Genomic DNA, 144,179 nt, shown 5'->3' with positions numbered 1-144,179 from the left:
GTAAATAATATAGTGAAAGAAGCTTATTTTGTTTAATAAACTTACCTCTGACTCTTCATATAAGAAATTCTAATTTTTACCTGTCCAGAGGCCACCTGGAGGCCTGCAGCACCTTAACCTGGAGGCCGATTGTAATTTTTTCTTTAAATATGTAAATAATATATTGAAAGAAGCTTATGTTGTTTTATAAACTTACCTCTGACTGTTAAAATAAGAAATTTTTATTTGTGTTACCTGTCCAGAGGCCACCTGGAGGCCTGCAGCACCTGAACCTGAAGGCTGATGGTAATTTATTCTTTTAATATGCAAATAACATCTAAACATACGCTTATATTGTTTTATAAACTTAACTCTAGATCTTCAAACAAGAAATTTACAATTTTTACCTGTCCAGAGGCCACCTGGAGGCCTGCAGCACCTGAACCTGAAGGCCGATTGTAATTACTTCTTCAAATGTGTAAATAACATTTAAAAATACGCTTATATTGTTTTATAAACTTACCTCTAGCTCTTCAAATAAGAAATTTTAATTTTTTACCTGTCGAGAGGCCACCTGGAGGCCTGCAGCACCTGAACCTGAAGGCTGATGGTAATTTATTCTTTTAATATGCAAATAACATCTAAACATACGCTTATATTGTTTTATAAACTTAACTCTAGCTCTTCAAATAAGAAATTTTAATTTTCTACCTCTCCAGAGGCCACCTGGAGGCCTGCAGCACCTGAACCTGAAGGCTGATGGTATTTTTTTCTTTTAATATGCAAATAACATTGAAAAATACGCATATATTGTTTTATAAACTTACCTCTAGCTCTTCAAATAAGAAATTTTAATTTTTTACCTGTCGAGAGGCCACCTGGAGGCCTGCAGCACCTGAACCTGGAGACCGATTGTATTTTTTTTCTTCAAATGTGTAAATAACATCTAAAAATACGCTTATGTTGTTTTATAAACTTACCTCTAGCTCTTCAAATAAGAAATTTTAATTTTTTACCTGTCCAGAGTCCACCTGGAGGCCTGCAGCACCTGAACTTGGAGGCCGATTGTAACTTTTTCTTTAAATATGTAAATAATATATTAAAAGAAGCTTATTTTGTTTTATAAACTCACCTCTAACTCTTCAAATAAGAAATTTTAATTTTTACCTGTCCAGAGGCCACCTGGAGGCCTGCAGCACCTGAACCTGGAGGCCGATTGTAATTTTTTCTTTAAATATGTAAATAATATAGTGAAAGAAGCTTATTTTGTTTTATAAACTCACCTCTAACTCTTCAAATAAGAAATTTTAATTTTTACCTGTCCAGAGGCCACCTGGAGGCCTGCAGCACCTGAACCTGAAGGCCGATTGTAATTTTTTCTTTAAATATGTAAATAATATAGTGAAAGATGCTTATTTTGTTTTATAAACTCACCTCTAACTCTTCAAATAAGAAATTTTAATTTTTACCTCTCCAGAGGCCACCTGGAGGCCTGCAGCACCTGAACCTGGAGGTCGATTGTAATTTTTTCTTTAAATATGTAAATAATATATTAAAAGAAGCTTATTTTGTTTTATAAACTCACCTCTAACTCTTCAAATAAGAAATTTTTATTTTTTTTACCTGTCCAGAAACCACCTGGAGGCCTGGAGCTCCGGAACCTGGAGGCCTATCCAAAAAATCTTAAAACTTGGGAAAATTCATTATATAAGGATGATTTTATCTCTAATAACCTATCCTCTCAGTCCAAAGATAAAGCCTATGCTTCCTGTTTACGCAAATGTGTCAAAACTTCCCCCCCCCCCTTTATTTGCGGCTTTATTTCCATTTTAGATATTATAATTAATTAAAAATAATTAGGGTTGGACCGTCCGTACGTCCGTAACAAAAATCTCTAGGCCACTCCACACACCTTAAACATAGTCCTTGTCTTAATTGTGGTGTAAAGCGTTTATTTGCGTTATAGATAAACAACCTTTTGATTGCACGACCTTTGTGTTAAAAGTCATAACTGTGCATGGTTATTAGTTGTGCCTGTTTTGGGCCAAGGCATTCTTCCTACTCTATTTATGTCGCGCACCTGACATAGCAGCAGTAGGAACCATTTCTAACGCCTTTAGTCATGATTCCAATGACAACAAAGTACAGTGTTATAAGCGAAGCATCTCGTTAATCAAGTCTTAAAAATGTAAGTATGTCATTAAACAATATCCTGCATTTGAGCAGTTTTTCAACAGATCTACTTACAATTTTGTTTCGTACGACTTTGATACATTTATATTTTGATTATTCAGTTCTGACACTTAATACAAGTGTTAATGTCTGTTTGTCCTACCGCTTCATTGCTTCGCTTTTATGGATGTTGTCATCCTTGTTTACCTCCTATATAAATATTTGACTTGCATTAGCAAAGTACATTACGTCGATTTATCTCAATTTGTGACATTTTCGCCTTTTTATACAATTTTCAAAAGAATTTAAGTCAATACAGGGACAAGCTTGTCCATAAGTAACGCAGCACTAACAAGCTAATAATAAAGATTTTAAGTAGTTTTGGGCTTTAACCGTTTAAAGTTTTTGAATGATTGCTTATACGAGCGTTGACTTTTTATAGGAAGTTTTTTAATACCTAATAGGCTTAAATTAATTCTTTCTATGTAAAGTGTAGAGGAGGTTTTTTTTTAGCAGATTTATTTATTAATTTAGTGTTCTTGTTTCAAAGGGGGGGGGGGGGCGGAAGTGACACTTTTTGAAACCAAAACTAAAAGTCAACAAAGGAACTCAACTAAAAAAAGAGTTACAGGTCTGAGATTTTGCATGGCCGTTGCTTTATAGGGGTACAAAATGGAACTGTGAAGAAACGGCGGCGCAACCGCTGAATATTGCCGTTTTCCGCCGAAATTTTTTTTGCCTTTTCTAGGCGGTTTTCGGCGGTTGCGCCGCCGTTTCTTCACAGTTCCATATTGTACCCCTATAAAGCAACTGCCATGCAAAATCTCAGACCTGTAACTCTTTTTTTAGTTGAGTTCCTTTGACTTTTAGTTTTGGTTTCAAAAAGTGTCACTTTCGCCCCCCCCCCCCCTTTAACAGGTTGTTTGTATTTATAATGATATATTAAAGGCATAGTTGTCCTTGTTTTTTCAACACTTTTCTAAGTAAAGGTATATACTACCTAATGGATATAGAATATACGTGGACATTATGACAGGGGGAAAATTGTCGTCAATTTAGGTTGCTAACATGAAGGATATCATTTATTGGTCAGTTCCTTTATCTAGCAGTAGGAGGGAGATGGGGGTAAAGTGGTTGGATCAGGGGTATCCTTATTTTAGCCAGCTACAAGTTTCACGTTATAAGAGTACATGATAATATGGTGTAAGATCCAACGAATCCATTTATATACTATACTGTACACCAATTTTCAATCAATCACTCTATATTCAGTTTTAGAACAAAATTTATATTGCATTTTACTACCTAAGCTTCAAAATAGTTTTATTCACGACGTACTTTTATAAATGACTGACTGTCCGTTCGTCCATCAGTTAGTGCGTAAAAAAAGTGTTTAATGAAGGGGTAAATGAACAGTTGTCTGTAAATTACACCCGTACCAAAAGTTTTATAACCCCATCATCGTATTCGTTGACAACATTAGTTACTTTTTTTCTAACTAGAAATGTCCAAACTTTTCAACCAATAAGGGGGGGGGGGTTAATGCAACCATCTCGTAATCAATGTATAAATGGCACTTAAAATTCGAATTTTGATCTGAAATTTTGCATGAGTAATCCTTGGTAGGTCTATTTTCCCTAAATCGAAAAAAAAGTTGAAAAAGTAACGGCTAACGGCTCAGCCGTTTTTTGGCCATTTTTAGGGCAAATCTGTCATAAATTACGTAGAAATCAACTTTTTGAAACATATTTTTGCTTTAAATCATGTGAAATGATACAAAAAAAACATTTTTTAGATTTCTAGTACCAGCAACTATCGGCTAGAACCGTTTGAAAACGTTTTGGATCGGAAAAGAGCATTATGTGGAGAGAGGTTTCGTGGTGGATTTCGCTTGAAAATACCCAACAAATGGCTAAACGGATGAGCCGCCAGCCGTTAGCCGCTACTTTTTGTTCGATTTAGGGAAAATAGACCTACCAAGGATTACTCATGCAAAATTTCAGATCAAAATTCGAATTCTAAGTGCCATTTATACATTGATTACGAGATGGTTGCATTAAAAACCCTCCCCCTTTAATCCACAGGAGTTATTATGTTTTATCACCATTGGGGTTGTATATAATTTTTTGCCCACAGTCTTATCCCTCCAAGATTAGAATCCAATGTCCTATAAACGTAGTCAACATGTAAAATTAGACTTCCAGACAAAGGTGCAGCAATTAAATGATAAGTTATCTTAAGGAGATACGTCTAAGGTCCAATACCCCTAAGCTATTAGTCGCTGGTCTAATAATAAAAAATTGCTCAACATTTTAACTTTTTATGTATTTCAGAATGACTCTGCCCACCGTGTGTGTGGGTGACTTAGAGTCGGACAAGTATGACGCCATCGTCCTTGTGTCGCCGCTGGCAACCATGGACGGATTCCATGCGAAGCTGAAGTCCGCGCTGGAGCCGGTTCTCGCCTTAGACGGCTCTGCTAAGGGCAAGGTAGGTTTGGTGTGCTTTCATTTCCACTAAATGACATAGTTTTATAACCCCAAGTTATTCTACACAGGATTTATTTTTTTCCCTGCTGCAAAATATTTCCTGCCCCCCCCCTAGTTTTTCTCCTTTAAGGAAAGGGAAAAAAGTTTTCATTACTCTTTATTTTATTCTTTTCACCCCTTCCCACATATTTTTCTTGTTTTTTTTTCCCATAAATGATTGGGAAAAAAGGAAAAAATAGTTTAGGATTCTTCATTTATTTCCCCCTTTTACATATTTTTTATTCCCTTCCCTGTTAGCAGGGGATCCCGTGCAGAATATATACACCCCTGACACTATTTTTAATAAAAGTTAGTAACACATTTCATGATAGTTTGATTGAGAATGTTATTGTTCATGATCACGTTTTCATCCAAATGCTTCAAAAAAGTCAATTAGAATTAATTTCAAGAAGTTTAAAGTAAGTTTTGTAGTTTAAAAGTTGTTTTTAATTAAAGTCTGGAGACATTAAATTAAAAAAAGACTTAAGATCACAGAATTTTAGTTATTCAGCTCATACCAACAATGAAATTAAGTAAAAAAAACTACGAAACCTATAGGTGATTTTCATCTGTCGTTGGGGAGCGACACATAGAATTTACGAACGTATACAGACGTACGTCTGGTAATGTTGAGTTGAGGCCGAGGGGCTTTTGAAATCGTACAAAATCTTATCATGCTAAGTTTGAAATTGATAGGACAGTTCTAATATCAATGCCTATATGAAAGATATAAGGTTTCCGTCCGTGAGTGACAACCGAATAGAGCGACATTAATGATAAAAAAGCTTCGCTTTGAACAAAGATAATAGTACAGTTTTTAAAGTTTTAGTCTACAACTTTAGCTGACTGAAACCTTAATGAATAATAAGAACTATGGGTTAGGGACGGACGGCTATGTGGACCGACTCAAATTATAGAAAAGTTCCGCTTTAAACATAGAAAAAAAATTCAGTTATTTAAGTATTTAAATTTTTGAAAAGCAGAAAAGATAAAAGCTTTCCGTTGGAGACGGACAGCTGTGACAATAAGGGGTGGGGGGGGGGGGGGGTTAATGCAACCATTTCGTAATCAATGATTAAATGGTACTTAGAATTCGAATTTCGATGTAAAATTTTTAATGAGTAATCCTTGGTAGGTCTATTTTCCCTAAATCGAGTTGGAAAAGTTGGAAAATTAACGGCTAACGGCTGGCGGCTCAGTCGTTTAGCCATCATTTTTTTTTTTAACTATTTTCAACGGAAATCCATCACGAAACCTTTCTCCACATCATACTCTTTTCCGCTCCAAAACGTTTTCAACGGATCTAGCTGGTAATAGAAATCTAAAAAATGTTTGTTTTTGTATCATTTCACAAGATTGAAAGCAAAAATATGTTTCAAACAGTTTATTCCTACGTAATTTATGTCAGATTTGTCCTATAAATAGCAAAAAAAAACGGCTAAACGGCTAAGCCGTTAGCTGTTACTTTTTCAAGTTTTCGTTCAATTTAGGGATAATAGACCTACCAAGGATTACTCATGCAAAATTTCAGATCAAAATTCGAATTCTAAGTGCCATTTATACATTGATTACGAGATGGTTGCATTAAACCCCCCCTTATAGAAATGCTTCGCTTTTATTAAAGTAAAAATGTATTTGTAACTTTAGCTGGCGAAAAAGTTGAAGGCAAAATGTTTAGGATGTGAGTTTATAAAAAAGTTTATTCAAAAATTGTTTCTCTGTTTTCTCCAATATTTTGACAAAATTAAATATCTGCTTTTTCAGCATGCATATGATACGTCAGTGTTTAGTAGTACAGGGTTAGGGAAATGGAAGAAAAAAATAGGATCTAGTGCCGTTCGCGGTAAAATGTTCCTTGTAACGATTATCTCCAAAAAAAATCTATGAATTTTTAAGGCTGCTAACGTTGGGGCGTATAGATTAGGCTCGCAACAAATTTTTACCGACATTTAATTTGTATATCACGAGTAATACTAGATTATTGGATGACAAAATAATAAACCTGCACATAGATGAAATCAATGTACAAAGATATCTTTAATTGATAATTTTCTTCCTTCAACCTATCCCTGTATTCTACGTCACAGCTTGATTTTTGAACATTATTTTATTACTGGTTTAATTTTCTTAGTAGGTTGGGGGTGATTCGAGTTTAGTTCATTTTACAAAGTTATTATTTTTTAATAAAAAATTCCATAAATTGTGTTTACCAAGGATGATTTTGTTCCAAATTAGCGTAGCATCAGAAATCTCAAGAACAGTTGATTGTAAAACAGCTGGAATTTTTGTAAATTCAATGAATATAATAAGGATTAAATTGTAAGAAGATGAACATTAATGGCACCTTAAAAGAGATTATAAGAAAAGTTTCAATGTTTATGCCTTATTGTAAACTACATCTAAAGGATATGTTTTTAAAGAAGTAAAAAGAAGGCTCTAAAACCCTTGGACCTATGTGAGTGAAACTTACTTAATAGTAAATTTCATATTGAATATTTAAAGTATTTGAGTGAGTAGTTATTTAAATCTTCAGCTTTAAGGGAAAAAACCTTGCAACTTAACATAAAGACACTCTGTTTTCTTGTTAAATCTAGTACCTAGTCAAATGCCTTGATGAGGTCTAAAATGCACAAATTAAAGTATATTTATTTTCAGGGATGCACTCTTGTTCCAGTAGATCTTCCAGCTAAGGTAAACAATCTGTTTTAATGTGATTTCTTTTCAATATTGAGTTAATAGCCCATATAAGTAGGACAGCTTCTTATTGAATAGGGTATGTCCGTCTGATAGTCCATAAAAGTACTTTAGCTGAAAAGATCCTCCCGCCCCATATTTTAGATTTTAAAAATATTAGGGGGAGGGGGTTGGGTTCTGTGTGCATCAAGGCACTTTGAGGCAAAACCCTGAATTCAATCTATTCGAATTGATTTTAATTTAAAGTCAACAGTTAGTTTAATGTTAGCAATTAAAAATATCTATTTTTTTTGTAGAGACTTGTGTACTCCAACACTGGACCAGTGGATCGTGATTATGATGATCTGCGCAGGTTCTCGGATGCCGGATTTGCTGGCGTCAAACGTGCTCTGGCCGCAGGAATAATTTTACAAATAAACTGAGGATTAAGCAAAATTAAGCTAATGTCGTTTTTTTTCTGTATGTGCTATCATTTGCTTTATTTTTATTAACATTACGGTACAATTTAAGGGAGATAAAAAATATTGGTCAAAAACTAGAATCTATTTGAGTTTGAAATTAATTGGGTTACAGGAGCCAAAAGCCCCTTGCTGGTTGCCCAAGGTTCCATGCCCTATTGTGGAAACTCTAAGGAGGTAATGCAATAGATAGATACATAAAAACAAACCTATGTACGACTACGTAAATGAAAAAAATATATAGATGTATTGCATAAATTGCAGCATAGGAGTAGGTAGTTTTCTATTTTAAAGATAAATAAACATAGATTTTTAGGAAGTACTTAGGTTTTTTCTTACAATCGCAGTGTCATAGAAAATTACTACCTACCATGTTACTTAGAAATGGCGGGAAATTTATTCTTATCATCTATCTATCATACACTTACAGAAAGCGCTTCTACCTTTGTTCCCCCGAAAAATGGCGGGAAAATTACAGCGTGGCCACATTTTTCAGTACACTGAAAATATTCAGTATTCTTCAGTATTTGGAAATTGGGGGTTCAGTATTTTCAGTAAATACTGAATATTCAGTATTTGAAAATTTTATCCAGTATTTTTCAGTTTTTGGAAATTTTCATGATTCAGTATTTTCAATTTCATTATTTCTTAAATTCCAAAAAATTTTGCATAAATAAGATGTTTTTTCAAGTAGTTGATGTCAGATTTTTTTCGGCGCTTCGCGCCTCACTTTACTTTCCTTTAAATTACCCTATAACTTTGTACATTAATTTTGCTTTTTTTATGGTAATCATAGACGTCCAGGGGGGGGGGGGTAAAGTGGCGATTACCCCCCCCCCCCCCTCAAACGAATTTTTTTTCATTTCCCCCCCCCCCAAACAATTTGCTTCGCGCGCATTTTTAATACTAAATATTTAATAAAATTTAAATTACCCCCCCAAAAAATTTTACCCTGGGGGGTAAATTTTGGGGGGAGTAAACAAAATTTAGCCCTGCCAACAGATTTCAGGGGGGGTAATTACCCCTCCCAAGCAAATTTTCCCCCGGGGTAAAAATTTTGGGGGGGGGTAAAAAAAATCTTCGCGCGCCATTTTACCCCCCCAAAAGCGAATTACCCCCCCCCCTTAAAAAAAATTCTACCCCCCCCCTAAAATAAAAAGCTTGGACGTCTATGATGGTAATATACATTTTTTTTTCAATTTCATCTCAAATATAAATTATTTAGATATTTGAGACGCTTTTATACAGTATTTTTTTGTCTATTAATAGAATTTATAATCTAAGGTGAGTACTGATTATTGAAGGTAAAGTTTTTTAGCATGCTCTTAACTCAACTAAAAAGTATTTAAGTTTTGTAATCATTTAAAATATTTATCAGTCATTTTCTGCTTAATTGGTGCAAGTAAATCTAAGAGGCATAATTAAAAGATCTTTAAAATATCCCCCTAATAATAAAGCTATGATATATGAAATTTTGAAATGAGGAATCGTATAAAAAAATACTTATTCAGTATTTGTATTTTTTTGTTCAGTATTTCAGTATTTTTTCTTATTTTAGGATTCAGTATTTTCAGTATTTCCTTTTTTTTCTACAGTATCAGTATTTTTTTGGTTGTGGCCACACTGAAATTATACTGCGTTTGTGGGTGTGTTTAACCATAATTTCTTATGTTTTTGGACCTTTTGTTATAATATTTACAAGTTTAAATTGTGATAATACTGTTTTTATTATTCACTAATATAATTAGGCAAGTTTGTGTGTTCTACTATAAGGAATGGCAGGAACCTTTGTTCTTTTTAAATGGCTTTAGAACTATTTTAATTATTCACCAATCTATTTAGGCAACTTTGTGTACTTTACGTGGAGGAATGGCTGCCCCTATGTTCTTTTTAAAGGGCTATAGAACTTTTTAAATTATTCACCAATCTATTTAGGCAATTCTGTGTACTTTACGTGGAGAAATGGCTGCCACTATGTTCTTTTTAAATGGCTATAGAACTATTTTAATTATTCACCAATCTATTTAGGCAATTCTGTGTGCTCTACTGGGAGAAATGGCTGCAACCATTGTTCTTTTCAAATGGCTTTAGAACTATTTTACGTAACTTATTTACCAATCTGTTTAGGTAAATTTGTGTACTTTACGTGGAGGAATGCTGCCACTTATTTTCTTTTTAAATGGCTATAGATATATTTTAATTATTCACCAATCTATTTAGGCAAGTCTTTGTGCCCTACTCGGAGGAATAGCTGCCACTATGTTTTTTTATTAATGACTATAGAACTGTGTTAATTATATACCAATCTGTTTAGGCAAGTCTGTGTGCTCTGCTAGGAGGAATGGCTGCCACCTATGTTCCTTTGGAGATGAGGGAGTCCAACAAAGAGAAGGCTCAGGTTAGTAGCATAGCTATTACTAGACAGTATAACAAGGGGGTGGGGGGGTTAATGCAACCATCTCGTAATCAATGTATAAATGGCACTTAGAATTCGAATTTCGATCTGAAATTTTTCATGAGTAATCCTTGGTAGGTCTATTTTTCCTAAATCGAACAAAAAGTTGAAAAAGTAACGGCTAACGGCTCGGCCGTTTAGCCGCTTTTTGGCTATTTTTAGGGCAAATCTGTCATAAATTACGTAGGAATCAACTTTTTGAAACATATTTTTGCTTTAAATCATGTGAAATGATGCAAAAAGAAACATTTTTAGATTTCTAGTACCAGTAACTACCGGCTAGAACTGTTTGAAAACGTTTTAGAGCAGCAAAGGATATTATGTGGAGATAGGTTTCCTGATGATTTGTCTTGAAAATAAGTCAAAAAATGGCTAAACGGCTGAGCCGCCAGCCGTTAGCGGTTACTTTTCCAACTTTTTGTTCGATTTAGGGAAAATAGGCCTACCAAGGATTACTCATGAAAAGTTTCAGATCGAAATTCGAATTCTAAGTGCCATTTATACATTGATTACGAGATGGTTGCATTAACCCCCCCCCCCCCCCCTCCCCTAATATTAAGAATACCAACCCTTTCTGTAGACGTAATACCTACACAATTAGGATTAGAATGGTGAACTTTGAGTTTGAAACCAGGGACTGTGTTAAAGTTACTTATAGTCGATCACGCGCTTCTTTAGATACATACGATCAACTGCAGTAGCCCGTCTTATTTTGCATTTTCCTAGACGTATTTCATTGATTTTTTTTATTTTCCCCCCTCCTTGGGCAAAAAAAATGGGGTGGGGGGGTGTGACAAGTTTTAGCCGGGGGACAAAATGAATCTTGTGCAGAATATACACCCCTGCAAGCCTCATAAGTTTTTAAATACAAATCTAAGCCTAAAAACATAAAAGATAAATGACAGCTTAAAACTGAAAATGTATTCGCAGCTGCCAACAAGCCGCAAAATTAAATTTTTTCTAATTTCAGAAGGTTGACCTTCTTGGCTGGGCAGGTGACCAGGCCACTCTGGACTATGCCGCTAAGGTCGAGCAGGGCAGAATTGTTGCCAGGTAGTTTGTTATTATGTCCCATACTAGCGGTTACGCCTATAGAGGCCTCTAGGGGCACTTGAGGGGGAGTGGGGGTTGATTTTGACATCTAAATTTTATGTATTTTAGATTTTTTTTCTATGGGCGATAATTCTTATTATTGAAATAATTATAAACCTTCCCAGGACTTATTAGAAGCTACCCTGTAATTTTGAATCTAATCGGTTCGGCAGTTAGCGAGACCCTTCGGTACAAACATACACAAAGACAGTTAGACTTCCTGTTACTATAAGGATAATCAAGAAAGGAGAAATTATACAAATCTTAATCGTTAAGGTACTTTAACAACATCAATTAAAAAACAAGTTCATGGATTGACTAACGAACAAAGTGAGATATGTAGTAGACATTCAGTGATCATAGGAAAAGAATGGGAAACAGATTCTAAATATGAAAATTACGAAACCTTATATGAATATTTATGTCTTTTGTGGCATGACCAACATACTTACGAGACCTACAAACCCAAGTATATGGGACTTCATTTGTCTGTCTTAAACAGCAGCTGAGAAATTCACGTTTACAACATAAAGAAAGGCGGACATATTGAATAAATCAGAAGCTTCGCTTTTAAAAATAACCTTTTATACTAGGTATAATAGCATAACAGTTATTTCTCGCATCGTATTAAAAAAACTGGCCTTAATTTTATGAATGTATATTTTTATATTCGTAGAAAACTGGATAATGATATAATACGATGCTAGACAGTTTTTTTTCGTATGGATGAGAACCGGTTCTAATCCACTGGATATTAAATTAAATTGGTTTTGAATAAATACGAGAAAATTATTTTTAGGGATATTGGAGGTTCCGACCCCGAGAGGATGGCTCCCCCAAGAGTTGAGGAGTATGTCAGGGAGGCATTTAAGGACTCTGGAATTGATATCAAGGTAGGGTATTTTTTTCTCATTGTGTCTTAAGCCCTGCGGAGACCAATCCTGTGGTTCCCCAACCCAGTGGGGCTACCCTCTACCAAAGATAACAAAATTTTAAATGACCAAAGGTATACAAACAAATGAAATACATGGAAAAGTAAAAACTAACCCCCGCCCCTCCTCCTCAATTTCAAATGTTCATATGAAAAAATGTTTTTTATAGTGTTTTAACTGCATCCTATTCATAATACTAATCAGAGAAAAATGGATAGAACAAAGAGACAAAAACTAGTCTTTCCCAAAGTTAAAGTTTAACCCAAAAATAGATGAAAGACAATTTGCTATTTCTTCTCTTTCAATCATTTAAAACTGTGATCTTTATAGCGGGAGTGGTTAATTTAAATACCATTAATCTTTCCCTGTATGACATGTTCATTTTGCATTCCATTTAATCTTGACTGAAATTTGAAGAATTCTTGAGTATACCATAAAATAATATGAATTCTAAGAAATTGTTTACAGAGCTGGATCTTTAAATCATTTTAGTGGTGAGCCAGATCGGGGTGAGCCAACTTTCCACCAATGAGAGCTCAGCATTTTATGAAATGCCGCGCTGTGATTGGCTGAAATTTGGCTCACCCCGATCTGGCTCACCACTAAAATGATTTAAAGATCCAGCTCAGTACTCAGAGAGAGGGATGTCTTAACGCAAGAAATATTTTGATTCAAACATAACGTTGTGCAAAATAAACCCCGAACAAACATATTATGCAAATCTGAATTTTCAAAATAGCAGCTTTATTATTCATTTAGGATGACTTACAATAAATATGAAATGTAGATGCCTCTTTTGGTTACAAAATTCCACTGTTATTTTTTTATTAATCAGCACCAATAAAGCACAAGATCTCAAAAACAGCATTTGGGGGAAATACTGGTGACCAAACATAATATGCAAATCCAAAACAAAGCAATAAAAAAAAGGTTTTTGGGCACTTTTCTCTTCTTTTAAAGATTGATTCTGATAAAATGAAATTTTTTTTAAGGGATATATGCATTAATTATTATGAAATATAGTGTAGAGTAGAAATTAATGATTTTTCTAAATAAGAAATGTTTGAAAAAAATAAATTCGATCCCTATCACTTTAGAGGACAGCTGCTGACCCCCAGTCTTATGGATGAACCTAAATACATGTTAAAGATAAAAATTACCCTGAAAATTATACAAAAATGTTTTTTGGTGTGTTGAAAAAATCTATTCTAAAATCTTGATTTTGAGGATGATGACCTTTAAGATGCCCGTAATGGTGGTGATGGTGCGCCAAATGTTATCAAAGTGCATGTCCATGATGACAACTTATATATTAAACTATGATCCAATTTTTGTAGTCATAGCAGCCTCCAGCCCAGCATTATTAAAAAAGAAAAGAATTGCAATTTTATTTACTTCAATTAATAAGGTGAATACTGTAGTTTTTAGAAGATGGTTATATTTCTTGTCAGAAGGCTCCATTGGAGGCTGCTATGACTACAAAAAAATGGTACATAGGTTAATAGACAAGTTGTTGTAATGGGCATGTACTTAGATAACATTTGGCTCACCATCACCACCAACAGGAGCATCTGAAAGGTCATCGTCCTCAAAATCTTGTGCTTTATTGGTGCTGATTAATAAAAAAATAACAGTGGAATTTTGTAACCAAAAGAGGCATCTACATTTCATATTTATTGTAAAATCATCCTAAATGAATGATAAAGCTGCTATTTTGAAAATTCAGATTTGCATATTATGTTTGTTCGGGGTTTATGTTATCCATTTATTAAAGTAACAGGATATCTGTCTGTCATTATGTAACGAAGGATCTCTATTGTCGTTAAACTGATATGGTTCTCCAGTACAGGATAGCTTGTTAAGGTTTAAACTTTATTTGGAGGAGGGTGGTACCATTAACTTTAAAAGAGAAATCGCCTCTAGAAAAAAATGTTTCTTTTCAAAACCAAAATTGTAAGTGGGGGGGGGGGGGAGAAATAATAGTCTTCAGATTAAATATCCCTCCTTGTGTAACATGTATAATTTTGCATTTGATAATATTTTCAATAATACGCATTTTAAAAAGTGAATGTATTCTGAAAATATGTATTTTTAAGTTTTAGCAATTAATAAGTAGGTAGTTATTATTTGCGTCGTATTATAGACAGCTTTTCGCAGATAGTAAAATGTATAATTAGAAGATTTTTTCTACTTTTCTTGGCCCCGAAGGACGAAATCTTATGATTGTACATTTTTTATATTCGTAGTAAGCTGGATATAATATGATGCTAGACATAGTTTTTTTTGTATGGATGAGAACCGGTTCTTCTTATCCACCGGATTCGAATGAATACGAGAATAGTTATTTCTCGTATCGTATTATAAACGGCTTTCCGCGGATATAGAATGTACAATTATAAGATTAAAACTAGTTTTTTTAGCCCCGAGGTGCCGGAGGCACCGGCTAAAAAAACTGGTTTTAATCTTATGGATATAATACGATGCTAGACATAGTTTTTTCGTATGGATGAGAACCGGTTCCTATCCACCGGATTCGAATGAATACGAGAAAATAAATTCTTTAGGCAATTTGATTTTTATTATGACTCAGAACCGTTTCTAATCTAGCCGATATTAATCGGTTTAATTACTGGAAATTGATTGATATGTTTGGTTTGACCAAAAAAACGGGTTTTATTTTCTAGCATAACACTAAGTACCTACAGAAAATAGAATAGAGTTGCTGCGCTCATAATAACTTGTGATAAATATTTGATGCGCCGAAAATTGAATTTTATTACAAATTCATACTTTTACAAAGTTGGTTCTAGAAAGATAATTTTCATATTATCACATTTGTTCAAGATAGTCCGTTGCAGCTTATACCAAAAACGAAATTGATTCAAAAAAAATTCACGAAACCTATACGTAATTTCAGCTGTCGTTGGGGGGCAACCCATAGTAGAATTAACGACCTCTACATATGCCCCCCAAATATCATTTTAGAATTATTTCGCTTGTTGGTTATACCTTATTTCTAAGTCCGTTTCCATTTTTTCTTAAATTCAATATCTACATAATTTAAGAGAAAAATATCATTCTCCACAACGTAGTTTTGTAATTATTATTAAATATTAATTATGAATTAAAAATTGCACTATGAAGTTTAGAGTCACATAAAGAGATAAATTACGACCATTGTCTTGAGAAACAGCCCTGAACCTTTTAATTCAACTTTAAATAAAAAACTTTATTTTTTAACCCTTTTGTGCATCAAGGTTTTTCTTTTTAGTAGAAGCATTTACTTTATTATTCTACATTTATTGAAATTTGAATGTTTTATGACAGCTTTTTAGACAGCTTTCCTCGGATAGCAAGATAAAAAATATAAGATTAATTCCAGTTTAGTTGGCCCTGAGGGCCCGAAGGCTTGAGCCATTTAAATTGTTGTTTATTTTTAGTAGCGAAGCTACTCTATAATTCACTTTGTCCGTCCGTCCGTCAGTCCGTAACGCTATGGGGGAAATGGGATTTACTCAGCTCCTATAAAAGATAGAAAGCTGAAATTTTTTGACAACATTCCCATCAATAAGGAGCACAATTAACTATAAAACATCAATGGCGGTCAGACGGCTTTTTAGCAGGTTTAGGCTATTTTTTTATTTTCCACATTTTTCCTCATATCTTTGGTGTTTATGGTCCGATTTTCAAAATTTTTTCAGTTAGATATATCAAAATTAAATTTTCCGTCGTTTGAAGAAAACAACAATGACGGTCAGACTGCCTTTTTGAAGTTTTTTTTGGCTATTTTTATATTTTTTACATTTTCCCCCATATCTTTGGTGTTTATGGTCCGATTTTCAAACTTTTTTCAGTTAAAGATATCAAAATTAAATTTCCCTTCGTTTGAAGAAAACAACAATGACGGTCAGACTGCCTTTTTGCAGATTTTTGGCTATTTTTATATTTACATTTTCCCCCATATCTTTGGTGTTTATGGACCGATTTTCAAAATTTTTTCAGTTAAAGATATCAAAATTAAATTTCCGCTCAATTGAAGAAATCAACAATGACGGTCAGACTGCCTTTTTGCAGGTTTTTGGCTATTTTTATATTTTTTACATTTCCCCCCATATCTTTGGTGTTTATTAATCGATTTTCAAAATTTTTTCAGTTAAAGATATCAAAATTAAATTTCCCGTCAGTCCCATCCACGAAATTTTGTGCTTCGCTACTTATGGATGTTGTCATCCTTGTTATACTATTATTCATGAAAAATAATCTATAATATGATATGATAAATGATTTTTCAGTATGGCTCAGAACCTGCTCTAATCCACTACTAGTGGATATTAATCTCTTATTCTCTAAGCCTTGTGAAATCCTGCTTTGGTAGCTAGTAAATATTTTAGGGGGGAAATAAGGATTGTAAATTAACTAAACAATATTTATACTGCCTGGTTATAGCTGATGTAAATGTACAGTTATACTCTCTATGCTTAGAAATCATTTATTTTGGTTAGTAAGGAACTAATTACGTGGCTACATTAGTAAATATAGGTGTTCCTTTAAACTGAAAAAAAATTTAATTTGCGTAGTTTTTTGGTCTTGGAAAGATATAATATGTTATAACAAGGATGACAACATCCATAAGAGACTAAGTATAAAAATTATGGCTGGATAAACGGACAAAGATAGTTATAAGGAAGTTGTTCAGTATAAATTACGAAATTATTTTATGTAAAATACTAGCATCTAGGGGCTTTGTATTCAAAGGAGTAGGAAGGGGACAGATAAAATATTCTAAAGTATCCCAGTGATGAAAATTAAAAATATAATAGCCAAAAACATCCCTTGACCTATGTGAAGCTTCCTTATAAAGAGACTGAAACAAAGCTTCAATTAAAAAAAAAATTAGTACTTTGAGAAATAGGATGTAAGGTAGTTTGCAGCATGACCGATAGACAGGCTGATTAGATAATTTTTTTTTACAGTTTCGTACAGACGGACGGACGGACGGACATTTTGAAAAATCGAGTAGCTTCGTTACTTTAACATGTTTTTGAAATTTTAGTACCGAATATAACTTCATTTGTATAAAGGAACAAAACGTTTTATATTCAATGCTTGAAGGACTTTTATGATAGAAAAGGGGAATGTTATTGTTGATGATTCTTAATGTAACTTTTTTGTTGTAAGAAATAAACACCATAACATTAGTTTACTTAGCTAAGCCTTTTATCTTGTCATTCTTTCTTTTTTTTACAAGGAAATATTATATATATATGTATTAGGGTTTAGTTGCACTGCTAATCTATAACTAGGGATGGCAATCTGCCAAATTTTTGGACCGGATTCGGATTCTTACAAGAATCCGTCCAAAAAAAGGCGGATTTCCGCGGATTCCGGGTTCTTATTTTTGGCGGATTCTAGCAATATTTTAAAAGGCTTTTTTAAAAATTTAAAAGATTTTTGCTACATATTTCCTAAAAATTAATATTCTAGGTGTTCTCTATAATTTACTTCCGAGAATCGAACCAGATTTTAAAAGATATTATATGTAATGATGATAGTCTTTGCCTTCAAAAAGGGGGAGTTAAAAGAAAAAAACTCAAAGACGCTAATTTTAGCTTACAAATTAAGAATCCGAATCCGCTATTAAATAACGGTTTCCAAAACTGGCTAAAAATTGGGCGGATTCCGGATTCGGATTGCCAACCCTATCTAAAACTATCCTTATAATCAGTGGTGCGGAGCCGTTTGATTTTGTTGCGGCTCCGCCTCCTACCTAATTTTAAAAAAATTTAAACATCCATTAAAACATAGGTATTGCTGAATTTATAGTTGAGTAGTTTTGTTCATTAAACACTTTTCATGAAACTTCCTATTTGAATACTTTTTCCTTCAGAAATTTGAATTAAATGTGTACTTTGCAATAAAAAGTTGTGAAAAAAAGTTTTAAATCAAACTTAAAATATTTCCACATATTTGGAAGAGAAAATATAATGCTATTGGAGAATAATATTAATAAAAAGTTGGTTTTATTTAATGTTAAGTGTCAAAAATCTAGTTCTGATGGGTTACTAAGTACGTAAAACCCCTTTATAATATTCTTTAACTTCAATAATAAAGAGCTTTATTTTATAGGTGTTGGAATTTGTTGAGATTCGCTATTATGTTGTTGTACTTTAATATAAACTAGCCTAAAACCATCCAGGGACCTATAGGAAGCTTCCATAAAATGAAGAACTCAATCAGTTCAGTAGTGATCGAAATCTTAAGCTACAGACAAAAAAAACCTTCTTACTTTATATAATAGGATTAAAATTCTACTTGTAACTTAGACCTAAGAATGGTATTTGACCCTTTTAGACATGGTTTTGTTTCTTTATTTAATTTGGATAAGTATATGTAGACTATCATCCCCTCCCCCCCTCCTAAACAAAAATTTAAAACCCTTAACTAACCTAATCTGACTTATAACAAGTTCTTCTTTTATTTCATTTTTAGTAGATTTCCTATTTGTTCTTTAATTTTTCTTTTATTATCTTTAAAAATTTGTTTCATTTTTTTGAAAGCTTTAAAGATTCTCAACTCAAGTTAAGTGTCAATTGAACATTTCTTAAATGTCAAATTTTCATTTTGTCACTATATTGAAAGGAAGAGGTAAAAAAACAAGGATGAAAACAGCAATAAGAAGCAAAGCTAACAAAATAGAAGCTTAATTCTTGTTATTTAAAGTTTCGGATCATAGAAAGAAAACTAAGTATCGGGTTTCGTTGTATTTTCATTGTATCCTTTGATAGGTTATTACAGTTTAGGTAAATGTTGATACAGCCCCGCAGGGTTAGAGCCTTCATCAGTGGCTAGAAATAGGAGAAAACCTACTGTGAAAATACCATGAAACCCACTACTTCATTTTCTTTGTATCTAGGGGCTTTGTCCCAAGAGGTTTGATCAAACCGATTTTTCGTATTTTAGATTTGAAAGAAAAATAAAGAAATAAATTTGGGGGGGTAATTTTTTTTTTTTGGGGGGGGGGGGGTAGTCGACCCCAATATTTTAATTTTATTTTTAAAAAGATTTTTTTTGGGGGGGTGGGTATTTTTCATTTTTTGGGGGGGTTGGGGGTGTCCCACCCCCTAAGAAAATAGTTATAAACCTTCCCGGGGATGAGAAACTACCATGTAAAGAAGAACCCGATCAGTTGTGCGGTTAGCGAGATCCTTCGCTACAAACATACAGACAGACAAACAAACAGATAGACATCGTTCTACTTTGTATTATAAACTTTATAGTATAGATTAGTTTTTTTACTGGACATAATCGTCCTTGTTTTAAAAAAAGGAATGTCGGAGAGGAGCTAAGGGTCATGTTCTTACAAAAATATTCATATTTGTGACAAATTGACACCAAGCAGTGCACTTGTGTCAATTACTCTTGTCAGGAAAATAAAATTATTGGTAGTTTCCAATTCATATTTGTTGATGTAAAGCACACTCCTCAATCTGTCTTTTTTCTTTGTATTAATACTTTTAAATATTTTCAATTGCTTGCGCCCTAGTTTTGTTTTACATTTTATTTTTTTATTACCTGTAGAGGGGGTGAAGTAAATTTTTAAGTATAGATTATAAGCTTAATTTGGGATTTTTCTGCAATAATAATCAACCAATAGCCTTGAATTAGATTTAAAAGGAACACCAAAATTAGAGAATGCTTTTTTTAACTACCGTAATGATTTGCATAATAAGTACTATTATTTTCTTAGTAAGCGCAGCAATAGAATTTAACAATAATTTGCATGAAAGAAAAGAAAAAGGAAATTGAAAAAATTTTGGAACATATAGGTAGTAGAATAACAAAAAATTAATTAACAATTTAGTACTTTAACATTGTGTCATAAGAGACAGTCGTTCATACATACAATTAAAATTTTAATGAGTAGCTTCGCTACTATGAAAAGTGTGGTTAAACTAGCTTAATTCTTTTTTTTCAGATAGAGAAAGGGCAGGATCATCTTGAGAAGGAGTATCCCTGCATGGCAGCTGTCAACAGAGCTGCCAGCACAGTTCCCAGGTAAATATGCTTGCATGGAATATGTCAACAGAGCTGCCAGTACAGTTTCCAGGTAAATATCCTTGCACAGCAGCTGTAAATAGAGCTGCCAGCACAGTTCTCGTAAATATCCTTGCACAGCAGCTGTAAATAGAGCTGCCAGCACAGTTCTCGTAAATATCCTTGCATGGCAGCTGTCAATAGAGCTGCCAGCACAGTTCCCAGTTAAACATTCTTGTATGGCAGCTGTCAACAGAACAGCAAGCACAGTTTCCAAAAATAAATATCCTTGCAAGGCAGCTGTCAACATAACTGCCAGCACAGTTCTCGTAAATATCCTTGCATGGCAGCTGTCAATAGAGCTGCCAACACAGTTCCCAGGTAAATATCCTTGCATGGTCGCTGTCAACAGAGCTGCCAGCATAGTTCCCAGGTAAATATACTTGCATGGCAGCTGCCAACAGAGCTGCTAGCTGTCAGGTTGTGAAGTTTCAATAACAATATAATATTAAGCACACTTCCATACATGTTTAAATAGAAACATAAGTCTTTTCTTTTAATATGAAGTAAATATACCTACTTTTTTAATCTGATAATAGTTATTTATCATATTTTCGTAATATTGTGAATGCTAGAAAGGATATTAAAATTATTTCAACAATTTTGGTCATGTGATCAAAATTTGAATTTTCCTTCTACTGATGTCCCCTGTGGGGGCGAAGTAGGTGGAAATTTAAATTTTTGTCACTTGACCTTAATATTGGTGAAATAATTTTGAATGACCTTTCTTGTATAAGCAATATTAATAAAATATGATACTTCGTTTTGTCTCACTCTTTATCTTTTTGTTAAATTCAAAAAAGTAAGTCTATCAAAAAATTTACATCATCTAAGGGTTAAGAATGAATATCTCTGTCTATTTTTTCTCTTTATTTCTTCCCCCTCCCCCCTACCTTACTTCTCTGTCTATTGATAGAGTTTAACTTAAAGTCAAGAAAATAAAACATTATGATAACCCGTTTTACCCCATCCCTTATCCTCTACCCCACTTTTGCTTTCATTACAAAATTCTTCCATCCTAACTTAACAACGCTACTCAATATATAGCTCACCAAATTTACACATAAGGTGACGTTAACATGGGAAATACATATAATTAATTATGAAAATAATATATCCAAGTGCGTCTGTCGATAAAAAGAGAAAGACGCAATAAATCATTTAGCTCTTTATTTTGAATTTTTTAAGTTTAAAAATATTGTACTCGGCTATTCCTTGGCCGATTTAGACTTTTAATCATATCCTGGCCGAGACAAATTTAGACCGTTGACTAATCAAAAATCGGTTCAGTTAGAGGGATACCCAACGTCTCAATTTATTGCTACCAAAAGTCTTATAACTACGTTGCAATTATATAAAAACCCGTAAATTGAGTTTAATCAAAGGAGTATACTACACATTTCAATCACGCCCCCATCCCGTGATACAGCGTGGCATTAATTTGTCATCGACCCTGTCTATTTCCTTCTCTCTCTCCTCCTCTTTTGTACAGTCATTTATACAATAGAGATAACCTAGAGACAGCACTAGGGCATTTTATTTACATTATGAGTCAGCTATAAATTGTTGAATATCTTAGGTTAAAGCTTTCTTTGGTGAAATATTTAAAGAAAATATTTCTTCCATCATATAATGTGAAGCATATGACACAACATATGAAAAGTTAGTTATAAATAATTTAATTTCTTATAATAAAGTTAGCTTTCTAAAAATTATATCATTGCAAAATTTCATTGCAAATAATGTTGCCTATAGGGCTGTATTTCATATACAACAAAAAGTGAAAGGAAATGTTTCATTTTAAGAAAAAAATGGGGTCAGATTGACCATCTCTGTCTAATGTTTATACCCACATCAAATATTAAATAATAATAATGTACAGTAGAGTGGATCAATTTTGGACATTGAATTTGTAATTAACATTTACAGTTTAAACGTCATATAAGAAACCTAAGTATAAAAAAATGATTTAGTCCTTGAGGTGAAATGTGGGGGAAGGTGTGCCCATGCATTAAAAAATTGTAGAAGTTTATTCTGGAGGTGCAACTTTTTTTCTTTCAAAGTATTGCTTTATGCATCTTTTTGAATTTGTCTTGTTGAGTAAAATAAGAATATCAAATTGGTTTTAAAAAATATTCATCCAAGCATAAAAAATCTTAAATTAAATGAAAATCTCTTGGTTTTGAAAGTTATTTATGGATTTTTCTTGTTAGGATCAATAGTTTTAAAAGCAGATTTTTTATTCTTATTCTACTCTTCAAGACAAAGTTGGGAAGGTGCATAAAGCTATACGTTGAAAGAAAAAAAATTTATTCCCCCCCCCAAAAAAAAAAAAAAAATTCTCCCCACAAGTGTCTTCCTAAAAGTTTACATGCATCAGCGAGCCTCCCCATTATCAAAAATATTTACTTTTCATTTTTTGGTCCTTTATATGATGTTCAGACAGAAAGTGTATGTAGCACATTTAAAATTAGAAAATCATTGAAAATCAAGCCACTCTAATGTACAGCATTTATTATTTCTTCTATTACACAGTACAAAATTATTCTTGTATTTAAATTTAACATATCATATTGGAAAAAATATCTTTGTATTTAAAATTTAAAGATCATGTTGGAATTTTTTTTACAATTTTTTAATTATTTAATAATGTACAGAAATAATAAAAGTTATAAAAAAGAGAGCGTCAGGGGGGGGGGGGGTCGAGGGGGGTCTCCCCCCTCAGAAAAAGCTTGGGCTTAAATCTTCAACAAATAAAGAAAACAAAATTATTTTAAAAATTTCGTTTATATGTTAAATATTATTATTTTTATGACACTTGATTTTGAATGACAAAAAAATGTTGAAATAAATATTACCTACTGTATGAAATGTTAAATTAGAAATCAATAATAATGTTGGAAAATTTATTCTCATTTCATACTCTGAAAAAAGGAATTGACAAATTATAATAATTTTTATTCCTAACTTTTATAATAGCATGCCTATTTCTTATTGGTTGACACTAGAATTGAAAAAAAATAATATATATTATTTTATGACTAGAAATAAATTTAAAAAAATAATTTTCTTTCCCATATATTTATCCTTCCAAAATCCTAAGAATCAATTTTGAAAAAAATAATTTTCTTTCAAATATTTCTATTCCTTTTTCTTATTGGACGTCATTTCATGTCCAATGAGAGACTAGTGCTTATTAAAGCATTTATTTTGAATGTGATAATACCAACATTCTTTCACTAAGTGTGATAAATATTTGTATGAATTTTTTAAATTCTTTAATTTGAAGCTTTCCTTGTTCTAGGCATGATGGCCGTTTGATTTGGTTGACCTACAAACCTGAAGGTATGAATTTAACCAGTATTAGAACTTTTCATAGTAGCGAAGGTACTCTATAAATCACAATGGCTGTCGGTTAGTCCGTAATGCTATGGATAAAATAAGATTTTCTCGGCTGCTATTCAATATTGACTGCTGATATTTTTTTTAAGATTCCGAATAGCAACGAGCTATCAGATTATCATTATTTGGTCCGTCGGTCGGTCTATTAGTCATGAAAATATTTGAATGTTTAAAAATTAGGTAAATTTGTAAGGTTTCGGGTTTTGTTTTCTCCACCAGATTTGTTCTTGCTTTGTTGTTTAAATCAGTGTGCCGTATCTCCATATGATTTATGATTTTTAGTAGGGTTGGGCCGGATACTTTTTTGGCCGGATACCGGATATCCGGCAAATATCCGGTAATCCGGCCAAATTACAAGATATCCGGCCGGATAACCGGCCAAATTACCAGATATTAAAGTAGTAAAAAAAATTTCTTCAGAAATCTTATATAAAACATAAAGTTAAACTTATTCAGAAAAAATGTTCTTCTAGCTTCAATAATAAGAAAATTATAGCCATTTAAAATTTTAAAAAGCAGAGATTTTTGGTGTAAAGTATAAAAAATTATTGAGCCGGATATCCGGCCGGATAGTTTCAATATCCGGTATCCGGCCGGATATTGAAAATGGCCGGATATCCGGCCACACCGGATATCCGGCCCAACCCTAATTTTTAGTGCTTCTTTAATTATGGATGTTATGTATGTTTTTATCCCTATTATTTATAAAGAGGTAACCATGGCATTTATTTACCTATAACCCATCTTCTATCTTAGGTGAGGTAAAGAAGACAGTGTACCTTGTTGGTAAGGGCATCACCTACGATACTGGTGGAGCTGATATCAAGGCCGGTGGTGTCATGGCTGGTATGTCCAGGTATGAATTCATTTATTGTTTATAAATGATTGGAAAATGATTGATAGGTTCATTGATTGAATTGATAGATAGATATTTGGATTGATTGGAATAAAATTGATGTTGATTGATAGTTTGATATATTGAAATGTTTATCTTTAACTATTGTTAATGATAAATCCACGGGTATTTTTAGAAAGATTGAAAAAGCTGAAAGTCTGTTGGAAAAATAAATTGTCTGAAAGAAAAGTACTACTAAGCATGATGGATAGATATAGTTTTATGGAAAACAGATAGACTACTTGATTCATTTACAGACTGACTTAATTTAATACATTGATAACAAAATACCTAATTGACTGATAAAAAAAATTGTTAGAAAAAATTTAAGTTCATAGGTTTCATAAATTAATTTTCTCTTTTTAAATAGCTTGATTGATAAAATTGGGAATAAACAAACAAAATTACGAGCATTTTTTTTAGAGATAAGTGCGGAGCTGCAGCTGTTGCCGGCTTCATGAAGTCTGTCCAACTATTCAAACCTAAGGTAAACTTCACGTTGCCGGCTTCAAGTCCGTCCAGCTATTCAAACCTACGGTAAACTTCATGTTGCCGGGTAAACGACTAAACTTCTGAGCCGCCAGCTGTTAGCCATTACTTTTCCATTTTTTTGTTAGATTTTGTGAAAATAAACCTTCCAAGGATTACCTACTCATTTCAAGTTTCGTAACTAAATTCGAATTCTAAGTGCCATTTGCGCATTGATTACGAGATGGTTGTATTACCCTCCCCCCCCCCCTTTAAGATTCTTTGATTATTTAAGTAAATTGACTAGCAGAAAAGTTAAGTGTTAAGGGATTTGTGTTGGGTGTCTTTATTTTTATGGGTCGGGTCAATCCATATGTCATTTAATGTCATCAAATCAAAAGGGTTCTTTTAACTGTGCTCTTATTTTACTGCTATTTATCAGGCATATCGGGCACTTTTTTCGTTGGCACCCTTTTGGGCAAATGTCGTAAAAAGCATAGAAAAAGGTTATAAATTAGCCTAAAACAATTTCAGGACCTATAAAAGCTCCACTGGAAAGGAGAACCATATCGGTTCAGCGGTTAGCGAAATCTTTCTCTAGATACAAAAAAAGCTTACTAATATATATAATTCCTGGTTAATATCACCCAAAATATAGGCTCCGCCCACCCCCTCTTTTTTCACACTTCCTCTTTTTTTCACCCCCCAAAACGGGTGCCCAAAAGAACCGATAAAGGGCGGCCCAAAACCGCCCGCCTAAAACTGCCCGCCAAAAACCGCCCGCCCGGTATGCCAACCCTGCTATTTATAGACTTTAGAAATCATTCTTTATTTATATTGTTTTATAAGATGGTGTTTATTCACATCCACATAGGGTTTTTATTTGCAATAAGACTAAATACCATATTGATAAGAGCTAATGATAAGAATCTAATGCAAGCGTGCTTTTTTACTTTTAGGATAGACAAACCCCTACGGAATACCCCAGTAAAAAAATAGATTTGCTTCTTATTAAGAAAATGTTGTTTTAAAAAACTTCCACCAAATAAGAAGTTTGTTTATAGTTGTTGACAGCTGAAGAGAAATTAATCTCTGGATTATGTATGCTAATTATGGTGTGAATTCACCTCCGTTTATTATGACATGCTAACACTGTTTCATATTTTTAAAAAGAAACATAAGTAATACAATGGATTTAATATTACTTAATACTCAGATCTTAAACCAGATTATCATCTACACTAATGAATGGAAATTTGAAGAAGACTAAAAAAACGATCAATCCCCGCATCACCCCTATTTAGCCCATCCCCTCCTTTAATACTGGATGAACAAACTGAGCAATAATTAATGTCCATGTTAGCAACCAAAATTGACGACAATTTTTCCCCTGTCATATTATCCACGTATGTTCTATATCTATTAGTAATTCCTTAAAGGGGGGGGGGGGGTTTAATGCAACCATCTCGTAATCAGTGAGCAAATTACACTTAGAATTCGAATTTTGATCTGAACTTTTGCATAAGTAATCCTTGGTAGGTCTATTTTCCCTAAATTGAACAAAAAGTTGGAAAAGTAACGGCTGGCGGCTCAGCCGTTTAGCCGTCTTTTGCCTATTTTCAGGGTAAATCCATCATCAATTACGTAGGAATCAACTTTTTAAAACATATTTTTGGTTTAATTCATGTTAAATGATAGCAATAACCATTTTTAAAACTTCTAGTACCAACAGCTACCGTCTAGAACCGTTTGATAGCGTTTTGGAGTAGCAAAGAGTATTATGTGGAGATAGGTTTCGTGACTAATTTCCACTAGGGTAACGTGGGGTAATTCCGGTCAATTTTTTTCTTCAACTTAAAAAAAAACGTACTTCCCAAAAACTTTTTCCGGTTTTTAAGAGTGCAAATGAACGATATGGCAATAACGAAGAAGCCTGTCTTGGTCCCATTAAGATCTCGCAACTAGAAGTCGGTCAAAAATCGGTTTAAAGGGCGGCGGTTGGCCTATACCGGAATAACCCCACCGGTGGGGCTATTCCGGTCAGTTGACTTTGGGGGGGTGGAACACCCCCTTAAAATATTTTTTTTTTAAATATTAAACTATGAGTAGAAAGCTGAGGTCATTAGCTTTCTAACAGTACTAGTCGCATGCAGATCAGACAATTTTTTGACAACATTTTCCCCATTTTAAAAAAGTCGGTAAAATCGCAAAAAAAAACATCAATTTTTTTCATGCAAACTTTTAAAAAAAAATCATACTTTTTATTATATGATTAGGTTTTTTTAAGCTTTATACATAAATTAGAGGCAATTTCTGATTCGCAGGTCTTGGAATTTCTTGAAAAAAGTGATTTTTTCCCAAAAAATTTTTAATTTTAAAAATCCTGCCAGTTTTGACAGCAGTTTTTGATACAATTTTTCTTGTCTCAAATTGGCTAGGATTGACCTACAAGGGTGGTTAAGGTGTCTAAAGATGCAAAATTACATGCCTGACAATTAACTCGAAATGATATGGGGTCTAACTCTAATATTTCAACACATTTTATGCAACAGGAATTTTGAAAATGCAAAATTTTGAATATGTACTCTAAATCTTGGAGATAGAACCCATATCCTGGGGAGTTTTTGTTAGGACATGCAAAGAGCTTTCTATAGACACCTTAAACACCTTTCTAGCTTAATCCTAGCCGATTTGACATAAAAAATCCAAACCGCGCAAAAATCGCGAACACCCTCTTATACGAAAAAGATGCAAGAGTTTCATATGGAATTTAAAATCTTCTAGCGGTCTTTCTATTAGACATACCCCTTCTTACATGAGCCAATGCAGCTGATACATCTTCAGGCAAATATTTAAGGCGTTCCTTTGGGTGATATACTCTTCCTATTACTATAAAAATGTGTCTGAAAAATTTTAAATGTCTTTACAATTTGAAAAGCTTAAGCAACAAAACATGACATAATACAAGTAGTAAAATGACTAATAATGTACATCTAACAACAGGCAAGGGAAGGTTAAAGCCTTTGTCATGCATTGGGGTTGTTCATGCTTCCAGATCACCTGAAAAAAAAGTTAGGGTATAATATATTTATAAATATAGTAATAAAAAAAAAGTAAAAAAAGTGACCGGAATTGACCATATTTTTGAGACGAAAAAAAAATTATGAAAAAATCAAGTTAGAACAACGCCTCCAATTGCAAACGATAAATGAATGCCATATCTTTCATTTTACAAAAACCCGCGGGTCAATAGGACTTACCATTTTTTCACAATTTTAGGTTGAACATGGCCTATTTTGCAAATTTTTTTTTGCAAATTTTTTGCAACTTTTTGAGGGCAAAAAAATCATAGAAGGAGTGATCTGACAAAAATTTGCTGAAGTAAGAAATGAAAGTATAGGCAATAAACTACAACTTTGCTTTTCTGAAGATCTCTCGCAAACGTTTAGAACACCGTTAAAAAACGGTTTTAAAAAAGTTGGTCGAGTGACCGGAATTAGACCCCCCTACCGCATTTACCCCACGTTACCCTATATAGATACAAAAAATGGCAAAACGTCTGAGCCGCCAGCCGTTAGCCATTACTTTTTCAACTTTTTGTTCGATTTAGGGAAAATAGACCTACCAAGGATTACTCATGCAAAATTTCAGATGGATATTAGAATTCTAAGTGCCATTTGCTCACTGATTACGAGATGGTTGCATTAAACCCCTTCCCCCCCCTTAGTTAAGAAAATGATCACTTTGTTCTGTTGTAGTGATATGATATCAAAGTAAAACAAACAATAGAGGGGGTGGGTAAATAACTGTATTTACCCACCCCAAGGGCCATGTGCCCACTTTGAAAATAAACCCATAGCGTCGTGAATATTAACACAGCCCAGTCGCTACAAAAGAGCCCAAAATAATTTGCTAGCAGACGAAAAAGGTCCCTAACAGAGGGATCCAGATAATTGTCTGGTTATACATATATATTTAAAGATTTATTGATATGATGTTCTGATAATTTGATATATTTGCCGAAGTGTCTGCTCACTTTAAATTACCTACCTAAATAATATTTTAAGTTTCTTTGTTCCTATTAATAGACTTATTTTTAGTAGCAAAGCTACCTACTCTTTATTATAAATGTTCATTCGGCTTTCTGTCTGACATGCCTTTAAGACGGTTTTGACTACTTTATACTACTTGTAGGCTAATACCCTGAGTGTATCTTATATAATGTTGAAGACATTGTACATCTATCCATCTTTCTCTATCTAAGACTTACTAACTGACTAGGTATTGAATATTTATTTATATATATTTCAGGGTATAAGCGTGGTGGCTGGCCCCTCAATGGTTAGGAATGGTGATGGATCTCATTTGTCCCTATACTTTCATGTTCTAACTTTATAATATACATTGCCCTTTCCTTCCAGCTATGTTTTATGTATATATCTAACTATCTATTTATATTTTAGGGTATAAGCGTAGTAGCTGGCCTCTCAATGGTTAGAAATAGCGTAGGAGCTAACTGCTATGTTGCCGATGAAATCATCACTAGCCGTGCTGGTGTCAGAATTAGGTAAGATTATTGTTATAGGGATAGGTCCATAGAATTCATATCAGATAAAATCTTTTAGAGGAATTTGTTTCTGGGGAATCTGTCATTTTGTTGAATTCAAATCAAATTCAATTTAGTTAAAGCCAAAGGTTTGTAATGCCTTTATAAACATTCATTTTAGGGTTGGCAATCCGAATCCGGAATCCGCCCAATTTTTGGCCAATTTTTGAATTCGAATCCGGAATCCGGTTTTTTATTAGCGGATTCGGATTCTTAATTGGTAGGCTAAAATTAGCGTCTTGAGTTTTTCTTTCAACTCCCCCTTTTTGAAGGCAAAGATTATCATCATTATATATAATATCTTTGAAAATCTGGTTCGATTCTCGGAAATGAATTTTAGAGAACACCAAGAACATTAATTTTTTAGGACATATGTAGCACTTAAATTTTAAATTTTTTTTTATAAAAGCCTCTTAAAATATTACTTCCGGAATCCGAATCTGGAATCCGCCAAAAATAAGAATCCGGAATCCTCGGAGAATCCGCCATTTTTTCGGACGGTTGACTGATTGCCATCCCTAATTCATTTCAATTCACTTTCAATTAGACAAACAATTCTACGTTTGAAATACGTTTAAATTAGTCTTCCGAACTGCTATTTAAAAAGATTGACAACTAAAAGTTGATTAGGTAATAGATAAATAAATATCCTTATATGAAAGTAATCTCGCTAAGGGGTGAACTATATATATATATATATATATATATATATATATGGTTCTCCTTTTCAGCATAGCCTCTCAAAGGTCTTTTGAAACAAAAAAAAGGGGTGGGGGAGTTGAATTGACCAACCCTTTCCCCAACATCTCAAGTGCCCCTAGAGGCCTCTAGAGTAGTAACCTCAAGTTATATAGAAACTAAACTAAAACTAAAATTAGACTCAACTTGTACAGTTTTAATTTAAACTGTTTCATTTAAAATTCCAAATCTCAGAAGTACACTGTTAAAAATAATTTTTTTTTTTAGCATCAGATGATACTCTATATTCTTCACATTAATGTATAGTATCAATCCGTACGTAGTAGGAAAAAAACGTCATTACGAAACAAGGAAGTTTTCAATGCTGTATATGGTATTAGGTAATGTTTTGTGAAGTAACAGGTAGTACTAAATAATGTATTTGTCTGTATAGTATTGTCTAATACGCTCTTGGGAATATAATTCATTACGGTATAAGTAAATTTTCATTACGCTCCATCGCAATTGTTATTACGCTCATGGAAATTAACACTCTCTTATCTAAACCCCCCCTCGCTGTCGACTAAAATTTCTCTAACAAATTTTTTTCGCCAATCTTCAATCACTTATATATTATATTATATTAAATATTATTTTATTGTTGTGTAAAGGAATTATAATTTATTCAGCATGTGGGTTTTAAAATAAATTTGTCCAACATTGTTGAATTAGTCCGAGAATTTTTCTTCATTTATAAGGGAATATTCATCACACAGAAATTGTCCCGTCAAAGTTTGTGAATCGTAACAGCTGATTTTACAAAATAATGAGAAGATTAAAGATTTGATTAAAAAATTTAAAATTTTATCTACCCTTTCTGTGAAGCTTGCCGTAGTGTGTTTAATTGATTGATTTATAAAATTATGCGATCTGAATGCTGCAATTTATTGTTCAATATATTTTTCACAACGTGACGTGCTTATGTTTTTAATCTGTCTAATTATTTTCGTTTAGTCCTTAAATAGTTTATTTTGGAGCTTCAATAGTTAGTTTAATTTTAAATTCTTATAAAAGTAACTTGTTTAATTTGCATATTTTTAAGTTGTTTAGTTTGGATAAGTGATTCGGTTTTTATATAGTTACTTTTATAATTTTCTTTCATGTTTGAAGTGAAGATTTGTTGTAATATTTTATATTATTTTAATACGATTCTGTAAATATTTAAACCTCAAATACAAACTCCTTTTCTTTAAATTAAAGATTAAGACATCGTATTATTTTCCTATCAATTAATTAAATACACGGAGGCGCGGAAAAGAAATCGTCTATTTTCAGTGAAGCCTTATGTAGTAGCGGAATTGAAAATATTTCTAATCAGAAAATTGAAGAAAGATAGGATATAAATTAAAAAAAAACATTGTTTCAAAAGTATTCTTCTATAAAATGTTATGGACGGACAGAATTGTAGAAAAGCTTCGCCTATCTCCCTTTCTTTTCAAATAATGAAATTATTATTTTCACCTAGCTGTGTTTCGGAATTAACCAAATATTGGCAAAATCTATGAAAGGGATACATTTCAGACAACCATATATACACTCAAAATGCCTACCACCTAAAGCTTCCTTCGTGTATACAGCCAAGAAACAAGAATTAGAATGGTTTATATACTAATACTTGCAGGTTAGGAAATTCGTTTAAATGATCTTTATGTACAAAGTTTTCAAAAAAAAATATCAAGACTTTGAATTGTTACATAACGGAATTGTAATTTGCAAACGTTTAGAACACTGTTAAAAAACAGTTTTAAAAAATACGTGGTTGAAACGTTTGAACACTCATTATTAAACCAACCAATCACAATCCATTAAAGTAACAAAAGTTGTTTAGCCAACGATTAAGAAAACATTCTTATAAAACTTTAGGGACTAGTGTACTAAACAGCCCATTGTCCCCTCTCGCTTTCTTATCATTGTCCCTTCCCTGCAAAAAATGTTATATAAAAATTAGGGTTGGGCCGGATAGTTTTTTGGCCGGATACCGGATACCGGATATCCGGCCAACGCCGAATATCCGGTTATCCGGCCAAATTACCGGATATCCGGCCGGATAACCGGCCAAATTACTACATATTAAAGTATCAAAAAGGATATAGTCCCATTCGTAGCAACGCACCTTAAGGGGCGATTCGTTGTATTTTTAAAATTGCTTTTAAAAGGTTATTTTAGGTTATATTTAATTAGGTGATTGCCCCGCAGGGCTAGGCAATTGGCCCCGCAAGGTTAGAGTCCCCTGCAAGGGGCTAGAAATAGGAGGAAAGCTTCTGTGAAAATACGAATAATCGCTCCTTAAGGGGCGTTGCCACGAAAGGGACTATACCCGCAAAAAAATTCTTCATAAACTGGTGTTTTATATTATACTAGCGGCTGCGTCCCTAGTATCTAGGGATATTAGAAAGGACATGAAAGTGCAGAAAAATAACTTAAAACCTTACAACGACTTTTTTTATAAAAATTAAACGGACTAAAACCACCCTGGGACCTAAAAAGGAGAAACATATCGGTTCATCAGTTAGCGAGATCCTTCGCTACAGACAAAAAAAAGCTTACTACTTTATATAATAGGATAAAATTAAGGTTAAAACTTAAAAATTAAGTAACTATTAAATCTCCATAGCAAATAAATCTAATTAACTATTACTACCCTCAATATGTAATATCAACCCCTAACGGTTGGAGGATGGGCGGGGAGGTGGCGTTAAATGCCTGCCCCCCCTCTGTTTTTTTCTATCCCATTTTCTGTGTATAAAAGGTAGAGGGCTACAACTGAGTGACTTTCGAAATATGGGTATGACACATAACTAAGAGTTGAAAATTTTTAATACCTCCTTCCTGGCGGGCACAGGATGCCAGCAAATCTGGTAAGGTCATTCAGGTAAAAAGTAAAAATATTTTTTTTACTTAAACAAAGCATTTCATACTAAAATATCCTATAGTCGTACATCCTCATATGTAATATAGATGTTCAAGTCGATTTCAGGTTCCAGGTATAATCCTGCAAGTTCTGAACCTTTAGGTCTCCAGAAATCTTTAAACGGTTTCTGTGACCGCAACTTTTTACTTGAAGATTTCAAATTTTAAACTTTAGCTTTTTATATATCTTCATGACTTATTACAATTTCATAAAACACGTTGCCGTTTACCTGCCAACCGTCGGTTTGCGGCTGGCAGCTGCCAAGTACTGCTGCCACCGCCAAAATTTATGTTTTGAGATTTCTAATATAAAATTTACATAAAGATAAACATATTCAGAAAAAAATTTTCTTCTAGCTTCAATAAAAAGAAAATTACAGCCATTTAAGATTTAAAAAAACAGAGATTTTTGTTGTAAAATATAACAGATTATATTGCCGGATATCCGGCCGGATAGTTTCAATATCCGGTATCCGGCCGGATATTGAAAATGGCCGGATATCCGGCCATACCGTATCTTGTTTTAATGTTGCTGCACTACTTACATATGTTATTGTCCTTGTCTTTGAATCAGTAAAGCGATTCATCTGGGGTCATTTTGGGGGAAAATAGGGGAAGGCAGGCAATACTAATTCAAATTTCAATGGTGTGTTGTCACCTCGCTACAAACCCCTACCACAGGCACTACTTTAAATAATAATCACCTTATAATTTTATTCAGTAATAGGCAATTTAATTTAAATTTCACAAAATTAGTTAAAAACCTTCTGGACCTATATGAAGCTTCACTTTAAAGAAGAAACATATCAGTTCAGCGGATAATGAGATCCTTTGCTACAGACAAAAATGCTTATATCATTTTCTTTTAAGTTTTAAAAAGGTAAATTATTTTTTTTTGTGGGGGGGGGTAGATACCCTCCACAAAATTAGTTAAAAACCTTCCCTGGACACATATGAAGCTTCACTTTAAGGAGAACAATTTTGGTTTAGCGGTTAGTGAGATTCATTGCTACAGACAAAAAAGCGTATTACTTTACATAATAGGATTAATTCTAGCCTTTGTCGTATCTATTGTTTGTCGCCTTTAGAAAAAATCGAGGGTTTTTCATATTCTAGCGTTTGTTGCATTCTAGTGTTCATGGAAAAATCTAGATTTTAAAATTTTTGGGTTCTATCTCTAGTGTTTTTTTTAAAACAAAAGTTTGAATAGTTTTTAACCACCAACCCTTTCTCCTTCAGATTAAGGGGTTTTGAGGTTGGGTGGAGGGTCAATGATATTTCAAAAGCTACTTTAGGCCTACAAAAGTTTATTACTAAGTTTTGATCCATGTATCAGATGTGGTATATGAGTAGTACACACTAGTATAAAATAGTATTAGGCCTACTAATATTAAATCCAAGGTTTGCTCCATGGTTCTCAAGTGGTTTCTAAGTTATACACCAGCCTCCCACCTCCTTCCTTTGCCATAAGAGGGTTTGGGGGTGGGTGTGAGTGGGGGGTGAGCAATATTTATAAAAGTATTAAACACCAGCCTCACAGGTTTGCTCCATTTATCTCAAGTAGTTACTGAGAAACACCCTATAGTAAAATCAACCTGCCCCCCCCCCCCCTCATTTTAGAGGGTTTGGGGTTGGGTGGGTGGTCAACAATATTTCTAAAAGCAACTTTAGGCATACAAAAGTTTTATCCTAAGGATTTCTCCATTTATCTCAAGTGGTTACTGAGAAACACCCAATAGTATAATTTACCTACCCCCCCTTCTCCTCTTAATTAAGGGTTTGGGGGTGGGTCAACAATATTTCTAAGAGCAACTATATGCCAACTAAAGTTTTATCCCAAGGTTTGGTCCATTTATCTCAAGTGGTTACTGAGAAACACCCAATAGTATAATCCACCTGCCCCCCCCCCCTTGAATTAGGGGTTTGGGGGTGGGTGGGTGGTCAATGATAGTTCTAAAAGCAAATATAGGCCTACATAAGTTTTATCCTAAGGTTTGCATCTTTTATCTCAAGTTATTTCTGAGAAACACCCTATAGTAAAATCCAACCCCCCCCCCTAAATTAGGGGTTTGGGGGTCAGTGGATGGTCAACAATAGTTCTAAAAGCTAATATAGGCCTACCAAAGTATCATCCTAAGGTTTGCTCTATTTATCTCAAGTCGTTACTTAGAAACCTCCTATAGTATAATTCACCTGCCCTCTACCCCCCCTAAATTAGGGGTTTGTGGGTGGATGGGTGGTCAATGATAATTCTATAATCAAATATAGGCCTACAAAAAAAATTTATCCTAAGGTTTACTCCATTTATCTCAAGTTGTTTCTGAGAAACACCATATAGTATAATCCACCCGCCCCCCCCCCCCAAAAAAAAAAAAAAAAAATGGGGGGGGGGGGGTGGGGTGTCGACGATAATTTTAAAATTAACTTTGGTCCTATAGAAGCTTAAATCCAAAATTAGCTCCCTCTAGCTCTAAGGGTTCTCAGTTTCTTACATTTTATGATAAAAAAAGGTATACGAACAAAAAATATGTTCTTTCTTGATGTAAACACAATAATTGGCATAAAATATATCATCCTAAATGTTAAAATCAAATATAGAATCTATTTTAGAGTCAATATAGTGCAAAAAGTAACCAAGTATGAAAATCTGAAGAAAATAGTTCTTTTTGCTTTTTATATACATATCACCTAAATGTATATAAAATTAGTGATAAAAACTATAAAACATGTTATAATTTTTTTAATCACTGTCATCGATTAAATTGCACTTTTAGGTTTAAGAATTACCAAAGTAGTGCAGAAAAACTCTTTTTATGGAGTAATTAATCAAAATAAATGCCAAAAATATAACTACAAAATGGTCTACTGCATTATAAAAAACGCCTAATTGTTTATTTGAATTTATTTTGTTAAATATCAAGAGTTTTTATGTGCTACTTTGGTAATGAGTAAACCTAAAAGTGCACTTTAATCAACGATAGGATTAAAAAATGTAATAACTTGTTTTATAGTTTTTGATCACTAATTTTATATACATTTATCTGATATGTATATCAAAATCAAAAAGAACTATTTTCTTTAGATTTTCATACTTTGGACCAGTGTTCTGGAGCTGAAAAACTATTGTTACTTAACAAATAGACACACATCCTTCTACTTTTATATAGCTTTAATCAAATAAAAGCAAAATATTTTATATTATTTATTTTATTTTATCAAATTCAATAATGAAAAAAAATTGATATATTAATTTTAAGGTAGGAACCGGAGCTGGAGCCGGAGCCGTATTTCCAAATATGGCTCACCGGAGCCGTAGCCGCATCAAAATTATACAGCTCCGGCACCCTGCTTTGGACAAATGTCTTGGTTACTTTTTGCACTATATTTACTCTAAAAAGGATTTTGCATCTGATTTTCACATTTACAGCGTGGCCATATTCTTCAGTATACTGAAAATCTTCAGTATTCTTCAGTATTTGGAAATTGGGGCTTCAGTATTTTCAGTAAGTACTGAAAATTCAGTATTTGAAAATTTTATTCAGTATTTTTCAGTTTTTGGAATTTTCATGATTCAGTATTTTCATTATTTCTTAAAGGGCGAATATAGGTTCGATATGATATGAGCTTATATCAAAGGTGCCATTACATACTTTTAGAATATCTATGCCAAATTTAAAAATTCAAAAAAATCCTTAAGTAGATTTTGCAATTTTCTGTTTCAATTGAACATATAATAAATGAGATTGCCGACAAAATCGTTTATTTTAGCCCTTTACAAGACTTTTTTTTGACTATTATGCTTAAGTTTGATTGACTATTACATTGGCACGCACCTTAAAAGATAATTTAAATGTTTATTATTTTAGATTATATACTAGTTTATTTAATTTTTTAAAAAGCACAAAAAAATTTGCTTAGAAGGGCGTCAGGAGTATTGACAGGGTAAATAATACGTCTTAAAGTTTATTTTCTGTATAGAGATCTTTGATTAATTCATGATGATATAAACAACCCTTGTATACGCACTTTTAACACACACACACAAGGCCACAAAAAAACAGGAATTCGAAATCATTCTTCCTCCAAGAAAATTTTATCGATTATTTTTTTTACTTTTTACATTATTTGATGTTTTTTTTTTAACTTTTAAATAATTTACTTTATGAAGGTAGAAGGAGGGTATATTTACCCCTGATTAATTGGGTTCCACGTTATTACGACTATCATTTAACAAAAGCTTTTTAATTCAACCTTGCCACGAAGCCTTGTGTGATGCTAGGGTGTTTGAGTTCTTAGGGAACCACACTCATTACAAAATATTTTCTTCGAGATTGATGGGTTTTAAGCTATAAACAGACTTATACAATTGAATATGTCAATATTTTTAAGTTATTTATAATCTATGGAATTGCACCTTTGATATAAGCTCATATCATATCGAACCTATATTCGCCCTTTAAATTCCAAAAAAATTTGCTTAAATAAGATGTTTATTTAAGTAGTTGATGTCAGATTTTTTTCGGCGCTTTGCGCCTCACTTTACTTTCCTTTAAATTACCCTATAACTTTGTACATTAATTTTTTTTTTTTTATGGTATTATACATTTTTTTTTTCAATTCATCTCAAATATAATTTTTTTAGATATTTGAGATGCTTTTATACAGTATTTTTTTGTCTATTAATAGAATGAATAATCTAAGGTGAGTACTTTGCATGATTATTGAAGGTAAAGTTTTTTAGCATGCTCTTAACCATAGACGTCCAAGGGGGGGGGGGTAAAGTGGCGATTACCCCCTCAAACGAATTTGGGGTGCCGAAGGCAACCCCAAATTTTTTTTTCATTTTACCCCCCCCCCCCCCCCCCCATTCATAATTTATAATTAACAAAGAAAATTTTTGCGCACTTCGCGCGCATTTTTAATACTAAATAATTAATAAAATTTAAATTACCCCTCAAAAAATTTTACCCCGGGGGTAAATTTTTTGGGGGGGGGTAAACAAAATTTACCACTGCCAACAGATTTCATAAGGGGTAATTACCCCCCCCCCCAAACAAATTTTATCCCCGGGGTAAAAATTTTGGGGGGGGTAAAAAAAAATTTGCGGCGCACTTCGCCTCCCCTCCAAAAGCGAATTATCCCCCCCTTAAAAAAATGTCCCCGCCCCCCCCAAAAAAAGGTCGGACGTCCATGCTCTTAACTCAACTAAAAAGTATTTAAGTTTTGTAATCATTTGAAATATTTATCAGTCATTTTCTGCTTAATTGGTGCAAGAAAATCTAAGAGGCAAAATTAAAAGATCTTTAGAATATTCCACTAATAACAAAGCTATGATGATATGAAATTTTGAAATGAGGAATCATATAAAAAAAATACTTATTCAGTATTTGTATTTTTTGTTCAGTATTTCAGTATTTTTTCTTATTTTAGGATTCAGTATTTTCAGTATTTCCTTTTTTTTCTTCAGTATCAGTATTTTTTTGGTTGTGGCCACACTGCATTTAGGATGATAAATATTATTTTATTGTCTTAAGTATGTTCTAAACTTATAGATAAACAACTTTCGTTAAAAGATTTTTTTTCTAAATTGGTCATTTAAAGCATGAAATTAAGTTATTATTGCAAATTTTTCCAAATAACTTGCAAATATGATTTCTGCGGATTTTCTAATTTACATAGGCGTTTTCTATGTATATTCCTCTTTCCAAAAATACCTCTCTTGTTAAGATTGGATAAAAAATCTTTATGGTCGAGACTCCATAACTGTGGGGGGGGGGGGGTTAAATGTGTTGACGACATACCAGCAATTTTATTTTGGATGCTACTCCCTTAGTTTTAGAGATAATTACTCCAAGTTTTGGTATCTTTCGAAAAAAAACGGTGGCGGGACCGCAATTTTCCGTCGCCGCCAAAAAAAAATTTTTTTATTGGATTTCCTGCGAATTAGGCAATTTGGAATCATTAGAGATCATGTTATTTTTTTCAAAAATTTTTCCCCTTATAACCAATCCTACAGAGGGAACTTAGTCATTTTTTCAAATTTTCGTTTATCAAGGTATATCTTACATTCAGTGCCTCTCCTAAGCTTTTAAAGATATTTAAACAAAATTTTTTTAGGTAGGTCAGTAAAAAATATTTAAATAAAAAATGGCAGCGGTACCGCCGCTGCCGCCGTCATTTTCCGCCGCCGCCGCCAAAATTTTTTTTTGCATTTCTTAAATTCAGTGCTTCTCCTGTGTTTTTAAAGATATTGAAATAAAATCTTTTACGGTAGGTCAGTAAAAAATATTTAAATAAAAAATGGCGGCGTTTTCCGCCGCCGCAGGATGACTTGTAAGGGGAAAAATTGTTGAAAAAAATAACATGTTCTCAAATGATTCCAAATTGCCTAATTCGGCGAGAAACGCAATAAAAAATTGTTATTTGACGGCGGCGGAAAACTGGATATATCTGGATAAACGAGAATTTGAAAAATATTTTTTACTGACCTACCTCAAAAGTTTTTTTTTCAATATCTTTAAAAGCACAGGAGAAGCACTGAATTTAAGATATACCTGGATAAACGAGAATTTGAAAAAATTTATCAGGGGAAAAAAAAAATAACATGGTCTTAAATGATTCCAAATTGCCTAATAAAAAAAGCAATAAAAAAAATTTGGCGGCAGAAAACGGGGATGGACGGCAAAGCTGCGGTACCACCGCCATTTTTTATTCAAATATGTTTTACTGACCTACCTAAAATGATTCCTAATTGCCTAATTCGGCGAGAAATGCAATTAAAAAAAAATTTTGGCAGCGGCGGAAAATGGCGGGGAACGGCAGGAGCGGCGGTCCCGCCGCCTTGTTTTTGAAAGATACCAAAACTTGGGGTTATTAGTGACCCAGCCCAAAAGATTTTACCCAATTATCTCTAAAACTAAGGGAGTAGTATCCAAAATAAAATTGCTGGTATGTCGTAGCACGAGTCACCACATTTTACCCCCCCCCCCCCCTTCTTTTCTCATTAGATTTTCATTGATCGCTTATAATTTTTTCAATATTCATACATTTTCAACTTTAAAAAAATTAGAAAGTGCAAAAGTAAGAAAATATTGTAGTAGAAGAAAAGTTTTATTTAGGTATTTTAATATTAGGCGCTTCTCGCAAATTCTTCTCCATGTAGTTTAAGTTTTCACCTAGCAATATTAAATATTAAGAAAAATCCCATTTCTCGCTTACTCGTGTAAGTTTTAATTAGGTACATATTCTAGTTTGGATTCGAATGATGTGTGAGTGTCAGTGGTTCTTTCTATTGATAACACTATTTTTTAGCCAGTGTCTTCGGCGTCTCGAGACAAAAAAAAGTGGTTTTTCATTTTATAATTGTACATTTTATATCCTCGGAAAGCTGTACATAATATGTTGCTTAAGAAATAATAAATATTATTTAGAACGTTCCTGGGTTGCCCATCAAAGTAGTGGGCGAAACAAGCAAGACTCTACTGAATTTAAGCAGTTAGTATACAGGTATACTTACTCTAGTATGGCTTCGAAGCCAATTTATATCTACTGGATTAGAACCGGTTCACAGCCAAATCATTAAATCATCGTATTACAGACAATTGTCTATGAATATTATAATAAAAATAATAATATCAATACAAGTTTTTTTTTATCTAAAGAAATTAGGCCTTTTCGTGGCTAACAAAACTGGTTTTAATATTATAGTTTTTTATTTAAATATCAGCGGACAGCTGTCTATAATACGATCACAATGTTTCGAGAATTCCAATATAAAACAGAAACTCATAATTCAGTTAATTTTGCTTCAATTTAGGAATTTTTTTTTAATAAGAGATGGCAGTCTGTCAAATTTTTGGACCGGATTCTAAGTCTTACAAGAATTCGTCCATAAAATGGAGCATCCTTGCGGATTCCGGATTCTAGCAATATTTTAAAAGGCTTTTAAAAAGGGGGGGGGGGGTTTCAATGCAACCATCTCGTAATCAATGTATAAATGGCACTTAGAATTCGAATTTTGATCTAAAATTTTGCATGAGTAATCCTTGGTAGGTCTATTATCCCTAAATCAAACAAAAAGTTAAAAAAGAATAGTTTTTTCTCGTATCGTATTATATCCAGTTTATAACTATTCTCGTATAGATTCAAAACCGATTCTAATCCGGTGGATTAGAACCGGTTCTCATCCATACGAAAAAAACTATGTCTAGCATCGTATGACATCCAGTTTTCTACGAATATAAAAATGTACGATCATAAGATTAAAACCAGTTTTTTTAGCCCCGAGGTGCCAAAGTCATTTTACATTTTTATATCCGCGTAAAGCCATTTATAATACGATGCGAGAAATAACTATAATAAATATTTTTAAGGTTTCAAGAATGATAATATGGCAGCAATTTGGCTGGAGCTTTAGACCTCAGATAAGTATTTTATTATCTCAATAGGGGGAGGGGGGTGAGGTGTAGGGCAAATGTTAGTAAACCTTAAACATGTAGGAACATATGTAATCCTGCGGCCATTTTTCTCTCTCTCCATATCTCGTTAAATTAAACTGTTTTAATTAATTTTATTTTTTGTCCAATTTTTTTTGCCTAAAGATTCTTTGTGTTTTTTTCTTTTTAGGTTACACAGGAACAAATGGCATTTTCATTCAAGAACAGTAAGCAGGTAAACAATATCAATAAAAGTGCTTTTCGTCAAAGTACCAAGTGAGCACCCGTAAAACCCCTACCTCCCACCTTATTTTAAAAATTTAATTAAGCATGGATGTAGTTTTCTTTATTTATTATTGACCCCTGCGGGGAACCCTTACCCTACAGGGATATCCTGCATGTATTTTAACGTGAAACACTTGGAATTTTGAGGGGAACCACCTGAGAAAAAAAATGGCTTCGCTTTTATTATACTTTGTTGCTCCAGGAATCAGTATACCAAAAATCAGACCGATTGGATAATTAGATCACATAAAAATTTGTTGCTATAAAAGTAAAGAAATCAACATGTTTAAAATGGACGTACGGTCATTATGGTAATGATTATAAAGTTGCTAGGCTTTCTAAATCTTTCCTAACTACTAAAGGAATCACCACGCAAAATTTAAAATCGATAGGACAATTCTAATATGTCTAAATAAACGAAAAAAGCTATCCGTTACGGACGGACGTACGGACGGACCGACCCTAATTATAGAAAAGCTTTGCTTTTAAAAATCAGACCGATTGGATAATTAGATCATATAAAAATTTGTTGCTATAAAAGGAAAGAAATCAACATATTTAAATGGACGTACGGACATTCCGGTAATGATTACAAAAAAATGGTACCTAAATACTATAGGAGTCATCAAGCAAAGTTTAAAATTGATAGGTCAATTCTAACATGCCTAAAAAGCTATCCGTAAGGACGGACGGACGTACGGACAGACCAACCATAATTTATAAACTAGAAGGTAGGAATTATTACTAAAATAACAAGGATGACAACATCCATAAGCAGCGAAGCACAAAAATTGTGGATGGGAATACGTAGAAGTAGATTTAAAGTGTATTTATTAAAATCAAGAATAGATTTATTGGAGAAAAAAACAGGAAAAAGTTTTAATAAACACCAAAGATATGGGGAAATACGTCAAACATGTAAAAATAGCCAAAAACCTGCAAACGGGCAGTCTGACTATCATTGTTGTCTTCTTCAAACGACAGGTAATTTAATTTTGATATCTTTAACTGAAAAAATTTCGAAAATCGGACCATAAACACCAAAGATATGGGGAAAAAAATGTGAAAAATATAAAAATAGCCAAAAACCTGCAAAAAGGCAGTCTGACCGTCTTTGTTGTTTTCTTCAAATGACGGGAAATTTAATTTTGATATCTTTAACTGAAAAATTTTTGAAAATCGTACCATAAACACCAAAGTTATGGGGAAAATTTGGAAAATATAAAAAATAGCCTAAAACCTGCTAAAAAGCAGTCCGACCGCCATTGATGTTTTATAATTGTGCTCCTAGATGATGGGAATGTTGTCAAAAAATTTCAGCTTTCTATCTTTTGTAGGAGCCGAGAAAATCACATTTCCCCCAATTCATTAATTATGGACGGACGGACGGACGGAAAGACGGACGGACAGACGGACGGACAGACGGACGGACGGACAGACGGACGGACAGACGGACCGACATTGTGAATTATAGAGTAGCTTCGCTACTAATAAACTATTCTGCAACGTATTGATTTTTATGCTAGAACATAGGAAATTATACTATGTAATAATACACATTTCTGTACCGTATTCTCCAGTGTCCTAGAGCGTATGAAATAGTACTAAATTTATAAACATTTCTGTGTAGCGTATTCTCCAGTGCCTTAGAGCGTATAAAGTAGTACTAAATTTATATACATTTCATTAGCGTATTTTCCGATACCCTACAACGTATAAAATATTACTATTTTAATAAACTTTTCTACAGCATATTCTTTATTACCCTAGAGCGTATCAATCGATACTAAAAAATGTTGTTATTCTGTATCGTAACAATTATTGTGTTATACAGTATTACATAGTGTTATATATTAATTATATAGCTGTAGCGTACTGTCGGGTCCAATACTCTCCAGAGTATCATTTGATACTAAATAAAAAATTTTTTTTTAACAGTGTATTGAAATCAATTTAGAGTTTTTAAATGAAAAAAAAACTTTGAAAAGCGAATATTTAAATATGCTAAAAATCTTTTTAGAATAGCATAAAGCTCTAGTAAATATAGCATTTGAAAATAATTGTATGAAACCACTTTTAATTAATTCATTTTTAGGGGGGGGGGGTGGATGTACCACTTTTTAAAACCAAAAGTAAAATGCGCATGATCTCAGCCCATAAAAGAGTTACAGCTCGAAAAATTGGCACAGCAGCTGTTTTGTGGAGAACATGTCTATATTAAAAAAATTGTAAGTGTAAAAACTTACAAATGTCAAGTGAAAATAAAAGGGAAATTTTTATGGAAAAAAGTTTATCTCAGATGATTGGAAATTGTCTACTATGGTGAAGAAAGACAAAAAAATTCGGCGGGCAACGGCGGTTCCGCCGCCGTTTCCTCACAGTTCCATATTGTTCTCCACAAAAGCAACTGCTCTGCCGAATTTTATAGATATACCTAACTCTTTTATCGGCTGAAATCATACGCGTTTTACTTTTGGTTTCAAAAAGTGGCACATCCGCCCCCCCCCCTTTTTTTTTCTTTAATGATACTAAATAAGAATGAGGAAAATAATTTATCGTAAATTTAAAATCTATATGAATATATATATATATATATTTATATATATGCACGACCTTTGTCTAAAAGAGTTTTATAAATTTGGCAATCAACTGTAATGTCATACGTCAGACATAACAGCTTTACGTATCCTATAATCTCTGTTTGGAGGGGGGGGGGGGGAGAACACGGCAGGATATTGTACGGCTCTAGTGAACTTGAATTAATTAAATCCTCTTTGTCTAACTTAGTATTAATTTAAACTAACTTTTTAGTAGCGCACATTCTCTATAGATAGGATATCTTAGTTTTTAAAGTTTCTATTTGAAAATTGAAAAAAAGAAGACAACGCCAAAAATTCTTAAAATATTAGTTTTTTTATTAAGCATCCTGTATTCATGTATTTTTAGTAGCAAAGCTACTCTATAATTAACTTTGTCTGTCCGTCAGTTAGTTCGTCAGTCAGTCAGTAACGCTATGGGGGAAACGTGATTTTCTCGGCTCCTATTCAAGATTGACAGCTGAAATTTTTAGTGAATATTCTCATGATATATGCCCATCTAATTTATACATTGTTTTGTCCATCTGTCTGTTATTTTGGGTGCTAGATCGATTCTAAGATTTTTAAGATTCGTGATGTTCTCAACTCCTTTTCAAGATACAGGGCGAAAACTTTCAGTGAATAATTAATTTTGCATTCTACATATTTTCCCCGAGTTTGATTACGATTTTTTTTGTAAATTGGGGTGCTAGATCGATTCCTAGATTTTTAGGTTTTTATGGTTTTCTCGATTCCTATTCAGGAATGACAGCTGAAATTATCAGGGATTGAATATGCTCATATTCTACATATTTCCATCAAGTTTTATTAAGATTTGTCTATTCGGTGCTAGATCGATTTCTAGATTTTTAGGTTTTCATGATTATAAGGTTGCGTGATTTTAAATGTTTGATGATTTCCCTATTTTACCAAGATTAATGCTTATTGTATGACACTGCTTTATAGTAGTTTTTTCCCGATATCCATTCATAATTTTTGTGCCTCGCTACTTATGGATGTTGTCATCCTTGTTTAAATATATTTTAAGGGGGATTTTTCTTAAAATATTAAATAAGTTTCTCTAAGGGTATTGTTTGTCTGTCTTATCTGATTTGTTAGTCTTCGCTTTTATGTATGTTATCATCCTTGTTGTTCAGGGTTGGTAACACAGACGCAGAGGGAAGGATGGCCATGGTTGATGTACTGGCCCGCTGTTAGTCTTCGCTTTTATGTATGTTATCATCCTTGTTGTTCAGGGTTGGTAACACAGACGCAGAGGGAAGGATGGCTATGGTTGATGTACTGGCCCGCTGTTAGTCTTCTCTTTTATGTATGTTAACATCCTTGTTGTTTAGGGTTGGTAACACAGACGCAGAGGGTAGGATGGCCTTGGTTGATGTACTGGCCCGCTGTTAGTCTTCGATTTTATGTATGTTATCATCCTTGTTGTTCAGGGTTGGTAACACAGACGCAGAGGGAAGGATGGCTATGGTTGATGTACTGGCCCGCTGCAAGGAGATGGCCATAGGAAATTAAATACATTTTTTTATTATTTACTTAGGAACTTATAAAAGAATTGAAGGGACAAGACAATAGACGATGACTTAATGTACATATCTTATGATGATAAATGATATATCCCTTTCTAAAACTTTGGGTAACATTATAAATTAATTGTACACATTAATAAGTTACGACTATCTTTGTGTTTCAAAGCATTCCAATTCTTTAAGTTTTGAGCTCTGCAAACAACATGGAGTTTTTTAACATTTCCTTTAAGTAAACAATTAAAGTATTTATTCTACACAGGCCAGCCTGATCCACACATGTTTACTATTGCTACTCTCACTACGACTATCTTTGTGTTTCAAAGCATTCCAATTCTTTAAGTTTTGAGCTCTGCAAACAACATGGAGTTTTTTAACATTTCCTTTAAGTAAACAATTAAAAAATATTTATTCCGCACAGGCCAGCCTGATCCACACATGTTTACTGTTGCTACTCTCACTGGCCATGCTGTACTAGGTAAATTGTAGAATAACGTAGCTACTGGAACATCTTTTATGTTAGGTACTGTATGTAAGTATATGCATACTGATTTTTAACAAATAATTTTGCTACACTTTCTGCATTATTCAAAATTATAGATAGCTTTTTCTTATGTTTATTTTAAAAAGATAAGTCAATAAATTCTCAAACTCATTAAGTTACATCCTATTAATATTCATATCCAATCCCTATACATTAAAACATCAACACATCAAAAACTGATGATATGATTCTTTAGCCTATGGAGGGTACAGTATTGCCATGGACAACGGACCTGCTAGGCATGCCGGAGTGGGTCTTAGCCTTATGAAGGCTGGTGATTCTGTGGCTGATATGTTTGAGGTTAGTTGGATAGATAGTAGGTAGGATGGGTAGATAGTAAGATAGAGACAGACAGTAAGAAAGACAGAATTGGACAAACAGATACAGACAGCCAGAAGATACATACTCACACAGAGATTAGATAGACAGACAGACAGACCCAGAAACACACATACAGATATAAAAGCAGACACAAACAGAAAGACATAAACAGACAGACAGACCAAATAACAAATACTTTAGATAGGTATTGCTTGTTTTAGATGGAGAGAGGATTGATAGACAGATTGACAGAAAAATATATAGATAGGTAGACAGACAGACATCCAGGGTAGTTAGATTTGTTAATTGGAATGTGCAACCAACATATACTGTTTAAAACAGTGTATAAGAAACCCAATAAAAAAAGGATTTAGAGTTTCCATTATAATATTTTCTGAAGCTTTCATATATAATGTTTAAACAATAAATTCAAATAAAAATCCTTGAAAATCGACTAACTCTATTAGACAAACAAAATAATAATGATTGAAATATTGCTTGATTTAGATGAGTACCATCAGAAGAGAGGATTGGGACTTCAATGTTGATAAGAGTGGAGAATTTGTTTCTATTCTCCAGGAAATTATGCAAATATATGAATCGTTTGTTATGATTACCAGGGCTCAGCAGCAGTGCATCAGCCGCGACTAATCCAAAAAAAAACCTGTTTGGATGCTTTAATAAAAATTTTGAAAAGACGGATTGTCATATTGGGTCAGGTTTTACTTCCATCTTATTGGTAAAATTGTAAATGGTTGATCTCCCTGGAGCTTACAGGCGGCTTACGCCCGGTTGCCGAGCCCTGATAATTACCTCAATGTTAAAGAAAAAATATTGAAGAAAATTAGCTTTAAATGAAGATATTTCCTTCTTGAGACAAGTCAAAAAAAATTATTTTAGACAGTATCGCTTCTACAGGAGTATAATAAGCTCAAGATTTAATATGCTTAACCGCTTCATAAAACATACCAGACAATACTATTTAGTAAATTTTTAAAATTTCTGATTGTTATGTTATGCGTAATCCTGTTACCAGTGCAACAATGCTCCAAGCTCCAGAACTCCCAGAGGTCACCAGATGCCAGGAGCATTCCTGCAACAGGTACAGTTCCTGATAGATAAATAGATCCAATCTCCAGGACTCCCAGATGCCAGGAGCATTCCTGCAAAAGGTATGGTTCCTGATATTCTTTTGTTGGAATAATAACACTCGGGAAGAGGGGGATATTTGACTGTAAATTACACTAGTACCCAAGTTTTATTGACAAGTTTTCTTATTATTTTGCTCAGAAACTTAGGTTACTTTTATTGAATTGTTGGTTGGTTCAAAACATTTTAACCATAAATTTTAATCTACAGAAGGGGTAATTTTGTTTATCATAATTGGGAATGACCATAAATTAGTCTTATTCCCCCAAGATTCTCGCAAAGATAGAAGATAGATATGTGGTCATAGAAATAGTTTTAGTAATCCTGAAAGCCATAACATTTTAATTGCAACGAAAAATTCACTAAACCTTTGGCATAATAATTAAATTAAGACTTGAATTTCCACTTTCAAAATGGTCATTTATAAAAAGTTTTCGTGTTTATTGGAGACATTAAAAATTAATATATGAAAAAGAATGTGATTGATCATTAAATAATTCAATTATCAATCTCTAATTAAAGACTAAATAACATTGTTTTTTCCTTATTTCGATTTTCTGGTCCTTGACTTTTTCCTAAGTCTTTTTTACAAGGGACAGTAATACCTACACAATATTAAGAAAATAATTTTGCCTTTATCTTTTTAAATTTAAAATAACTTATACAGACGTCTGTAGCATAATAAAACAGAAAATAGACAATAAGTTGTTTTTATAGTTTTGACTGGCAGAAAATTTTAGGCAAAATATTTTTATTGCGATTGCCATTTCCCTGTCTCCCTGGTTTTTTTCTTCAAGTGACTTCTTTGATCTTTTTGGTTCACTTGTTACAAAACAAGTCGAGGAATTAAAGTAAGGACGTCTTAGCTTTTAATTTTATGGGAGTTGGGGATGGTACTTGAGGGTTTTCATATTTATTTTTTCAAAAATAAAGACTTTAAACAACTAGCGGCTATGCCCCTAAAATCTCAGGGCTCTGTATTCAAAGGAGCAGAGATTATAGAAAAAAAGCTTAAATCCATTTTAAAGACTCAAATTTGAAAATAAAATAGCCTAAAACCACCATAGGACCTAAGTGAAGCTTACATAAAATAGAGAACCAAATTGACTGTAGGTATTGGGATCTTAAGCTTCCGACATAAAACCTTTACTACTATTTTAAATAATAGGATAATGCCTAAGTATTAAATGTCTTGGATCAACTGCAGTTCACGGGAAAATATTCCTGGTAACTAATATTTCCAAAAATCTATGAATTTTAAAGGCTGTTAGCTGCCAAACGGCTGAACGTACAGATCATACCCGCACATCATTTTAAGCGGCATAAGAAGGCCTACAAATAATCTGAAAAAGCCAAGATCCAATGATGTACAGGGAAAGCTTTACTGAAGAAAAAACGCGAAAATAGGTCTTTTTTGCGCATTTCTCTGCACTGCGAGAGAATTATGCATTATTGATTTATGGCTATTCCAGATTATTTGTAGGCCTTCTTATTTCGCTTATAACAGTGTGCGGGCAGCCATTTGGCAGCTAGCAGCCTTTAAGATTCATAGATTTTTGGAAATATTCGTTACCAGGAATATTTAACCATGAACAGCAGTTGATCCAATTTCTTTAGGTAATTCAACAAGAAAACAAGCAGGTTTATTAGAATAAATAAAGTAAATCTAGATACCTACTTAGTGAATTAGACAAATAAGAACACAGTGACGGAACAATACGGCCATATTATTGGTTAGAACGTGTACACTTTTTTGTACAAAAAGCTTTTTGTAAAGCTACATTTATCCTAAACTACTGGCTTCCAATAATCAAATAAGATTTAAATTGTGCAACAGTCGAAATATATTTCTTTTGAAGTGGGAGCAATGATTTGCACCTATTTTAACATAGAAAAAGGTAGACAATACAATATTGGATCAGAGAAAGAAAACGAAGTTGCGGGTATCGTCGTATTTTCACAGTAGCTTTTCTCCTATCCCTAGCCCCTTTGGGGGGGCTCTAACCCTGCGGGGCAATCATTAACATTTACCTACCCTAAAATAACCTATAAAAAGCTACTATACCCGCTACTTCGTTTTTTCCATGATTTGTAATATTTATTTTCAAAAAATTCTTTGACCATAGCCAAACTACTTGAATGAATAAGTAAAAAAATATGGGGGGGGGGGGGTGAAGTGATTTTTTTCCAGTGGAGATATATCTTTGGAGAGTGTTGAGGTGGTACCCTTCATTAAAAAAAGTATTAGAACTTCATCGTACCTGTATAAAGCTTCACTGTATAAGAGAACCTAATCGAAGCAGCGCTTAGAATGATCTTACAGACGGACAAACCTACACACAGACTGACAAATATCCTGTTACTTACAAGGGTTACATTTGTTAATTTTAACCAATGAAAAAGTAGCTACCTTATTCTTAATCTATATTAAAATCGATGTTAAGTGGATTCAATGTACTGATTCTATGTTCAAAATGTTCATGTTCTTGATTTTTCACACTATCTGCTTTGTGCCCTTTAAGAAATTAAAGATATATATTCATGAAACCCTTTTTGAAAGACAGATTTTAATAATGCAAGTTGTTTTGTATGAAATATCTGTACAACTTTATATACTTAGTAATAAATGTTTTCAAGACCTTATATGAGATTTATAAAGCGTACCACAGTGTTTAATACATGTATGTATTAGCTGCTCCGTCCATGGACTTTAGATTGCTCTCTTTTTTTTTGTTTTTTTTTAAAACCATTTCACTTAATCGATAAAAAGAATGGCCTAAAACCATTACAGGAGCTTACCTAATAATGATAACTTAATTGGTTTCGAATTTTTTGAGATCTTAAGCTTTAGACCTTTACTGCTTTATATAATAGGATCAAACAAAAGATATGAAATAGTTGCTCGAAACAAAACAATTTCATTCAAAGCTAAGAAAGTTCTTCAACCAGGAAAGTAAAAGATAATTGAGAGGGGAAAAAAAAGTGAAGTGCAATTACTGAGAAAAGAATTACAGTCAAGGGCAACATTTAGAATAGCTTCACTACAAAAAAAAAACTTGTATTTTTATGTTTAAAAAAACGTTTTTCATTCTCTCTCACTACAGGACTTTCATATACATAATATTTATCTATATGTATGAGTTATTATTATGGAAGTAAAAGTTGCCAAATGTAAAAAGATAAATGCAATTTTTCTTCAGTAATTTTGGCATCAAGTGAAACAATAGATTGAGTATAACAACTGTATTTGATTTTCATTACAAACAAAGATTCTTTGAATAACCAGCGTATATTCATACTAGGGGTGATTTCTTTATCACCCAAGAAATAATTTTAAAAAATTCCCTGGACCTTTAAGTAGTTTCACTGTAAAGCAGACCCATATCTGTTCACTGGTTAGCTAGATCCTTCGCTTCAAAAATCTGACTACTTTTTATTATACGATAGTAATACTTTTTCTAATAGGTTGCTCTCCTACTTCTAGGGGCTCTATTCGAAGAAAGCTGAAAATGGCCCTAAACCACTTAAAGACTGAAAATTGAAAATAAAATATATTAAAACTATACTAGGACCTATTTGAAGCTTTCCTAAAAAAGAATAACCCTATATGTACAGTATTCGTGATAAATAAAGGACAAACAAAAGATTTTACATTATAGAGTAGAAAGATCTCCTATTACTAGTATGTGCAGTTTTAATACATCTATTTTATAAGTTTGTGATAAGCAAAGGTGCAGAGAAAGTGTATGAGGACAAAAGAATGGAACATATTTGTCAAAAAAAGACAACCAACATAAAAAGTGTTCTTACAAAATAGTTCTCAAAAATGCAACATTTTTAGCACAGCAACTATATAACAAGAGGGGGGGAAGTTTTGACACATTTGCGTAAACAGTGAGTATAGGCTTTATTTTTGGACTTAGAGGATAGGTTATTAGGGATAAAATCATTCTTATATGCTAATTTTTCCCAAGTTTTAAGATTTTTTGGATAGGCCTCCAGGTGGTCTCTGGACAGGTAAAAACCGAAATCAAATTTTTTTTTTTAAAGTAAGAGGTCAATTTATATAACAAAATATGCATATTTTTTAACCCTTAACGGTCGGGGGGGGGGCGTTGAACGCCCCCCCCCTACCGGTTTTTTCTATCTCATTTTCTGTGTGTGAAAGATAAAGAGCCCAAACTGCGTGACTTTTTAAGTATGGGTATGACACATAACTGAGAGTTAGAATTTTTTGAATATCTCCATCCTGGCGGGCACAGGATGCCAGCAAACCTGGCAGGGTCATCCAGGTAAAGAGCAAAAATATTTTTTTGACTAAAACAAAGCATTTTATCTTACCAAAATACTAAAATATCCTCAAGTAGTACATCCTGATATTAAATACAGGTGTTCAAGTCTTTTTCAGGTTCCAGGTATGATCCTGCAGGTCCTGATCCTCCAGGTCTCCAGAAATCTTTAAAAGGCTCCTGTGGCCGCAATTTTTGACTTAGATACTTCAAATTTAAACTTAAGCTTTTCTTACATGCCTAAATAACATAACAAAATTAAAATTTCATAATGATCCGCCGCCGTTTTCCCGCCGACTGTGGCGGCTGGCAGCTGCCAAGTACAGCTGCGGCCGCTGAAATTTATATTTTGACATTTCTAATGTAAAATTTACATAAAAATAAACATTTTCTGGAAAAAAAAATTTCTTCTAGCTTCAAAAGTAAGAAAATTACAGCCGTTTGAAATTTTTAAGTAAAAAAAGACCTAAAAACAAAGGTTGTTAAATAAAAGGGTGAAGGAAGCGAAAATTGACTTAGACATATAAAAGGTCGGAAATTCACTATCAAACAGGGGACTTGCACAAAAAAAAATAGCCCTCTAGCTCTAATAGGAACTGAGATAATAGGGGGGGGCGTTGAACGCCTCCCCCCCCCACCCCCGACTGATTAAGGTGCGGCAAGGGGCCCGACTGTAAAGGGTTAATATTATTTACACATTTGAACAAAAAGATGCATATTTTGTTTAATAAGTTAACCTCTATCTCTAAAAAACAATATTTTTATTTTTACCTGTTCAGAGACCACCAAATGGAGGCCTACAGCTCCTGAACCTGGAGGCCTATCCAAAAAATCTTAAAACTTGGGAAAATTCATCATATAAGAATGATTTTATCTTTAATAACCTATCCTTTCAGTCCTATACTCACTGTTTACGCAAATGTGTCAAAACTTTCTTCCCTCTTGTTTACAATAATGTCAATCAAAATGCGGTTTACTCATTTGCTATATGATATAGCAGTCTGTTTTTTGTGTATATTCCCCTAGGCATAAGGTTTATTTATTTAAACTTGTATTTCCTGTCGAGCCTCGACTGGTGGCATTCTTGTACCTATATTTAGTTTCTCTAAAAAATACAACTAAATCGTTTCAGTGGTTATTAAAATCTTAGGATTTAAATAAAAAAAACTTCGCTACTGTATATCATATGATAGGATACTTAATTGTTTAGTTTATACAAATGAACTAGTAAGGGGGGGGGGGGGTTAATGCAACCATCTCGCAATCAATGAGTAAATGGCACTTGGAATTTGAATTTCGATCTGAAATTTTGCATGAGTAATCCTTGGTAGATCTATTTTTCCTAAATCGAATTAAAAATTGGAAAAGTAACGGCTGGCGGTTCAGCCGTTTTTTGCCTACTTTCGGGGCAAATTCATCATTAATTACGTATAATGTTTTGGAGCGGCAAAGAGTATTATGTGGTGATAGGTTTTGTGACTAATTTGCCCTGAAGATGGCAAAACGGCTGAGCCGTCAGCTGTTACTTATCTAACATTTTTTTTCGATTTAGGGAAAATAGACCTACCAAGGATTATTCATGCAAAATTTCAGATCAAAATTCAAATTCTAAGTGCCATTTACTCATTGATTACGAGATGGTTGCATTACCCCCCACACCTTATGTGTGTGTTTGTGTTTCTAATGGAAAGTATTTTCCTTGTTATTAAAGGTATCATAATTTCCCTCATAAAAAAACATTTCCTAAATATTTGCTTTATTTTAAAAACACTTGCAAGAATTATTCTTGCATCATTGCACTGATTAATTTTCATTCCTTTGGTCGGTTTGTCTGTATGTATGGTTGTATTTGTAATCAGAGAAAGAGATTGGACAATGGGCTGTTTATTACAGAAGTCCCCAACGTTTTATGATCACGCTTTCTTATTCATTGGCATAACAACTTTAGGGAATTTTTGTTGATTTATTCAGTTGAGTGTTCAAACGTTTAAATTATTAATTTTAATCTACGGTAGGGGTAATTTTGTGATTCATCATTAGGGATGTACTTAAATTTATCGGCCATTGTCTTATCTTGTCTTTACTTATAAATGACCTAAAATCAAAAATCTTCCCTAAAAATTAATCACTGTATTTTGCCATTTTAAAAATCTAATTTTCTAATAAACCTTACTTTTATTGGTATAATATTTTGGATTTATGAAAGAAAAATTAATATGTCTATAGTTTAAATAGAAAAAAAAATTATGCCTTAAGAAATTTAAAATATGAGATAGGCACACATTTTTTATCTTCTATGTACCTTTCCTAGTCTAAAATTGTATAGTTTGTCCCAGTAGTAAATATTTGTTGAGGTGAAATTATAGAAACTGTTTATGCGGGTCTTTAGTAGTGCAGTCTTATAACAGATTTACATAATTAGAATATACCAAACCTCCTGGTTTTAGCATAAATGTACCCACTAGTATATTTCTAGGAGGGAGGGGACATTGGACTGTTCATCACACTAGTCCCCAAAGTTTAGTTACGTTTTTTTATTCATAAGCTCAACAACTTTGGGGACTCTTTTTGAATTTTGATTGGTTGGTTCATTAAGTTGAGCGTCCACATCTATACAAGATGTAATATTGAATAAACATCATTGGGGATGTACATAAATTTTTCGGCCATTGTCTTATCCCTTTAGATGTATAGCTACTGATTTCTTTTTTCAATACCTCATACATAAATCTGCATTGAAATACCTAAAAAACAACCAATCTTTTTATTCACATAATTTTAAAGTGCAAACTACATGAATGGTAATAGAATGTATATGCCTGTATTTGTGCAAAGGCATTCTTCTTACTCCATTTTAAACGTCTCTATCATGAAACATCACTTTGGTCTCTCAAATCCCAACACCTGTAAGAGTTTATTCTGTAATTAACTAGCGGCTGTGCCTATAGGCTTTGTATACAAAGAAAGGGTTAGAGGGTATAAAAATAGCATAAAACAATCCAAAGATTCCAAATAAGAATAAATAACCTAACACAAAGGTAAAACTTGCCAAATTACAGAATTTAATTGGTATAGTGGTTCGCAATATCTTAACAGACAGACAAACAAACAAAAAATTTACTACTTTATATAATAGGATTAAATATTGATACCTATATTTCATCATAAATTCCATTATATTATTAGAGCATATACAGTTTGTACCCCCACTATACTGTTATCATTCTATCTATTTAAATCTAGTGGATTAATGAAAGTTTAGCACTATTTTTAATAAAAGTTCGTTTATATGAATGGAATTGCAATTAATAACTCTTGGAACTTGGGTTAGTTGCTTAAGTTTTCATAAATAATACAAGTTATACATAACCTTTTGACATCTATTTTAGTTAGCTAGTTGGATAGCTAGCCTGTATATCTATCTATCTTGATATATATTATCCATCCATCTGGTATCTGATCTGGGTATCTATCTATCTAGACATATATTATTGATCTATCTAGGTATCTGGACTGGATATCTATCTATCTTGACATAAACTATCTATATATCCAGGTATCTGGTCTGGATATCTATCTATCTTGACATATATTATCTATCTATCTAACCACCAGCTGAAATCAGAGTTGTTCCCTTTCAAGTGTACATATTTGGATATCTATCTATCTTGACATATATTATTTACTTATCTAGGTATCCCATCTGGATATCTATCTATCTTGACACATACTATCTATCTATCTAGGTATCTGGCCTGGATATCTATCTATCTTGACATATACTATCTATCTAGGTATCTGGACTGGATAACCACCAGCTGAAATTAGAGTTCCCAATTAAGTATACCTATCTGGATATCTATCTATCTTTACATATATTATCTACCTATCTAGGTATCTGGCCTGGATATCTATCTATCTTGCCATATATTATCTATCTATCTAGGTATCTGGTCTGGATAACCACCAGCTGAAATCAGAGTTCCCTATCAAGTATACCCATCTGGACATCGCTGGCGCCGCAGGTAATCATTGTTCCATTTCCATTTGTCCGTCTTTTTGTACGTCTGCAAGAAACGGTAATGGGTGGATAGTAAAATTCTCGATAACCAGTTAAGACAGAGTGCCTGTCTTTAATACTCGAAGAGATGACAAAACAAAAGAGAATAAAGTATCTTTCACAGCTCTATAAGACAGACGCGACGGCTGAAATTTCTCATAAAGGTTTGAGCTATCCTTATACTAAAGTAACAGGATGTTTGTGTGTCTGTGTGTTTGTTTGTACCGAAGGATCTCGCTAACCGCTGAACCGATCGGGTTCTCCTTAACAGGGTATCTTCTCATAGGTCCCGGGAAGGTTTATAACTATTTTCTTGGGGGGTGGGACACGCCCAACCCCCTAAAAAAGAAAAATCCCCCCTTAAAAAAAAAAAAATTTTGATTTTTTTAGGTAACTAAAATTAAAAATTAGGGGGGGGGATTTTTTTTCGAATCCCCCCTCCGCAGGTGCCCCTAGAGGTCTCTAGGGACGTAGCCGCTAGTAATGTAAAAACTAACTATGTCATTCTTGAGTTTAGGTTAATATATGAGCTTTTCAACTAATAAATTTTGTCATCCTTGTTTTGCTTAGTCAGATGCGTGACTTAATTAGTATTAGGCGCGAGGAGATGCCTAAGCAAACTTAAACAAAATTCAACTGATTTACTTTTCTTAGGCTTTTTATATGAAAGTAGAATATAAAAATTTGCATAGATAAAGTAAAATGCCACCTTCTCGTTTGTAAAGATTTGTAGAACTCTTATATCTTGAGTATAAACAAAATATATAAAAAAAAATATTAAATCTATCTGAAGTAACTTGCATTGTATGTGCAGTTAAAGTAAAGGTGTTCCTGCAAAAAAGGAATAATTTTAAAAAGTGTCATTAAAATGCAGAATATAAATGTAAAGGGGGGGGGGGGGTTAATGTAACCATCTCGTAATCAATGTATAAATGGCACTTAGAATTCGAATTTCGATCTAAAGTTTTGCATGAGTAATCCTTGGTAGGTCTATTTTCCCTAAATCGAACAAAAAGTTGGAAAAGAACGGCTGGCGGCTCAGCCGTTTAGCCATTTTTTGGCTATTTTCAAAGTACATCTATCACGAAACCTATCTCTTTGCTGCTTCAAAACGTTTTCAAACAATTCTAGCCGGTAGTTGCTGGTACTAGAAATCTAAAAAAAATCTATATTGTATCATATCACATAATTTAAAGCAAAAATATGTTTCAAAAAGTAATTTATGACAGATTTGCCCTTAAAATAGCCAAAATAGACCTACCAAGAATTACTCACGCAAAATTTCAGATCGAAATTCGAATTCTAAGTGCCATTTATACATTGATTACGAGATGGTTGCATTAAACCCCCCCTTCCCCCCTTTGTTAAAAAACTGCTTGAATGCAGGATAATGTTTAAGGAAGTATTTACATTTTTTCAAGTAACACGTTTTAAATAGACGTACGGACTTTCTGGCAACGATTAAAGAGTCGCAACGCTTTCTAAAACGTACCTAACTGTTATAGACTTCATTATGCAAAGTTTGAAACCAGTAGGACAAATCTAACATATCTAAATTAAAGAAAAGAGCTAACCGTTTTGGACTGACAGACGGATCGCCCCTAATTATAGAAAAGCTCCGCCTTTAAAAACTAAGGCTGTTTTTTTCTACAGTATTGTATGGCACACGTAAAAGTGCAATTTGGATTGATTTGCTCGCTCTTTTCCCCATCTGCCTACATAAGTCTTCCAAAATTGAATATTAGGAAAAGAATTAAGTTTATTTACTTCAGTTTTTCTTTTATACTCTATTTTTTTTGTTTATAGATACAAGTAATAGAATGTCTGTTGGTTTTGATCATTACTAGCGGCTACGTCCCCAGAACCTCTGGTGCACTTAAGGTGGGAGGGGTAAAAGGTTATCCCCCCTATTTCAATTTAAGTTTTAAATAGAAAATAAAATAAAAAAATTTTGAGTCATCTTAGAGTCATCTTTTATTGGGTGGGTGAAGTGAAGATACCCCCCCCCCCCACACACAAAAAAAAATAGTTAAAAACCTTCCCTGGGCATTCAAATTGATTTTAGCAGGAGTCCACTTATTTTTTAAAGTATCATTCTTTTAAATCGTGGTTATAAATAATTGGATGTCTGCTTGATTTGTCCATTATTATCTCAACAACGACAAGATTAAATGAGCTTTGTTCAAGGGTCTATTCGCCCTGTAGACAACCAAACCTTTGATTGCACGACTTTTGTCTTGGAAGTCCTAACTGTGCATAGTAATGAGTTGCGCCTATTTTGGGCCAATGCATTCTCCGTACTCTAACCTAACATAGCAGCAATAGGAACCATTTATAACGTCTTGAGTTATGACGCGGTGCTAAGCCGAGATTCGAAGATGCGCTATGTGTTTAGCCACGGGTATACTGCCATTGATAAAATTAATATAGAAAACAAATTATAGAAAAAGATTGAAACAATTTTCTAAAAATAATTTCTTGTGTCCATTGCACACTAAAGCTGGTTTTAAAAATAGTATATGATTATTATAACATCAGCTTTTTAGTAATTGATTAAGTTGTACCTTTTCTTAAACGATAGGTATGGAAATTACTAAATGGTGCCGTTGAACTAGAAATTTTACTGGTCACCAAATATAATAAAAAATCTTGCATTTGCATTTGTTGGCCTAAAAACTTCAGAGACTTTATTTGAATCAAGATTGGTTAGTACAAACTAGCAGTGCCTAAGCTTTTCTACCACTTACATGCAGAATTATTGAAGTTTTACATTAATTTTTTGTCCATTGCCTTTTCCATTAAGATTCCTGAATAGACCAAAGTTAAAAGATCCTTTTCAACTTAAAAAAATCTTTAATTCTTATTTTGTTAGGAATGCTGATATTTTTTATGTAATCTCATATAATTTTTGTATTATTTTAATATTCTGATATTAGATTATCTTTCTGTCTGTTTTTGAGCCAGGCTTTTAAAGGGGGAGGGGGTTGATGCAACTATCTCGTAATCAATGATTAAATGGTACTTAGAATTCGAATTTCAATGTGAAATTTTCCATGAATATTCCTTGGTAGGTCTATTTTCCCTAAATCGAACAAAAAGTTGGAAAAGTCACGGCTAACGGCTGGCGGCTTAGCCGTTTCGCTATTTTTTGGATATCTTAAGAACAAATTAGTCACGAAACCTATCTCCACAATACTTTTTGTCGCTCAAAAACCTTATCAAACGGTTCTAGCCGGTAGCTGTTGTTACTAAAAATTTTAAAAATGGTTATTGCTATCATTTAACATGAATTAACCAAAAATATGTTTTAAAAAGTTCATTCCTACGTAATTAATGATTAATTTGCCCTAAAAATAGGCAAAAAACGGCTAAACGGCTGAGCCGCCAGCCGTTACTTTTCCAACTTTTTGTTTGATTAAGGGAAAATAGACCTACCAAAGATTACTCATGCAAAATTTCAGATCGCAATTCGAATTCTAAGTGCCATTTAATCATTGATTACGAGATGGTTGCATTAACCCCCCCCCCCCCGTTTTTGTCATAATTTGAACTCTGCTGTGATGTTTGTTTGATTCTATGACTAGGGAACCACCATAAAATCATTTATCTCAAATTTGCAGAAATTTCAATTTGATTTAATTTGCTAAGGACACTCTTGGGTTTTTAAGATTTTGGGGATTCCTTTTTTAAGTTGGTGACTCGTGCCACGACATACCAGCAATTTTATTTGGGTGCTACTCCCTTAGTTTTAGAGATAATTGGGTAAAACCTTTTTGGTTGTGTCACTAAGATGGGGGGGGGGGAAGTTTTGACACATTTGCGTAAACAGTGAGTATAGGCTTTATCCTGAGAGGATAGGTTATTAGAGATAAAATCATTCTTATACCATAAATTTTTCCAAGTTTTAAGATTTTTTTGGATAGGCCTCAAAATGTTTTTTTTGAAGAGTTAAGGGTCAAAATATGCATATTTTTAAATGTTATTTACATATTTGAAGAAAAAGATATATTTTGTTATAAAGTTAACCTCTATATCTTCAAAAAAGAAATTTATTTTTACCTGTCCAGGGACCAACTGGGGGACTGCGGCTCCTGAACCTGGAGACCTGCAGCTCCTGAACCAGGAGGCCTATCCAAAAAATCTTAAAACTTTGGAAAATTTATCATATAAGAATGATTTTTTCTTTTATAACCTATCCCTTCAGTCCAAAGATGAAGCCTATACTCACTGTTTACGCAAATGTGTCAAAACTTCCCCCCCCCCCCCTCTTACCCCAAGTTTTAGTATCTTTCAAAAAAACGGCGGATAATTGGGTAAATTTTTTACCCAATTATTTCTTAAACTGAGAGCGTAGCACCAACAATAAAATTGCTGGAAAGCCGTGGCAAGAGTCAAACCCCCCCTCCCCCCCATTTATGTAGCTTTTTAGTATATTAGTTTTTCTATAATAAAGGTTATACCAATCTGTCTGTGGGTCACAATTTAAAAGTACATCATAAGTTTTTATTATTTTTATTTGTACTTCGTTTTTAAAAAGTTTACTATGATATTATTAGCTTTATGAGGGTATCTTGGTGAAGTTGATATATTAATATTGCATTGCAGTTTATATACTTTAATAAAAAAATGTTCTTTTTAATTGAGGTTCAATCATTATCTTTTTGCCACATAAAGAAAGCGAATCATCGATCTACAAGGATGCCGCTATTCTGTTTTGTAACGCCAGGACACCCAGCTGACAACCAGACAAAAAGCTGACAACCAGACAAACAACCCTTTTACCTATGTCTTGAAGTTATGATTGTGGTCAAGGCCTTCTCCTTTTTCTTAACCCTTAACACCTGTATTTCATATGATGATGTACTACTAGAGGACATTTTAGTATTTTGGTAGGAAAAAATGCTTTGTTTAAGTCAAAAAAAAATATATTGCTCTTTACCTGGATGACCCTGCCAGGTTTGCTAACATCCTGTACCCGCCAGGATTGAGATATTCAAAAAATTCCAACTCTCAGTTATGTGTCATACTCATACTAAAAAAGTCACGCAGTTTGGGCTCTTTATCTTTCACAAACAGAAAAAAAACAGAAAAAAACGGAGGGGGGGGCCCTTAACGCCACCCCTTCCCCCCCCCCCCGACCGTTAAGGGTTAATATTTTGTCCTCGAAAATTTTCTTCAATATTAAGCAGTGTTTCGGAGCCGGGAGCCGTGGAGCCGCCATATTTTGCTGGAGCTGGAGCCGTAATTTTCGTTAAAAACGGCTCCGGACTAGATAAATAAAGAGATTTTTTATAAATAATAATTTGGTAACTCTGTTTTGTCATGTGCAAATGCCTCTTTTAAGTTTTTCAAGTCCATTTTTATCAAATATTGAACTTTAAAACCTTCAAAAGTCAAAAATAAAAAATATTTTTTTTTATGGGGAAAAAAATATGTCGAGTTTTTCTTGATTTTAGGTTTGAGCCGGAGCCGGATCCGTATGTCCCGATACGGGTCCGCTAAGCCGCATCAAAATGAAACGGCTCCGAAACACTGTTATTAAGGATAAAATTAATAGCTACAGATAGATATCCGCATTTGATGTTAAGAGTATCTTATATAAGTTACCAATTTAATTAGAGATTGTTATATTGATATTTTCCTTTTTAAGTTGTTTAATTTTCCTCTCCAGCCCCCTCTTTCCTAATTTGGGAGTGTTTAATATTTATCTATCCCAAGCTTTTTACAAATAATACCGCGTTTGGTCAATTTACAAGATCTTAGAGGACATTAACTCATTTTAGCCTTAGGTATAATAAAATACACAAGAAAATTGATTGTTTTTGGCTTGAAGTATTCAGCCGATTGTAAAATGTGACATCAACAGTAAGAATATGTGGAATGCATTGGTACATAAACAGGTGCAACTCAATACCCTACACTGTTAGTACTTTTAGACAAAGGTCGTGCAATCAAAATGTTGGTTTTCTATCGGGCTAATTGACGCTTTACAACACAATTATAAAATGTGGAGTATGTTTCAAGGTGCGTGGAGAGGTCTAGAGCCCTAAGCGACACCAAGCCCCCTAGAGTTCATCATCATTTAGCTGATATAATAAATGTTAATAAGTAGTTACAGTTCCAAAATATAGGATTCTCCCAGATATTGTTAATAATAATGAAAATGACAGTATATCTCTATTTCTATTCCATCCATTAATTTGGATATATATATATATATAGCTGTTTCTGGAGTATTTTTAAAAGTGAAGCTTTTCTATAATTAGGGTAGGTCCGTCCGTCCGTACGTAACGGATAGCTCTTTTCGTTAATTTAGACATTTTAGAAATGTCCTATCGTCTTTGCATGATGATTCCTATAGGAGTTAGGAACGAGTTAGAAAGCAAAGCAACTCTAAAATTGTTATCAGAAAGTCCGTAAGTCCATTTTAAACATGTTGATTTTTAACTTTTTTAACATCAAATTTTTATGTGATCTAATTATCCGATTGATCTGATTTTTGATATGTTGATTCCTGGGACAACAAAGTATAATGTATCAAGAAGTTTTCCAACAAATTTACTTACAATATTGCTCAGGGTTTCGGATCCGGATCCGCAAGGATCCGCATATTTTTGAGTCCAAGGATCCGGATCCGGATCCTTGGACTCAAAAAAATGCGGAAAAAATGGAAAAATCTACCTAAATTTATATAAAATCTCAGACATTCTCTTGATGAGAGCCAATCTTTAAGGTTTAGGGTCAGACTTGAAAATTAAAAGTATTTTTGACTTCGAATTAAAGAATAAATATTTTTGAAAAATTTGGTGATATTATTTTTATTGTCAAGAATCCGGATCCGGATCCAGTAGGATCCGGATCCGGATCCGCACTGACCAAATTTGGAGGATCCGGATCCGCAAAAAATCAATGCGGATCCGAAACCCTGATATTGCTTTGACTCTAATACATTTACATTCTGATTATTTAGTTCTGACACTTTATAAGTGTTAATGGCCTTTTGTCCTACAGTTTCAGTGCTTCGCTTTTATGGATGTTGTCATCCTTGTTCTGAATGCAATTTGATGGATTTAGCTTTACACCCAATATATATCATTGAGTTAGGTAACACCACTAAGACAACAAACCGTTTGATTTTGCGACCTTTGTCTAACTTTGTATGATAATGTGTTGTGCCTGACAAGAACAAAGGCATTCTCACTAATTTCACTATTAATGTCTCGCTAATGATGCTCTACAGTATGAATTTTTTTTAAAGTCTCTTGTATGACTTTTAATTGAAATATATTATCTTTAAATCCAGCTGCCAACCCCTATTTAAATCTACTATATTATATTAAAGTAATATTAGAATATTAATTCGAGGCCAAATATAGCTTTACTCTCTGTGAATAACAAGGCTTAATAGCTTTTATATATACTATTAATTCGTTTAACAACGTCCATTTCATACAAATAATTTATCTTTCTCGTATTCATTCGAATCCGGTGGATAGTAACCGGTTCTCATCTATACGAAAAAACTATGTCTAGCATCCTATTATGAACAGCTTTCTACGAATATAAAAATGTACATTGTACAATCTAAGAATAAAACCAGTTTTTTTAGCCCGTGCCTTCGGCACCTCGGGGCTAAAAAACTGGTTTTAATCTTATAATTATACATTCTATATCCGCGGAAAGCTGTTTATAATACGATGCGAGAAATAACTATTTAAGTATGAAAATGTTTAATATACAAAACTTGTAGCTATTTAGCAAAATCAAATAAACTTATAACTTCTCATTTATGATTAATGAGCACATGTAAAAACTTATAAAAGGGCTATTTAGCTGTTTTATATGAAACATTTAGTTTATACAATAATGGTTTTAATCCCATTTATAGTCTTCACAGTTAAAACAACCAGACAAAGGTCTTACAAGGTTATTAATTCATGATTTATTTTAGGTGAACTGCCGCACCCAACTACCGCTGCCCCACTCCCAGCCTTGGTCAAGTTTCTTATTGGTTGATTTTTTGACCAATCAGCATCAAGACATTGGGATAATATGAAGAAAAATTTTACAATTGAGACAAGTTGTATTAATTTTTTCTAAAAAAAATCCTTTATATTCAAATCCAAATGAATTAAAATAATGCACTGTATGATCATAAATCCTTAAAAACAAAATGCTTTTTATTTTATATACTAATTTTATTTACTCTTGTGATTGTTAAAATTTCTAACAAAAATTTTTACTTTTACACTAATAAAGATTGAAATTTTATATTCGTTTTTGAAATAATTGTAGTAGCGCAGTTACTTTATGATTAAGTTATATCCTTTGGTCCATTTGTTTCTCATAGTTAGTTTGAAGTACGCATTATTTAATTTCTATTGTTTACTGTTACTTGTGTATCTTATTAATTGGTTTCTTGTTAGTGCCCTGGCCGTTTGGGCTTGTTTTTGCAGTTATCAACCTAATTCTTTTTGTAAACTCTCTTATATGATTGGATCTACCTGTAAAACTTTGAAAATTGAATTTTGGGACTTTTCTTCTAGGGGCTAGTCTAGTGGGCAAAAGAACCCCCCCCCCCCCAAACACTAAAATTTTATGTTATGAGCTTATTTTTTAAGATATCGAGCTTATTTTTAAAATTGAACCTTTCATTACATAGTTGAGTTGATTAGCTACCCCATATTTCATTTTTGCACTTTACTTCTAGGTGCTTTTGGGGAAAAACAACCCCTCCCCCCCCCCCCCAAATACAAAAGGAGGGAGGCGGATGTGCCACTTTTTGAAACCAAAACTAAAAGTCAAAGGAACTCAACTAGAAAAAGAGTTACAGGTCTGACATTTTGCATGAGTTGCTTCATAGGGGTACAATATGGAACTGTGAAGAAACGGCGGCGCAACCGCCTAAAACCGCCGAGAATTGCAAAATAAAATTCGGCGGTTTTCGGCGGTTGCGCCGCCGTTTCTTCACAGTTCCATATTGTACCCCTTTAAAGCAACTGCCATGCAAAATCTCAGACCTGTAACTCTTTTTTTAGTTGAGTTCCTTTGTTGACTTTTAGTTTTAGTTTAAAAAAGTGGCACATCCGCCTCCCCCCTTTATAAGTTTTGAACTTACAAGTCCCTAAAAGTAAAGTGCAAAAATGAAATATGGGATGACTAATCAACTCAAGTATATAATAAAAGGTTCCATTTTAAAAATCAGCTCGATATCTTAAAAAATAAGCTCATAACTTAAAATGTTAGTGTTTTAGGGGGTCTTTTTCCCCACCAGCCCCTAGAAGGAAAGTCCCAAAATTCAATTTTCAAAGTTTTACAGGTAGATTCATTCATATAAGAGAGTTTACAAAAAGAATTTTACAGAGTATACAACTTAAGAATTCAAAATTTTAAAATTATTAGTTTATTAGCCATTTGTATAATGTCTAATACAGCTCTATAAAAATGCATTAAATAACATGCAGCAAAAATGGATTGAAGATAATTTATTTTTCTTCTATGAAGGCCGTACCAACAAAAGCGAAATAATTAAATAAATAGTTGTATACTCTTTAAATTTCGCGAGTCGAAAAAACGAGGCATTCATCTTTCAAAAACCCTTCTAGAAGAAAAAATATAATTAGGAAATAGTGCCAGCTTTTTAACCGCCACTTTATCTTTTTACTTTTACTTATTAACTTATTTTTAAAATGGTTAATCCTAGGATTATAAAATGTTTGTTCAACCAACCACCGATTTGTTAAGCCTTGCTTTCATGGATGTTATTCTTGTTTTCTCCTCAGCCCATTTGAAAAACAAATTGCCCTATTTAGGAAAAGCAACTTACTGAAGCCTACACCATTTACAATTTACTTTAAGAAGTAAAAGCATTTCAATACGTTGACATAAAAGTTTAAAGTAGGACATTTTATATTGTCACAAGGGAAGCTACTCGATAAATCTTTCGCAGTTTTTATTCATTATTCAAGGCGTAGCTGCTCTTTAACTTCTTGTTAATTTTGGCCTAATGGTCTCATTTCTTCCCACATCTTAAGTATGGCTTTGTTTTCATGTTTCATATACGGAGGATGGGGGGACATTGTACATTAAATTATATAGGTAAGCAAAAAACTAAACATTTTGGGTCTTAAATTCAGTCTCAATTGGTTGATTCAAAATATAAAACCTTAAATTCAATCTACAGATTTTTCATTCGTATTTACTTTAGCAGTTTTAGAGACATTATATAACATACACTGAAATAAAAACATGCTATTTTTGTGTTATTAGTTAAGTGACTCTACTTGGCTAATGAAATAAAAACTATATTAATGATTGTACTAATTGCTTGTGGGTGAAGTTTTTTTTTCTAAAGATATTCAGAAAACATATTTAAATAGGTATATATGAAGCACATGATCTTTTAAAAATCAAGCTGGAAGTAATGAAAGCGAAACCAACAAATCTTAAATAATATTTGGTGAGCAGAGGGAAAGGTCGTCAATTATATGTACTATGTGTTACGCCCTAACAACAGCTGAATATTTTTGGAATAAATTTCATTGTTGGTGTAAGCTGAAATAAACCAATCAAATTCTCGTGTGAAGTTAATGATTGTTTAAAACAATTTTTTCCCCCTTCAAATACAGAACCCCTAGATGTTAAGTGCGCTGTCTCCTACGTTAATATTTTTCATAAACACCAAATAAAATCACAAATAAATTGGTTATATATGTGGGTCAAGTAATATCTCATAAACAGCGTAACTGTTTGAAGAGGGGGGGGGGGTGAACTATAATGCCACTCCCATGATTTTGTTTTCAAATATGAGTAAGAAGATGGGGGAAGATATGGTCTGAGGCTAGAGGCGAAACCATCAGTACTAACATAATAAAATAAATATATTAACTTGGTTGAAACTAGAAATGACAATTTAAAGTTCTATAAATACCAACAATTTGAATGGCCTTTTTCCGTTCATTGAATTTTTATTTATGTCTGCAGTACATATGGTTCAGTCGCAAACCGCCATACAAATTGTAAGGGTAATCCGATGCCTTTAAAACAGCGTTTCAAAGCCAAACATTCCGTTACGGCTCCCCTTTGATTAAAGGGAAAAGTAGGTTGCGGGTAAAATCCATAAAGGTGTGTGTTTTAAGGCTTAAAAATAGTAGTAGAAAGATAATATTCACTAAATATGTGTATTTCTTATTAAAAAGAACTATAGACAATTTTTTTTTAATTTAACTTAATTTTTTATCGTTCTACCACTGTTTTTCACTTAAAACATACAACCTTTCTGGATTTTACTCTTAACCTACTTTTCCCTTTACTACTTTTTCTGTTATTCTGGTTTAAAAGTATCAGGATGTCTTGTAGGTCAATGTCTGTCTTTCTATAGTGAAGGATATCTCTGACCGCTGAACCGATATGGCTCATCTTTACAGTTAAGCTTCATTAAGTCCGTGGAAGGTTAATGTCAATTTTAGGAGAGGGTAACTCAACCTTCTTAAGAGAAATCATAATTGAAAAGAAAATAAACCCCTCCCTCGAACAAAATATTGTTTCCGCTAGTTTTGAATATAGCAGTTCTTGTTAAATAAATGCACAATAAAGCAACAATTGTTTTCTTAATAGTTTTAAATCACTTATAAGTTAATTAGAATAGATATTAATACATGGACACGAGGATAGAGAAATGGGGAAGAAATTCATCTTTCTTCCAATTATTATGCATGAAATTTGTCTGTAAATTTTGGTGGAACAAAGGGATGTATATTAATTTAATTAAAGTTGTCCTTTCCCTCCCTGATATTAATGATACTAGCAGGAAGACAATTTGTCATTTTAATTGTTAATATTCAATGGTTGTTTATTATTTATTTTTGACAACGTTTTTTTTGTGAATTTATGTTTGTTGGACTTTAGCAAAGCACTTAAGTATAGAAAATTTCAAAGGGGTAGTTGCACGAAGTGCATTTAAACTTGAATTTAGTCAACTGTTTTGCTCTGTTCAATAGTTTAAACCACATCTATAAGACATATCTTTTTTACCAGATAGTTTTTAAAATATCAATTTTTTTGGCCGGATATATGCAACCTACATGGCTGTCCTGCTTTCACAAACACAGCATGATGACTATTTTGGCAATGTCTAATTGATTGATATTTATTGTAATACAAAATTATATATCTTTGATGGTATTCTTGTAACTTATGCTTGCAATCAAACTCTTCAAATGCAACTTTATGAACTATCCTATCGAATTCAAACAATGCACTAAGGCAAATTTGAATGTTGATTTTTATTTTTCATATTTGAAATTATGATTCTAAGACCAATAAGGAATAACGTCACAACTACATACAGTGCTGTGGCGTGCACAGGGTTTTGTCAGGGGGGGGTATATTTATTGAAGGGCGAAAAAGAGGAATTAAGGCCTTTTCAATGTAAAGGGGGGGTGTGAACGCTCCACTTACGAACGCTTATGTGTCTAGCATAGAAAAAAATCTATAAAAATAGATGTACAACCCAGACAACTAGCTGGATCCAGTGTTGGGGACCTTTTTCGTCTGCTAGCAAATTGGTTTGTGTTCTTTTGTAGCGACTTGGTTGTGTTAATATTCCCGATAATATTGGTTATATTAAATCGAAAGTCAGCACGGGGTGGGGGCATACAGTGAGTTATTTAACCCTTTCCCCCTCTATTGTTTTACTTAAATATCATAGATTTGCTGCGTTACAAAAGAACAAAAATGAAAATCTGTCTTTATGTAAAAAGAACTTAATCTAAATCTACTTTGCCTTTGGGCTTTTTCTCCATTTTTATTTCTATGTTTTTCTCTGTGTCTTTATTTCTTTTCAATATCAAATTGGTTTTCGATAATAGAATTTAGTCAAAGATATTCACCCAGTTAAATTTGGTAGCCTTGTGTTGTCTTAAAATAGCAGTGGTCTTGTCGACCATTTTATTTGATCCATGTCGACTTAAATAATGAGTGATGTAACATGTTGATATTATGTCAGCTACGATCACTTTTTATTAATGCCAAATAGTCAAAGTTAAGACAATGGACAACCATGAATTGATGTATGATCCCAATGATGATAAACAAAATTATTGTTTCTGTAGATTAAAACTATTGGTTTAATCGGTTGGACACCCTAAATAATGAACCAACCAAATAAAAGTATTAAAAGTTTTTAAGCCCACTGAAAAAAGACGTTATATAACTTTGGATACTAGTGTAATCAACAGTTCAATGTCCCTCTCCTCCCTGCAATTAGTCGAGTGAAACTAGGATGTACTGAATTTTAGTTTCCGAAATGTCCGCGTACTATCTCAAAATTTGCTACTAGCTAAAAAAGCTTCAAACTTCCAAAAAAAATCAAAATTTGAAAAATTAAAAGTTTGAATGTATAATGTATAAATCGCTTTTCCCTTTGACCGGAGTAGCTAAAATTAGCGTTTGCAATAATTGGGTTATCTGCTGAACAACTTTGGAAATTAGGAAAGAAATAGGCAATCCATTTTCAGCACATCTATTGAAGGGAAAAAATTATGCCTTATAATACAAATTATCAATGATAGGCCAGTATACATTGTAATTGACCAATGGTAAAATGTAATCTGGCCTATCATTGGTCATTCGTATTGTATGACGTCATTTTTTATAAGGCAATATACGCTGCTCCAAGGGATAAAATATCGACAACCAACAATTAAACATAATAGTTATTTATCGCATCAAATAATAAACAGCTTTCCGCGGATATAAAAATGTACAATTATAAGATCACAAACAGTTTTTTTAGCCCCGAAATGCCAAAGGCACGGGCGAAAAAAACTGGTTTTAATCTTATGATTGTACTTTTTAATAATCGTAGAAAACTAGATATAATACGATGCTATACATAATTTTTCAGTATGGCTGAGAAAAGGTTCTAATCCCAGATATTACTCGGCTTCGAAGCCATACTGGAAAAGCATTTCTCGTCGACTAAAATTATTATTTGGTATAATAGGAGAACATAGGTTAACAGGGAAGCTTGTTAGAATAGTCAAATTTTATAGTTCTACAGAAATAAATTTTACAAAAGAAAGAAATATTTTGCGAAATAAAATCTAGTAATTTGGTTAATAAAGTTGACTTGAATTTCTTTGAGTTCCGGAAAATATCTTAAACGGCTGGAAAGTTGATTATCAAAGGGAGGGTATGTAACAGTCGGGCCCCTTGCCGCACCTTAATCAGTCGGGGGGGGGGGGGGGGGGGCGTTCAACGCCCCCCCTCATTATCTCAGTTCCTATTAGAGCTAGAGGGCTAAAATTTGTTGTGCAAGTTCCCTGTGTTATGGTGAATTTCCGACCTTAAGTAAGTCAAGGTCAATTTCCGCTTCCTTCACCCTTTTATTTAACAACCTTTGTTTTTAGGTCCTTTTTTACTTAAAAATTTCAAACGGCTGTAATTTTTTTATTTTTAAAGCTAGAAGAAAATTTTTTTTGCAGAAAATGTTTATTTTATTTAAATTTTATATTTGAAATATCAAAACATAAGTTTCAGCGGCCGCAGCTGTACTTGGCAGCTGCCAGCCGCCGCAGTCGGCGGTCGGCGGGAAAACGGCGGCGGATCTTTATGAAATTTTAATACATTATGTAGACATGTAAGAAAAGCTTAAGTTTAAAATTTGAAGTCTCTAAGTCAAAAATTGCGGCCACAGGAGCATTTTGAAGATTTCTGGAGACCTGGAGGATCAGGACCTGCAGGATCATACCTGAAATTGACTTGAACACCTGTATTTAATATGAGGATGTACTACTAGAGGATATTTTAGTATTTTGGTAAGATAAAATGCTTTGTTTAAATCAAAAACAAATTTTTGTTCTTTACCTGGATGACCCTGCCAGGTTTGCTGGCATCCTGTGCCCGCCAGGATGGAGATATTAAAAAAATTCCAACTCTCAGTTATGTGTCATACCCATACTTAAAAAGTCAAGCAGTCTGGGCTCTTTATCTTTCACACACAGAAAATGAGATAGAAAAAACCGGATGGGGGGGCGTTCAACGCCCCCCCCCCCCCCCCCCCGACCGTTAAGGGTTAAGTAAAAAATGAGCAAGGGGCGTATCGCATCGTATTATAAACGGCTTTCCGCGGATATAGAATGTACAATAATAAGATTAATAACTGTCGCAATTTGTCAGATTATGATCACGCAAGAACCTCGTAAAAGTGTCTGACTATGACGTCAGAAAAAATTAACAATTAACCAATGAGAAGCCAGTATTCACTGTAATTGACCAATGCAATGGTAAAATATATAGCGATCTCTCATTGGTTAATTGTTATTTTTTTCTGACGTCATAGTCAGACACTTTTACGAGGTTCATCACGCAACCTTCCCTGAGATGCTCTAAGGTTGTAAGGAGGGAGATTTGTGGGAAGTTAGGATTCTACCCATCTAGCAACTTTAACCATGCTTTCCCTCGTCCATGCTCCTCGTATGAGAGTGCCATTAATTAGGGTGTCTTAATATGCAACACCTGCCAAAACTCTAGGCCATGGTGGTGTAATAATTGAATAGCTTCCACGAGAATTGCGGGCCAACTTGCAGTGTAACATAGAATAGAATCAGCTGTGCGCGAAGCTTTCCAATCTAATAATAAAGGATTCTCATTTCCAGTCGCCGTGTGCATCTGAGTCCTAACTTCAGAGAATCAGGGCTACAACAACAACATTAAGAGATGGGGCTTCAAATTATCACGGTACCAAAGTTTTATAGTTACGATCTCTCACTCGCTGGCTCAACCATTGTGTATAAAATCTTGATTAGGATGGTTTAAACCTGAAGTGTCCAACTTTTCCAACCAATATCTATAATCTACAGATTTGGTAAATTTGTGCATCATCATTGGGATTAAGTAACACAAAAATTGTATTTTTAGAAAGATATACTCTTATATAATTCTACGCTTTTCTTTCTTATATTAAACCCAATACTATAATATTAAATTATGTTATATTGAGATTTCTCAATAAAGAGAGATAGAGAGAGGAGGGAGGTTGGGAAGCAAGATTGTCCATGTCCATTGGTGCGTTGATGTAAACATATACTTGTATAAAAGGAGGTATACCCTCCCAAACAAAGTAATAAACCTTCCCAGGACCAATGAAAAGCTACATAGTAATAAAGAACCATTGATCATTGTTACTTACTATTCAGTTATCTAAAAAGATAGGACAATGGCCGATAAATTGATGTAATGATACAACACAAAATTCTGTAGATTACAATTAGTGGTTGAAACGTTTGGACACTCAACTAAAAGAAACAACGAAGAAACGTCCCAAAAATTGTTAAGCCAATGAATAAGAAAACGTTGTGGACTAGTGTAAAATTCAGCTCAATGTCCCCTCCCTCCCTGAACAGGATAGCTGTGTGTGTGTGTACCAAAAGATCTAGCAAACAGCTGAACCGCTATCGTTCTCTAATCCAATATAGCTTCTTATAGGGCACTAAAATTTATATCTGCTTTTCCCTTTTTTAAGAATTGAATTGAATATTGGTTAACAACCTATTAGTGCGTCTTGAGGCCTCTGGGGGCGCAACCGGATGGTTATTTTTAGAGATGATACGCATTTAATATATCTGGGACTGATATGGGAAAAACAAGGAAATGTAGGCCAAATCTTCATAACAATTTCAAAATAGTTCAATATCTTGCAGGAATATGTTATACGAAGAATAGTAATTTCTCGCATCGTATTATAAACAGCTTTCCGCGGATATAAAATGTACAATTATAGGATTAAAATCATTTTTTATGCCCCGAGATGCTATTGAAAAGTCTTTGAACAAGGCTTAGAAAGAAAAAAAATCAATTTTAAAGAAGTTTATAACGAAAACATGTTAGATTTCGAATCGGTCAACCTATTTCAATGTTGAACAAGGGTTTCTGTACAATTTTGAATCCTCCCAATTACTACCAAACTATTTTCTTTGGGGGGGGGGGGGGGCCGGGGGGGGGTATGTAATGACCCATAATTTAATGAAAAAAACGATTTTTAATGGGCTTTTTGTCGTATTTTCACAGTAGCTTTTGACAGGTTATGTTAGGTTAGGTGATTTCCCCGCACAGGGGCTAGAAATAGGAGAAAAGCTACTGAGAAAATACGATTAAACGCCCCATAGCAGGCGTTGTCACGAAAGAGACTATACCACCCCCCCCCCCCCCCAAAAAAAAAAAATTATCTAAAATCTTCAACTAGGGAGGGTGTTACTCACCCTCCCATTCATACCTAACTATACAAAAATCATTAATAGATTATAAGAGAATATAAAATAGAATATTTCTACATTTTTATATTTTGTATCCTACTTTTTATCAATACAGTAAGCATCTTAGAGGATTTAGCTAAAAAGTAAGGAACAAATCACAAAAAATATATAATGCATTGTTTTATATTTTTCATATTATTCTAAGAGTATGCAACAAGAAGAGGAAAGTTTTATAATAGCGGATCTCCACAGACAATCAAGTTGCCAGACAATCAAGTTGATCGTCTTCTTAATTGCTTAACTTAGTTTTGGAAATACAGAGTCGGAAAATCTCTGTTCAATTTAAAATCTTTCAGCTTCAAAGTAAGGTAGCTGATTGCAAAAAAAATTACATTTAGGTAATTGGTGAATATTTAACTTCTTTTTATTTTTTTCGACTGTTAAATTTATTTGACTGGGCTTTTATGAATGTTATCATCCTTGTTTGATATTTTTTGCTTTACAAATAGACAATAGGATTTTTTTATGTGTGTAAAAGATTTGTTTGTAAATACATTAAAGGATAATAAGCTTAACTTTTGGTCATACAAATATTTTTTATAATTTCATCTTTTATCATTTTTTAGATGAACTAGAGTAGAGCCCAATCGGTTTAGCGGTTACTGAGATCTTAAGCTTCAAACAGACAGAAGGACAGACAGACAGACAGACGGACAGACAGACAGAAAGACAGACAGACGGACAGACATCAAGCTACTTTGTATTATAGATATAGTTTTAGTATCGAAGCAACGCTATAATTTACATTGTCTGTCAGTCCTCAGTCAGTCTGTAACGCTATGGGGGAAATGTGATTTTCTTGGCTGCTATCGAAGACATCTGATATTTTTGTGTATATTCCTATGTTATATGCGCATTTAATCTATAGATTGTTTCGTCCGTCTGTCTGTACAAGACATAATCCTTATTTTTTATTGAATTTTTGCATATTTTTTTCTCTGCATTTTTTAATGACTACTAAACATCTTCTGCTCGACTGTAATTCATTTTGTTTGCCCATTCCATGACTAATAAAGTGGTTTGCTACTAATAAATAATGCAACATCCTTAAAAAAAATTCGATTTTTTTTCATTTCACTAGCGTCTATGCCCCCTAGAAGCCTCTAGGGTCACTTAAGGTGGGAGGGGAAAGAATGTAACTCCCCCTCTTTTCAATTTTTTTTAAAAGAAAAGTAAAAAAATATTATTTTTTGGGGTCGGTCAATTTTTATAGGGGGGTTGGAGATATTCTCGCCAAAATAGTTAAAAACCTTCCCTGGACCTATGAGAAGCTTTACACTAAAGGAAAACCATATTGGTTCAGCGGGTAGCGAGATATTTCGCTACATACAAAAAAGCTTACTACTTTTATGTATTTAGTTTTATGTATTAGAATAAGTGGTAAACCACTCTTACAAAACCCTTGCAGCAGTAATAAAAATTCTTAATTTTTTGGTTAATACTTTTTCATTTCTGTTGATGTTAGTTTGTAGCTATTTATCACCATTAATCTTCAATTCTTGGTTTTTACTTCTCTCCAGGGATCTTAAGAGATAATGGCCGATAAATTGATGTACACCTCTAATTATGATGCACAAAATTACCCCTGCTGTAGATTACAATGAGTGGTTGATACGTTTGGACTCTAAACTTAATGAACCGACACGAATCAAACTTACATAAAAGTCCTCTAAAAGGTTAAGACAACGAAGAAGGAAACGTTATTAAAAATCTTTGGAGGCTAATGAAATCAACAGCCCATTGTCCCCTCCCTCCCTGTTTCTGTCTGATAGATGCACTAATGTGATAATATCAGGGGTAAAGACATTTGTTATTGTTCCAATTTTTAAGAAACTCGGATCAAATTAATTAATCTTTGCTATAATAAAAATTTTGGGATAAAAAGGGTTGTAGATCAATTATAGGATCATTATCCCCCCACCCTTTTTTGTTTCTCTGTAATTTAATGGTCGAACGTCCTTCAGACATTTGTTTGCACGTCCTTACTGCGGATGAGATGTACCTGTTTTGGCTAAGGCATTCCCTCCTAACTCATTCTACTCTAACACATTATTACAACATGTGTAAGAGTAGAGAATAGTTATTTCTCGCATCGTATTATAAACGGCTTTCCGCGGTTATCGAATGTACACCTCGGGGCTAAAAAACTGGTTTTAATCTTATGATTATACATTTTTATATTCGTAGAAAGCTGGATATAATGCGATGCTAGACATAGTTTTTTCGTATGGATGTGAACCGGTTCCTATACACCGGATTCGAATGAATACGAGAAAATATCTTGTCTCATATTCGTTATTGATCCGAAACAGAGGTCGTGCAATTAAAGGATTGGTCTTTTTGGTTAATTTACCTAGGTGTTGGACAGTAAAGAAGATTTTGCTTCCCATAGTTTTACTTGGTTTCAGGACATACAGTTACAGTGTCGCCTGAGGAAAGAAAATTGACAATATTCACTGTTAAATATTTCATTATTACAATTGCGTTTTATTCTTATAGATCTTGAAGATTGTTTTAATCATAGGAAATAAATACATATCCAATTTTAAATATTGTAATTTTAAATTGGCTTTTTTTCCTTCCATAGCAAGCAAATAGTGTAAAATGATATTTAAAGCTTGAATATAAAACGTTTCAATGTCTTATTTAATCTTTAAAAACATTGAAAACAATCCCATAAAAATCAATTGGACCCTTTTCTACTTAAAGGATAATAAAAAATAATGTTTTTTCTAGTTTTGTGAAAGGGCGATTCGCTCAAAGTGCCAAGTGGAGCATATATCCCCCTACTTATTTTCGTGTGTACGAGTTTTAATATAGGTTAGGTAAGGTTATTTTGAGTACATGGTAACCCTGCTGGGGTAGGTCACCGATGATATATGCCTCGCAAGGTTAGGCCTCCCAGAATGGACGGGGGAGGGGGGTACTTGTCACTCCAGCAAGTACGTGGACAAAGTGACTCAAAAATCAACCATATGACGTCATAAAAATGAAAGAGATGAGAGGAAAAGTTGGAAGAAAACCCCTAAAAAAGAGATGGATAATCCCTCATTTATATGACGTCATATGGCTGCTTTTTTGTTACACTTTGTCCCCCAACCTCCGGCAAAATATAGGATATTGTTAAATTTTCCAATCGTATCTGGCCGTACAAAGACATAAATTTAGTTGTATAAATTTCAATGATTGTACAATAAGTACACCATATTTCATCTTATAGAGTTCAAAAAAGACATTTCAAATTCTAAATTTTCTGAAGTGAGGCTACTCTATAGTTCTAGATTTTTTGTCTGTATGTACAGCTGTCCGTTCAAAACGTTTTTTATTTGGGGGAGGGGGTGTGATTTTCTTAGCTGGTTGGACAGAGTAAGGGAAATGCCCATGCCGATAAGCAGGCATTATTTATTTATTTGAATATTTAAGATGTAAACAAAGGGTTTGTTGTGTGTTAGGTGTTAGATGATACTACCCTACATCCGTGGGGAGTGACAAACGGCCAACAATCCAGTTGTAGAGTACCTATTGTCAAAAAAACTATAATAATTAATATATATAATTTATTTACAATTATATTCATAAATCACAAAGTTTTACCGGGTAAATTGATAACAAAAATAATTTCAAATATTTACATTTCAATATTTTATGTTTAAACGTTTATTAGAATCATATCATACTCATTTCTTAGAAATAACATAAAAAATGAAAATAAACTACATAAAAGGTAACAATAAAAATAACCAATTCGAATGGTATACTTTTTCTATAAAATAAGTCAATAATTTGGTAACATAATAGTTATTTCTCGTATCGTATTATAAACGGCTTTCCGCGGATATAGAATGTACAATTATAAGATTAAAACTAGTTTTTTTATAGCCCCGAGGTGCCGGAGGCACCGGCTAAAAAAACTGGTTTTAATCTTATATTCGTATAGAAAACTGGATATAATACGATGCTAGACATAGTTTTTTCGTATGGATGAGAACCGGTTCCTATCCACCGGATTCGAATGAATACGAGAAAAAATAATTATTAAACTAAACTTAATAGTGTCAGAGCTGATTCATGGACCCACAGGATTTATTTATGGTCCGGTTATCTTTTGAGTGTCAGGGCAGATTCATGGACCCACGGGATTTATTTATGGTCCGGTTATCTGTTGAGTGTTGGAGCAGATTCATGGTCCCAAAGGATTTATTCATGGTCTGGTTATCTGTTGAGTGTTGGAGCAGATTCATGGATCCAAAGGATTTATTTATGGTCCAGTTATCTGTTGAGTGTTGGAGGTAATTTATGGACCCACGGAATTTATTTATGGTCCGGTTATCTGTTAAGTGAAGGAGCAAATTCATGGACCTATGGAATTTATTTATGGTCTGGTTATCTGTTGAGTGTTGGAGCAGATTCATGGTCCCAAAGGATTTATTCATGGTCTGGTTATCTGTTGAGTGTTGGAGCAGATTCATGGATCCAAAGGATTTATTTATGGTCCAGTTATCTGTTGAGTGTTGGAGGTAATTTATGGACCCACGGAATTTATTTATGGTCCGGTTATCTGTTAAGTGAAGGAGCAGATTCATGGACCTATGGAATTTATTTATGATCCGGTAATCTGTTGAGTGTTATAGCAGATTCATGGATCCATGGGATTTATTTATGGTCCGGTTATCTGTTGAGTGTTAGAGCAGATTCATGGACCCACAGGATTTATTTATGATCCGGTTGTCTGTTGAGTGTCAGGGCAGATTCATGGACCCACACAGGATTTATTTATGGTCCGGTTATCTGTTGAGTGTAGGAGCAGATTCATGGATCCACAGGATTAATTTATGGTCCGGTTATCTGTTGAGTGTAGGAGCAGATTCATGGACCCACATGATTTATTTATGGTCCGGTTATCTGTTGAGTGTAGGAGCAGATTCATGGATCCACAGGATTTATTTATTGTCTGGTTATCTGTTGAGTGCTGGAGCAGATTCATGGATCCATGAGATTTATTTATGATCCGGTTGTCTGTTGAGTGTCAGGGCAGATTCATGGACCCACACAGGATTTATTTATGGTCCGGTTATCTGTTGAGTGTAGGAGCAGATTCATGGACCCAAAGGATTGATTCAGGAGGATTCACCATAAGCTCTAATATTTTAATCATTTTCTTTTCTCATATAAGACAAAAATATGTGTCATACCCAAAAACATTAAAATTGGTTGCTATGTAATTATAGTAAAAAAAATTTTGGGGGGGGGGATTTACCCCCCCCCCAAAAAAAAAAATTGTTTGGGGTTGGGTAAATACCGCCTGCTAAAAGGTAGGGGTAAATTTTAAATTGAGGGGGGGGGGGGGTGGTAATCATCCCTTTAACCCCCCACTTGAAAGTCTAAAGCCGCTGTATTTATGAAAATTTGGTTTAAAACATAAAAAATTCATTTTTAGATATATGATACATTTTACAATTTCTACTAAAAATTCACTTTTCATATTATTTATTAAAATTTAAAGATATTTTCCTTTTTAAGTAAAGAAGTTAAGTTATTCCTTTTTATTTTTATCAAAGACAAAAATTTACTATTTTGCGCACATTTATGTATTTGAGCTTCTGATATTATTTTGTAAATGTAACATGATGTCAATCTGTCTGTCTGTGTATAGCTTTAGATTTCGCTAAATGCGTAACTGATAAAGTTTCATTTAGGTCCAGGGTGGTTACATCACCCTACAAAGAGAAAACGTGCTTGAAAAATAGCCCCCCCCCCCTCCACTAACAAACAAAATCCTTATAAAAATACTTTGTTTGTTATGTAATAGTAGTAGAATAGTCAACTATCGAATCGTATTAAAACAGCTTCTCGCGGATATAAAAATATACATTTATAAGATTAAAACCAGTTTTATTAGATTGTGCCTTCGGCATATCGGGGCATCATGATTATACACTTTTTAACATCGTAGAAAACTGGATATAATAATAAACGATACTCGATTTTTCAGTGTGGCTTGGAACCGGTTCTAATCCACCGGATACTAATCGGTTTCGAAGCGTTAGTGAAATTTAATTCTGATAATGTAAGGCTAAGGAAACCCAATGATTATACACAAAAGTACCCCTTCTGTAGCGTTAGATTAGTGGTTAATACGTTTGAAGACTAATCCAATCAGAATTCATAAGTCCCCAGAGTTGTTAAGCCAACGAATAAGAAAACGTTATTATAAGACTTTGAGGACTTACATAAATGACGTAATATAATGCATGTTATATCTTATTTAATGCCTTTGGGGATTATATTTTTATTTGATACTTGATAAGTGCGACGTCACTTTTTATTTCATGTTTTTATAAAAATCATTAGCTTTTTTTTCTTAACTTAAAAAAATAAGTTACTTTGTAAAATTAATTAGATTTTGGGAAAGTCTATAAATATTTTTGGTGAGTGTAAAATTAGCTACACCCAAATTAAAAAAAACAACATTTTTGTTTCAAACTAAAATTACAAATGGGGGTGGTCGATTTCCTACCCTCTCAAAACTTTTTTTTTGTAAAACTAATCTAAAAAGACAGATGTGTCTAATTCCACCCCCTTCACCCATCTCAAGTGCTTCTAGGGGAGTAACCGCTTGTGTAGAATATAAAATTTAAGGGACTAATATTTTTATTACTTCTTGTAAGAAGTGTAATAGCCCCAACTTTAATAATCACTTGATCTGAGTGTAAATGTGTAGTCCTGACTATTTTTATAGAGAGTGGCATATTGAAACTTGAATAAGTATGATATATCTTGATGTATGTGTGCTGGAAATCAGGGATCTAAAGGGATAAGACAATGGCCGATAAATTTATGTACATCCTCAATGATGATACACAAAATTACCCCTTCTGTGCATTAAAATTATTGGTTGAAGCGTTTGAACACTTAACTTAATAAACCAACTTATCAAAAATCAGTTAAAGTTCTTAAATTTTTTAACCCAACGAATAATGAAACGTTATTGTAAAACTTTAGGGACTAGTGTAATAAAAAGACCATTGTTCCTTTCCTTCCTGTGTATGTGGTGGAACTTCAAAGGGAGGGATCAGACATTGGACTGGTATTTAATCTAGTACCCAAAGTTTTCTTATTTGTTGGCTTAACAATTTTGGGGACTTTTACTGAATTTTGATTGGTGGGTTTCTAAAGTTCAAACGTTTCAAACACTAACTTTAATCTACAGAAGGGGTAATTTTGTGTGTCATAATTAGTTATGTTCATTATTATATGTCCTTATTGTTACAGAAATCTTCACTATTATCTAATTAATCTAAATATAAGAAATAATAAGGAAGGGATAAACATCGGGGCGATTTTTCGTATTTTTCACAACAGGTTTTCTCCTATTTCTAGCCCCTGCGGGGGGCTCTAATCCTGCGGAACCAATCACCTAACCCAATATAACCTAACCTAACATATAAAAAGCCATTTTAAAAATACCACGAATCTCTCCCTTTAAGGGGCTTTGCCACGAAAGGGACTATGCCCTAAACATCTCTTGTGCATGCATCAAAATACCATTTTTTATTAGGGCGGAGGGGGGGGGGGGTGTAATTGGAGAGGTTATGTAGAGTTTGTGATTCACTTTCAAAATATGTTATTTTTGCCCCATTTCGATGTCTGGCCTATGACAGCAGCTTTTACAACTAATTAAATTCTTAATTTGGCACTCAATTCTAAATGGCGGGTTAAATTGTTGTCCATATAATGTCGCAGCAAATTATTAGAATACTAGCGGTTTCGCCCCTAGCCTCTAGGGGCTTTGCCCCAAGAGGTTTGATCAACCTAATTTTCGTTTTTTAGATTTAAAAAAATTTTTTTTTGGTGGGGTGGCGGAGTTGTCGACCCCGCTTTTTTAGTCTTAAAAAGAAAAAGAATTTTTTTTGTTTAGGGGAAGGGTTGGTGTCTCACCAACCAAGAAAATAGCTTTAAAATATCCCAGGACCAGTAGGTATATTCCATGAAGTGTAGAGCCCAATCGGTTCTGTGGTTACTGAGATTTTAAGCTTCAGACAGACGGAGAGACAGACAAGACAAACAGACAGACATAGTTATGCTTTGTATCATTTAGATAACATTATTTTATTGGTTAAGCCAGTCTATACATTGACGTCTAAGTTTGGGGGTAAAGGGGTTTTCACCTCCCTCATACAATTATAAAATAAAAAGAAATACATTACAATACCTCCCTAAAACCTTTGAAAACTTTCATTTTACCCCCCCCCCCTCAAATTAAAAAGCTTGGGCGTCCCTAACTAGGGTATGTATTGTCCACCACCTGAAGGCAACACATTATTAAGAATTGTTCTTTGCTCTGTAAAGTAAAAAGTTACACAAATTAATGCACATAGTAATTCTATCAACTACAGTGTTATTTTAGTTTGCTTGTCCGATAACATCTCGTTCCATGTTAGTTATGAGATGGTTTTGGCGTTTTTTGGCTATTTTAAAATTAATATGATACTATACATGAACACGTAAAACGTGGTGTTTGGTAAGGGAAAGGAATATAGCTTTTATAATAAATGCCAGCTGATTTGCCAGTATAAACAAAAGGGGTTGTTGCACGAAATGCATTTAAACTTGCATTTTGTGAACTGCATATTTTTTCCTGTTCAATGGTTTAAACATTAATTAAGAATTTCAATCTCTACCATGTAGTTAAAAAATATAAAGACTTGAAAATCGATGCAATTCATATAGCTAGCTTTACCCTTACAGATCGGGGGGGGGGGGGGCTTCAAGAGCCCCCCCCTCTAGTTTTTTCAATCTCATTTTTTTTGTAGGTAGGACGGAGAGCTGTAACTTCATGACTTTTTAAGTTTAGTAATTATACGTCGGCAAAAGTTGATTTTATTAGGATATCTGGTCTGTGTCGGTCGTGGTGTCCGGTCAAAGTCGGTTGGGTAGCAAAAAAAATTAGAAAAAATTCTAAATAAATCTTAATTTCTACACTATGACTTTTGTGTATAAGGTATAAACCTAAATTTTTATGGTGAATACTTAGATATCAATGACCTTCTGAGAAAAGTGATGTTATGACCGTTTAACCGCTCCCTGACCGACTTTATGACCGATTTTTGTCCGGCTTTTACTACAGACATATATCATGAATATCGTGGCTTCTATCACAGCTAGAGACCTATATTTTTTTGGTAAATCCTTGAGCAATAATTAACAGATAAAAATATTAATTTGCGCCGCCAACCGCCGTTTTACCGCCGTAACCGCCGAAAATGGCGGTTTCCGTTATTTGCCGTTTTTTGGCAATGATCAGAAAAAGTAATTTTTTTTGTTATGAAAAATAAAAGTTCGTCCTAAAATTTGGTCATCCTAGCTGCAAAATTGGCCGCTCTACAGCTGTTTTAAAATTTAGCGGCTGGCCGCTAAAAAGCGGCTAAGGAGCGGTCTGACTGCTATGACTAGAAAAAGTAATTTTCTCTAAAAATATACATGAACCACCAGAAAAAATTTTTACGTCTTTATCTGTACCAGGAGCCGAGATAGAGGGGGGGGGGGCTCTTGGAGCCCGATCTGTAAGGGTAAATATTTTCACAAAAACGGCATGACGACTAATTTAGTGATGTCTAATTGTCTGTTATTTATCATAATACAAAAAAATATATACAGTATGACCCTCGAAAAAGTATTTTTAAGCATCTGCAGCCCTTATTTCTCAATGAATTATTAAAAATGCATATGTCCTTGTTCTCCATAGTATTCCACGTAAGTAGATATAAAAATATTTTTTTTACCTCCATTAACACCGGAGATTTTTAGAGCTAAAGTTTTGAAAAAGTGACTGAGTAAAAGATTTTTTTTTGTTTCTCTTATTATTTGGATGGTTATATTATGTTTTTCTGGCAACTGAATAATGAGACACAAAAAAAAACAAGTTAACTAAATATTTCTTTTTTATTCCACCAAAAAATATAAATTTTTAATGGCAAAAAATACTACTGAATGAATTGATTATTTGCAAATTTTAGGTTATTTATTAACTCTTATTTATAGAAAAGGATTAATTATGACAGTTGCTCCGCCTACTTTTCTGACATCTCAATTATTTAATAGGGGGGTAAATTAAGCTTTTTAGACTAAAAAATCATTATGTTTTATTTTTATTTTCTTTATAACTTTTTTGTTATTAAAGTTAGGATTGTGAAACAAAAACAATTTTCCTGCTATATTCATACAGACTTATTTGGTTTTTTAATCTTAAACAATTTTGCCTAATAAGTAAGTTTTTCAAAATATCATTAAACTAAAAAGACTCAAAAAATATGTGTAAAAAAATGCTTTTTACTCAAAAACTAAATTTTTTATTTCATTTTTGTATAAAGTTTCTGCTAGTAACAAAAATAAAAGGATTTCTAGCTTAATTTTGCTAAAAAAGTCGTTTCATGTTAAAAGTTACTTTTTCCTCAGTCACTTTTTCAAAACTTAAGCACTAAAAATCTCCGGTGTTAATGGAGGTAAAAAAAATATTTTTATATCTATATACGTGGAATACTATTGAGAACAAGGACATATGCATTTTTTAATAATTCATTGAGAAATAAGGGCTGCAGATGCTTAAAAATACTTTTTCGAGGGTCATACTGTATATTTGATGGTATACTTGTAATTTATAATGTTTAAAATTATTTTTCTGAAATGCACTTCCCTTTTTTAAAATATTGCAATATTTTCTACTAGCGGCTACGCCCCCTAGAAGCACCTAGGAGCACTTAAGGTAGGAGGGGAAAAAGTCGACCTCATCCCATTTTAAATTTGTGTTTAAAAGAGTGAAAAATATTTTTTTTAGGTGGAGGGGGGTGAAGACACCCTCCCAAAAAATAGTTCAAAACCTTCCAGGGACCTATAAGAAACTTCACTGTAATGGAGAACATTATGGGTTCAGGGGTTAGCGAGATCCTTCAGGACAGACAAAAAGCGCTTACTGCTTTATATACTAGGACTCACTTGAGGAGGAGAGAGTCGAATTTAATAATTCAATTTCTTATTTTAGATTTTAAAAGAAAAATGGGGATTTTTCATTTTTTGGGGGGGGGGGTTGGGGGTGTCACACCCCCCAAGAAAATAGATATAAACCTTCCCGGTACCTATGAGAAGTTACCCTGTCAAGGAGAACCCGATCGGTTCAGCGGTTAGCGAGATCCTTCGATACAAACATACAAACACACAAACACACATACAAACACACAAACATCCTGTTACTTTATTATAAGGATAATAATGACAATCATAGTATGCAATTTAAAAATGCCATTTATCTTTTTCTAAATCCTCATTCATAATTTTTCTCTCATATAATTGTCTCTTTTTCTCTTTTGCATTTTTAATAGAATGGCCACCAGAGGTGGATTCTTAAAAAAAATAGGGTCGCTACATCGCTGCCTCACAAAAATTGTTGTAGTTTTTTCTAGCATCGTATTATAAACAGCTTTCCACGGATATAAAAATGTACAATTTTAGCCCCGATATGCCGAAAGCACGGGCTAATAAAACTGGATTTAATACGATGCTAGACATAATTTTTTCGTATGGCTGAGAACCGGTTATAAGGGATCTTACATCCTCAATTATGAGAGACAAAAATACCATGCAAGTGTGTTTTTTAAAGAATGTTGCTTACTAAGTCATTATTGTAGCGGGAAAAAAAAACATTCAAAAACCAATTATCATATTAAAATAATAGAATGTCGTCTGTCTGTCGATTGAAGGATCTCACTATCTGTTGAACCGATATGGTTCTCCTTTACCAAGTTTCTTCCCAGAGGTCCTGGAAATGTTTATAAATATTTTAATAAAAAATAGCACCCCCAAAACTAAAAAAAAAATCTTTTTTATTTTAATTTTAAAATGGGGGATCTCTAGGGGCATAGCCATTAGTATTTCAAAAAGCAAATAGTTTTTGAAACTCTCTAAATTCCATAGATATATTGAGTTTTGAATGATATATTTGTATCCAGCTATACTAGTATACATATTCACATATGTATGTATATATTGAAAATATGAAAATCTAATTTACATTGCCAGAATATCAAATTCAAATTTTTCCATACCATTCTCACAACATTGATATATTGACAAGAAATTTAGAATAGTTATTTATCGCATCGTATTATAAACAGCTTTCCGCGGATATCGCATATCGGGGCTTAAAAAAAGTTTTAATCTTATGATTCTACATCTTTATATACGCGGAAAGTTATTTATAATACGATGCGAGAAATAACTATTCCAGTATGACTGATATGGATTAAAATAGGTTCTCATCAATAAACAAAATCATGTATAGCATCGTATTATGGACAATTTTTCACAAATATCAAAATAAAAAACTGGTTTTAATCTTATTATTTATAATTTTAATATCTGCAAAAAGCTGTCAAAAATAGCTATAAAATTCTATGTGTAGTTTTAAAACTTAAGATAATATTTAAATCATCGAGACGTGTATTATATGTATAAAAATCTTGTGCACGCTTTGGCCTCAGATAAAAAATGTCCAAAATTAACCAGGGAGGAAGGGAGGGGACAATGGGCAATTAATTCAATTTTATAGTTGTGACACTTTAAGGTTGAAAAACCAGATAATTCCAGATAAAACGAGTATTTCTGATAGTGCAACTTTTATTGGAAATTTATTCATTTTTTAATTAATTTTAATACAAAATGCACCATCCCCCAAATTCTACTTTACTAAAAGCCTCTGACTATCAAGATAAAGAACTTGGTAGCAATTCATTTACTAAAGAATATTAGTTTTAGAATTTAGCGTAGAAAAATAGCATAAAACCATCTTAAGATTTTAATGATAAAAACAGTCTAAAAGGATTTCAGGACCTTTATGCATCTTCCCTAAAATGTAGAACTTAATCGGATCGGTAACCAAATTCTTAACCTATATATAAACAAAACTTACTACTTTTTATTGGATATTAGCGCAGCTTACTATATGTGTATGAGCATGTTATAAATGGACGTACAGATTTTCTAGTAACAATTGAGTTTTTATGGTTTCTAAATTGTAATAAATAATAAACAAGAATCAGTTAAAACAATTGTATTAAAAATTATTAAAATAACAACAAATTCTACTTAAATAATACATATATGTATATATCATATCACAATAGAATTGTTAGGTAAATATAAAACAATTGAATCAAAAATGATTCATGGGTATAGTCCCATTCGTGGCAACACCCCTTAAGGGGCGATTCGTCGTATTTTCAAAATTGCTTGGGGCTGGAAATAGGAGAAAAGCTACTGTGAAAATACAAAGAAACTCCCCTTAAGGGGTGTTGTCACGAAAGGGGCTACCCTGATTTAATTACAACAAAATAATAAATAAAAATAAAATCAATTAGATTAACTTTTTAAAATCTAAAAAAATTGTCAGTTTAAGACGTACCTACACAGTTACACACACTAGGTATAAACAAAATAACTTGATTAAAAATGTTTATGAATAAAAAAGGTTGCAGAATAGAATGTCTCAAGGATATTTTTAGTTTTGTATTTAGATTTATGGTTCTAATTCTTAATTATATTTGGTCTAGTTACAAAAAAATTACTTTTTATTGATAAAGTCTTAATAAAACATATTTTGGAAAGTATCAGATAAAACAAATTGATAAAAGTAAAATAAACTTCTAAATGACCCCCTTTTAAATAAAATTAAACAAGGATGACAACATCCATAAAAGCGAAGCTCTGAAATGGAAGGACAAACGAATATTACCACTTGTTGATTGTCAGAACTGAATTAGCAGAATATTAATGCTTCAGTACAAACAATATTGTAAGTAAATTTGTTGCAAAACTGCATAAATAGATAATACTGTTTAAGGACATACTTAAATTTTTAGGACTTGTTTATAGAGATGCTTTGCTTATAACATTGTACCTTGTTGTAATAGGAATCAGTTTTCAAAAAATCTGAAGAATCGGATAATTTGTTATCAAAAAAGTTAAAAATTGACATGTTTCAAATGGATGTACGGACATTCTGGTATTGATTATAGGGTTGCTACGCTTTCTAAATTGTACCTAACTATTACAGGAATCATCATGCAAAGTTTGGAATCGATAGGACAATTCTAACCTGTTTAAATTAACGAAAAGAGCTAACTCTCTGTGACTGAGGTACGGACGGACGTATGGACTGACCGACCGTAATCATAGAAAAGCTTCGCTTTAAAAAAAATAAAATTATGTAAATGTCAAACTACGGACCACCCCTACACACTGCAGATACCCTCCGTGATGTAACTTAAATTCTTTCTTGCACGTTCGCACCATATCAATAACATCTTCTTTCAGGAAAGCTATTTTTCTCTTTGTTAGTCATCTGAAATAAATATTTTTTTAGTATTTATAGGCTTAAATGAAAGGTAAAAATATTAATTCGGCACTAATATAAATACCAATGAAATTATTACCTACTGCTACCTAGTTAAAAAACCATAACTGGAAATTACTTTTGGATATAGTCCCTTTCGTAACATCGCACCATATAGGGCGATTCTTCGTATTTTTCACAGTAGCTTTTTTCCTATTTATAGCCCCTGCGGGAGGCTCTAACCCAACGGGCCATTACCTAACCCTGTGGGGCAATCATCTAACCCAATATAACCTAACCTAACCTAGCCTAACCTAAAATAACCTATAAAAAGCCATTTTAAAAACACGAAGAATAGCCCCATATGGGGCGATGTTACATAAGGAACTATTCACTATTCCCTTACTTTTCTCAAAATTAGGTACCTAAATAATAAGAATGAAATGATAACAGAAAAGCAATCTTCTATCTGCTAATAATTAGTGGCAAAGGTACAGTATGATTAAAAATGTCAATCTGTATGTCTTTCCCTTCCTAACATTCCATTAATTACAACGTATTTTCTTAATATTTAAATTTCTATGCTTTGGTAGTTGTCAACTTTGTTTTGATAAAAAATGTATATATAACGTAACCATTTTGTTGTTCTCCTGGAAACCTAGGCAGTATCACATTTTTTGCTTGTTTGCATTTTATACAAGATTTCATCTGAAAAATATTAAAGATTCTTATAGAGTTGCTTTGTTTTCCAAGTCATACCTAATTGTTATAGAAATCATCATGTAAAGTTTTAAATCGATAGGACAATTCTAATCTGTTTAATTTAACAAAATGAGCTAACCGTAATGGACAGACGTACGGACAGAACGACCCTTAAATTATAAAAAGCTTCGCTTATAAAGTTTTTATAAAATCATCACTAGACTAAATTTTATCTTGTAATGTAATGCCCTCTAAAATGGAGAACTATATCAACATACAAAAAACGTATTACTATATATAAAAGGATATAAATATTATATTATATCTTGTCAATAAAACATTTAAAAAAGGAAACCAAAAATCGCCACGTGTCATTAAATTTTTTATTCAGAAATGTGTGTGTATATTGAGACGCTTGTTTGTGTATGTATTTCTTTCTAATATTGCCATACACTGAGCTATAATCAACAGCAGAAAATATATTCTATTAGCGTAGCTACTTTATAACTCATTTATTTTAAATTTGATTAATGAAAGATATCTAAAAGCAATTCAATTATTAATTTTAAAAAAATAAATACAATAATTTCTATAATCATAACTGCAAACAAATATTCCATAATTATTTTTTCATTATGATTTTAAAACAATTAAAGTAAAAATTTTCTGTCTGTTTGTTTATTGTTTACATTTTTATTATTGCGCTAGTTTTTATAAGAATGCCCCGTCATGTTGCATGATTTCTCGTGACGTCATTCATATTTTAGTCCCCAAAGTCAGAAACTGCTAAATTCATGCACATTCCCTTTAAGCCAGTCCCCAAAGTCTAAGACTCCTAAAATATGAATATTCGATCCATTGTCCCCTCCCTTCCTCCCTGAAAATTAACCCACCCTGGTCTATAACAAGATGCGATAAATAACTATTAAACTATGACTTCAAATCCGATTAATTTCCGCTGGATTAAAACTGGTTCTGAACCATACTGAAAAATTATGTGTCGTAGCGTATTATAGATAATTTTCCATGATAAAAAAGAAATCAAAGAATCCCTGTTTTGTTGACCCCGACCTTCATCTCTTCGGGGATAAATAATAGGAGCGAGTCCTCCCCAAAATTGTTATAAACCTTCCTGGAACCTACGAAAAGCTTCATTGTTTAGGAGAATCATATTGGTTGGCAATATTTTTTGTTACAGACAGACAGACACAGATCCTGATACTTTTATTTAAGTATTTAGAAAGTTGAGACTAATTTGATATTATTGCTTTTAATGTTTATTTTTTATTTCATGCATACTAGCGAATGCGCCTCTAGCATCTAGAGACTTTGTATTCAAAGGGGATAGATGAATTGCTTAAAACGATCATAAGACTTATATTTGAAAATTAGATAGCCCAAAACCATAAAAATACCTATTTGAAGCTTACCTAAAATAAAAAAAACAATCATTTCAAAGATCTTAAGCTTCAGACAAAAAACCTTACTACTCTGTATAATAGGAATAGGACCTAAATTGTTGTCTTAACAAGGATGATAACATCCATAAAAGCGAAGCACTGACACGGTAGGACAAACGGACATTAACACTTATATAGTGTCAGAACTGAATTATCAGAATATAAATGTATAAGAGTCGAAGCAAAATTGAAAGTAAATTTGTTGAAAAACTGCTTTATACAGGATAATGTCTATGGACATACTTACATATTTAGGACTTGATTATAAATATAGAGGTGCTACGTTTATAAAATTATACTTTGTTGTCCCAGGAATCAATATACCAAAACTCAGATCAATCGGATGATTAGATCACATAAAAATTTGTTGTTGACAATTCTAACATACCTAAATTAACTAAAAAAGCTATCCGTTACGGACGGACGGACGGATGGATAGACCGACCCTAATTATAGAAAAGCTTCGCTTTTAAAAAATGTTTTGTTATAGATAAGAAAATGATTCCTTGTTGTGACATCTCTTTTTCTGTGTACTTGAACATCTCCGCGTCAAAACCGGTTTCTGTGTACGGCTTGTAACCAGAAACTCTGAATCCTGATTAATAATATTATTGCAGTATTGCTTACAAGCTTTTTATGTGTGGGGGGGGGGGGGCGAGGGGGCGATATGTCAGTCTATTAATTCATCAATCAATCAATCAATCCAATAATATAATAATCTATAAAAAATGCAATCTTCATATTATCAATCTATAAATCTAATCGTTCTATCGAACTATCAGTCTATAATTAGATATCAATTTATAAATATACTAGCGGCTACGCCCCTAGAGACCTCTAGGGGCAAGTAAAATTGTTTCTTTTCAACCTATTTTAAAATCAGCTATTTACCAAAATTATTATTCTCGCCGATAGATGGTGTTATTTATGTGTTTGGCTAATTGCAAAAATGTCCGCAGCGTTTTTATTTTTTCCCTCCTCCAAAATAGTTACAAACCTTCACGGGACCTATGAGAAGTTACCCTGTTAAGGAGAACCCGATCGGTTCCGCGGTTAGCGAGATCCTTCGGACCAGACAAAACAAAGAGACAAACAAACATCCTCTTACTTTATTATAAGGATTAATCTATAAATTAATCAATAATCTAGCTATAAATCAATAAACTAATCAATAAATCTAATAATCTTTAAATAATACCTTCTACCATTTGAGGAAATTGATCACAAGCTGAAGGCATATTTCCCTAAAAATAAATCAATGATTAGTCTAATTAGTCAAATAGGTTGAATGATTTAATTACAAATTTTATTTAACTTTAATTATTCGCATCATTCTTGTTAAATAATAAATTTTTCATGGGTTTTCCCCTTCTACAGTTTGAAGAGTTTTAAAAAATTAGAAAGAAAAAAATATTCTTTTTGCACCTCCTAACAGTTTTAATATTAACAGAAGATAAATATTAAACTTGAACATTAATGAACTGTTAATTATAAAATTTGCATTTGCGCTTTGAAAATATAAAAGTTTTTTTTTTCAGTTTCGCTTCGAAACCGATTAATGTCCGGTGGATTAGAAACGGTTCTTAGCCATACTGAAAAAATATGTATTGCATTTTATTATATCCAGTTTTTTAAGAATATAAAAAAGGACAATCTTATTATGTATAAACATTTATTACAAAAACAAAAATGGGCAATCACAAGATTAAAAAAACAGCTTTTTTAGCCCGTGCCTTTAGCATCTATAGGCTAAAAACAAGTTTCAATCTTATAATTGTACATTTTTATATCCGCGGAGAGCTGTTTATGATATGATGCGATAAATAACTATTATCTGATATTAAAAGGCTATCCTAATTTAGGTTAAAATCTATGTCTTAAGATTTTTAGATGATGAATAGTAAGGCTATTTTTCATTCGTTTTGGTCAATTTCAACACTTTGATGTTTTAATAAGAATTCTTTTATATCACGTAATTATTAATAAGTTTCCTAAAGCTTTTTAGAATAGTAATTTATCACGTCGTATTATAGACAGCTTTCCGCGGAAATGAAAATGATTTAAAAAGTTTTTTTAGACCTGAGGGGCCGGAGGCCCGTGCTTACCAAACCGGTATTGATTTTTTTAGTTTTATTCTAATATTCCAGGAAAATTGTCTGTAATACGATGCTATACAAGATTTTCTAGTACAGCTGAGAATCGTTTCTAATCCAGCGGATATTAATCGGTTCGAAGCCATACTGGAAAAATTAATCAGGTCATTTTCACCTTTAAGCTCTAAGCTAAATTTAGCGAGTGCTTTAAAACTATTCTTAGGGATGAAAAGATATAAAAAATTGGTGAAAAAATGATTACGCTCTGTAACAGAATAGTTATTTATCGTATCGTATTATAAACGGCTTTCTGCGGCATCTCGGGGCTAAAAAAACTGGTTTTAATCTTATGATTGTACATTTTTATTTGTAGAAAACTGGTTATAATACGGTGCTAGACTTATTTTTTTCATATTGATGAGAACCGGTTCCTATCCACCGGATTCGAATTAATACGAGAAAATTTTTTTATAAACATTCTTTCGCTTTGATCATTCCAAATCTTTAGAGACATTTATTAAATTTTGATTGGTTGGTTAAAACTAGCGCCGTCCTAACTTTTTTCATCAATAATTTTAATTTATAGAGGGTGTAACGTTGTACATAATGATTGGGAATGTACATCAATTAATCTTTTATTGTCTTATCCCCGAGTTTATTACTTTAAAAAATACTAGCGGCTACGCCCCCCAGAGGGGCACTTAAGGTTGGAGGGAAAAAGTCGACCTCAGCTCTCCCCTTTTTCAATTTAAGTTTTTAAGAAATGTAGAGTAAATATTTTTGGGGGAGGGGTGTCATTTTTATTTGGAGGGTGTATATACCCTCCCCAAAAATAGTTAAAAACCTTCCCTGTGCCTATAAGAAGCTTCACTGAAAAGGAGGACCATATCGGTTAAGTGGTTAGCGAGATCCTTCGCTACAGACAAAAAAGCTTGCTACTTTATATTATAGGATTACATTTTTACCTCCCCATTTATCGCTTTGTCGAAACTTTCACACAAAGTACCTTGTTGAACACTTATAACCCCCCATTTTCTAATTTTTGAAATAAATTAAAAATAAGGGGTTAGGAGTTTTATCGATTTTTAAAATACTTTAGGACAGGTTAGGTTATGTTGGGCAAAAGTAGCCCCCCCCCCCCCCATTTAAATCTAATTCCAAAATAAGATTAGGGGGGGGGGGGTTATCAGTGCTAAACAGGCAGTTTGTGTGAAAGTCTACTAAGTCTAACTGGGGACTCGAGATAAAATAGAAACTTAACCCCAGTCTTTTAAATGTTTCCAAAGTCAAAATATAACACTAGTATTAAAGCACACTAACAGACTTGAAATGGTACAGATTCTATTGTAATATTAAAGTTTATAACAATCTTAGAATACAAACTTTAATTGAAAGAAACCATTTTAAATGGACATTTGAGTTAGTTTTAGAGTATGTTAAATCTCATTTTATATGTAACAACTTTTCGAAAGAAGCTAGTAAAAGTGGCTCAGATTATGACGTCAAAAAAATTTACCATTGAGAGGCCAGTATACACTGTAATTCACCAATGGTAAAATTTATAGTGGCCTCATAATCTGAATCAGCCACTTTTACTAACTTCTTTTCAAAAATAACATTGAAAGGGAGTTTTGTTCATTTTTGCATCCATATTGACAGATTATTACAATGACTTACGTCGAAAAAACAACATTTGATAAAAGTTGTTATGTATGACATATGAACTTTTGAAACCTTAAAAATTGGGCTAAAATTACTGATATTTATATGACCATTAAATTGTATTAAAACTAGAACCCTATGATCACTATATCAAGGTGTTTCATAATATCTGCATTTCGAATACAGTTTTAAGTATATGATTTCTATGTTCATTTTAAATATATATTTGTCTAATAGCCAGAAAATCCAGACACAGAAAGATTCTATAGTTTCACATTGTTAGTGTTCCCTTAATTTATATAATTATTATTTTATATTTATAAGAATACTTATTATTGTTTGTGTCTGTTTATTTGTCTGTCTGTACGTTGGTAATGTTACTGGGTTGCCGAATTTGATTACATTTAAAAGTGCAGAAATTTTTTGACTCATTTCTACATCACCTTCATTCATCTTTACTTTAAATTTAGATGTAAATTCCTTCTTTCTTTCCCTATCACTTCATTTTCTTTTTACCTTTAAATCCCCTTTTCTTACCCTATTCTTACCTTCCCCATCACTTCATTTTCTTTCGTTTAAATCTCCTTCTCTTCACCTCTTCTTTTCTTCCCCATAATTTCATTTTCTTTCCCTTTAAATCTCCTTCTTTCCCCCTCTTCTTTCCTTCCCCATCATTTCAATTTTCCTTATCTTAAAATTCCCTTTTCTTAACTTTACCATCACTTAATTTTCCCTATTTTTGCCACCTCCTTTCCATTCCCATCACTTTTCGTTTGCTTATAACTACACTATGACACATTTTTCAGTGTTACAGAATTATCAAAATGTTGTCAAATTTTATTGATATTTTGTATACTAGCAGCTACGCCCCTAGAGGCTTCTAGGGACACGTAAAATTAGTCATGGAGTAGGCTGAGACACTTTTGTATAGCCACTAGGGCTATCAAGCTCTACGTTCAAGCACATTATGACTTGACCCACTATCTCATGTGAGCTACTCATTATTACCTCACCCTCGTTGAGTATGGCAGGTGTCCCAAATTAAGTCACCATAACGAATGACGCTTACCGCAGAGAGGATTGGGATAAGGGTAGTACTGATATTATGTAAGTGACTATTGAGTATCCAAACTTACTCAATAATCCCCTTCTTACACAACCAGGGGAAGTTGTGTGAATGTATTTAACTAAGAAATCGAGTTGCCATATGGGGACTAGAACTCAAACTCTCATCACCATAACTCAGTGAGTTACCACTGAGCTATGACGTCCTTTTTCGCCAATAGATGGTGTTAGTTATGTTTTTAGCTAATTTCAAAAATTTCTGCAAGGTGGCGTTTTTATTTTTTTTTTATTTTTGTGATTTCTCTGGAGAGGTTGCTGGCACCCTTCCCAAAATTAGTTATAAACCTTCTTGGGACCTAAGAGAAGCTACCCTGTTAAGTTCAGCAGTTAGCAAGATCCTTTGGTACAAACATACAAACACAAGACATTCTTTTACTTTATTATAAGGATTTGTACGATTTTGATTTGACTCTAACTCGAATAATTCTCTCAATAATCGCATTCTTCGCCGACTTTGATATTTCACATTACATATTACTGCTTCTGCGAGTTAAAGCTGTTTTATGGCAACACCTTAAAGTTGATAACACTTCACATCAAACTTTTTAATTCTTTTCAAATAAAAGTGGTTCCTATAGATTTTTTTGATGATTTATCTTCTGTTGTATGCAATGTAAGATTATAGAAAAATTCGGATCATGGAAAGAAACGAATTAGGGGTTTTCGTCGTATTTTCACATTAGCTTTTGATAAGTTATTCTAGGTTAGGTAAATTTTAACTGTAAATCCCCGCAGGGTTACAGTCCCCCGCAGTGGCTAGAAATAGGAGAAAATACTACTGTGAAAATATGACGAGACCCGCTACTTAGTTTTCTTTGCAAAAATGATTAACGTCCCTCCACAGATTATGACATCATACGATAGGATAACCAATGATAGGCCAGCATAAATTTTACCATTGGTCAATTACAGTGTATACTGGCCTCTCATTGGCTATTCTATCGTATGATGTCAAAATCTGTGGAGGGACTTTAATCATCTTCTCTCTTTCCATGATCCAAAATTATATTGAATAGAAAGCGCAACAATTGCCATGTATAATAAAAAGTTCTATCATTAAATTACTAAGGACTTACAAATAATTAAAGAATTGGGATCTACTGCAGTTCACGGTAAAATATTGCTGGTAACGCAATTTTCCAAAAATCTATGAATTTTAAAGGCTGCTAGCTGCCAAACGGCTGAACGTACAGATCATACCCGCAAACCATTTTAAGCGGCATAAGAAGGTCTACAAATAATCTGGAATAGCCAAGATCCAATGATGCACAGGGAAAGCTTCACTGAAGAAAAAACGCGAAAAATAGGTCTTTTTTGACTATTATTGATTTATGGCTATTCCAGATTATTTGTAGACCTTTTTATGCCGCTTAACACAGTGTGCGGGCATAATCTGTACGTTCAGCCGTTTGGCAGCTAGCAGCCTTTAAAATTCATAGATTTTTGGAAAATTGCGTTACCAGCAATATTTTACCGTGAACTGCAGTAGATCCAAAAATTGATTGTCATTTGCTCTCATTCGTTGGCTTATAAACTGTTTAGACTTTTCCTAAATCTTGATTTCTTGGTCTAAACTATCAGTATCCAAGATCAAACTTTTCAACCTTAGTTTAGAGAAAGCCTAAGTTTCATGTGTGACGTCATAAAAATCCATCACTTTTTGGGAGGTTTTCTTTCCCACATCTCCTCTCATTCTTCCTTTTTAGACGTATTTTTTTGACGTCACTTAAGATGCTGTGAGAATTGGTGCAAAAAATATGACGTAACAAAAAAAATAGCCAATGAGAGGCCGTTATTGACCAATGGCGGCAATGGTAGTGGCCGCCATTGGTCAATAACGGCCTCTCATTGGCTAATTTTTTTTGTTACGTCATATTTTTTGCACCAATTCTCACAGCATCGTCACTTTAGGCTTTGCCTTGATTTATGGGGTAATTTTGTTAATCATCATTAGGGATGTACAATGTATATAAATCTTTAGTACATTGTCTTATCCCTTAAGATTCCTGGTCATTTGTAAAGAAGCTTCCAAACTAACAAGGATGAGAACATCCATAAAAGCGAAGCATTGAAACGGTAGGACAAACGGACATGAACACTTATATAGTGTCAGAACTGAATAATCAGAATATAAATGTATAAGAGTCGAAGCAAAATTGTAAGTAAATTTGTTGAAAAACTGCTTTATACAGGATAATGGTTATGGACATACTTAAATATTTAGGACTTGATTATAGAGTTGCTTCGCTTATAACATTATGCTTTGTTGTCCCAGGAATCAATATACCAAAAATGTTTAAAATGGACGTACGGAAATTTTGGTAATGATTATAGAGTTGCTACGCTTTCTAAATAGTACCTAACTACTAAAGGAATCACCATGCAAAATTTGAAATTGATAGGACAATTCTAACATGCCTAAATTAACGAAAAAAGCTATCCGTTACAGACGGACGGATGGACGGACTTACCCTAATTATAGAAAAGCTTCGCTTTTAAAAATCTGTAATTATGAAAGTCTGTTGTCATACTAACATCAATGAAAACCCATAGAAACCGCCAAAAATTTGATTCATTTCGGTATCTAAATCTTACAGACCAAGAAGCACTTTTTGAGAACTTTTTGAAACCTATTTTGCAACAATTATACCAAGATTTAAAAGTGTATAAGAAGCGCAGCAATTGCTAATTAGAGTATGAAAAATGGCAGATTTTAAGGCATTTTATGTTTTAAAGTTATTTGATTAAAAGAATAATGATGATTTTTCGCTTCGTATTTCTTAGGTACCTCATTTCATATTCATCAATTTGTGTTTATAAAAAAAACGCCAATAAAGAAAAAATATTTTGTCAATTTCAATAACTAACTGGAACAGGTTGATATACAGACGTAAAGACAGACTATGTTTTCAGTGTATCCTATTAAATAACACCAAAGAAATCTATCTGATTTTGCCTATCAACAATTTTAGTCACTTTGACTAAAGTAAAGTAGTCGATATAAATATATGTAAATATATTGCATTGTACTATTGACAAACGCAGGAGTCCCAAACGTCGGATTGGAAAAACACTTAACCTAACCTATCCTATTCTAGACCATCTTATAGGTTAAAGTGTTTGACTAGTCATTTTGTGGTTTATGGTTTAGATGGGAGGAGGACAACCCACCATACCCCAATGAAAATTTTTTAAGGGAGTAAAATGTTCACCTTTTTAAAGAAGATATTCTTCCAGTGCATGAGAACATATAAAATCTTGGCTGGCTTAGGCTTCCTCCACAGATACTGGGTTATCACCTGGATAATATGAGAACATATAAAATCTTGGCTGGCTTAGGCTTCCTCCACAGATACTGGGTTATCACCTAGATAATATGAGAACATATAAAATCTTGGCTGGCTTAGCCAACCATTTTATTAATTATGGAACCCCTACTTTTAAGAAATACTTTTAAAAGATCTCTAAAACGGCTCTAACAATTGGGTCATGAATGAAAAATTTTTTTACCGTGTATCATAAACACAATATTATTACAATTTACAACTAATTAAAAAACAATATTCTCTCACTTTTTCTTTTTAAAACTTAGGCTGAAAATATGGGGAATCATCTACCCCCCCCCCCCCCCCCCCACCCCACCATCTTTAGTGCCCCTAGAGACTTCTAGGAGAAGTACCCGCAAGTCTTTCATATTTGAAAACGCATTTTACATGTATCTTTATTTCCAAATACATATGTACACATCTATTAAACATATTGAATATTATAATACTGAGCATATGTAATGATATAAAAGATATTGTTTTATTCAATATACAACAAGAGTAATTTTATCCATTAGAAGCGGAGCAATAACAAGCAACCAATAAAGCAATAACAACAAGGGTAACAATATCCATAACAGCATTAAATATTGAACTAGAAATATAATTTCATATTTAAATTTGCTTTCACATAGTGTCTAATAGTTCTATGAATTTTTATTGGAAAGAAAAGGATGATTACATCATAGAAAAATTTGTTGTTAAAATGGCTAAAACAGAATATTGTTATTTTACCTACTGACTTTCTGGTAATTATTATAGAGTTGGTAAGCTTAAAGTTGTTATAGGAATCATCATGCCAAGTTTGAAATTGTCAGTACAATTCTAACATCAAAAAATTAACGATACGGACGTAAGGGAGGACGTAGGGACCCACCCTAATTAAATAAGGCTTTGCAAACAAAAAACATTTCATTATAATACATTATAGAAAAATTTAAAATCAACTAAAATTCGAAATATTAAGTTTTTTTGACGGTCCGTCATACTGACGTGCATACATGTCCTATTTATAGAGTAGCTGCGCTACTAGAAATGATTAATTTGTCTATTTGTGGTAATGAAAGCATCGATTATTATCACAATAAAAAATGGAAAAATAGTCTTGCTTACAAAACCCCGCATTTTTTCATTTTTGTTTAGCAATTTATTTTGCTTCATTCATATTTAGACTATTTTGTAAAGTAGTAAGCAGGGGCGTCCAATTTTTTTTTATGTAAATTTAGTTTACCCCCCCCCCCCAAAATTTACCCCCGGGGTAAAATTTTTTGGGGGGGTAATTTAAATTTTATTAAATATATAGTATTAAAAATGCGCGCGAAGCGCGCAAAAAAATTTTTATTAGAGATTTTTTATTTTGGGGGGGATATTTACCCCCCCAAAATTGTTTGGGGGGGGGGGGGGGTAAATAACCCCTCCTAAATGGTTGAGGGTGCCTACGGCACCCCCAGGGTAGAGGTAAATTTTAAATGGGGGGGGGGGGTAATCGCCCCATTACCCCCCTCCCCTTGGACGTCTATGCGTCCAAGCTTTTTATTTTTTTTTTTTTTGGGGGGGGGGGGTTAATCTTTATATCCTAAAGGCAAGGATGTCCAATATTAATTTAATTTTTTTTTTCGGGGGGGTTGATCGACTACTATTTTTTATCTTAAATTAAAAAAGAAAAAAAAAATTGGATAGGGGAGGAGGGGAAATTTTTAATTCAGCTTTAAAAGAAAAAAAACTAGTGGGGGCTGTGATTTTTTTCTTTGGGCAATTTCTCTTGGGAGAGTGTTGGTACCCTACCCCAAAATAGTTATAAACATTCCCAGGGACAAAGGAGAACCATATCAGTTCAGCGGTTAGCTAGATCCTTCGGTACAAGTAAAGAGACATACAGACAGACATCTTGTTACTTTATTATAAGGATTTATCTATTTTTTTCTAAACATCTTTTCTATTTGTGTAATGCTTCTTTTTTTTAACTATTTTGTATAAACCACTGACTAATGCAGTATTTTTTCCAACGTTTTTCTTTTTCTTTAACCATTCATTTTTAGTGGCAAAGCAACACTCAATTCGAAATGTCCGTATGTAAGTTACGTTTAGGGAGAAGAGAACTTGATTTTTTGGCTTGAAGAAAAGAATAAATGAACCAATACCTTCAATTAATTTTTTTTATTATAAAAGGGGTAGATTCACGAAATGCATTTGAACTTGATTTAGTGAACCGCATATTTTTTTGTGGTTAATTGGTTAAACACATTTATATGGAATATATTTGAAAGAATTTCAATTTTCTACCACGTAGTTTTGAAAATATCAAGACTTGAAAACCGGCTTTTTGTGATATATGCAATTTAAATAGACGATTTTCAAGTATTGTTATTTTAAAAACTACGTAGTAGAAAATTGAAATTCTTTCAAATATATGCCATATAAATGTAGTTTAACCAATTACCCAAGAAAAAATATGCGGTTCACTAAATTAAGTTCAAATGCATTTCGTGAAACTACCCCTTTATACGCTTTCTCGTAAACAGTACCTTACTTTTACAGAAACAACCATGCAAAATTTGAAATCGATAGGACAATTCTAACAAGCCTAAATTCATGTAAAGAGCTATATGTTACGGACGCAACGGTACGACCCTAGTTATAGAAAAGCTGCGCTTTTAAGAAGCTTACATAATTTTAAATACAAAAAGAAAAACACATTATATAAAAACTTTAATTTGAAAAAAAAATTCTGTTTGTTTTAACCTGAATTTAAAAGCAGGAAGTGTTTTATTCAATTATTTCTAAATTAAATTTTTGAAACTGAAAAGAAAGTATTTAGGTTTGAATTTTAGTTATTTCTTGACTAAATTTATTCTGGTTTTAAGAGCGATACTACTCAATAAGTCAACCTTGTTTGTATGTATATAGACCCGTTGTATTAACCATAACAGTCGGGCCCATTGCCGCACCCTAAACGGTCGGGGGGGGGGGGGAGGCGTTCAACGCCCCCCTTATTATCTCAGTTCCTATTAGAGCTAGAGGGCTAAAATTTTTTTGTGCAAGTCCCCTGTTTGATAAAAAATTTCCGACCTTAAGTAATTTAAAGTCAATTTTCGCCTCCTTCACCCTTTTATTTAACAACCTTTGTTTTTAGGTCCTTTTTTTACTTCAAAATTTCAACCGGCTGTAATTTTCTTATTTTTGAAGCTAGAAAAACTATTTTTTGCAGAAAATGTTTACCTTTATGTAAATTTTATATTTGAAATATCAAAATATAAATTTCAGCGGCCACAGCTGTACTTAGCAGACGGTCGGCGAGAAAAAACGGCGGCGGATCTTTATGAAATTTTAATACGTTATGTAGACATGTAAGAATAGCTTAAGTTTAAAATTTGAAGTCTCTAAGTCAAAAATTGCGGCCACAGGAGTCTTTTAAACATTTCTGGAGACCTGGAGGATCAGGACCTGCAGGATCATACCTGGAACCTGAAATTGACTTGAACACCTATATTTTATATGAGAATGTACTACTAGAGGATATTTTAGTATTTTGATAAAATGAAATGCTTGGTTTAAGTAAATTTTTTTTTTGCTCTTTACCTGGATGACCCTGCCAGGTTTGCTGGCATCCAGTGCTCCAACTCTCAGTTATGTGTCATACCCATACTTAAAAAGTCACGCAGTTTGGGCTCTTTATCTTTAACATGCAGAAAATGATATAGAAAAAACGGAGGAGGGGGGGGGGCGTTCAATGCCCTCCCCCCGACCGTTAAGGGTTTACGATTTGATGGTTTATTGATTAGGAATCTGATCCACACCGCGTCATACTAGAGACGGCAAATAATATACCTTCTTCTCAGTGGCGTGCGAACCGAAGGGGGCGTTTGGGGCAATCGCCCCCCCCTAGCGACCAAAACGCCCCCCCCTGCCCCCCCCTAGCGACCGCCCCCCCTGCCCCCCCCTAAATGTTGAAAAATGCCCCGTTTTGCCCCCCCCTGGTAAACAAAAATGCCCCTTTTTGCCCCCTACCCTACAAAAAGCAAAACTCTCCCAATTTCCAAAAAAAAAGATCAAGAAATACTCAACAAAAAAATTTTTTGGCGCTTCGCGCCAAACAGACAGTTACTATTCATTTAACCTCTATAGAAAGTATCTTTTTTTGTATAATATAAACTTTTTACCAAAGAAATTTTGTACATCCCCAATGATGATACACAAAATTACCCCTTATATAGATTACAATTAGTGGATGAAACGTATGGAAACTCAACTTAATTAACCAACAAATCAATATTCCATTTAAATCCCAAAAGATGTTGAGCTAACGAATAAGAAAATGTTTATATGAAATATTGGGGACTAGTGTAATAAATAGCCCAAAACACCTTCCCTCCTCCCTGCATATTTGAAGAAAAAAATTTGCGCTTCGCACCCTTCCAATTGGTTTCTGCTTTTTATCACATTGTATAAAAACATTTGTAAAAATCAAATATTTAATCAAAAAGTTATTTAAATAAAAATGAAACAGCGTTGATATTTATCTAAGCCTTTTTTTCAACATTGTATGTCTGTCTAAATGAATAACTATATATGATGTCATATGATGTTCAGGATAAGTTTATAATTTTTTTGTGTACAAAAAGACATGTTTTTTTTTATGGCAATTTTCATTATAGAGCCTTGAAACTAACTACACTCTATATTCCTAACTTGTTAAAATACGTCACTCTTGTTGTAGTTAATTGATTTTAGTTAAAAGAGGAAATAAATATTTTTCGGTGCTCTTTGCACACTGCCCTAATAAATCCTTGAAAACACCACTTCATGAAAAATTGACATATTGTTAAATTGCCATTTGAAGAGGGTAGGATTTGTTGATATAACTTTTTATCTTCTCTATAATAACTATGGCTGTCAGTTTGTAATGCTAATGGGGAAATGTAATTTTCTTAACTGCAATTAAAGATAGAAGGCTAAAACTTAATGTTAACACTCCCAACATTATGGAGTATAATTAAATATTAGAAATTTCTGGAGGTCGGACTGCTTTTTAGGACGTTTTTGGCAATTTTGTATCTTTCACAATTCCCCCATTGTTTGGTCCAATTCAAAAAAATTTTATAGCTAAGGGTATCAAAATCAAATTTCAGGTATAGTCCCTTTCGTGACATTGCCTCTTAATTTCTTCATATTTTCACAGTACCGTTTCCCCTATTTATAGCCCCTGTGGGGCCAATTGCCTAAACCTGCGGGAAAATCACCTAACCTAACTTAACCTATAATAAACTATTAAAAGCTACTATGAAAATACGACGAATTGAGGCGTTGCCACAAAAGAGACTATACCCCAAAGTTTTCCATATTTCTAAGAGATTTTCATATCTGTAGATGAAAGGACAAGTATTTTATTTTATTTTTTACAAAGTTCTTTATATCTTTGGATTTTATAGGACAATAAATTTTTTTGTGGATTATAATATCAAAAAAATAAAATCTCTCGTTGTTCCGAGCATCTAGTATGTAATTTACTTTGACTGTCATCACACAACATACAAGAAAAAGGATTTGTGACTTTTTCTACCTAAAATATATATTTATTTAAACTAATGCTCTTTAAATCTTCTTGTCTATATTCTTATTAATGATTTTTTGTGCTTTGCTACTTATAGATGTTGTCATCCTTGTTGTCATACAATAAAGAAATATTTAAAATCAGTTCTACATATAAGGTTTATTTTTGGTAAATTATTTCCAAAATGAGTGTTTTTATCTCCCCCCCCCAAAAAAAATTTTTAATGGGGTTATTCATCCTTCCTGCTGAGATTTTATAACATCCCCTTCCTCCCATAAAAAATGTTTTGTGGTGGGGGGGGGGGGGGGGGTGGAAGGTTAAATTATCTTCTGTACTTTTTTTTCGAAGATGCTTTCTAGCTCCCTTCCCTTCAGTCAGGGGAGAAGGGATGGGGGAGAAGAGAGGGGGGGAAGAGATGGGGGATATAAATGGGAAATAGGGATGGGGAAGAAGGGATAAGGACTAGAAGGCCCATAATCAAATAATCCCACCCCTTAAAACGCCCTTATTTAAAATTAGTATATATAATCAAAATGCCCCCCCCTAAAGCAAAGTGCCCCCCCGGGGCACTTTGATTTAGGGGGGGGCAAAATTTTACAAAATCTTCAAAATGCCCCCCCCTAGACAAAGTGCTTCGCACGCCACTGCTTCTTCTGCTGTGTCTGGCAATAGTAGGAAGAATGCCTCGGCCAATTACAGGCTAAACTCATTACCATACATACACAGTCATGACTTCCAGGCAAAGGTCGTGCAATTAAAGGGTTGGTTGTCTGTTGGATGATACCTAACCTAATATCCTATAGCGGGCGTTAAAGTATCGCATATCATAACAAGCGGATGATGATCTGGCTTCACTACATAAATGATCTATCTATCTATCTATCTATCTATCTATCTATCTATCTATCTATCTATCTATCTATCTATCTATCTATCTCTCATACCTCACAGTCTTGACCCAGAGCATCTATATTGAGAATAACATCAGCATAGTTGAGGTATTTCAGTATGTTCTATTCAATTTTAACTTTGGAATCAGAAAGAAAATAAATGTTTTACTAGTTGCTCTTCAGGAAGGAAGGGGACAATAGGCTGTTCATTACACTAGTCCCCAAAGTTTTTAACAACGTTTTCTTATTCGTTGGCTTAACAACTTTAAGGACTTGAATTTTTAATTGGTTGATTTCAAAAGTTTCCGAACGATTTAACCAATAAGTGTAATCTACAGAAGAGAGAATTTTGTGTTTCATCATTGGGGCTGTACGTCAATTTATCGTCCATTGGCTGCTCGCATTTTTAACGATTTAACATTAATTTGCCTGACTCTCACTTTTGAATATACCTCGCTTCTATGGATGTTGGTATTCTTATTTTGTTTTTAAAAGCGATAATTTCAACAGGTTAGAATTGTCCTGTCGATTTCAAACTTTGCATGATGATTTCTATAACATTTAGGAACGATTTAGAAAGCACAGCAACTCTATAATCGTTACCATTAAGTCCGTACGTCCATTTAAAACATGCTGATTTTTTTTTACTTTTTGACATCAAATTTTTGTATGTTATAATTATCCGATTCATCTGATTTTTTAATACTGATTCCTATTACAACAAGGTACAATGTTATAAGCAAAGTATCTATATAATCAAGTCCTAAAAATGTCCTTAAACAGCACCATGTATTTAAGGAGTTTTGTAACAAATTTACTTACAATTTTGTTTGGACTTATTAATGTTCTTCTTATTCAATTCTGACACTCTACAAGTGTCCTTTCATTTCAGAGCTTCACTTTTTATGGATGTTTTTATCCTTGTTATATCAAATAAGGAAAAGAATGAAAAATAAATTTGTTAAAAAATTCCAAATTTCCTCTAAGGTAATTGATGGTACTGAATCGACCTAAAATTTTAAAAAATAAACTTTAAAAATTTTCTATAATAACTCAGTGTTCGTCTGTATGTTTATCTCAATTTAGAATTACTTAAAAAAAAGGAATTTGAAGCATAACACCTTAAAAAACTGAAAAAAAACTTGTAGGACTTTTTACTCATTTTGATAGGGTTGCACAAACTAATATAAATAATCTAGCAGAGTAAAAACGTCCCTACAAATTATTTTATCTACAGAAGGGATAATTTTGTTGATCATAATTTGGGGTGTACATCAATTTATCGTCAATTAAGATCCCCAAACCTATCAAAGATGTTTTTATGTCTTACCATATTTGACGATTCATCTGTAGCTCCAAAATCACCTCCCTCACTATAACAAAAAAGTTAGTGCTAAAAATTTACAGTTTTTAAAAGCGAAGCTTTTCTATAATTAGCTTTTTTCGTTAATTTAGGCATGTTAGGATTGTCCTATCGATTTCAAACTTTGCATGGTGATTCCTTTAGTAGTTAGGTACGATTTAGAAAGCGTAGCAACTCTATAATCGTTACCAGAATGTCCGTACGCCCATTTTAAACATTTTCATTTTTTAACTTCTTTAACAACAATTTTTTATGTGATTAAATCATCCGATTGATCTGATTTTTGGAATTCTGATTCAATATTTTGAGCGAAGCAACTCTATAATCAAGTACTAAAAATGTCAGTATGTCCTTAAAAAATATTCTGTATTTAAGAAGTTTTGCAACAAATCTACGTATAATTTTGTCAAAACTTATATATTTAATTTTCATATTTTGTATATTCTGTTCTGACACTCTACAAGAGTAAATGTTAAGTTTCAGAGCTTCGCTTTTATGGATGTTGTCATCCTTGTTCATTATTGAACATTATTGATACAATATTTACTGTTTATGTGTATGATTTTCTCTTATTGTACTAGCAAGCCCCTAGAATTGGGGAGGGGGGGGGGGTTAAACCATCTAATTTACGTTTTAGTCTTTAAGAGAAAAAATTTTAAAATATGGGGTCTTTTTTTCCAGGGGTGATTTGGCTTGGGAGGGTGGAGGTACCCTCGCCAAAATAAATATAAACCTTCCATAGACATGTGAGAGCTACATTATAAAGGAGAACCATATCAGCCCAGAAAGACAAACATCCTGTTACTTTATATAAGGATAAATTTTATATATTTTTGATTATTGTTCTTATGATTTAAAAAAAATCTTTCTATATATGTACACGGAAATATATGATTTTTGGTTTTGAATACATTGTTGTATTTGTTTTAATGATATGTCAAAAGCAAAAAATAACTTTAAACAGTTTTTTAAAACAATTGTAAATTTTTTCCTTCTTTTATGAATGCAGCTACTATTTAATTTTAAACAAAATTAAAAAATAAAATAAAAAGATAAACACCTTATTCGTACAATCTTCAACCATAAATAACTTTAAGAAGCTTCACTGCAAAGGAGAACCATAGCAAGATCCTTCGCTACAGATAAAACAAAGCTTACTACTTTATATGATAGGATATAATATGCATAAAAATGATCTTAATTCTTATTGTATAATATTGCAATTTTATAACATCTTTAGTTAGGACACGGTTAAGAAAGTGCAATATTAGTAAACATACAACAAACAATTTACCTTATTCTATTATACAAAATTTTCATATGATTTCCAATTTCAGACTTTTCTAAAATAAAGAAATAAAGGGTCATGATGTTAATTATATATTGATATTCTGAAATATCTCTAATACCCTGAACATTTATTTACATACAGTAAAATAAAAAGCGTAGCTGTGTTTCGAGAGCCCTAGGAAAATGGGGATAGATGCCACAGCTTTTGGCCTATCTTTTAAATTCTATTGACGTCATAATAGAGGGAAAGAGAAAGAGAAGGGGGAAAGAAACCCTCTAGAAAAGAGATGGGGTATAGGGTTTTCCTGACGTCAATAAAATAGGTAGGTCAAAAGCAGTGACCCTCCATTTTGCTTGGGCACTATAGACAGTTACTAAAAAAAATCCATTTTACTCAAAACATACAAATTTATTTTTTGTGGAATGCTCTAACAATACAAGGCCTTACACCAAATGGATCAGCTATCTATACCTTACTAAATTTAGCCCAACCAAACCAAATCTAAGACACTACAACAAAAACAACAATCTTTATACCTATATAATTACTAATGTTTTGAAAATGGCAATCCATTCGTAACGGATAGTTTTAGGAATCTTAGAATTGTCCTATTGACTTCAAACTTAGTTAAATGAATCCTGTAGTAGTTATGTACAATTTAGAAAGCATAGCAACTCTATAGTCATTAAAAGTGAGTCTGTATGTCCATTTATAACATGATATTTTTTTGGTTTACGGTAGGACTGACGAATATTAACTCTTGTAGAATTGAAGACCTGAATAAAGAGATGCTTCGCTTACAATTTTTACCTAATTTAGTAATTATAGAAAAGCTTAGCTTTTAAAAAGAGCCAGATTGAAAATTCCAAAGTTACCTTTCCCCAAAAGAAGAGCATTTATATTTCTTGGGTCAGAGTCTACAGAAATAACCTGAAAGTAAAATGATTAATTTGACGGTTTCTTTCTGATTACAATCTTGAGTGCATATATCATTAGAGTTAAAAACTAGAGGGAGAAAGGGTTAATAAACTGTATCTTCCCATCGTAGTGTCCTTGTACCGACTTTCAATTGGGTCATTGAAAATCAACCAATGATGTCGGTCATATTAACACAGAAAAGAATTTGGTAGCAGACGAAAAGGTCATTGAAAAGGAGAGGGAGGTAATTATCTTTAAATATATCTATACTATAGATCTGTTCATATATTAACTCTAAAGTAAGGCTTCTAGAGTCCAATTAAATCTTACTAGCGGCTACGCCCCTTGTGGCCTCTAGGGAAACTCGAGAAATGTGAGTAAAGTGCAGTCAATATTTTTTTTCTTTAGAATGATATTGCAATTTCTTTATAAACGACTAGTGGCTACGCCCCTAGAAGCCTCTAGGAGCACTGCACTGGTAGGAGAAGGAAAAGTCGACCTCATCCTATTTTAAATTTGCGTTTCAAAAGAGTTAAAAAAATATTTTTTTGGGGGAGAGGGGGTGAAGACACCCTCTCGAAAAATAGTTTAAAACCTTCCCATGACCTATAAGAAGCTTCACTGTAAAGGAGAACAATACAGGTTCGGCGGTTAGCGAGATTCTTCGGGACAGACAAAAATCGCTTACTACTTTATATAATAGGATAGCTAAATAATAATTCATAATTAAAAAATCATTTTATCGTATTAAGTTCATAGGAATCGCTCTTTCCTTTTCATCTTTTCTTCCCCTAAGAAAGAATAATACAACTTAAAAAAGAAGTGAGGCTCACTAAAAATTTAGAGGGGATAACTTTGCTTTTTGCTTTACTTAGTGAGGCAAAAGTTTTTTTAAGAATTCACCTCTGGTTTTAATCGGAAAGCGGTTTATAATACGAGGCGAGAAATAACTATTCCTGGACCTATAAGAAGCTTCACTAAAAAGGTAACTCATATCGGTTTAGATGTTAGCGAGATCCTTCGCTACAGACAAAAAAGATTACTATTTTATATAATAGGATTGATTTTCAGAATTTTTTTCTTTTAAATTAAACTAAAATGCACCCTCTCTTTAATTTGAATGTTCGTTTATCCAATTGTCTGATTTTGTTAGTTTTGCTTTTAAGTATCTTGTACTCATCCGTGTTGTGCAACTTTTTTTGTGACTTTAATCAATAATTGATTATTGCAGCAACTTTCATTGTTAATTTTGCTGGTAACATGAACAAAAATAACCAAGGTTACCCAGCAATAAGTTTAACTTTAGTTAGGCTGTATCTAACCACTGAAACAATTCGTAAAAAAAAATTATGACTTTAGCTGATTAGCGGGTTTGGCTTGGTAGAAATGACGACCTTTTTATCTGCAGACTGTCCCGAAATGGGTAGTTGCACGAAATACATATTCTTTCATGCTTAATGGTTTAAAGTACATTTATAGGGAATCTATTTAAAAGAATTTTTATTTTCAAAAATGTAAATTAAAAAATATCAACAGTTGAAAGTCGTATTCTTGTGATATGTGCAATTTATATAGGTGGCTTATTTTCACAAAAACAGCAAAACGACTAATTTAGTTCTGTTTAATCGTTTGTTATTTGTTGTGATACAAAATTATATATGTTTGATGGTTTACTTGTAACTTATGCTTGTTGGTTATACATAATTCCCAAGGGAGGTTTATAAGGGTCGGGGTTAACCTAACCTAAAGACAAATTAAGAAAAAATCTAAAAATTACCAGAATAAATTAATTGTTAAAAAGAGGAAACTAATTAGTCAATGACTGACAAAAAAACATCCTTATCTTTGATTTGATATAAGTTACATATTTAGAACATTTTTAAACTCCGTCATTTTTTCAATTTCTCCATTATTGTTGTGTAATAATGATAAGTTTGACTGACAGGAAAAAAAAGTTTTTTTTGGGTGCAATATCACTGTCTATAGAAGCTTAAGTGTCTTTTTACAAAACCACAAGAGGTGATTCCAAAAACTATTAAGTTTTTTTTCTCAGGAATTAAAGGAATAATTTACAACATATATTCTGCGCAGGTTATTCTAAACACAAATTATTTAAAACAAACGATATCGAATATATATATAAGTTTAGTTTTATTGTCGAAGAAAAAAAAATAATAAAATTTTATTGTTTTTTTTACTGAATGTTAATTTTTTTTTTGTGATTTTATTTTTTTCCAACTTTTTATGTAGGGGGGACTAAGTGACTCAAAATCAGCCACGTGACATCATAAAAATGAGGGAGATGAGAGAACTGGGAAAGAAATCCTCTAAAATAGAGATGGATAATTCCTCATTTTTATGACGTCACGTGGCTGATTTTTGAGTTACTTTGTGCCTCTACCTTTTTATTGTAAAACTTAATGATTATTTGATAACATACAATCAATTTACTAAACTTTAAAGTTATACGATGACGTTCATTTATGTTTAACAAATTAAAATTTTGTTTGCTTATTTGACATCTAAGATATCAGGAATTGAATAGATTTTAAAGCACTTTGGATATTCAAGCTTTTTGTAAAGGTTCGAAAATTTTAAAGTAGGAAGAAAATGGTACACCTAGGGTTTTTTAATCTGGTAAGCCGAGCGTTCTCGGCCCACGGGGTAACGAGTTCGGATTCAACGAGCCCTAGCCTTTAAGTATTCTACCAAACAAACAAGCAGGATTCAATCATACAGAAATTATATATTTAAACTGAATAATAATTACAAGTTATGTTTACTATATATATACAACAAAATATAACAATGGTTAGGTTTGAAGGGGGTGTGGGGCGCTAGGGCTTAGCGCCCGACGGTAGACAGGCTGTGGGGGCAGCGGTGGTAAAAGGGGAGGCAGCGCCTCCCGATTATATAAGCGCGTGAGGGACTCGTGATAGTTGCATGTTCAAGTCCCCTCCCCACATTTAGGCAGGCTAGTTTGACCGCTGGGTGCGGGGTCAACAGCGGTCATGAGATGGATAGTGATATAATAGGATTAGTGCGGGGGGTTTGTTATCATAAGTCACAGCGAAGCAACTCTGTAAACGGCCTGTCCGTCTGGGTGTCGTATTACCACAACCTCCCCTTCAAGGGTTGCGTGGCTCCTGAGCCACCAGGCCTTGAACCTGGGGATACGACAGCCGGCTCCTGCGCCGGACAGGCAGTTCTTGGGGCACAGCTCGATGGAGGACAGCTCGGGCTACACAGGCTCCCTGGGACACTCGTTGCTCGGTCTGACTGTGGTTGGTGATCAGCATTGTCAGCTCCTGGTTGGCTTCTAGGCGGGGGTTGGCGACGGCCAGGCCTCGCCGCTGGAAATTTTGCCTCGTCTGCAGGATCAGTTCTGTCGCGGCTGGTAGCTGGACACGGAGGCCTAGGCAGACTCTGGTGGTCCCTAAGGGTGGAATGGTGATGGCAAAGGGTGCATAGAACTCCATGGGGGCGCCTGCTTGATTCAGGTTGCTTGGCCTCCTAGCTCCTACCCGGATGGGGATGGCTGTCATCAGCAGGGGGCACATGGCTTCTTCTTCTTCTTCTGGGGCGGCTTCTTCCATCGCAGTGGCTGGCTCTTCTCCTACAGGCTCGCTGCTGGCTGGCAGGTTCTCCATGTCCGCGTCAGGGTTCCAGATGGCATCTCTGAGTGGCTCTGGAGCGGGCGGCGGCGGCGGTGGTTCGTTGGGCTGCTCCTGCAGGTTTTCCTCCACTGGGTCACGGTCTTGGCCGCTAGGCTGTGGGGCGGCTGCAGCTGGCTGGTGCACTGGGAACTCTCCTGGGTTGCTAGCTGCGGGCGCCGCCGCTCCAACTGGCAGCTCGGTGGCATCTTGTCGCCGTCCATGTCAACTTGGATGTCTTCTGGGATCTGGTGGGCAGTCACATCTCCGGTGTATTTGCGCAGTCGGCCTACATGCGCGGTAACTTCTGAGATCCTGGCTACTGGAGAGGCAGGTTTAATGACATAATGGACTTCTGTAGCTTTCCTCACTACTTTCCAGGGGCCAGTCCATCTCTTGGTAATCTTGGCTGCCTTCCCTGGCACCAGGCAGGGGGCCAGGTACCAGACCAAGTCTCCAACCTCATACTTGGCCGTGCCTTCGTAAGCTGCCGCGCTCCTCCTGATGGCTCCCTCCTCCTTCTGCTGGATGGCATCATACACTGCATAGTAGCGCTGCAAGAGAGCTTGGACGTTGGCTGGAACTGAAGCATATTCGGTCTCTGGCAGCCGTAGCACCATGTCCACCGGAAGTTTGGCCTCTCTCCCAAAGAAGGCCAGGAACGGGGTCACACCAGTGGATCTGCAGGCCTTGGTGTTGTAGGCAAAGGCGATGGCAGGCAGGTGTGGATGTGTCAGGCCAATCTCGAGCCTGGAGGCCAGTTCCTGGAATACCTGGCCGGTAAATTCCATTCCATTGTCGGAATGGATCTTCAGGGGGCATCCGAACGTGGCCAGGTGGCGGTGCAACAGGGCTTCAGCCACCGTGAGGGTGCGCTTGTTGGGGATGGCGTAGAGGCTGACAAACCGGCTGAATCCATCTTGGCAGGTGAGGATGTAGCGGTTCCCAGCTGGGGTCTCTGGCAGTGGCCCCACCAGGTCGATGAATAGGACTTGCTGTGGATACCCCTGGCGGGAGGGCACGTGGATCCCCTGCTTCAGCCTCTCCTTGGTAACTTTCTGGACACACTCAGGGCAGGTCTGTACCATCAGGCGGACGTCACGGGCCAGGTTGGGCCACCAGAAGTGCATGGCAACGCGGGCGATAGTTGCGTCCATCCCAAAGTGCCCAGCCATGGGGGTCCCATGGGCTAGAAAGAACGCGTCCTGCTGGAGGGCCGAAGGCAGCAGGTATCTTGTCCTCTCTCCTGTCAGAGTCTGGTCAGTGGTGGTGAGGCAGCCGTGCTCGTCAAGCCCCAGGGCTGGGAAGCGGCTGGCGTACTGCTGCTCGTCTCGTTCCTTGCCACGCAGCTCAGCCTTGGTTGGGGCCTTGCCATCAGCCACCCATTGGCGGACACGGAGCAGGAGGGGGTCCTGTGTCTGGGCTTCCAATACTCTAGCTGAATCCAGTCGGGCGGCAGGGGGCCGGCTAGCTGCGGCCTCCCCTAGCTGGCAAAGGTTGTGGATATACTCAGCCTGCTCTGCTAATTCTTCGGCGCTAGCCGTTGGCATGTTGGCATCTTCCCGGCGGCTGAGGGCGTCGGCGTTGGTATTCTGGGTGCCAGGCCTGTGGCAGACGGTAAAGTCTAAGGCCGCTAGCTCCTCCTGCCAGCGGGCCACCATCCCTGTGGATGTGTTCAGTGATTTCATCTGTAGCAGGGCAGAGGAATCAGTGTTGATCTGGAAGCTGCGGTAGGACAAGATGCCGTGGAATTTTCGGATCCCATAGATAATGGCGGCCATCTCTCCCTTCCAGGACGGGTAGCGCGTCTCAGGGTCGGTTGTCTTGCGCCCCACGGCGGCAATCAGCCTCTCCTTGCCCTCCTGGCATTGACTCAGTATGGCAGAGATGGCGCGGCTGCTGAAATCTGTGGTGAGCTGGAACACTGCTGGCAAATCAAACCTGGGCGGCGCTCGGATGGGGGCCTTGCGGAACTTGTCCTTGAGTTGCAGCAGCTGGGCTTCCATCTCAGGCGTCCAGGTTAGGGCCTTGGCCGTCTTCTGCCGATTCATCTCGTAGGTGAGGTCTGCATACTCTGGGATGAACAGGCGGTAGTATCCAAAGAAGCCCAGCAACGCCAGCAAATCCTTGGGGGTGCTAGGGGCTGGCCAGTCCAAGATGCGGTCAATATAGTCCTCTTGCATGGCTATCCCCTCACGGCTGAGGGTGTGACCCAGATAATCCACCTTGGACCGGAACAACTTGGTCTTGGCTGGCTTGAGGCGGATCCCTCCCCTACGGTGGGCTTCCAAGACCTCTCGGAGCCTGGCCAGGTGGGCCCAGGTATCCTGATGGAAGGTCAGGACGTCGTCAAGGTATGACTGGAGGTTGGCTGTGCCTAGTGGGTTTAGGACTCCTGCAATAAACCTGGAATAGACAGACGGTGCCGTAGCCAGGCCAAAGGGCATCCTTTTCCATTGATATAAGCCCCTGGGGGTGGTGAAGGCGGTGCAGGGCCGGCTATCCTCAGACACACGGATGGTGTAGTATGCGGCCACCGCGTCTAAAGCACTGTAGACACGGTGCCCGCCAGCTCGTTCCACCAACTGCTGGATCCTAGGCAGGGGGTAGCTGTCCAGCTCCAGACACTTGTTGAGGGCTCTGTAGTCGACGGCCCAGCGGGTGCTCCCGTCCTTCTTCTTGATGGGCACCAGGGGGCTGCTCCAGGCGGAGTCCGACGGCTCTATAACTCCTTCCTGTAGCCAGGTGTCCAGTTGTTTCTCCAGTTCAGCCTCTTGCCGCGGGTTCAGATCCCTAAATCTCTGGCGGATCGGCTGGGTCCCTGGCTTGAGGCGCAGCTGCAACTCAACCACATCTGTGCAGCCGGGGGTAGAATTGGAGAAGACGTCCCTGTACTCTGACAACGTAGTCCAGACCTCCTTCTTGAGCAAGGGGTCCTTGCGTAGGAATTCATTGTCTTCCATCTCCAGGGCCTCCCACAACTCCTGCATGTCTATAGGCTCAGCAGGTTCTTGGAACGAGTGGAGACGCGGGGGAGGCGTATCAGAGACCTCTAAAATGTCAGGTTTGACCAGCTCCCCTGCCACTGGGAGGCCAGCATCCAGCAAGAGGGGCACCTCCCCCTCATTGACCACCAGTACTCTAAACACAGTGGCAGAGCCAGGCCTGTGGGCATACAGGCCCTCTGGAATAACAAGGTCCTCCCCAAACCTCTGTTCTGGGGCAGCTAGTTGAATGGCATCCTTGGTGCGATGGCCTACTAGCTCAACAGGGACCGCCATAACCCCGCGGCCAGGCAGGACCACCCGCTTGGCTGTGCGGAGCTGGGGTGGTTGACCGTCAGTTGGAGTGACAGCGCTTAGCCTATACGTGGCTGGTGCGGGGTCAGCCTTGGCTCCGGGACCCACCGGCCGCGACTTGACGGGCTCGGCTTCTGGAGGGGCTGACGTGTCGGAGCCAGGCGTGGCTCCGGGGGCGTCCGGCCACGATTTGACGGGCTCGGCGCTGGGAGAGGCCAAAGTGCTGGGTCCAGCTTTGGCTCCGTGGGCGTCCGGCCGCGACTTGACGGGCACGGCGCCGGGAGAGGCTGGGGCCTGAGAGTTGAGTGTGGCTCCGGGTACATCAGACCGCGACTTGACGGGTCTGGACTTGGGCTTGGCTGGTGGACTGGCTGGAGGTCCCAGGTAGAGGGGGCCAGGTGGACACGGCTGGCCGTTGATAAAAATGTCGGCGGAGAAGATTGGTTCTGGAGGGCTGGCAATCTCAGGAAACGTTGTTGGCAGGCTCTCCCTTGGCACCTTGGGCACTGGGGGCAACCCCATGGCTAGCAGGTTAGCTCCCTTGTGTGCGTTGAGCTCAGCGTCCACCCAGTGTGTGCCTTTCTCAACCACACGCGGCTGCTCAGGCAGGGGGCCTGGCAGAGGCCCCTCATAGCTTAGCTCTCTCTCGGCTGTCTCCCGGTCAATGGGGACGCCACGGAGTGGGATAAACTCCCCACGCACCCACAAGCAAGGTGGTTGCATGTCGAAACAGAGCCTAGTTCCGAACTCCTTGAGAAAATACCCTCCTAGGTTCAGAGGGTGTGAGAGATTCCGGACCACAGTCACGTGGTATAGATGGAGTATAAGAGTGTGTGAAACTGCCATATATAACTCTTTTAATTTTCCGATTACCTGGAGGGGCTGGCCTTCCTCATTAGCAGTCAGGATCTGGGTGTTGTCCGGAATCAACATGCGTTGCACGCCCATCGCGTGCATGAGATGCTCAGAAATTACAGCAGACCCTGGTACACGGTTGCCAGAATCAATCATGGCATCAACCTGTACATGCTGGGCAGGGTCAGGAGTAGGAAACCTCACCCTGACATGGCAGGGGAAGTGGAGGTCCTGCCCTTGAGACAAGGGGGCCTCTCGTTCGGCTGGGGTTGGCAGAAACTTTGGTGGTGGCCGCACCGCAGCTATGGTGGTATCGCTTACCATGGTGGCTTAGACTGTAGCTTCGAATCACTAGAGCTTATTAATTATCACTTGGTCAACAATTTTATATTTATTTTTATCACTTGGTTGACATTTATACACAATGATGTGTTGTTATCACTAGGAGCTCTAGGTGTGATTCTGGAAGCACTGGCAGCAGGGAATGTCCGTCCTGCAAGGTTCAGAGGGGTGACGGCGGTAGGGAATGACCCGTCCTACAGCGCCGCTGGTTCGAATCCCGAAAAATGGTGGCAGGGAATGGCCCGTCCTGCAGCGCCTCGGGTTCGAATCCTGGGAGGCAGCGGCAGGGAATGTCCCGTCCTGCCGTGCCTGTGGCTCAAAATCTGCTATCCGTCGCAGTGGTAGGGCTTACTTGTGTGCTGAAGCTTCGCAGCCACACATTGCCTTCTTAGGGAGACCAGCACACAGCTGTCTGTCTCGTAGGTTTGGCCTGGGTGTCCTGGGGCTTGTCCCAGCTACACTTGCCAATTTAGACTCAGTTCTGTAGCCGTCTGAGCTAAATTATCCGATTGCCGTGGCTGCGCACCTAGCGCTACTCCTACACGACACGGAAAAAGCGTCTTAACTGGCGCTTTTAGCAGGCTAAATCTGCTTGCCGTAGGCCAGAGGCCCACATATTGCGTTCAAAATGATGGAAATTCGACCTAAAAAGGCCGTCTCACGGGTCAGTTGGCGGCTGATTGTCCCCTTACTTGCCAAAGGGTCCAATCAGAGGTCGAATAGGCTAGTTTCTGTAAGGCTCGATTGAAACACGCTGACACCAAGTTCTGGTAAGCCGAGCGTTCTCGGCCCACGGGGTAACGAGTTCGGATTCAACGAGCCCTAGCCTTTAAGTATTCTACCAAACAAACAAGCAGGATTCAATCATACAGAAATTATATATTTAAACTGAATAATAATTACAAGTTATGTTTACTATATATATACAACAAAATATAACAATGGTTAGGTTTGAAGGGGGTGTGGGGCGCTAGGGCTTAGCGCCCGACGGTAGACAGGCTGTGGGGGCAGCGGTGGTAAAAGGGGAGGCAGCGCCTCCCGATTATATAAGCGCGTGAGGGACTCGTGATAGTTGCATGTTCAAGTCCCCTCCCCACATTTAGGCAGGCTAGTTTGACCGCTGGGTGCGGGGTCAACAGCGGTCATGAGATGGATAGTGATATAATAGGATTAGTGCGGGGGGTTTGTTATCATAAGTCACAGCGAAGCAACTCTGTAAACGGCCTGTCCGTCTGGGTGTCGTATTACCACATTAAAACTAAATTGGAATATATTTTATAATTTATATGTTTAAAGTTAAATTGATAACGGTTTTGGGTATTTTTAAACAAAAAAATGTTAGAAGTCCAGCAGAAGACATTGAACTGTAAATTACACTGGTACCTAAAGTTATGTATCTCGTTTTAAAAATCGTTGGCTTAAAAACTTTGGATACCATAATTAAATTTTTATTATTCGTTGGTTCAAACATAATAGTATCCAAATTTTTCAACCTATAATTCTAATAGAAAGAATGGCTAATTTTGTTTATCATCAATTGGTACGTACATCATCCTATGATTATTCAAAGGGTTAACCCCCCCCCCACAAAAAGGATCCATTTGGGGAAAATTTGTAGACAACTGGCAATTTAAGTGAATAAACCTTGCTACAAAAACATATTTCGTGTTATTTACAATAAAAGTTTAGCCTCAAAGTCTTATTTAATCATTATTATTATTTAATGAGGATAGTTATAAATATTCAGAAAAAATAGAACAATATTTTCCAATAATAGCGAGGTCATTAAAAAAAATTGTTTCTGTAAAAACCAACCAACCAGTGTCCAAACTTTTGAGCCAATAATTCATTGAGCTTAAGATTTAATTTTGTTTATCATAATTGGGATTATTTATCAATTTATCGTCCATCGTCTTATCCCTATAGATCACTGGATTTCTTATACCTTCCATGTCGCCTACCCCACTTTTTCTTTTTTCTACATTGTACTTAGTCACATTTAGGTTGCTTAAATTTGGAGTTGAGTACGAGACACCAAGAAGGAAGGTGGTCTGACCACCTCTCCTCTCTTTGTGTAGTACACAATGTGTACTCTCGTACAAAACTGGTTTTAACTCTGTTGGATCACCAACACTCATTTGATTAGCGGACACGGTTGCGATAGGTTATAATATATTTTTTCTGTGTGTGTTATTTAAAACTTCTAAATTGTCATTAAAAAAATTTTGCATCCTTATTTTTTTATGGTATTTCGAACAAATCTCATTAAGTTTTTATTGCTCCTGTTCTTTTTTTTGTTTTGTCCGCTGGATAGATTTAGTAATGGAGTTAGTTTTATATGGATTTATGAAACAACTCCTTAAGCTGTTTTTAGAATTTTTGATTCCAACATGTAAATAGGGTATTATCGTGCTTTTTGTTAAATCATAGATTGTACTTGTTCCCAAAAATTTACATTTTATTCACCCCCCCCCCTTACTTTTTTTTAAGTTGGATAACCAGCTATATAATATACTCCCTCGTTTGATTTGATAACCACGTGTTGTATAGGTCATCATGATTATTATTAGGTTTTTTTTCTGTAATTTTGGGTAAATCTTGTTTTCATTTGAAAAAGAAGCTGTAAAATTGAATGAATTTTAGTGGATTACCACGTGTTCATTATAAGATCAATCATGGTTCGTTTTCATCTATTGCATATTAGTTATCTAATTTGTTAAGCTTGCGTTCATTAAATACTTTCTGCATAACTATTTTTTATAATATTGGCAGTATTTTTTGTATGAATTGAGATCGTAAAATATTTTTGTTAGTGCTACGAATTAAACTAAAGTTAAAATCAGCTACAGTGAAATTGTGGTCAACAAAATAATGATACTTGTAAAGAACTTTTTAAGTCTTAATACTAATTAAAGGAACAGAAAAGTAGTGTTTCATTGTTTAAGTATTTGTTAGCGTGAGTAATCCAGTGAATTTTGTGTCTTTAAATAGTATTTTGGAATCATAAATTCAATTGATTTTTCTTTCAAAGAATGTCTCATATAATTAAGGCAATATAAGTTTTCTTTTGTTATTTTGTAGCACTTTTGTACTACGAAAATGAGTCTATGTGTGTGTACGGGTGTCGTTGTATTTGTTCGTTTCATTTGTATAAAGTGTTTTTACTATCTATTGAATTTTCTTTCTAAAAATCTTTTTCTCTGAAATTCACATATTTCATTACTTAATTTTCATTTAGCCTTGTTTGGTAGTATTGTTTTGAGTCGGATAATTACGTTTGATAATTTATAAGGACTTAAATTATGGATTACGTCTGAAGCCCTCTTTTATTTCATCTTAGCTATTAATAAAATTAAACAAATTGACTTGTTAATTTGGCTTTTTTTAAAGAGTTGAAAATGTGTTTTCCACGTGGGAGTGCTATAAAACAGACAAAAGTAGTTAATTTCGATCTCTAATAATTTATATGGTTTGATGCTCTGAGCAGTTTCATGGTGTTAATTACTTGTTGTATTATATGTGTTGCTTTTAGTGTAGTTTTTACCGTGAACTTGCTAATTTGAACTAATTTAAGAAGCAAAAAATAAATTTGTCCTTTTTGTAGCACTCTTTTGTACTTTTGTTTTCTGTTAGTTATTTTGTATGTGTGTGTGTGTCTGTGTCTGTGTGTGAAGAAGCAGTTTTAAAATATAGATTTTCTTCAATTATAACATGTATAGTGAATACCCATGCTTTTATCTTAAGGCCTATTATGAAACACATATATGTCGGTTCTGTGGATATTTATGAGATTACTCATGGGTTACAAATCCGTTTTGGTTTTCTTTTTAAAATTAGATAAAACTAATGGGTTGATATCCGTACTTTTTACGTAATCGTTCTTGTTTTTAAGAAGGTTTAGTTTGTAAAAATAGAACTCTATATTTTACTTTGTCCTGTCTGGAATAAAGTTTAATACCAATTTACGTTATTGTTTAAAATCACTAGGTACTAGAATTTAAGACACTTAGGGAAAATAAAAGAAAATATTGATAGTGGTCGCATAGGCCTTTTTCTAATATTTATATAGACAGGTTTCTTAGGATAATATTGGTCAATATGGCCTAAAATAATGGACTGATTTTTGGCAATTTTGATGATGTTTACTTGATGTGCTTTGTATTTATTGATTATTATGTTATTGATAATTGTATTTTTGGAGGACGCTATTTAGTTTTCTTAACTGTTGGCTTTTGAAAATTATTTTTGATTTGAAAACTTCAGAGTGTCCTTTATCAATAAAATTTACAACTCTACCATGAAGATTGAAGCTCTTTCAACACCCTGATATCAAGATTCAAAGAAATTAGCTTTAGAAGATAACTCTAGTAATATTAAAATGATGAAATCCACTTTTACAAAAGTTTGAATGCAATCTTCCTTATTTAAAGATGTTTTTAATACATGCTATTTTTTTCCAAAATCGATGAAAGTTTAATTATCCCCCCCCCCCTCACATTACCATATTATGGTCGATTATATTTATGTATAAAGATAGCTTCGGATTGTTATTTTTAAAAAATGATATTATAATATATAATCTATCTTGTTATTAATTAATACCTATTGTTACTATTGCATTTTTTCTTATGCTTTTTAGACGGTATTTGCAAGGTATTTTTGGAAATTAATATTGCATTTTCTTGTGATTTGTTGCTCTTTTCAATATTGTTTTTTAAATTGTACCTGCTTCATTTATAAAATCTAAAAAATCAAATAAATAATTAATCTATAAACATTTAGGTTGCTAATATAGCCCTCAGATATTGGTCAATACGTTCCTCCAGGGTAAGGGGGTGGGACATGTAATATCATTGTTTGTTGGAAGGACGTCGTTATATTAGCCAGCTTGAAGAACAATTTTATCAGGGTATACGAGAATCTCTCACAATGTCCACGTATTCTATATCCATTATCATTACCCCATTCCTCTATTGTCTGAGGTGAGGTTTTATAAAATTTCTGTCGTCTTCGTTCAATCAATCAGTGACATTAATGCCCCGTTGGATTTAAACAGAGTATACAACTATTTATTTAATTTTTTCGCTTTTGTTGGTACAGCCTTCATAGAAGAAATATAAATTATCTTAAATCCATTTTTTGCTGTATATTAATTAATGCATCTTTTTAGAGCTGTATTAGACATTATACAAATGGCTAAATTAATAATTTAAAATTTTTAATTCTAAAGTTGTATACTCTGTTTAAATCCTATGGGGCAGTAATGTCCATAATTGATTGAACGAAGACGGCAAAAATTTTATAAAACCTCACCTCTGTCCCTCCTTTTTACTGATTGCTGCAAACTTTCCTTTTTAGCTTTTCAGAACACTCGACCCTGATCCCTAGACTAGGGAAATAAAAGTATTGAAAAATTGATTTTTAATTGAATAGCAGTAAAACCCAATTTGTATATACAAAATATGAGTAATGTAAAGTAACAGGATGAGTGTTTGTATTTTTTTCTTTAAATAAAAGAAAATAATTATTAATTTCTTTATTTTAGAAACACTTTAAACAGTTCCCGGGTTAGTTTTAGGCTATTTTATTTGTAATTGTAAGTCTTTGGATGGGTCATATACCCTTCGAATACAAAAACCAGAATTTATAGCGGCGCGCCGACTAGTTTTTCAAAATGTGTTTGAATTTCAATTAAATATTTTCATTAATTATCAAATAATTTTACTTTCACATAAACCTATTTTGGACCATCGAAATCCTTCCGCTATTTTTATTTTTGAATTTTTGAAGAAAAAAAACTTTTTTCTAATTCCCGAGGAAGTTCTAACCCTACGGGGCCCTAAGGAATATTGTCACTGCATACTTAACCCGACTTAAAATAAGTATAAAAATACATGTCTTTCGTCAAAAAGTCCTTTTGTGGTCCATACGCCATATGGAGTGAAACAACCCTGAAAATTGTCATTTAATTGTAAATTGACCTGTGCTCCAAGTTTGGCCGCTGGTAATGAGACTGTCCCAGATTTTGCTCCAATATCTAAAACAAAAACAATTATAAGACACTATTCTATTATCAAAAGTAGGATTTTTTTTGGTTGAAGCTTAAGATCTCGGAAAATATTCGTCCAAGGTGGTTTTTACTTTTCATGGAAGCATTTTAAAAGTCTTGAGGTGGTTTTTGGCTATTTTTCTGGCCTCCCCCCGCCAGCCCCAAAAGGCTAGGGACATGCAAGAAGTATTTAAATACACCTATCCGTAGTACAGTTAATTAAAGCTTGTATATATCAAGAGCAGGAAAGATTTTGTAGATTACCTTGAATCATTGTCTACCTTTTACTTAACTTAACCTATCCTAAAATAAGCATAAAATAATCGTTTGTGGTCAAGGTGCAATGTTAGGGAAACTGTCAATATAATATTTATGACTTGGTTACTATTGTACTATTATAATAATAAATAATTAACATAATTGTAATTAAGGAAGGGAGGGGACATTGGACTGTTAGTTACACTTGTACCCAAAGTTTTATAAACATGCTCTTTTATTCGTTAGCCTAACTTGATTAGTAGGTTCCAAACTTTTCAACCAATAATTGTTATGAAAGAAAGGGATAATTTTGTTTCTTTGGAGATGTACATTAATTTATCGTTCATTGTCTTTTCCCTTAAGATCTCCAGAGTAATTACATAGATATGTTTATTTTGAACTATAGAGTATATTCACTACTAAGAAAGTTGCGTGTATAAATAGATAATTTTGTGTATTACATATATTGTAGTTGGGTATATATAAGTAAATTGTAAAAATCATTAATATACATTATTTCTTACTTAGCTTAACTCATTATATATATACTAGCTGCTTCGCCCCTAGCCTCTAGGGGCTTTGCCCCATGAGGTATAATTACATCTTTTATTACCGGAGATCCCCCACTCCACCACTATTTTAAATAATTTTAAAAAAATGACGGGGAGATTTTTTGTTTTTGGGGGGGTTGGGGGTGTCCCATCCCCCAAGAAAATAGCCTAAAACCACCACAGGACCAGTAGGTAAATTCCCTGATCGGTTCATGGGGTTACCGAGATCCTAAGGGACAGACGGACAGACAGACGGACGAACAGACATCATTCTACTTTGTATTATAGATTTCTTTTAGTAGCGCAGCTACCTTCAAACTAGGGTCTGTCTGTTCATTAATACGTAAAAAAAGTTGTGTAAAATATTGCATAGAACGATAGAATACTTTAAGAAAAAAGGCAATCCGTTGAAAATTGGCCTAGTTATTCCAAAAATAAAAATTTTGAACAGACAGAAAGAATATGTTTCTATCCCCTACTTCAATTTAAAAATCTTCTTTCTAAAAATATGTATCTAGCTATCACTTATGAATATTGTAAACATGTATCCAGGGAGTAAGGGAGGGGACAATGGACAATTAATTCAATTTAAGAGGGTTCGCTGAAAAGCAATAAAAACCAGATTTTTCAAGAAAATTTTACCAAAATTGTTAAGGGATCATGGTAACCAAATTTAGAACAAAATTAGTTCTAAGAAAAAAATCATTTACCTGAAAATAAAATTATCAACACATCACAATGTAGTAAACATTCTGTAATTAATCACTAGAAAAATCTTGTTTAGAACTACCACAACCCTTCTTATATATTTATAACTGACCTCAAAATTCAAGCGGTTCGTAGATTATTTAATACATAAATATCACAGTAGAGTTTCTATACATGAAAAGACATTTTCTTAAGAAAATTTTTTTGGTAAAACCAGCGATAAACAACAAACTTTTCTGTCTGCATATTCAAAACTAGCTCAGCTAGTTAGCGGGGCATTGATGCGCAAGTCCCCAAAATCAGTAAGAATCTGCTGTAATCGTGCACATTCCCTTTAAGCCAGTCCCCAAAGTCTGAGACTCCTTAAAAATTGAATTTTCGATCCATTGTCCCCTCCCTTACTCCCTGCATGTATCTATCTATCTAACTCTCTGAAAAAGTCTCGTGTCCGTCTATTTTTTACTGCATAATATTCAGGGGTAGAAGGGACATTAGGCTGTAAATTACACTGGTACCTAATGTTATATAACCATGTCTTCTTATTTATTCGTCAAATAACTTTGGGCACTCGCAGAGTACAAACTTATCAACCAATAATATTATTCTACAGAAGAGTAATATTGTTCATCAACATTGGGGACGTATATCAATTTATCGTCCATTGTCTTATCCCCTAAGATCTCTGATAATATTCTGATCTGTCAGTTTTTGTCTGTCTGTCTGTCCCATATTTTTTCTTTCCATCAAATTTATGGAAAGGGAAAAAAATCAAAGAAAAATGTTAGAACAAGAATGTACTCATATATAATAAGCGCAGTTTTTAAAATTTGTTTGAATTTTTTCACTGTTTTAAGTTTTCCTCCATTCAGAAAGTCAAGGAGGTAGGGGACATTGGATTGTAAACTATAATGGCATCCCAAATTTTACGTTTTTTCATTCGTTGGCTTAAAAACCTAAGGTACTTTTTTATATCATTGTTTGTTCTTTTATTATATCTTTAGCCACTGGACCTATATGACTCTTTTCTTAGAGGTCACTCTCGAGAGGATAACCATATCCCTATTTTAACAACTATTAAAGTAGTGGATCTCCCCCCTCCCCCCTCTATAAAGTGTCCCTGGATGCCTTTAAGGGTGCAACCGCTAGTAAAATGACAAAGACCAAATTGTGTCCAAAATGATCCACGTGACGTCATAAAAATGAGGGATTATCCATCTTCTTTTTAGGGGCTTTCTTTCACACTTCTACTCTCATCTCCCTCATTTTTATGACGTCACATGGATAATTTTTGACACAATTTGGTCTTTGTCAGTAAAATAATTTTTTTAGAATGGTTGTCTCTCTTCTTTTTATCAAACATATCTTTTTATATTATTGTCTTTATTCTCCATTCGGAGCGTAGATTCTCTTAATGTTACTGTCTGTTTGATCAGAGAGAGAGAGAGTTATTATTTGTTGTCTTAACAACTTTTGAGACTTTTAATGAATTTTGATTGGTGGTTGCTGTATTAAGTTGAGTGTCCTAAAGTTTTAACCAATAACTTTAGTCTACAGGAGGGGTAATTTTGTGTATTAACATTGGGGATATACATTAATTTATCTCTCTCTCTCTCTCTGTCTCTCTCTCTCTTTCTCTCTCTCTCACTGTTTCTTACCCGGTCTCTCTACTATCTATTTTAGTATCTCCTTTATTCTTATCATATTCTTTTCTTTCTTTCTCCCTCTTTCTCTCCATTTTAAGACACACTTTTTGATTGGGGGAAGATAAATTTATCTTTCATTGCCTCCCCCCTGTGTCTTGCTTTATTATATAACCAAAAATAGTAATAGTTATTTCTTTCATCGTATTATAAACGGCTTTCCGCGGATATAGAATGTACAGTTTTTTGCCCCGAGATGCCGAAGGCACGGGCTAAAAAAACTGTTTTAATCTCATAATTGTACATTTTTATATTTGTAGAAAGCTGGATATAATACGATGCTAGACATAGTTTTTTCGTATGGATGAGAACCGGTTCCTATCCACCGGATTCGAATGAATAAGAGAAATTGACTTGAGAAATTGAAATTGTCTATCCAAAGATAAGTCTAAAATTGAAGCTTAGAAATAACAAGGACAATTATGTTTATGTAATTAGCGCAGCAATATAAGATTTTTAATGAAAAAATATAGTAATATGGTATTCTTGAAAAAGTATTGGCTGTTTCCAGTGACGCTCAAGAGAGGGGGGAGGGAGGTTATCCCATTCCAAATGTTTAGAATAAGATAGATTTTACCTCCCTCCCCCCCACACCAAAAGTTTTTAGGAGGGTATTACGAACTATTTGAAACTTACCTATTAGTGTAGCATGAGGATAATTTTTGAGGGCCAGCAGAATTTGATCTCGTTGACTTTCTAACAAATCTTCATTGCTTGCAGAATTCTTAAAAATAAGAATAACAACATACTTAAAAAAGCTTTGTAACATTATACATATTCGTCATAGGAATTAAGACTAAAACTTAAGGAAATAGGTCTTTTTTAACATGCCTAAATAAACGATGAAAGACTAACAGACCGATGCTAAACGCAGATAAACTAAGCTTTAAAATTTGTTATTAGGAGCGAAACTACTCTTCAAACATCGTCTTGGATGAACTGTCTGTCTTTATATAATTTTAAAGACTTAGGTACATAAGTACTTTTCAAGGGAAAGAAAATTTATAAATTTCAAAAATTATTCTGTAAATGCTTTATACATAAAGACAGGAACACCCGTAGGACAAATATGAAGCTCTCCTAAAAATGATACAATAGTTATTTATCGCATTGTTTTATAGACAGCTTTCCCCAGATATAAAAAAATAAAAGATTAAAACGAGTTTTGTTAGCCCCGATGTGGCAGACGGCCTAGTCTAACTAAAATGATATTATTGTATGATTTTAATTTAATATTCTTGGAAAATTGTCTGTAATACGATGCTATACAGTATGGCTGAGAATCGGTTCTAATCCAGCGGATATTAATCGGAACTAGAAAAGTATATCAAACCTTATGTGAGCACATGTAATATTCTGTAAAATCTGTAATTTTCTTACACGACAACGGGGTTTCTGATAACTCAGCTCCTAATAAAGATAGAGTTCTTGTTAATATCCAGGGATATTAAGGGATAAGACAATTAATTGATGTACATCCCCACTGTAGATTAAAATCATTGGTTGAAAAGTTTGAACACTACCATTTTGGAATCAACTAAACATGCTTCAATAAATGTACCCAAAAATTTTTAAACTAATGAATAAAATAACGTGTTTATACATTTTTTGGGTACCAATGTAATTTACAGGCCAATGTCCCCTCTCCACACTGCTAATAGCAAAGCTTCTCTATTACTCTGTTATATCAGTCTGTCTATCTATCTATGTCTGTCTGTCATTCTGTTTATACATTCTCAAAATCTTTCTATACTACTTTTCTTTCTATCTATCTATCTATCTATCTATCTATCTATCTATCTATCTATCTATCTATCTATCTATCTATCTATCTATCTATAAACTTACTTGAATGAATAAAGTTTGGAGATGAGATATCTGTAACAAAAGCATTCTGAACCATAAATATCACTACAATTTCAATAACAATTATTTTCTAAAATGTAAAGGATCTTAAGGGATAAGACAATTGACGATTAATTAATGTCCCATTCAGGAGAGAGAGAGAGAGAGATACAGAGCCAGAGGGAGAGAGAGAAAGAGAGAGTGAGAGAAAGAAAGAGTAAGAGAAAGAAAGAGTAAGAGAAAAGAGAGAGAGAGATAGATAGAGAGAAAGAGAGAGATCGAAAAATAAAGAAATAGAATTCAACATTAATAAATAAAGGAAATGAAAAAGAGATGGACAAAGATAAGACAAGAATAGGTAGAAATGGAGAGACACATAGACAACGAACTAATCTACAACGCATGGAGTAGCTTCACTACTTAAATTCAAAAGAAAATAAATTGCCTAGAATAATAAAACAAACGGCAAAACAGTTTTTAACAAAATGAATAAATTTTCTATTAAATTTTAACATTTTGAATTTCTGAAAAAATTTCAGGTACATTTTGTGTTTTATAAATATGAAATCATAATTAAACATTTGACAGATTTATAAAGCTTATATTCAATCATTTTATCAAGTTATCCCTAATTTTGAATTCTTAATAAAAAATTATTGCTAGACCTTTCGGGTTTTTTTAGCCTTTACTTAACCTAACCTAAACAACAATAAAAGCACCTAATTATTTATCACTGTCAAATATTTATGTAGTTAATATATCAACAAAAGTATGTCGTTATAATATCATTAGAATATTATTATATCAATAACTAGCGGCTACGCCCCTAGAGGCCTCTAGTGGCATTTTTTTTTTAAATATCTAATTTGAGAAATAATTTGTCTATGGTCAATCAGCTGTTAAATTCATGTCATTTCTCTTGGGAGGGTGGTGGTACCCTCCCCCAAAATAGTTATAAACCTTCCCAGGACCTATCCTGTTAAGGAAAACCCGATCGGTTCAGCGGTTAGCGAGATCCTTCGTTACAGATACACAGACATACAGACAAACAGACAAACATCCTGTTACTTTAGTATAAGGATATATCAGCTATGACCACTTCAATGCCATAAAGTCGACATTTTTGAGTTGACATGTTGTTTTGTTGATACTACGTCAGCTATTTATGATGACCATATAGTTAAGCTGTTTGTAGTGCCTATGAAAAGAGACATCATACTGGCCTACCGTTGGTCAATTAAAATGTATACTGGCCAGCCATTGCTGGTTATTTAGTCTGTGTATTGGCCTATCTTTGGTCATTTGTATTATATGACGTTTTTTATTGACTCTATAAAAAGCTTCCATATGGGGACAAAAACTTTAAATAGTTAAATAGACAGATTCACTTTATATTCAACTTGACATATTTTAAGATAATCAGAATCACATACATATTATATAGATAGTAGCTAGGTATGCCATTAAGCTAGGCTAGGCATACCTAAACAGGATATAAGTATAACTATGTTAAGATAGGTACACAATGATTTCAGCTATTTACTAATACTAAAAATACTCTTGAAGAACCAGCTGATTTCAAATTTCTTTTTTTTTAATGATTTCTATTTCTTTTTGTAAACATAATGGATGTTATAAATATAAATGACTTAGAGAAATACTCAAATCATTGAAATTGTTTTTTATTATTTGCCTATAAAATCTAGGAGCTCTGTATTATATTGTAAGAAGCAAAGGAGAAAGAAAATAGCTTTAAACCATCCCAAGTCCTTAATATAAAAAATAAAATAGCCCCCAAAAATTGTGTTATTGTGAAGCTTTATATGAAATATAATATTAAATTTAAAAAAACTATTTTTGCATTAAAACAACAAACTAAATTTAAGTCAATATCCAATTCTTTAGTAGATATCGTCCCCTTTCTAACAAATCTTTATACATCAACTAAATAGAATAGTATTTCTCTATATAATTTATAACATCTATTAGCATGACTTGCAGTTTTTTCGCCGTATATGTGGTTATTTCTTTTCAACCAGGGAGGAAGAGTACAATGAAAACTAAATTACTAAACACCCTTTTTTCTACCCCTAAACAGTTTTGTCTACCAAATATAACTTTTGCACAGCATTATTTGGGGGGGGGGGGGGGTATTACATTTTATTGTCCATTGTCATACCCCAAAATCCCTGACTTGGATAATAAGAATGTTTCTTCTTATTTTGCCACTAAGGAAAATGGCTTACGTAGATAGGTTAATGAGAGATAAGTTAATTTTCTATGTATTGGCCTAACGTACAAATTCTGTCTCTTGTAGCTTGGATAAAGCTTTGACAAAGATAACGTATCTTCCTATTTTATCTCATCTTCATTAGTAGAACACACTTCCGAGATTTTAATCGGTTTTTATCATATCATATTTTGAGTGTCTGCGTGTACAATCATTTTCCATATACCATTTTTTTGTGGCGCAATGACTAGGGTAGGTCCGTATGTCCCTTATTTTTCTTTTTCCTTGCTCTTTCTTTCTCTCTGTTTCTCTTTCTTTTTCTCCCTTTCCCATTCTCACATTCTATCTCTCTTTTCTTTTGTCTCTTTTCTTTTTCTATCTTTCTCTCTTTTTCTCTTTCTCTTTCTTTCTTTTTTTCTCACTCTCACTCTCTTTCTCTTTCTGACTTTATCTCTTTCTCTCTTTTTTTCTCTCGCTCTTTCTCTTTCTGACTTTATCTCTTTCTCGTTTCTCTTTTCCTTTTTCACTCTCTTTCTTTTTCCATCTCTCTTTCTTTCATTCATTTCTTTCTCTCTGCCTTTCTGACTCTTTTTCTTTTTGTATCTTTATTCTTTCTCTTTCTCTGGTTCACTTTATATTCCTTTCACTCTCTTTTATGTCACTCTCGCTGTCCCTCTCCCTTTCCCTATTTCTCTTTCTCTTTCTCTTTGTCTCTTTCTCTTTGTCTCTTTCTCTTTGTCTCTTTCTAGCTTTCTTTCTTTATCGCTGTCTCTCTATTTTTCTTTTTTTCTTATAAAAAATTAATTTATAGACAAATTTTCTTGTTAATCTATAATACAAAGTAGAACGATGTCTGTCTGTCTGTTTGTTTGTCTTTTCGTTTGTCTGTCTGTTTTTTGTTTGTAGCGTTGAACCGATCGGGTTCTCCTTTACAAGATAGCTTCTCATAGGTCCCGGGAAGGTTTATAACTATTTTCTTTGGGGGTGGGACACCCCTAACCCCCCCAAAAAATGAAAAATCCCCCCCCAAATTTTTTTTCTTTTTAAAACTAAAATTAAAATAGTGAGGTCGACTAACCCCCCCCCCCCCCCAAAAAAAAAAATCCCTCCCCCAAAAATTTTTTGTAAAAATTTTCTTTAAAATCTAAAACACGAAAAATTTGTTTGATCAAACCTCTTGGGGCAAAGCCCCTAGAGGCTAGGAGCGAAGCCGCTAGTCAAATATATAAACTAATAAGGTTTTTTTGTCTAAAGCTAAAGATCGCGGAAACTGATGTTTGGATTTTCCTTCGGGCAGTTTTATGTTATTTTCATAATCTTGCCCCCCACCCCCCTCAAAAGGCTAGCAATCAATTAGTTATTGTAATTAATGTAAGGAGGACAAAATGTTGTTAAAAGCCAATCTAATAAATAAAAATGATCTTCTTTATTTGTTTTAGAATATGATACATTATTGGACAGACCTATAGTAAGAACAGCTGTGCTTCCTTTCAATAATAAATGTATTGTAATAATTATTCTATTTAAAGAAATTCTAAATTTAACCTGTAAACCATTGTACAATTATTATTGATTCCTTCCCCCAAAATATATACTGACAAGGAATCTATTTATTGTTAAAACCTTAAAATTATATCAACAAGGATGATAACATTCATAAAAGCGAAGCGCTGAAACGGTAGGACAAACGAACATTAACACATGTAGAGTGTCAGATTTGAAAAATCAGAAAATAAATGTAGAATCAAAATTGTAAGTAAATTTATTGAAAAACTGCTTAAATACAGGATAATATTTATGGACATACTTACGATTTTATGACTTGATTATAGAGATCCTTCGCTTATAAGATTGTACTTTGTTGTCCCAGGAATCAGTATTCTAAAAATCAGATAAAAATCTGATAATTTTATCAAATAAAAAATTGTTGTTAAAAAAGTTAAAAATCAAGTTTAAAATCGACGTACAGACATTCTGGTAACGATTATGGAGTTCCTATGATTTCTAAATCGTACCTAACTATTACAGGAATCACCATGTAAAGTTTGAAATCGATAGGATAATTATAACATGCCTAAAATAACGAAAATATCTATCTGTTCCAGACGGACGGACGGACATACGGACCGACCCTATTTTTAGAAAAGCTTCGATTTTAATAAACAATTGAAAATAAATTGTTGTTGTTGTTGGTTTATAAGCGAAGCTTCTATACAATTTGAAACCAAGGAACGTCCGTCGTATCCGCAGCTTACGTTCATTCATCACACTAGCATACAATTATGTAAGGTACTTCAATTTGTATTCTAAAACTGTACAGAGAACTTTATAAATTAATTTAAATTGAGTGTTTGGGCATAATCTTAATCCTTACTCAACAATTAATTCTAATTCTAATTAAGTAATTAAACACAATCCAATTATATAAAGTAGTAAGATTTTTTTCGTGTGATGCGAAGGATCTTGGTAACCGCTGAAGATATATGGGTCTTCTTTTTTTACTGTGAAGCTATTTATAAGTCCAGGCATAGACGTCCAAGCTTTTTTTTTGGGGGGGGTAAACATTTTTTAAGGGGGGGTAATTCGTTTTTGGGGCGGTAAAATAGCGCGCGAAGCGCACCGCAAATTTTTTTTACCCCCCCCCAAAATTTTTACCCCGGGGGTAAAATTTGCTTGGGGGGGGGGGGTGTAATTACCCCCCTGAAATCTGTTGGCAGGGGTAAATTTAAAATACCCCCGGGGTAAAATTTTTGGGGGGAGTAATCTAAATTTTATTAAATATTTAGTATTAAAAATGCGTGCGAATCGCGCAAAAAATTTTTTTATTAGAGATTTTTTATTTTTTGGGGGGGATTTACCCCGCCAAATTTGTTTGGGGGGGGGGTAAATACCCCCTCCTAAATGGTTGGGGGTGCTATGGCACCCCCAGGGTAGGGGTAAATTTTAAATGGGGGGGTTAAATGAAAAAATGTTGGAGGGTGCCTACAACACCCCCAAAATCGTTTGTGGGGGGGTAATCGCCCCATTACCCCCCCTCTTGGACGTCTATGGGTCCAGGGTAGGTTTTTAACTATTTCACCTCAAATCTCCAAAGAGAAATCGTCCCTAGAAAAAATTGCCCTACTTAAAAAATGTTTTAAAGTAGATTTATTAACAGCTGCTAATCAGCTGTTTTAGTTTTGGACTATCAACCGCTACAGCTGACATCCCAATACACTTGCATAAAGCAGTAAAGATTTTTGTTTTTATATAAGATCACTTTAACCAATGAACCTATTGATTTTTAAATTACAGGGAAGCTTCATAAAGCCCACGGTATGGTTTTAGGCTATTTTACTGTCCTCTTTGAATACAGAGCTTATACATACCAGAGTTGAAGCCGCTTTTTATGTAGTACAGTGGTAACGACTGGATGCTAAAACTTCTACTGTCAACGTTAAATGAAAATCATCCAACTTTTTTTTTACAAAAAATAAAATCAATTAGACCATTAATCTTATATAACAGCTTTTAAATGCTTAAAAATTAATGATTCCTGTCAATATTATTATTATGTAATAATGATGTCATAAAGTTTTGGGTACGTCTATAATAAGTACGTCAATGTAAATCATAAATTGCCAATGATGTTTTTTTTTATGGCATAATCGATGATATACAGGGAGGGAGGGAGGTGAGTTTAGACTTAAAGAATATTATAACCACTAAATAATCAAACTAGCAGTGTTCAAACTTTTCCACAAATAATTTCGATCTGCATAAAGAGTAATTTTTATTTTTATCATTGGGTGTGTAAATCAATTTATCGTCCATTTTATGTGTATTAATATGTATCAGACTTGACCACTTTTATTTAATGTCTGATAGTCGACATAACCATTGAAACTGCATTTCAAATTTAAACTACAAGTTTTTAAATTACTGTAAAATTGTCTTCTAGATTTAAGAAAAAAATATTTTCTCAAAACTTTTATGTGCCATTATGACTTTGAAAAATTTGAAATTGCACAAAAAACAAGGATAAATGTGTTCTAAATATGCACAGCAGTTTCATAAACTAGAAAATTTAAGAAATTTCGTGGGGATATGAAAATTGTTAACTTATTTAATCCCTAAATATATCAGCTGTCTATCTCGAATATGAGCAAAGAAAATGATGAAAACTTAAAAATCAATCTACCACCCCACCCTAGAAATCTCAATAAAACTTAATAAAAGTATGCATAATATTAATGTATTCAATCCCTGAAAATTTTATCTTTTATGGGTGCCGAGAAAATCACGTTTCCCCCACTTATTGACTGACGAACTGACATACGAACGGACAAACGGACATTTCGAATTTTAGAGTAGCTTTGCTACTATTAACGGGGTGGGGTTCTGTGAACGCTACGCACTTTGAGGAATCTTAAATTTATGCTTCTGTTACATAAATTAATTTTCTTTCTGAGCAGGATCAACGTATAGACAAGGACATAGAGTAGCTGCGCTTCTAACAATTTGGTGCAAATCTGTAATTCTTATAAAATGCAATCTATTTTACTGTACTGAACTATTCAGGGAGGGAGAGAACAACGGCAATAAAATTATGATAAATTCTACTTCTAATTATTAAATGTCCTCAAACCAGCGACTGTGGCGTAACCACTCGTTGTCGGGAAAGTGATAGGATCGAATTTCTACACGACAACGCGTCATAACTAAAGACGTTAAAAATGGTTCCTACTGCTATAATGTCAGGTGCGCAATTTAAATAGTTAGAGTTGGGGGAATGCCCAAACCTGGCACAACTCATTACCAAGCACAGTTAGAACTTCCATTGAAAGGTCGTGCAATCAAAAGGTTATTGTCTAAAATCGTTTGACCATATAATCATGCATAGCATAAAACAAGGTTTGGTTCAGAAATAAACAAAAATAAGATCTAGGGATGTATCCTGTCCTCTAAGGCTATTCGAGGCTATTAAACGTCAGCAAAGGCAGAAATTAATAAATTCAAAAGATTTATCATTCATGGTCCTATCCCTACTCCCTGTAGAAACTGTTGAAAGGATGAACTGAATTTAGTTTCCGAAAGTGTGCGTAGCTTCCGCGTCCTATCTCAATATTTGCTAATAGCTAAAAAAGCTTCAAACTTCAAAAAAATCAAAATTTGAAAAATTAAATTTTTGAATGTATAATGTATAAATCGTTTATACATTAAATCGCTTTTCCATTTGACCGGAGTCGCTGAAAATAGGGTCTGCAATAATTGGGTTATCTGCTGTACACTTTAGGAAACTAGGGCTCGAATAGGAAATTTATTTCAGCTGATCGTTGAAAGAAAATGTATTCAGGGAATCTTCTAACTGAGCAATTTATTTCATTCTAGCACCACCTCTACACAGGCAGGGAGGGGACATTGGGCTGTTTATTACACAGGTCCCCAAAGTCTTTTAGTAATGTTTTCTTATTGGTTAGCTTAACAATCTTTAGGGCTTCTAATAAATTTTCATTAGTTGATTTCAACCACTAATTGTAATCTACAGAAGGGGTAATTTTGTACATTGGGGATGTACATTTATTTATCAGCCATTGTCTTATCCCTTTAGATTCCTGACCTCTACTACATCCTAGCATCTAGGTACTAAAGAAAATTATTCAGTGCTCTAGCAATACAGTTACACAAGGATGACAACATCCATAAAAGCGAAGCTCTGTAATGGCAGGAAAAAAGAACATTAATACAGAGTCATAACTTAATGAGCAAAATATAAATGTTTAAAATTGTAAGTATATTTTTTTTTGTAAAACTGCTTAAATATGGGATACTGTTAAAAGACTTACTTACGCATTTATTATAGAAATGCTTCGCTTGTTACTTTATACTTTTTGGAATAGGAATCAGTATTCCAAAAATCAGATGAATAAGTTAATTACTACATCATATAAAACATTTTTGCTAAACAGGTTAAAAGTCAACATGTTATAAATAAACGTACGGACTTTCTGGTATCAATTATAGATTTGCTAAGTTTTCTAAATTACACCGAACTGTTATAGGAATCATCATGCAAAGTTTGAAATCAATAGGACAATTCTACCATGTATAAACTAACTGAAAGATCTAACGGTTACGGACGGACGGATTGACCTCAATTATGGAAAAGGAAAACAGTAAAAGTGTCAAACTATGACGTCAGAAAAAATTAACAATTAACCAATAAGAAGCTAGTAAGAAGCTGTGGTAAAATATATAGCGGCCTCTCATTGGTTAATTGTTAATTTTTTCTGACGTCATAGTTCGACACTTTTACTGTTTTCTGGAAAAGTTTTACTTAAACCAAGGATTTTTCGGTCCATAAGTCTAGCATTGCATCATCAGCAATTTGTACAGGAAACTGTAATACAGAAATACAGTAAAAATAATAAATATCTTGAAATATATCCTGTTTTGTGTCATCTCAAAAATGCGTATAGTGGCGGAAAGACGAGCTCTTACTAAAAATGCCGCACTTCATTTTTTATTATATTGAGCAAAACAAGCAAGCATTTACTTAAAGATTTTTAGAGAACCTATTGAAATCTTATCTCCTGTGGGTGTCATGAAATAAGATATGCATTAAAATCATATTTATAGTTTAAAATTGGAATAAATTCAATGTTAACAAAAAGTACCATCATTTTTTAGTATCATAGCCCATTTAAAGAACCCAATGGCATCATCCGCTTGTAATGGGATGCAATACTCTAACGCCCACTGCAGGATAGTAGGTAAATTAACATCAAATAGAGAACCATCCCATCTGCGCAATGTAAAAATAGATTATGTATTGTTTGTAGATTTTAGCCCTATAATTGATTTTAAGAAAAAATCTATTGCTATCTCGTCAAATGCATTTTTATTTTCATTCTTTCTTCCCTAATTAATATAGCCTTACACCAGATATAAAGCAAAACATCAAATTTTTTGTCTGTTTGTTTACAAACATTGAAATAAAATATTAAAATCACCAGGAATTAACATATGAAGAAAGAAAGTATAAAAATTTATTTATGTACAATTACAATAATTTGGGAAAGCTAATTCATACTGCAAAATCATGTAAGAAAAATAATTAAAGATAAGCCTTACTCTTTATTCCTGGTTTAATAAAAAACAATCAAATTATTTTTTGCAATATTAATTATTTTATTAGTATGCTTTTTTTAAAGTTGAATATGAGAATACATATATTACATGTTTTTTTTACCTTCATTTAATTTTTTATTTAAATAAATTGTCTCTTTATTGGCGACAATGTCTGTTGAGCCACGAAATTTATTAAAAACACTTTTTCCTATTTTATGTCTTTAAAATGTATTTTTTTAGAGTTTTTCATAATTTCTCTTCTCATAAGACTAATAGCTACTGTTTTAGTTCAATTTCTTACGCAAATTATCAATTTAAATAAAACAATGTTTTTAGACGTTTTTCGGAATTATTCGGCAGGAATGGCGGTTCTGCCTACTTTTTATTATTGCTTCATATTTAAACTCTTGTTACATTATTTTAGGTTGGCAGTTCTTTAATTATTTCTTGTTAAAATCATGAAAATATTCCGTTTTTTGTTAAAAAGCTTAAGATTGAAATTTCGAGATCAATTTTCATTGTAGAGAGGTCTAGTTTTCACTTAAAGGTCTACATTTGAGCCGGTAACAACTTCAAGGTATGCGCAAATTGATATGGTAAAGATTAAAAAATTCATGTTTTTTTGGGCCAGTCTACTCTGCATTCACTAGGTTCATAGCAGACTTTATTCCTATATTTGGTGCCAATATTTTAAGTAGTGCAGCTACTATATATATCTAGAATAAGTCATGTCTGTATGGACATTTTACTATCGTTCTGAGAACAATTTTCTTTAACAGGAGTTACGAACTGACCACTAAACAACTAAAATTATTTGTTCCAAAAACAACTACTCCAAAGGATTTTGTAAACTTTTTTTTAGTTGGTTGTTGCTGCGCTACTCATGGATATCAATTTTACTAGTTTCACTGCACTGGTGCCAAAATTTTTGACCAATGAAGATTAACTTTTATATTAATAAAATTTTTGTACATGCAAAAGAGTCATGGTGTCATTTTACAATATACATTGTAAAAACAAGTGCTATTATGCCCATAGAAGCTAAGCAAAACAAAATCAAGCAATCCTTTTTCCTATACTATAAAGTGTTAAGGTTTTTTTTTGTCTGTAGCTTACGATTTCTGGCACTTGTATACCGATTCGGTTTTCCATTTCAGGAAAGCTTCACTATTTTTGAGGAGTGTAACTCTACCCTCCCAAGCAAAATCGCACATAGAAAAGAAAATCTACAACCTCTCCACACCCAAGAAAAACCAATCTCTTTCATTTTCCTTTTAAAAACTAAAATTGAATGTGAATGATAGACTTCCCCCTCCCCCTATTCCCTAAAATGTCCCTAGAGGCCTCTGAGGACGTTGCAGCTAGTGCTATTATAAAGTAGCTTCGCCCCTAAAAATAATTAGTTTGTCCATCATCTAGACTATTGTGGCTCAATGCCTCTATCGTAATTTACACCTCGGGTTTTGTGGGAGAAGATTAGATTCCAGATATCACTTCCTTTTGTGTACATAATACAGGTTAGATATTTATAGAGAGCTTGTTCAATAAGAAGAAATATGCGGCACCAAAATAATTTTTCTATTATTGCTTCCAAACCGATTGATATCCGCTGGATTAGAACGGGTTCTCAGAAATATTGAAAATAATGTATTGTATTGTATTTTAGACAATTTTTTAGGTATAATAACAGTTTTGTTAGCCTTGGCCTTCAGCCCCAAGTGGTTGTAAAAACTGATTTTAATGTTATAATTTTTCATTTTAATACCTGTGGAAAATTGTCTATAATACCATACGCTAAATAAGTAATAATCCTTCCTATAGATGATTTGAAGTTTCAGACAAGCTATATCAAAAGAATCATGAATCTTGTATTTCAGACATAATGTCAAAATTATTCATATCGAATATTAAAATTAGTTTTCTTGTGACCTTGAAGTTGTCTATATTTGCACTAATTATTCTATAAATAACAAGCCTACTTACTTACATAATTAAGGTCATGCCCTAAATGAAGAAGCACTTGGCTTTTAAAAAACATTCCATGTTGAATAAAAAAACGTTTGCTTTTATTTTCATTGAACTTTGAGTTAATCATATTTACTGCAGTGTTCATTATAGAAATATTATAGATAATAATAACAATTATTTTTACATTACAGCACAAACTATTAATCTACACAATCAAACTAAAACAATAGCATGAATTTTCCAGACTGCAGCAAAGACAATATTAGGTTTACATATTTAATCGAACAATATTTAAATAATTTAAAAAGTAGTTATGCAAGTTAAATCAAATTATCTTCCATGGAAAGCTTAGAATTAAAAGAAAAATAGGCAGGGAAATAAAATATACAATGGAAAATTACACATTGCTAGTGTTGTAAAGAGACTATCCACACAAAAAAACTAGCTCATAAGTAGGAACATATTTCAATCAGTTACATCTAATCCATCTCAATTTTCTGTGGTCCTTTCTGTACAAAAGTTTGATTGAAACTCAATATCTATATAAATGGGCTAAATTTCTAACCTATTTCCTGCCAAAAGGAAAATATGTAGCATATAACCAAGAGACTAAAATTTACATAACTGTTCTTAAAATAAACTTGATTGAATGGAAAGTTTGGAAGTCTTGGCTCAAGTCTTGTTTTAATTTGTTTCGCTTTGGAAAAAAATATTTTCTATCCCAAAAGTTGGAAATTTCACCAGGATTTAATTGAAACTTTGCTTATATATATTTAAATACTTTTGATATATTCTATAAAAACATTTATAATGTATATTCTAGTTCACTGTACCTTACATTTGCCATTTTAAATGTTAAAATTGTTGAAAAGATGATAAAATTTTTATTATTTTGAGTTTTTGCTACAAAGTTGTGATGTCATAAATTTCAAGATAGGAGAAGGGAAGGGGGAAGAATATCTCTTCAAAGGAGATGGGAGAAATGGAGTTCTCCTTTCCCTTTCCCAAAATTTATGACGTCATAACAGGACAATATGGGCTTTGTCTTTGCTACCTCTCTCTTATAAAAAGCACAAAAAAAATATTTCCTGAAATTAATTTTAAAAAAAGTTACATTTCACATGTAATTTTTATCTAAGGTTGGGTACTTCAGGAAATTATGTATAATGATCCTAAAATACAACTAGTGGAACATCATAGCTCTTTATCCAATTTAAAGTAACACTTGTTTCTAGCCTGCATCCTCCCTTTAGGTTACTCATAAACCAAACTTAACCTAACACAACTTTATATAAGCATCAAAACTTTTTTTTTCCATTTTCAAGTAAGTTTATGTAAGTGAAAGTAAGTTAAGGGTCCGTTTTCAGTCAATATGATCAAAATAAAAGTTAAATTTTTTTTTTAAATTCCAGATTAAAGTCAGAGGGCAAATGGGGGTGAGGATATAGAGTTTATGGGGTAAGGCAGGATTTACTCTAGTTAAGCTGCTTTTGTAACTGCATCATTTTTGTCAATTCGATATCTTTTATAAATTATGAAATTGAAGTACGATTCCTATTGGTAGCATCAGGGGCATCCAAGCTTTTTCATTTCGGGGGGGGGGTAAATTTTTTTTTACCGTCCCATAAATTTTTACCCCGGGGTAAAATTTGCTTGGGGAGGGTAATTACCCCCCTGTGAAATCTGTTGGCAGGGGTAAATTTTGTTTACCCCCCCCCCCAAAATTTACACCAGGGATAAAATTTTTTTTGGGGGGGGGGTTATTTGATTATGTATTAATATTTAGTATGAAAAATGCGCGCAATGGGCGCCAAATTTTTTTTTGTTAGGGATTTTTTTTTTTGGGGGGGGGTATTTCCCCCCTTAAAATTGTTTGGGGGGGTCAAATACCCCCTCCTAAATGGTTGGAGGTGCCTACGGCACTCTTAAGGTAGGGGTAAATTTTAAATGGGAGGGGTAAAATGAAAAATATTTTGGGGGTGTCTATGGCATTCCAAAATTCGTTTGGGGGGGGGGGGGGGGTAATCACCCCATTACCCCCCCCCCCCCTTGGACGTCTATGGGTAGCATATAAATTCTACAAGTTGCAATTTTAATGTTTCCACAGGACTCATAGCCATCATCACTACATTTATAACATATTTATCAAGCCCTTCTTTGACCCTCTAGTATTTCTATAATCTCTATTATTTTTACTGATTTTATGTACTTGTTAGACATACCACTGCACCAGTTCTAAACAATTTTAAATACAAAAGATTTTATGTACATAAAAAAGTCCCAATACTGCTCTTACACAGCTAGTCATTGTGAATTAAATATGTTTGAGGAAGATTGAATAAATATTACTTTTTTGGTAGCTATGAAAGATAGTGGTTTATTTTTTTTCTATATTCCCTGATTTTTTTTTATCTCTTGGTTCCTTTGTTTTTTAAGCACTATTTTAGAAATTTGAAGTGATATCATCAAAATCAAACATTGACTCTTCAAAGTAAAGACGCTTTGCTACTAAAAATCATTTAAATGGATATTTCTGTTCAAATCTAAAAAAATCCACCAGTATAAATCAATAGGTATAAGAATGAAATATGTATAGTTGAATAACCCCTTCTTTTTATGTCATACAAATAAAATAAAATGGATAAAGTATTCTAAATATTTAATCTGAACAAAGATGATAACATCCACAAGCAGTAAAGCTTCAACTACTTTAAAAGTGTTTACAAACATCTAAGCAGACAGACAGGCACAGAAGTTATAGAGTAGATGCTAAATCTCATTTAATATAGGAATGTTCATTAAAAATTATCTTAAGATATTTGATTATCCTATCTTTTTAACTATAAGTGGTTTGAGCCTTTTTGTACATGACACCCCACTTAAGTGTTTTAGAGGATGTATCAGGGGGCTGTAGACCACTGTCAAGGGCGGGATACATGCACTGTATACCCCCATTCTACACACTTCTGATCCTATTTAACATAGGACCTTTTTATTTGATGTTTTGTACAGTGGGAGATTGGGAGAGTTCACAATTAAAAATCTAAAGAAAATGTTTGGTCCTCCATGTTTATTAGATCTGTTATCCGGACACCCAGGACATAAATTTCATTTCCTCTCCTATTCAAAAATCAGGATTTGGTGAAAATAATATTTTTTTTGGTATAACAAGGATGAGAGTATACATTATGATGATTTCCATCATTTAAGACCTATATTTGCGACAACTTTTACTACAAAGATACTTCCAATTTTTAACATTTGCAAAAGGGCCTGCTTAATATCATATATTGTCAATGAATGAGAAAAGTATGTTGTAGATGCCAATATTATGTTAAGTTAGGTAAGGTTAGGATAGGAAGAAGCCCACATCGTGTTTAGTGTTCTATTTATGAATGATTGAAAGCACCGAAAAAACTCATTGTCGCATAGAGTTTCATAGCGTTTGATATTGTAGCTATCGAAAAAAAGAAAACAATGTGGTCTAAAAATGAAAAAAAAATATACAACGACCGTAAGATAAAACTCAATTATTGAAAAGTTTTTGAAGATGACATATATAAATAAATATTATATAAATGTGGTAACTGGACAAAGTGTCTAAAAAATCAGCCATGTGACGTCATAAAAATGAGGGAGATGAAAGGAGAAGTGGGAAAGAAAATCCTTAAAAAAGAGATGGATAATTACTCCTTTTTATGACGTCACATGGCTGATTTTTGAGACACTTTGTCCAGTTACATATATGTAATATGTATTTTTTTTACACAAAAAACATCGACTTTTATAAATAACCTGAAACATTTATAGAAATTCTATAAAAAGATGCGAACGAATTTTGTATATTATTTATAAAACAAGTCTATTTTTTCTAGAAGTGAATTATATAACTGTCCCAAAAATGGGTTTCTCAATAGTCAAATTTGTCAAAAGAGATCTCTAAACCGGCTGACTGGTCGTTCCACATTTGAGGAAGCTTAGTAATAGATCAGACCAGGTATTAGGCTATTTGTTGGGGAATGGGAAAGGTCGAACTTTATTTTAGAAAATTATTGCTCTTTATAGTTCCCATTAATAATGGGATAAATTAAAAAACTAGAAAAATCCATTACTCTAATATGACGTCATTCGGAATACTTTTGCTAAAAGTTTCTAAATTTATCCCATTTTTTAAAAGCACTATAAAGAGCTTCAAGTGAAATACCTCTAGAATTTTTCTTCTTTTAAAACAAAAAAAAATTAAAAAGGATTGCCCTCTCCCCACTCACCTTAGAGGTTAGAAAAGAAACTTTTAAAACCTATGTATTATGCAAAAACTGAACAATACATTGAGTAATAAGACTGCAGCTCTCTATAATTTAGTAGACTTTGTAAGTCATTATAATGTAGAGTTAAGACTTTCAGACAAAGATAAGGCGTTAGATTTTAAAAAAATTTTCTTGGTTGTTTAAAAACAAAATAAACATTTACCAGTATCACCAGAAAGATGATAAAGATATAAAGTAAGGGGATTTTATTGGCCTGAAAATTTTTAAAATGTAAAAAAAGTTTGCAGATAATATTTTAAACACTTTAACCCTTTACAGTCGGGCCACTTGCCGCACCTTAATCGGTCGGGGGGGGGGGGGGGCGTTCAACGCCCCCCCTAATTATCTCAGTTCCTATTAGAGCTAGAGGGCTAATTTTTTTGTGCAAGTCCCCTGTTTGATAATGAATTTCCGACTTTTTATAAGTCTAAGTCAATTTTCGCTTCCTTCACCCTTTTATTTAACAACCTTTGTTTTTAGGTCTTTTTTTATTTAAAAATTTCAAACGGCTGTAATTTTCTTATTTTTGAAGCTAGAAGAAAAATTTTTTCACAGAAAATGTTTATTTTTATGTAAATTTTACATTAGAAATATCA

General features: G+C 33.9%; 2 protein-coding genes and 1 long non-coding RNA gene across 3 annotated transcripts in view; 2 read left to right on the top strand and 1 right to left on the bottom strand.

The window, feature by feature from the left end:
* The window catches only part of Dip-B (Dipeptidase B), a 72,393-nt gene extending 7,493 nt beyond the window's left edge, over positions 1 to 64,900 (top strand). The window contains exons 3-21 of the mRNA XM_080148919.1: positions 4,485 to 4,641; positions 7,335 to 7,370; positions 7,670 to 7,774; positions 7,949 to 8,008; positions 10,146 to 10,229; positions 11,257 to 11,339; positions 12,178 to 12,271; positions 20,286 to 20,365; positions 23,709 to 23,749; positions 24,563 to 24,662; positions 25,125 to 25,188; positions 29,633 to 29,736; positions 46,174 to 46,248; positions 46,689 to 46,744; positions 47,007 to 47,110; positions 47,639 to 47,710; positions 48,168 to 48,233; positions 56,516 to 56,594; positions 64,581 to 64,900. Coding sequence (XP_080005045.1) covers positions 4,486 to 4,641; positions 7,335 to 7,370; positions 7,670 to 7,774; positions 7,949 to 8,008; positions 10,146 to 10,229; positions 11,257 to 11,339; positions 12,178 to 12,271; positions 20,286 to 20,365; positions 23,709 to 23,749; positions 24,563 to 24,662; positions 25,125 to 25,188; positions 29,633 to 29,736; positions 46,174 to 46,248; positions 46,689 to 46,744; positions 47,007 to 47,110; positions 47,639 to 47,710; positions 48,168 to 48,233; positions 56,516 to 56,594; positions 64,581 to 64,645 — 1,524 coding nt within the window. The 5' untranslated portion in view covers position 4,485 and the 3' untranslated portion in view covers positions 64,646 to 64,900. The remainder of the gene's footprint in view (positions 1 to 4,484; positions 4,642 to 7,334; positions 7,371 to 7,669; positions 7,775 to 7,948; positions 8,009 to 10,145; positions 10,230 to 11,256; positions 11,340 to 12,177; positions 12,272 to 20,285; positions 20,366 to 23,708; positions 23,750 to 24,562; positions 24,663 to 25,124; positions 25,189 to 29,632; positions 29,737 to 46,173; positions 46,249 to 46,688; positions 46,745 to 47,006; positions 47,111 to 47,638; positions 47,711 to 48,167; positions 48,234 to 56,515; positions 56,595 to 64,580) is intronic.
* Positions 30,720 to 42,599, top strand: LOC145306641 (uncharacterized). Its single transcript, XR_013875088.1, has 3 exons — positions 30,720 to 32,134; positions 40,854 to 40,929; positions 41,796 to 42,599. It is a non-coding gene; the product is annotated as an uncharacterized LOC145306641 (long non-coding RNA).
* A 12,782-nt stretch (positions 64,901 to 77,682) lies between the features above and the next one.
* On the bottom strand, positions 77,683 to 128,488 carry LOC145306637 (uncharacterized). The gene is made up of 14 exons (XM_080148918.1): positions 128,414 to 128,488; positions 127,972 to 128,034; positions 127,457 to 127,533; positions 126,760 to 126,847; positions 122,839 to 122,894; positions 108,666 to 108,720; positions 107,794 to 107,842; positions 106,467 to 106,509; positions 106,119 to 106,146; positions 105,191 to 105,261; positions 98,582 to 98,668; positions 91,688 to 91,733; positions 90,997 to 91,084; positions 77,683 to 79,085 (listed from the first exon to the last, which is right to left on the bottom strand). Exons 1-14 carry the CDS (start codon positions 128,481 to 128,483, stop codon positions 79,016 to 79,018), a joined length of 891 nt encoding a protein of 296 aa, XP_080005044.1. The 5' UTR covers positions 128,484 to 128,488; the 3' UTR covers positions 77,683 to 79,015.
* Positions 128,489 to 144,179: the final 15,691 nt, after the last annotated feature.

This window comes from Acartia tonsa, chromosome 14 (genome assembly GCF_053477335.1).
Source record: "Acartia tonsa isolate MP-2025a chromosome 14, ASM5347733v1, whole genome shotgun sequence".
NCBI lineage: Eukaryota > Metazoa > Arthropoda > Copepoda > Calanoida > Acartiidae > Acartia > Acartia tonsa.
The sequence above is the reverse complement of the archived record's forward strand: the minus strand, read 5'-3'. Positions and strand labels throughout refer to the sequence as shown.

Coding starts and splice junctions, on each gene's coding strand:
- LOC145306637 (XM_080148918.1), bottom strand. CDS start 128,483: ATGTTAAAATTTAATAGAAAATTTATTCATTTTGTTAAAAACTGTTTT. Junction 122,895..126,759: donor TCCTCATGCTACACTAATAG/GTAAGTTTCAAA, acceptor TTTTTGTTTTAG/ATATTGGAGCAAAATCTGGG. Junction 91,085..91,687: donor ATTTCCTCAAATGGTAGAAG/GTATTATTTAAA, acceptor ATTATTAATCAG/GATTCAGAGTTTCTGGTTAC.